The sequence below is a fragment of the Podarcis raffonei genome, chromosome 6, assembly GCF_027172205.1.
Source record: "Podarcis raffonei isolate rPodRaf1 chromosome 6, rPodRaf1.pri, whole genome shotgun sequence".
In the NCBI taxonomy this organism is placed as follows: domain Eukaryota; kingdom Metazoa; phylum Chordata; class Lepidosauria; order Squamata; family Lacertidae; genus Podarcis; species Podarcis raffonei.
Window position 1 is genome coordinate 64149375 of NC_070607.1, and position 144179 is coordinate 64293553.

The window sequence follows — 144179 nt, forward strand, 5'->3', positions numbered from 1 at the left end:
GATCTTGGCATCCTGAATAGTAAAATGTTAGAACCACCCAGGGCCCATTTTAAGTGTGTGCATTCTTGTGATATATTGCTCGGCCAAATAATGTTTAAATGTTATCTCATGCTACACATTTGCTCTACAATTGTGATTATACCAAGCATGGGGGGCATGTTACACTCTTTATCCAAATAGATACTGGGAAATGACAGGGACTAGACCACTTACCTACGTGTAGAATAAAACAGGTTTTGTGAACCGGTCCGAAGTTGCAATCCATCCTGGCCCCAGAAGCCCATCAGCTAAAGTAGACCTTGCTGTAGATATGTCTGCATCAGGTCATAATGGACTGCCAGCCACTCTGCAGCAGCAGCAGCCTGCCTGCATTGACCACCACCCCACTCATTGCAACTGCAACAGGAATCCCCTTCCTGAGCTCCAAACATCATACAGCTGCATTGGTCAGAATGGCACGGAACAGCTGGGGCTGGAAGGAGACAGAACCAGGCCCTTTATATTTTCTTCGGGCAGCAGAAGGCTGTCAGGAGGAGGAGCAAGAAAGGACACAGGGAGGGAGCTCTTCAAAGTGACCTCTGTAGAAAGCAGGGAGAGTGGTCAGCCATTATATTCTTATTTTGCATTTATATAAAAATTGCGAGCATAGAAAATATTTCACATGTATTCTTGGATTCTTTACAATAACCCTGCAAGGCAGGCCAGTGTGATACTCCGACATTGTGGGTGGGAGGTGGGAAACAGAGTTCCTAATGCCATCTAATGTGTTCACTGCAGAAGCAAAATGTGAACCAGTGACTTATTAGGCTTTGCACTATGCCAAGAAGTCCTAGCCTAGTGTCTTCTATTTTTCTGCCAGTCTGGCTCTCACTTACCTACTGAGCCAATTAGTGATTCCTCTCTCCCAACGTCTTCCACTAAATTCATTTTATACTTTGAAATTCAGCGCTTTGCCTTTGTTCTCCTTTAAATTTGGCACAATATGCACGCACCCCTGATACTGTCCCGTGCTGAACCCCAACCCCAATTAAGCGCGGATGGGAGCGCAAACTTGATCGACCTCCAGCGACCCCCAAAATGCAGCTCCTCACCCAAAGGCAAGGAAGGAAATGCATCTCCTTCCTTGTAGCCTTGGAAGCGAAGGGACAACGCAGGCTCGCCACTTTTGCTCTCGAACAGCCTCGCGTCAGGCAGACAGTCACGCTTTCCTTACCTCTGCACCAGCATGCCAGAGAAAAGGCTCCACCTGTTGAATTTCTGCCTGCCACACCGCTGCTGATGAAGGTGCAACGACTCTTACCTGCCGCGGGAAGAAGCGCAGCGCAGCCCCTACGCCCAGACGGAAGGGGGGAATCTAGTAAGGGGACCTCCCTAGATCCCTGGAGCCTAAGACGCTCCTTCCCCTCCAAAAAAGGGAAGAATGCCCCTGGCGGCCTGTAGGGGTCGCTGCGGTCCTTCCGTGCGCCCGCCTCTGCGCGCCCAGCAGCCCCAGGAGGAGGCTGAGGCTCAGGCTGGCAGCGCGCGGAGCAAAGGCAGCCGGATGCCGTGGCGAGCGGAGCCTCCTGCAAAGGCTGCGCGCGCGTGCCGAGCGGCAGCAGGGAGACGCCGGGCAGCCCCGCCGGAGAGACTGGCCGAGGCGATGCCAGGCGGCCCCGGGCGCCAGAGCCGAGGAGGCGCGGGCACCAGGCACCGTTGCTGACTGGCGGCCGCGACGGACGGATCCCGACGGCCCTCCCGGGGCGCAGCAAGCTGGGCAGAGCGAGAGGGGCGCCAGAGCCGAGGGGGCCCGCCGCCAGGACGCGCCGCCCACCGGTAAGGGAAGCACGTCGGGGATGGCTCGGCGCGCCCGCTTCGGAGGGGGGCGAGCGCGCCAAGTTTCCCCGCGGGCTCGACGGGGCAGCGAGCCGCCGCTGGGTTCCTCTTGCGCAAGTTTGGGGGCTTGGCGGTGGTCCTGCAGCCGGCTGGACGGCGAGAGCTGCGCCGCTCCGTCGCGCCTGCTTGTGCCTGGCCGGCTCACCGGGGACGCGGCGGCTTTGGCCAGGAGGCCGGTCAGGGTGCCTGCGTTGCGCTCTCTCGGGGCTGGAGCGACGGGCAAGCTAGTTTGGGAACTGAACTTCAGCTTTCTCAGCGTCGAGCGCGTTGTCGAAATCGGATCTGGGATGGGGGTCCCTTCGCTCTTGCTTCAGGGGAAACTGGAGCGCCGGCAGTCAGAAGAATGAAACGGGGTCTGCTAAGCCAGGCTCCGCTTGTAAGGGACGGCGATCGGAGTTCGCGGCGGCTCCGATGCCGTCTGGGCAGGTCTGACGTGCACTCCATTTTGGCTGGGCTTTGGCAGTGCGCACGTTTGAAGACAACTGGTGTTCTTGAAAGGGGTGTGTGTGTGTGTGTGTGTGTGTGTGTGTGTGTGTGAGAGAGAGAGAGAGAGAGAGAGAGAGAGAGAGAGAGAGAGAATGATTTAAAGCTTTCCGAACACGGTGGAAAGCAAAACTCCGAGTGCAAAACTAAATGGCACCGGCTACTAACAAGAAATCCAGGAAATCTAACAACAGCAATTGGTCCTAATACTACTCGGTCATCTCTACTGTTAATTCAGCAGTCTTCCATGCGTAGAATAGGAAAGCACAGTACGGGCGGGGTATCTGCAAGAGGCCGTGAATCTTTGGAGGTCTTCATACCTTCCCCAACAATGCTTGCAGGGGGATTTGTTGAGTTCTGATCCTTAGCATGCAAAATCAGCACCTTGCTCTCCGCAGAGGTCGATCTCGGGCCCGCATAGAACACAGGAAAGAACATTCCTGCCCCACTTGTGTCCTGCCAGTCCCAGATTCCGTTGCTGACTTGCATTCCCCTTGCAACCTCACCCTCGTGCGATGGAGCTCCCTAGCTGGCTCACAGAAGCAATGGACAAGCTCAGGAAGGGTAGGATGGAGGCTGTTGACATCAACCACAGAATGGAGAGCACCTCCTGGGTCCCCTCAGGGTACAGAGGAGAAGTGTTTACCTACAAGGGGATTTGCCCTGCCTTACCCCTGATTTTTTTTGGGGGGGCGGGAGTTGGATCAAGGTAATTTCTTCTGCAGCGAGAGTGGCATTTTGTTGCATCACTTTAAAGATAACCCTGATGTCACAGTAGGTGTCAGAGAAGCAGGCTGCTGCTGAGGGCTGCAGCACAGCCACATGGAGGGCACCCCTAGCTGGGGCCTCCCTGTTTCCCCTGCTGCTACTTTCTCTCAGGACCACCCAACCTGCAGGTTAAGACACCTGCTTCACTGGATGCTGTTGCAGGGCCAACCCTACTATTAGGCAGAGGGAGGCAGCTGCCTCAGGCAGCTGATTGTAGGTGTTGTGAAAGAGTAGCAGATTCATAATTAGGCGTGTTGTTGCATTTGTATGTAGTTCCAGGGAGGGGAAGAAGCAGCGCGTGCTGGATTTTCTGCCTCAGATGTCGAAACAGCTTGACTTGCGTGGAGTGTGTCACTTGTGATCTGCCCAGGTGGCAAAATGTCTTGGGCTGGCCTTGGAAGCATAAACCAAAATAATTTTGCTTCTCGAATTACACTCAAAGCATCTTGTTACTTTCTAGAAATGCTTTCCCCCTTTATCCTATTATGCACTTAAAGTCACCTGTTTACACGTAGGCCTGTTTTGGGTCTGGGAGCATCTAATCCTACAGTACAGGTGAACTTAGGAGGTGCTGGACCACCCATGCTTGAGTGGGAGACCACCATGAGCCTCATGGAAAGCCACTCTGAGCTTTCTCAAGGAAGAGCAGGACATATGATGATAACATAGGCCAACTCATGAAAATGTTGTAGCTTGTGTGCAGTCTAGTGGAACGATGGTCTCCTCACACCACATTGCATTCATTGGAATGTGAGTTCTGATGTGCACCATCCAAATTCAAATTCCTTTGAAAGCAATGCAGACATTCTGCACTGTGATGTATATTTGGAGATGCATACTGTTACTACTAATAATTCTAACAGTGGAGGAAAGTTGGATTCAGAGAATGTCTGCTTAAAGCTGTGTATTTTCCAAGACTTATCTCCTCCTTTCTTTCTTTCTTTCTTTCTCTCTCCCTCCTTCCACCAATCATTTAAGCTGTATGGGAGCAGTCCTCCTTGCAGCTTAAAACACTGTCCATTGTCTGGCGACCTCTTCTCTTGACTAGCAGAAACTGCTGGTCAAGAGGACCTCAAGAGGGTCATACTGGCTAAGACTATGTGCCCAGTTAGCCTCAGCCAGCACAATTTCCCTGCAGCATTTCAATTGCATTCCCTCTCTCTTCCCTGCTTAATTTCGTAGATGCATGAGAACACCTGGCTTAGCAAAGCAATTGGTGCAAGTGGCAGGTGCTCTAGGGCTTGTCAAAAGTTCGCTGCTGCTCACAATTGACAGCAGCTTGTGGCTGCAGTGAGCTGGGCACAGAATGATACCCTGATCGGTGCTTAAGGGCCACAGGTCTCTCCTGTGTGATTTCAGGAATTGCAAGTCCAATTCTGTGTGCACTTGTATCTGTATAAAGGCAGAACATGTCTTAGTTTTTCTTTTCATGGGCAGTAGCAGATGAGTCTATGTTGATCTTCACATTTCCTTCCCCAATAAATAAATAATGCTGACACCTTTCCATTATAGGAGGGTGACATCATGTGGTAGAGACATTGCTACTACTTTTTCCTGAAAAAATATGATGTTTGGAAGACTGCTGTAAATTCAACTCTTTGGCCTTGCAGGTAGCAGCTGAGCCCTGATGCCATCTTACTCAAAATCGTGACTGTCTCAAATCAGGTAGTCTTACTGAAATGAGTGGCTTGTGACCATCAGAGTATCCGCAAAATTCAGAAATCTTGAGTCGTCTCCTCCTTTTGGCCACTAATCTGTTACACAAATAGAAGAGCAAATATCTTCTTTACAACTGTTTAAAATTATACATGGTCTCAGGCATGCTGAAACCAGGATGCTATGAGGTCACCAGCTGCCCACAACCAGATGATAAATATATTCAGCTGCCAAAGACTGAACCATCACAAAATTGACTGAGGGCAACTTCATGGCCAGATTCCAAAGAAAAGTGCTTGCCCCAAAATGGCTTAGCCGGTGGTTGAACCATAACACTCTCAAGCTCCTTTATCACATAGTGATGGCAGCAATGGAGTTGTAAGATGAAAGAGAGAAAATGGTGGTGGTGATTTGTTAGCATCCTCTGCACAATGTTTTTTTAAATGGAATCACCTGCAGCTTAAGGAGGATACAATTGAGAACCAGGAGCTCACTAAATTTTGTAGTGTACAAAATTGAGAAACTGATTATTTTTCATAGCGACAATACCGTTTAAGGTGCCTGACCCTCCCACTTTTACCACAAAAGTGTGCTTCTGTAGGTGGTATCCAATTCCTTCATCTCACCAGTGCACAGATTTCTGCTTGCGCAGTGGGATCCCTCCCGTCTCCTCCCCCTGTGTGCCCTGTACCCTCTCTAAATCTGCTCTGGAGATTTTGGAGAACCCCCTGAACAGATGTAGGGGGCGGGTGGAGGGAGGAGGGGAGAAAGTCTTGCGACCCAAGTGAAAATCCTTGCCTTGACAGGACAGTTACTTACTGCTGCAGCTGGATACTGTATATTTTTCTGTGGTAGTTTTCTATAAATTCCTATATACTACAGTGGTACCTTGGATTACATATGCTTCAGGTTACAGATGCCGCTAACCCAGAAATAGTACCTCGGGTTAAGAACTTTTCTTCAGGATGAGAACAGAAATCGTGCTCCGGCGGTGCGGTGGCAGCAGGAGGCCCCATTAGCTAAAGTGGTGCTTCAGGTTAAGAACAGTTTCAGGTTAAGAACGGACCTCCGGAACGAATTAAGTACTTAACCCGAGGTACCACTGTATTGGAATGTGGGCTAGAAAGATGGAGATGGAGCGACCGTGAACATAGCAATGAGAAGGATAGTTTCCAATCCTGAGGAGTGGAAGGGCTTTGGGAACTGTGTTTGTTAAGCTGAAAACAGAACAAAATGAGTGAGCACTCTATACTGCAACATTTTGCTACAGTCCCACTTGTCTGTAACTATTTTAAGGCATGACAACTTACAGACACAAATTTCCCTTACATTGTTTGATTTTTTTAAGGCCAGGGGAGCTGGAAACTGAGACTGGGTTTCTAGTGCTGCTGTCAGTATTTCCAGTATTCCATGAGTGGGAAGTGGTCCAGTCCTTAGGCTCAACTCTCTGGCTCTCCCCTGGCTAAGGATGCCATGAGGCTATTGTGGACAGATGCTATGGCAAAGGAAACTGTGGAGAGGGACGATGAAGCAAAAGCATAGCATGTGCTGGGAGATGTGATGGTCTAATTTCTGTGAGCCTGTCTGCTCTTGTTTTTATTATGGAATATTCCTTGCAGAATGGCCCTGGAGCATGTGGTGTTTTCTGAGGCTCTGCTTTCTAGGCTGGATCTTTCCAGCAGCATTACAAAGAGACTCCCAGGTTCTCCACAGCTACCTGTATTTTGTGGAACTTGCTGCCACAGAATGGCACTGAGGTTTAGGATTCAGCTGTGGGTCCAAGTGGTCATCGGCTGGATAACCAGTATAGGAAAGCTCATATTTTAAATATATGAGCAACCTTGCATGTAGACAGCTGTGTGGAAAATCTACTTTGTCCTGAGTGTGGACATTAAGGAAATAATGGTGTGTTTGATGTATCTCTAATGGTTCAGATTAGGGCTGCCAAACCCTGCCTCATGGGTTCTGTATATGGGTGTAGTTTCAGCTGCTGGAGTGGCTTGAGAGATTACCCTAAACCTCTTACTGACTAGAGCAGGCATGGGCAAACTCGGCCCTCCAGATGTTTTGAGACTACAATTCCTATCATCCTGTTGGGAGTTGTAGTCCCAAAACATCTGGAGGGACGAGTTTGCCCATGCCTGGACTAGAGGCTTTCCTCCCTCTCCTCCCCCCATGAAAACCCTGAAATTGGCTCTCGGGGTGTCAGAAGAGCCCACAGAACAGATTGCTCCATCTGGCAAGGTGTATGCAGGTGGAACATTTGTAATAGAGTGATGTCCACCAGTGCACTAAGTGTGAGAGCAGGGGTTGGAAACCTCAGGCCCTGGGGGCCAAATGCCATTCTCCAGACCTCTCTGTTTAGGCCCTCAGGTCTATCTCCAGGCCCCACCCCCCCTCAGAGGTCCCACCAACATGTACTTTTGCTGCGCTGAAATATGTCCCTTGAACTGTATTAATATTTCTTGCTTGCCTGAAAGGAGGAAGGAGAGGTGTGTATGTAAGACCTCTGTCTTTTGCATGGCTGAGATGTAACCTACCGTACAAAAGCAAGGATTATATCCATTGCTGTGTCCATTTTCATGTCTGGACCCTTCCATCCCTCGTATTAGTGCCACAGAAAGTTATCCACAAGGAAATGTGGCCCCTACTTTTAAGGCAATTTGTTGAATGGCACTGTATGGTGGTTATTGTTCAAAAACATGTTAGTTGGTGTCTTATTGTTGGCAGTTTTGAGGACCATTGATGGGAAAGTGCGCCATTAAGTAGAATAAATGAAAAAAAGCATAATGAGGAAAACATGATGTACCAAAGTGGAGAATGGTGCAGAACTGGCACTTTTTTTACTTTTGTCCAAATAATGATATAACTAGCCTTGGCATAATTACCTTGGAGTCAGAGTCATAATTTGTAGGTTCCATTAGAGAAGGTTTTCCCCTAAATGTTACTTCTAGGTTTGGTATAAATCTAATGCTGGCATCATGTTTTGTGGAGTAGTGTTAAAGCCCGTTATATGCCACTCATCCATTTATGTAGAAGTCCTCCCAGTTGTTCATCTGGAGTCCATTTCTGCAAGGTGCCAGAAATGACAGAAATCATACTTGGAGATGTAGCTTGGATTGCGTAGACCACAGAATTTGAGAGGAGTTATTGTTGTTTGGTCGTTTAGTCGTGTCCGACTCTTCGTGACCCCATGGACCAGAGCACACCAGGCACTCCTGTCTTCCACTGCCTCCCGCAGTTTGGTCAGACTCATGTTTGTAGCTTCGAGAACACTGTCCAACCATCTCGTCCTGTCGTCCCCTTCTCCTTGCACCCTCCATCTTTCCCAACATCAGGGTCTTTTCCAGGGAGTCTTCTCTTCTCATGAGGTGGCCAAAGTATTGGAGCCTCAGCTTCATGATCTGTCCTTCCAGTGAGCACTCAGGGCTGATTTCCCTAAGAATGGATAGGTTTGATCTTTTTGCAGTCCATGGGACTCTCAAGAGTCTCCTCCAGCACCATGATTCAAAAGCATTGAGAGTTGTTAGATGATCCCTATTCCCTTCACAGAGGTACATTTCACAGAATTCCCTGGGAAGAATTGTAGCTCTGTGAGGGGACTAGGGGTCTCCTAACAACTCTTAGCACCCTTAACAAACTATAGTCCCTAGGATTGTTTGGTGGAAGCCATGAATGTTTAAATAGCTTTAAATGTGTAATGCAGATGGGCCTCATTTTCCTCAATATTCTGTGTCACTGAGTTCTTATGAGGTTGTTTTGAGGGTCCTCCCTTTAGTATCTCCCACTAACACATTCACAAACCTCAGGGTTACTTTGAGTCTGCTGGAACCTTTCTCTTGTGTGTGGGTGGGTGGTGCAGTTTTGGCTATATAAACACAAGCATGAGGCGACTTGAACTGAAATTAGAAGGAACTGTGATGAACAACATAAGATGTGATACCTGGTTGCAGAGACCATTTGTGTGGCCCAGCGAAGCTGTTAACATAGGCTTGTTTGCAGCACACAGAACTGCACTTCCCTGAACCCTGAGCATAATTCAGTGTGATAGGTAAAGGTAAAGGGACCCCTGACCGTTAGGTCTAGTCGTGGCCGACTCTGGGGTTGCGGCGCTCATCTTGCTTTATTGGCCAAGGGAGCCGGCATACAGCTTCCGGGTCATGTGGTCAGCATGGCTAAGCCTCTTCTGGCGAACCAGAGCAGCGCACGGAAACGCTGTTTACCTTCCCGCTGGAGCGGTACCTATTTATCTACTTGCACTTTGATGTGCTTTTGAACTGCTAGGTTGGCAGGAGCTGGGACCGAGCAGCGGGAGCTCACCCCGTCATGGGGATTCGAACCACCGACCTTCTGATCGGCAAGCCCTAGGCTCAGTCCCTCATTTACATCACGTACTGCCCATCAAGTAGAGTCTTATACAGTCTGGTGGAAAGAGGAGGGTGTATGTTTTACAGCAGCTTTTTTCCATCAGTGGTGGAGGGATGACTTGTTTTTAATGTTCACTCTGGACCATATAACCTTTTAGAAATGAAATCAACACTTTAGTGCTGAGATCATAATTTTCCTTGACTCTTGGTGATTAGCCCCTGCTAACTCACTGTAGCAATTTATTTCTCGCAGTTCGACGCTGTGGGTCTTTTGAAAAAAAGGACCGCATTGAAAAATTAAATAAAATGCTTTAATGATGGTGGCACAATAGGGGCTGAGTGGACCAAGGCTAGAAAATGGAATTTTTTATTATTATTATTTTAAAAAGTGTGCTCTATCGCTTAGTAATTATTAGCCTTTGCTGGAATGGGGGCACTAGATGTGGCTTCTCTTTTATCTTGATAATATAATCTCATCAGTGTCTGACAGCCTCGCTAGCAGCACCCCTGGGGTATTAAATGCTTGGGGGATGAACACATGAAAATCATAAAAGTAAGTTGGAAAGCTGTGAGGGATAGTGAACCCTAGAAGGCATTGTGCCTCTCTGTCTTTAATATTCCTGTCAGAGCCCCTTTTGGCAACTGAGCTGACAGGAGCCCGTAGTATCTTAACTGGCATTGTCACAAAACGCATTGTCTGGCTTGCAAGTCAAGGCTCCATGCCTGGCTTGCCTCATTTGCTGATTACAATAGAGCATTTTGGCAGTGGCCATGCAGGCTTGGGGCTTTGAAGATTTAGGGGGTGGGGAGAAGAGGGGGTGGGCCTGTCACTGCTCCTTCCTGTTTTGCTTTGGGCAAGGCATCTATTCCTATCTGGTTTGTAGGGAGTGAAAATTCCCCCAGCAGGGATCATGAGAAGCATTATGCACAGTTGTGTGTGGGAAGAAGGGAGGAGGTTTTTCCTTCCTTTTTTATATTTCTCAAAAATGGAATCTGTAACACAGGGGCCAAAGGTATCATGTTGATATTGGCTGAAGACACAAATGGTACGCTGATAGGCCAATTTTACTGTGTAGCTCAAGAAACGGGTCTCAGGCCACAGATCCTGGCTTACCTGTGGACACTGACAAATGGATTCTGCATAACTTGAGGCATCTGTTAGAGCCGGCGGTGCCATAATTCAAAAGATGACATCCCCACAGAAACAAGTAATGCAAATGGAGTGCAGCAGTATCATTAATAACAGGGCTGTATCTTCCAATGTACCTTGCATTGCTGTTTCCTATGTCTACAACTCCAGGTGATGGGAATTGTCTTTGAATCTGTTGTGGAACCAGTATGGACGGATCTTGGGAGTCCTAAATATGCTTCTCCAAGCCTCCCAACAGAAAGAACAGGGTCTAATATTTTTGCCATTGTTTCATGGGGCCCACATCACATGGGAAATGTGAGCCAATATTCCCTCTGTATGTCTGGGACGCAGAGGACTGTCTTTGGAAAAATATTCAATGTAATGTATAATAATAATAGTCATGTGTATTTATATCCCACCTTTCTCCCAGAACTGGGACAAACCGGGACTCAAGGCAGCTCACAAAAATCAAAACAAACACAAATAGAACTCAGAAAGCTAAAAGCCTATAAAAGATAATGGTAAAAAAAAGTAAAGTATACATGTGTCAAATTCAGATATCCAAGAATCCCTTGCCAAACTAATTAGTGAAAACTGGCTTTTATGATGTGTTCTGCTGCTTTTCTTTTTTTACATTATCTGCTCTGTATTCAACCTTTGTGCTGCTCTTGTGTTTTGTAACTTAGATTATATTTTGCTTATATATTTGATTTTATGTTGAGGAAGAATAACAATAAAATAAAATGCTCAAAGCCAGCTGCAGGTAAAGCCAAGAGGACACAAGGCACAAAAACATGCAGTAATTGGTAGGATAAGGGAAGTTGGGAGGAGGTTATTTCCACTGAGCTTGAGATTAGCCTAGGACCACTGTGCAAGCCTCCAGGACTTCTCTTGCACTTCTCTTGCTCTTCTCTTGCCTCAAACAGGTGCTCTGGTTAGCAAATGTGAAAATGGAACAAAGATTGTTGCAGTCAAGTTGAAACCCCCTTCTGATCTATTAGCCGATTTCAGTTGAAGGTCTGCCTGGCCCTTCATTACAGGAAGGTGGTGATAAGGCTCCTCCTCCTCCTTCTTCATATTAGTTTAAGTACTGCCTGTTGATTAACCCAATTTAAACACATCTTGCAGTCTTGTGGCTGGAGCAAGAGGTCTTCCTTTCAGAAGGAATCTCTTGCTCCTGCCACATGGCTGTACCAGATGAATTTAAAATCCCTGAGTATGGTCACCATGCTAGGTAATGAGGCTCAACATTCACTCAGAATGGGGAGTGTCTTTAGCATATATTATTTTCCATGTATTTGGAAGGAAGGGGGTTGAGATTAAGAGTGGAGGGTCAAAGAGTTGTGGCTGATGATGGTAAGATGCTTTCAGGGTGCAGGACAGCATGTGGTGTAAGCTGCCTCGTTGCTCTGTTCTTGCAACCTGGCTATCCCTGTGAGAGAACTGAATTGGCTGCTCTATATGCAGATGCTGCTGCTCAAGTAATTCATTCATGTGATAAGCATTTCTCTGACTTGCTCAAGGACAGAGGCTCACATTTCAATTGCCTGGAGGATCTGCGAACATCTGGCTGTTATTGACTGACCTTCAGCAGATGGATGAGGCACCCAAGCAGGGAAAGGTTGGGAGTCCCTTATGAACTGTCTGCTGTTGTACCTCTTGGGGCTCAGAATAAGGAGGCAGGCTCCTTACTAGAGATGCTTTGAAAAGTGTGCCATATATATAATTTTCTGGCTACATTCTGGTATGAGGGGAAGAGAAGAAATCAACACTCTGTGCATCTAGGCAGGTCCACTTCTCTTCTGTCTGATAGCAGAGGACTCTGATTGCAACAGCCACATTGCCATGCTATAAGAACATATACTGTAGTTTCTGTGTCCCTTCTGCTTCTCAGCAACAATAAATGGCATATTCATGTATTTTGTTTTGGAACTGGTGTTTCTCTTCCAGATGCTCTCAGTCTCTTTTCTCTTGGGCCAGCTTGGTATGTAGGCAGGACACTACAGTGTGCAAGAAGATGTGGCTCTGTTCTGCCTTCAGCACCACTGGCTGTGGACAGCTGCCTGACTTTAAGTCCTATTGTAGAAGCAGGAGTGCCACTAGCTCAGGCATGGCCAAACTTGGCCCTCCAGCTATTTTGGGACTACAATTCCCATCATCCCTGACCACTGGTCCTGTTAGCTAGGAATGATGGGAGTTGTAGTCCCAAAACAGCTGGAGGGCCAAGTTTGGCCATGCCTATCCCTAGCTGGTCTGATGCATTGTTACTACTTTTGCATTTACCATGTCAAATTGTGAGGGTCTTTCCAAATTATTGTTTCCCCTTCCCAGTACTCTTACAATTATACTGGCTCTAATGCTAATTCAGGCCTATTGTGGGTGGGATAGATGGTTAATCCAGAGGTAGAGGAAGCGATTCAGCAAGGGCAAGCAGACTTTAAAGAACCATACCATTTTCTTTTCATGGAGATATAGGGAACAAGATTCACTTATGAGGTTGAGCACTCTTCTTCTTCTTCTTCTTCTTCTTCTTCTTCTTCTTCTTCTTCTTCTTCAAAAGTGCTAGTGACTGTTTACTGTTTCTATGCTTGAGTGCTAGTACCATCTTCTTGCTCTTCCTTTCAGAGAAGGGATGGGTGGACACCAAGTTTTAAGGATCTACTTTTTCTTTTTAACCAGACCCCTGAATTTTACCAACCAGAACCTAGTGCAAAACAGGGGTGGGCTAAAAAATAGAGCAGAGGGTGCCTCTGGGCACATGCTCAGCTCAGAAATTTTGCAATCAGTTCCAGAACCAAGCCCAGAAGTCCCTTTCATGGAAATCCACTCCATTTCTTTCTTTTTTTAAAATGTTCTTTTTCAGCCACCTAATTTTGGGGACAAACTTTTTAGTTGTTGCTATTGTTAGACAATTGGCAGCTGATCTGCTGCAACTCACTCAGAGATATACTAGTAGATCTCAATTTACCTTCTGTCCATCCCAGTTTTAGAAGATGGGTCTCTTTCCCCTCCTCCCAATACCTGAGCTTGCTATCAATTTTTGATACCCATTCCTTGATACTTTCACCATCCCTCTCAAGCAGGCATGCTGTTTTTTGGTTGTGGAGAGCCCCTTTCACTCGGAGTACAGTGTCTTCTTCCTGTGGCCTGCAGGCATCTAGGAGCTCTGATGGGAAGCTGATAAATCAGCTGTAACATCCCTCTTATAATGCTGAACTGTGGACGACCTTGACAGAGACAGGCATCTGATGGCAGGTTGGTAAGTGCAGCTGACAAGATGTTTAATCCTGCAGAAATAGTGCTATGGAGAAGAGGCTCTTGTGACACTTCGTTCCCCTGCCTTGGTGGATAAAATTGCTCGCAGAGGTCAGGAGGTGGTGCTTCATGAAAAAAACAACAACTGGGATGCCTGAAAGTAGTTTGGCCACTTCCTCATTACTCTCTCTATCCTAATTGCATCTCAATAGTGCTGATCACGAATGCACAATGACTTCTTCACCCTTTTCACAATGGTGTTTATGTGTGAAATAGATTGTTACACAGACAGGCTTAGATCCCTATATATATTCCATCCAGGCCTGTTTGTCACAGGAGAGATTGGAGATGCATATGGAGTAAATGTTTTGCGAGGGGCTCCCTAGTGAGTGGGTCAATTCCTTCCCAGCCACCCACAGGTCAAAGAAAGCGAATAATGAATTCTCTGCCTCCCCAGAACTGACTTTTCAATAAAGTCTTTTCCCTGCTGGGACATCTTTTGTTCATTACCTTTCTCTCTCAGAGAGAGCAGGAGTAGGGTGGGGAGAGAGAGGTCCTTTTTCTGTGAGTTTCTCTTGTTCTAATTCTCTTTTTCTAAATCTTTTCTATTTCTATTTTTTCCATCAATGGTTCAGTGATACTTGGGGGTGGGGGAGAGACTGAGCAAAGGAAATAGGACATGAGGAGAAAAAGGGAATCTTGACAGGAATCCCACTGAAGTTAGATACCAGTGTATATCTACTTTTTTGCTTTTTGCCTTCCACAATCATTTTCAGATTTTGGGGATTCAGACACTCCTGGAATGTGCATGCATGTTTATTTTATAGACTTTTTCAAAGTTGGTCCTTGTATAACCAAATCTCACATGTGTGTTTGGAGAGTGGAGTAAGAGTGGTAAGAGTATCTGGGGAGGCATTGGTTGAAGTTCCCATGCATCCACAAAATCCACTGTGTCTTTGAGCCAATCACTATTGGGATACCTGACAGTGTTCTTGTCAGGATAAAGTGGATTATTATTATTATTATTATTATTATTATTATTATTATTTCATTTATACACTGCCTCATTGCCAAGGTGGTTTCAAAATGGTTTGCAAGTGTAAAACCAATTACAGAAGCACACATAATTAAAATGCATAATAAGACACTTTCATCAAAACGTTAAAATAAGCTCCTGCAATTAAAATGTACAATGAAACAATCCCACTCAAACAGCACAACAATCAGAAACCGTTTAAACAACCATTAGCACACGGGAGTTTCAAGTCAGGAGATCAGGGGAATGCTAACAGGTGTGTTTTCAAGAACTGATAGAATGTCAATTTCAAGGGGCCTTTTATATTTCAGTAGGGAGAGCATTCCACAATACTGGTGTCACCAGTGAAAAGCCCTGCCTCTTTGTCAGCGAAAGCCAACAATCATCAGGTCATGGCAAAATGACGTGTTGGGTTTCATTTGTTTATCTTAATACCCTTGCTGTGGGTTGAAGGGGAAGACACCCTACCTCTCTGGAATAAAAGCAGGGGGGGGGACCGACACAACAGTTTCTGACTCTTCCAATGCATGCTTGGGGCCAAGTGTGGGTCATGACTTCAGCTGAGTTCTCTGAATTCAGAATTGGGGTAATGGGGCTTAACAGTGGTTGACTGGAAAGGTGTGAGGGACCATGGTGGTTTGAGTGTCAGACTTGGATCAAGAAGACCTGGGTTCAAATGTGAGCTCTGCCATAACACTGATTGGGCTAGCCAGGTTAGGCAGTGAGGATAAAGTAGCAGTAACCCCCATGTATGCCATCCTCAGCTTCCCGTAACGTCAGGATTGTTCTTTGATGAATAAGCAGCTGGAAGGATTATTATTTAAGGGCAGCTAACCAATGCAAATGTGTTAATATCCTATTTCACATGCACTGGGGATTAAATCTGGCATTGAAAATCTATTTGGGAGCCGAGTCCTGGTGATTCAATCAAGCCTGGAGGAAAAGCTGCGTGGGGATTTCAAGTGACTTGACTGCAGCTTTCTTTGGACTTTGATGAATTGCAAATGGTTGGTACAAAAAAGCAGGGTAGTGGCTCTAGTTTGCTATTCCAGACTGTCCCCAGCCTTGGGCAGCTTTGTCCCCAGCCTGGCTCAAGTCTTGCTGCTCTCCAGTGTCACAGATGATTCTTTACAGCCAGGTAACTCCCAATTTATGTGGGGATTACGTTCTGAGGCACCGCGCATTTCCGTGAAATTGTGTATATTTGAAAACACTATTGGAAAAGCCTGCAAACACCCTCTAAACTTCTGGAAACCCTTGAAAAACCCTTGAAAAATACCAGCAGCACATACTAGATGCCAAACTCTACTGCAATTGCTCCATCCAAATTTCCTTGACCAAACTCCCAACTCTCCACAGGCCTCAATAGTCAGTACAAAGGCTCCTGGGATTGCTAAGTACTGTTTTCACACATTTCCTGCCCTTTCTGGACTCTTTTAGGGATGTTTTTGCCAGTCACTTTCAGTTTTGGTACGATGTGTGCCTAAATTGGTCGATGTGTGCCTAAATTGGCCGTTGCCTGTAGAGAAAGAAGCACAGGCTTTGCTTTGAAATGTAATGAGCCCTTCCTGAGCGGTGGTCTTTCCCTGCTGCTTCCATTCAGGAATCTCCCTGGCTCAGCTGCCTCCCCTCTACAGCTCAAACCAAGTCCCTCTTTAAAAACAAAAAAATAAGCAGAACCCTTTCATGGTGCATGCTTGCCCCAAACCAGCCCCCCGCCTCATCTCTAGAACCCCACATGCCCATCTATAGGTGGACCTAGCATGGGTTGCTCCCCAGTTTCAGAGATGCTCTTGAAAAGGGGTTATCTGAGGGGAAGCTCTTGGGATAAGCATTCAAGCTACAATTCTTTTTAGCTTGTCATTTGAACCTCCTGCAAAGATTGCAGTCTCTGTACATTGTAAAAAGAAGACAAGGAATCCCCAGAGGCTGGGATAATATGGAGCATGCCACGCTGGAGTAAGGAATGCAGAAAAGAACATAAAGGGCTTTTAAAAAAGAAAACCAGATCCCTTTGTCATCAGTTAAATACATCAAGCAAGAGGGGTTGGTTTACTCTTTTCCTTTTTTGGGGGGGGGGTATGTGATTTGCTTCATTGTGTTATCATATGCAACTAAACTTCAGAAAAATGGAGCCAATAGAATTTAATATGAGGTCTTCTTAACATGAGGAAATTCTCTAAAGTACAGAATCTTTATTGCATTGGGGAAAGAGCTGTTTGAGATAAATATGGGTCTTTAATGCATATGTGGAGAAAACAAAACTTGGGGATGGGCTATAGCTCTGTTGTAGAGCATGTTCTTTGCATGCAGGAGGTTCCAAATTCAGTGCCTGCCATCTTCCAAGTAGGGCTAGAAAGGAAAACCTGCCTGAAACCCTGGAAAGCTGCTGCCAGTCAGCATAGACAATACAGTGGTACCTCGGGTTACATACGCTTCAGGTTACAGACTCCGCTAACCCAGAAATAGTACCTCGGGTTAAGAACTTTGCTTCAGGATGAGAACAGAAATCGTGCTCCGGTGGTGCGGCCGCAGCAGGAGGCCCCATTAGCTAAAGTGGTGCTTCAGGTTAAGAACAGTTTCAGATTAAGAATGGACCTCCGGAATGAATTAAGTACTTAACCCGAGGTACCACTGTATACAGTACTGTTTACTCACTCTCCCACTGCTGGCGTTTGAAACTAAGAACACATTATCATTATTATTATTATTGTGTTTAATAGATAACAAAACATTCTTATATATGGTATTTCAAAAAAGGATTACAAATAAAAATCAGTTCGTTCGTATACAAAACATTTCACCATACATTCTTACATGAATACGTATGACTCCCCCCCAATGTATTCACATTTTCTATTATCCAGTTTTACAAATAACTATTGCTTTATTCTAGTTATAATACCTTGTAATTTCTTACAACTTACAAAACCTTTTGCTTTGGTTTTATAGTTCATATATACAGAAATCATTCAAATGCTGTCATAGACACCACACCACTATTGTATTTCATTAAATATTTATTAAACGTGTCCCATTTTTGAATAAAATTTTGATTTATATTGCCTCTCAGTCTGTTTGCCATTGGAGCCATTTTGGCGAACTCTACAAACTTATTTAGCCACTCTGTTTTTGTAGGAACACTCTCCCCCTTCCAGTTCTGTGCAATTAGGATTCTTGCAGCAGCAGTTGTATACAAAAAAAAATCTTTTACGTTTCTTGCTATCTCTCTATTTACTGTTCCAAGTATAAGAAGGCCTCAGGTTTTTTGGGAAATGTTACTTTTATAATTTTTTTTCAGTTCATCATATATAGCATTCCAAAACTCTTTTATTTTTGGACATGCCCACCACATGTGGAACATGTTTCCTTCAGATACTCCACACCGCCATCATTTGTTCAAACTGTTTTTGTACATCTTAGATAACTTTGACTGCATCAGATACCCATCTAAACTGCATCTTCATGAGAACACATGTTAGCTGCAATCCAGATCTATCCTATGGTTTCTTGAGAAATACTCCTGTTGAAAACTCCGTTTCCCTTTGAACCATTTCCCATCCAATTGGAAAACTTTAGCCACATACTCACTTTGCAGTGGAGGCTGAGGTGTGTACAGTTGAGACAGCCATTGCACACATGGAGAGGACAGGCCATGTGCATGGAACAGCTGTATGGGTTGGAGTCTGATGGGGTTGCAGAGGTGGAGAAACAAATCAAGTAATGTACATCATGGGAAGACATCCCTGCCCCTTCTGTGATGTGTACAGCAGCGTGGAATTGTAACCTGAACAACCAGAAGCATTTCTGTTGGGTATTGTTGGGAGTGATATAAATAGAAATGAATGTAAGCTCTTTTTATATGCAATAACAGCAGCAAGAATATTATTAGCCCAAAAATGGAAGCAAGAAGAATTACCGATGATTGAAGAATGGAGGATGAAGTTAATGGACTATGCAGAATTAGATAAATTAACAGGAAGAATTCGAAACCGGCGGGACCAGAAATTCACGGAAGACTGGAGTAAATTTACAGACTATTTGAAAAGTATTTGTGAAGATCAAACTACGTTTGTCGGTTTACAAGAAGTTCTGTGAGGAGTATTATTGGAAGTATTGCAAAAATAGATAAAGGAAAGGATAATCTGGTAAGAGACTTAAAGGCAATATAAAGTTAAAAAATGTATAAGAAGTGGATAAAATGGTGGATTATCAGAGGTGTTGATGGAAGTCTAAAAAGATTGTATAAGTGATAAGTTTCGTGGTATATTTTATAATTTATATGTTAAAATCAATAAAAATTATTATATATATTATATATATATGAATTGTAACCTGAAAAGCAGCAGGGCGTATGTGGAAGCAATAATGCTGCATTTCAAGCCACTAATGTATACATACTCTCCCTCCCTCTCTCCTCTCCCTCCCCATTCAACCATATTCTGAAAGACAGCTTACAATTTACTTTATGACATATTGTTTTTCAACAAAAACATTTTTGTTAAAGCCAAAACAAACCAGCAATGGCTACTGTCTTAATCTTCTGAGAGGACACCATCACATGCCTGGGCAACCCCCCCCCCCAAAACCTGTATGTTTCTCTAGCCTGAAAGCCATCAAATTCTATGTCAGTCCAATAGATATGGGGAGGCAGTAATTCTACACATGTTGAACTGCAGAATGAGGCTTTCACAGTTGCGGTTGTCTTCTTCCCGGGGCTGAACTGCACTGAGAAGCATGTCCAGGTCCATCCTTGCGCTTTTTTCACCAGCAAGTGAGTTTAAAGCTGGACTGGGGAGGAATTCAGGAAGGTTTTTCAGCATAATGCTGTTAAATAGCTTAAGTTGAGCTTGATTTTAAATGGAGATTTTATTGCTGCTGGTTCGCTAAACAGCCACTGGTTTGTTTGTTTTTTAAAGAATGCACTGTGTTAAACAGATGCATCTCCTCCCCTTTTGCTTTGCTGTACATTGCTTCGGGTGTTTTCCATAGAAGGAGCTAATGCCTTTTTATGAATAAAAATAAATGCCGAGAGAGTATGAATCTTAACCTTTCAGTGGAAATGGGGTACTTTGTAGCAGGGAACGGAAATTGGTTCTGTGAGTTTTGTTTGCTGCCATAACGCCTTTTGGCAGCAATAGCTCTTGGCTGCTAAAGATGGTCAGGCCTAATCGGCCTAACAGTATAATATCTTTTATGAACACAATGGTATTGGGGTGGGTGGGAACTGGCCTTGCTACAGTAGAAAACTGTGAGGTTTATTGCATGTTTGACCTTTTCAGAACCATGTTAAAAGTGTGCTTAGTCACTTGAGTGTTTAGACAGCCCCCAGAGGCCCTGTTTCTTTTCCCCCAGTCTTCCCCCCAAAAGTGGGGCAGACCTTGTTAGTGGCTATGCCCCAGCAACTGCCTCCTTTTTGAGGCTTTCCAGTGGAGGGGAAAGTTGCTATTTCAGAATTATCATTATCATTATTATTTCCCGCCCATTTGGCTAGTCTTCTCCTCAGTCACTCTGGGCAGCTTACAGTGCTTCTGTAGTCAGATTTCCCATTATTTGCTGGTCATAGTTTTTACGTTGCTATGTGGGTGAGTTATGTTCTTTGTTGTCATGTTAAATTTATGTTTGTTTGTTTATATTTTTTAAGGAGAAAATCTTACGACCGTCACATTTGTATTTATGTTTCTCTTATTTAACAAAATGTATACACTGCTTGATGCTAAGAACCTCTTAAGTGGTTTACAAAAATATAAAATAAAGCATTTTAAAAATAAAATAAAAATAAAAACAGTTAAAGAGGGTATCTAAAAATCTTCAAAAGATGATAAATGTCAAAAAAAGCTAAAAATAAATAAGCATGTAATTTCTACATGTCTGGATAGGCGTGCCTAAACTAAAATGTTTTTAGCAGGTGGTGAAAAGAGTACAGCGAAGGCACCTGCCTGATGTCAATAGACAGGGAATTCCAAAGTGTAAATGTTGCCACACTAAGCAATTTCCTAGAAGTGCAGAACGAATGTTATGTGGCGCCTGTAACAGTTCCAGTTCCAAAGACTGAAGCAGTCAAGTGGGCACACATGGGTAAGGGGTTCCTGCAAGTAATTGTGCTTGGGATTTTCAATTTGTTTTTGCCACTTTGAGCATTTTCTATAGAAATATGGGAGAATTATGCTTTCGGTAAATGGAAAAGAGAGCCCACAGCCCACAATGAGGCTGATGCTGGAGATTTTTTTTTTTAAAAAACCAACTAAAACAACTTCATGGAATTAAGGGGTAATACTTCTTTTATCTGCCAGTTTTCTCTCCTTCTGTATGTGCTTAAAAAGGCGCCTCTGGCTTAGTGCAGAACAGAGTGTTCAGCCTCTGAGAAGAAATAGGAAAAGTCCACAAAGAATTCCACATCTCAACCTTCGCCATCATCCTCCCCTCTGATATTTTGCATAACATTGATTGGACATCTAGCTGTTCTTCTTTTTGTAAGGATTTGAAGACTTGTCACTCTCCATCCTTAAACATGCTCTTCCTGCCTTTACTCCCTGATAGGTCATGGAATGCAGTGCGTATGAAGGTTTTGATGTACTCAGGATAGGGCGAGCCATCAGGTAGATGACACTAAGGAAGTCCCAGTAGGTTGAGGCACAAGGAAGGACCTAGGGAACGTATGCAGATTATTGGTTTTTTTAACCTGAGGGGGACACAATGAGAGATGCCAGCAGAATCAGGCAATCGCCTAGTTTTTACATTATGGTAAACCATAGCTAGTTGATTATTGTGACTCTGCTGATGTCACTGACTTTGCTTTGGGGTGTGTAGAAGGAACAGGTGAAGGGCAGGTAATGAAGGTAACAACAAGAACGCCAAACCAGGGATTGTGGTGTGTTCCTTCTACACACCCCAATCCCTGGTTTGGCGTTCTTGTTGTTACCTTCATTACCTGCCCTTCACCAGCACGGACTTTAGTGCGAATTTCTCCAAATAAACATTTTTTTGTATGCAGTTTAGCCTAATATACAGTTTCCCCAAGCCATTTCCCCAAATATAATGCATTTTTCTTTGTTATTTTCACTAATGCATACTTTACTGCGCAGTGTTTTTGTATACCTTACTTGGCTGGACAGCTGCGCTGCAAAATTCAGAAAAGTGTGACTTGCGAAGAGTGGCTGTGTTTCAGTTTGCCTGTTGTTTCAAAAAGTGTGACTTCTGTAGGTTTGCCTTTAAATGCAGACTGAACCTCATTTCTTGCCCAGTCTTTCTTGGGAAGCCTGGGCTTGTGTTATCTTATCTGAGGCATATGGCTTGTTGCCATCCGAGCCATTGGAGCATTCCCTTGTCCCTCTGTCTGCCCTAGAAATAACTCTCAGTGCCATTCTCCAAGCTTGACTGCTTTTTAAAAATAGCATTTGTTATCCCTCACTGGGGATCTTCTTTCCCCTGGTGAACCTCAGGGCAATCTTATTTGAGATGACCTTGGGGCAGGTAAAAAAAATAAATTTGGGTGATTCGGAGGGAATAAGCAGGGTGGCGTGGTTGACTTTCATTGGGATCCCCCAGATTCCAGAGTCTGAGTTGCCTTTTCTTTGACACTTTCCAGAGTCACCTAGTATGCATCCCTCATTCATTAATATTTGCTGGGCATGGTGTATATTCCCATGCTTCCACAGTACTGTAATAAAATCATCATCTGGGAAGCAAGCAAGGTCTGTTCAGAGAGGCTCACAGTGTACATTACATTTACCACTGCAAATTACCCACACCATCACTTAGCTCTGCTTGAATCATTTATTAAGTTAGGGTGCTCCGTAGCAATGCCTGGATGCTGGAAAGGATAATGAACCCTCCAGTGGTGAGAGTGCCTGGGGGTGCAGTGTGGGGAAACTATCCAGACCTTACAGGCTAAATAGAGATCCCTTTGGGACAGGATGCACTTTTTGCTTAAGGGTCTGTGTCACCCCGATCTCATTTCATCTCTCTGCAGGCATAAAGGGGTGTAAATGACACTGACACTTGCTCTAAGCCTCTTTACACTGACAATCCAATGCAAAGCAGCCTTTGTGTAACCGAGATCTCATCGGCACTCTGTGTATGTGTTTTTTCTTTCCAGAGGATCAATTAACCTGCATTAGTTAATGCAGTTTCACCCTCCCTCCTCTTTTTCTGGCTTTTCCTTGGAGCCTTCTCCGCACATCACATATTTATGATGCACCCACAAAAGTGGTAATGCAAGTGCACACAGATTAATGATGGGTGACCTACCCACCACACAGTTCAGAACTGGCCTTGGCGAAATGAGTGATTTCCCTCGCCCCAAGAAAGTAAACAAAACACCTTCATTATTTCTTGACCCTACTTCTGAATTCAAAACTGCATCGTGCTCCCTATGACATCGGGAGCACAACAGGACCCAGACACTTCTCCAGCCCAATCCTCCAGGTCTGAATTCAGAAGAACCCAGGGTCAATTTGTTATTGAATTGAGGCTGTTCAGACTTCAAGAGTTGGTTATTCAGAACTTCCCAAGTTTGGAATCTACTCTCATCACTTATAGAAAAACGTGCTGCAAGAATCTGACAAATGCATGTTCAAGCTGGTTGTTAGTATTCATCTGTCTTGAGAGACAATGGAGTGTGCCTCCGAGGGGGAAGCCAAACCACTGTATTAGCAGCATCCAAGTTGTAGCACCACCAAAGTCTCCCCGGGACACAAGCCTGGGCAGTATGTATGGTGGTCCTGGGCTGCCGAGGCAACACATCGCTGATGTGTTAGGGTGGCAAGAAAGGCTGCAGGGCCACATCTCTGTTCTAACCTATTCGCTGTGTGGAGGATCCTCACATGATTTAGAACCCTGAGCACTCAAGAGTTACAACTCCATGGGAAGCCCCCACATACGGAGAAGATCTAGATATATCTATATAGATAGGTGTAGATATTGGGCTCAACACAGCAGTGGAAGAGTAATAGGAGTAGAATGAATGTGGAGTTTGGGCCAAACACATGGCCCCACAGCCCCATTCACTTTGCTTGCACTCTATGCACAAGTAAAAAGGTAAGGTAACGGACCCCTGAATTGTTAAGTCCAGTCAAAGGCAACTATAGGGTGCGACACTCATCTTGCTTTCAGACTGAGGGAGCCGGCATTTGTCAGCAGACAGCTTTCTGGGTCATGTGGCCAGCATGACTAAACCACTTCTGGTGCAATGGGACACCGTGACGAGTGCCAGAGTGCACGTAAATGCTGTTTACCTTCCCGCTACAGCTGTACCTATTTATCTACTTGCACTGGTGTGCTTTCGAACTGCTTGGTTGGCAAGAGCTGGGACAAAGCAATGGGAGCTCACCCCATTGTGGGGATTTGAACTGCCAACCTTCCACTCAGCAAGCCCAAGAGGCTCAGTGGTTTAGACCACAGCACCACCCGTGTCCCTTAGGTTGCTTGTTAACTGTTTTGGACATCAGGCTTTTCCATGAATACAAACCCAGACAATATAGTTGCCCCAAGTGGGATGCTGGCCAAGGCCCTCCAAGGAGTGTTAATTTGGTAGTAAGTAAGGTTTGCTGTCATGTAATGTACAGTGGAAGATGTCTCTCAAGTGAGTTCAAAAAGGCTCTGTTGGTTTCAGAGTCTTGGCATGAGACTGTATCCTTTGATCATCATAGCCATTTCTCCAGTATGTGTTTTTTCTTCTTAAGGAAAGGGATGATTTGGCTCTTTTCTCAACCTTAATCCATTTAGGGCTGTCCAATCCACCACACACTGTAAGACAGCACTGCAGGGGGAGGACTTGATGGTGTTGGCTGATGTGGGCTTGCTTTCGGAAGGAAGCAAATTGATGGAGATCCTCTCTTGCTCCTTCTGTGAGCAACACATAGCATGGCAGTTTCCCCATATGGATAGGGTTCTGTCTTTCTTCGGCTGCATCATATAATGGTGTGTTATGTACTACAATCTACTTAGGAGATGCATATTTTGCAGTGCAAGTACCAAGTGATTTTGAGAGAATTTCAAACTAAACGGAAGTTTCACTGCAAAGAGAGAGGGACTGACCAAGTGCATGTGTTGTGTTCATTTATCTTTCCTTCATTTAGCTCTTTCACACAATGCTGGCATTTGAGCTTTAGATCTGTAGTGATTGTAACATGAGCAGCACAGTTCTCATGATATGTTTGCAAGGGGCATTTCTGAGCAATCGGATGCAATCTTTCAGTTCATCCAAAGGTCACAGAGTGTCCATATTCAGTTGCCATTTGCTCTTGGTCTCTTTACACTGTGTTATCAGACAGTCGTGTGACTGGAGGCCTCCATATGGAGGTCTTCTCCATTTGTGGGGGTGCTGCTGACAATGAGGGTCCTGCATATTATGACCCCACAGAACCTAGTCTTATCATCCCCTACTGACACTCCCGTATCTGTCTGTGAGGTTTAACTGGAGATTATGGGACACACTACTCCATGTTCAGAGCCCACAGGTTCTCAGAGGGTCCAGATTGTGCAGCTGCTCTTATTGTGTTGATATGTGTAAGCTGTTGTATAATAACAGTTTTCATACACTTTCTAAATAGCTGCTTCACCACTTTGATGCATGACCAGATTAGCCACTCTTGTTGTTGTTTCAACAGACATATACCACACAGCAGGGTGTGAGCAGTCCAGGCATGAGAAAATAAGCCTAGTTTTTTTAAAAAAAAGTTTTAAGAGCTATAATGGAGCATTTTGTATTTCTTAATTTTCTTCTGCATTTTTTTTTGGGGGGGGAGACAGAAAAGCATTTATATAAACTCACATACTGCTCATATAAACTAAGATATATATTTTTAATGCATCCTATAGGAACATTTTATTATGAAGCATTGCATTATGAAATATATTGTATGTATATTTATGTGTGTTATAAACATCTACCATTTAGAAAAGGGGCAGCTTGCTGCATCTAGTTTCTGTAGCTCTAGTGTGGTGGATTCCAGATGGACTACAACTCCCATCAGTTTGTATTGGTTGGGGCTGCTGTGAATTGCGGTCTGAAACATCTGGAGGCGATCACATTGGAGGAGACAGTTATAAAAAAATAAAGGGAGGGAAGGGGTCCTGGACCTTTAAAAACACTTGCACAGAAGAGTACCATTCACAAGTACTGTATTTTATCATATACGGTATGTTATTAAAATTGTCAAAGATTTCAAACACTTGATTAAAACGGCAATAAAAAATAATGCAACATTATAAATACAAAGGCTAAAATGGAAGCAGCAGCCATAAAACAGAACAAGCGTTAAATACAGGAGTGCATTAAAGTTACTCATTCAATGCCTGGACAAATAAATACATGAAAGTCTGCATTCCAGGTACCAAAGTGAGCCTCTGGCAAGCTAACGTGCATGGAGAGTTTTCCAAAGCTGCAGTGTCGCAACCATCAGGCTCTCCACCTTCTGTGGATGCCACTTTCGAAAGGACCTTGGAGACAGGGCTGCTGATTGCAAACAATCCATTTAATAAAATACCCTTCCCGTGAAGAGCTTTTTCCTGACCCACTGGTGCCAAGATGTACCCACTTGAAAGTGCAAGGACCTTAGCAATGGGCTTCCCTTGCTCCCTTGCCGCTGCCTTCCATCTTTCTTTTGTCTAAGGTTCTGCACTTGATCTTTGTGTGTGACTTTCAATCAGTCAGAGCCCTAATGGCCACAGCCTCACAATCTCTCTTAATTTCAAGCATATTAGTACTGCATGCAATCAGCCAATCATGCTAGTTGCCCCCTCAGCAGTGCTAGGAATGTGAGAAGGGCATGTATAATGATAGGTACAGAGCAGAAAGCGCTTTGCTTGATTGCCCTTTGGCCAGTGTTAAATCATTTCAATGCATGCAAACTGTGCACTGCAAAGCACCAAAGCCATGTGACAAGCCCTGTGCAGGATGATTCTGCCAGAACTTAAAGAGTTGAGGGCACGTTTTTTAGTCTGGAGCTCCCAGTTGCTGTGAGCAGCACTGTTGAAAGGACAGAGAGTTAGGGCTACAAGTTTTCAAATAAAGCATGTATATAAATATCATGCCTGAGACTATAAATTTCCATCTGAATCTGGTAACATTAGGTCAGGAGGTTTTAGTCTTTGCCATGGGATTTCTAGTATGTACGCCTATACTCTGTGTGGCTCCTCCTTTTCCCCAGCTGGAAACTCTTATGCACACTTCTCATTTTTGGGTCAATGGCTTGTATACTTTATGGGGCAGAGTGTGCATATACCGTATGTGTATCTACATTAAGAGTCTGACTGTGAACCTCTGCTTGGTTCAGATGTTCAGTGTTAGTGCTCAGTTAAATAGATCTCCTCCCCTTTTCCAGCTCCAATCAGAATTAGGCAGAGTAAGACTCTTCATTAAGTCAGAACTCTGGCTTGGCTCAATCAAGTTTAACACCCTCTTTAAATTGGTTAAAATTCATGCAAGCACCCCTGCACGGTTTCAGGATTAAGACATACAGAATAATCAAAATAACAAATCCTAACCAGTAGATGAAGTAGTATTAAATTAGCAAATAGCTGAGGTCAAATGTGTCTTTGGGAGCAAGACACATTTCTATTCCTTTGCAAAAAATTTTTGCCAGAGTTTGCCAAGAAGAACAAGCAAATCAGCAGTGCAGATTTGCATCAGTGAGTTTGGAAAAAAATATCCCAACAATCCTTTAAATTACTTCCAGTGGCTGTGATATCTAATACAAACAATGGAGATTTGATCACGTAGGCACTGCTGTTTTCATACATTTCATGAAGAAGAGGAGCAGGTGAAGTTCAAATGCACTCTCCGGAGAATGAAAATATTTCACAGGGCAAGTCACTATTGTGATGTTTAATTTTATCCTAGGTGGGCTGGCTTAAAACTGTTTGTGGAGAGGAATGCTGCCAGGTTAAAAGCTGCGACCTGATAGCTCCCCTGGGTTGCCCTACCACCCACTCCTGCTCATCATGCTTTCTCCGGTGTGGCATGCTCAGCACAGGATGCTCCAAGGAGCAGTTCACCTGGCTACCACCTCCCATCACCTGCTTTGCTCCTCTTGGGGTTGCAGACACAGGGAAGTGCCCCAGCTGGGACGGAGCGTTGGTGGGTAGACTAGCTAGTTGGCAGCTGCCTCCTTGCTTGCTCCCTGTCTCCTTGCTTAGTGGGGTTTGGTTGTGTTCTGTGCTACTGTTGCCTGTAAGGGGATGAGATTCCTGGCTGGCTAGGCCCACCATGAGTCCACTTCAGGGTACTGGGAGGCAACAGGCTAACTGCCTGTTGCTTAATTGAAAATGGAACTGAGAGGAAGTGGGGATGGCAAATAGTTCAGAAAGACCCTGAGTTGAGCTGGGCAGCCTATGAAGAGCCTCGGACTGAGGTAGGCTGTTTTCTGACATCCCAAATCAAGGTCAGAATTTATGTAAAAAGTTGGGTCTCAGTAGGTGCTCCATTAACTTTTTTGTGGTTGAGTGGGCAATGGATCTGTGTTGGTCATAGGATTACCATTGAAAAAGTACATGAAAACCACTTGTTTCAACACGCATGAATTCACAAGAACGCATTTAGAAGTCATCTTGTGTACACCTGGTTCCGTGCTGGATTCGGCTGTTCCCTCTCCCCAACATTCCTCCTCATGAGATTATTCTTGCGTGAGAAGGGAGTGTGAGGCTCTGCTTCCTGGTTCTTTTCCTTCTGTTGCAATTCTCATAGCCCTCTATGTGTTGGGAGCTTATTCTATTCTAGGCTCCCCTTGTGAGTTCTGAATAAGCTTGTAGCTAGAATCATATAAAATTGGGTCACTAAAAGGATCCCAAATGGCTGTGAGTCAACATTTTCCTTATTAGTTTGGAAATTCATGCAGGACCTTTTTACACTACCACTTTGCAAGTGGATCTCACCATTGTCTGACTAGAAAAATGTGAAGAAGGCTGTTTGAATTGAACATTAGTCTCTGTAATGTCTGTGTCAGTGATTCCCATGCCATAACATGACTTGCATGTTGTGAGACCTTACAAAAAAATTATCTGAGAATGGGGAAAAATTGGAAGGGTTTGTGATTGTGCTTGTACAACTGAGTGCCCACCTGTCAAGGCTTGAATCGGTCAGCAACAAAATATATCACCCGAGGCCAGTTTTTATTCAAGAAAACAAACCACAGAGCTCCAGCCTAGTGGTCTCAGCAACTCTTCCTAGGAGGTCCTGCCCTGATGAAGCAGTTGCAAGCACCCTTTTCTAAGACTTCTCCTTTTCAGGGTTTAACCCACACAGTCTCAAACTGTGTCTGTGCACAACTAACCTCTTTTCATTTTTCTATGTGTTCTTGGAGACCAAGGGGGAAGGGTTCTGGTCTCAGCAGGAGGGGGAGGCTCCCTGGATTCTTCAGCAAGCTTTTGACCCCCTCCTTTCCAGCCTCTGCTTCAGCCTCAGACTCTGAACTATATTTTGTCACAGACTCTTCTTGCTCACTAAACCCTGTCACCTGCTGCTGACACCTCCTCCTCATAGCCTGCTCCTTCTCCCTCTGACCGCTCATCATTGTCCCACCACCACTCCCCTGGTTCTGGGCCTTCCTTCCCATGGGGGTGTCAGTATATGGAAACATCACAGCTGCAAACAGCCAGATTGTTGACATCACATGATGTGTCTATCTGTGGGAAAGAAGAATTTCCCAGGAAGTTCACAGGCTGGAAAAGTCTCTGTGAAGAGTGTAATTTGAAACCTTCCATGTGCGCATGTACAGGAAGTTTGTTAGACGTACTGGAAGAACTGAACTGAAAGGACGTGTTTGTCTGTAGTGCTGTAATGTCAGAAATAAACATCATGTAAATAGATTTCTGACTACTTTTCTTTCCCCTGCGGAAGCAGGAGGAGGGGGTGTGCATTTCCCCACGCTTGGGAAAATGTCGCCTATCAAAATTTCCCTGATCTGTCTGGATGTCAGGCAGAGGAGGTTACCGGTAAGCAAGCTCCGAGGACAGTGAGAGGGGTCAGCCTCTGTGGAGGGGGCTTGCAAACCCTGGCTGGTGCCTCCCACCACTTCTCTGCATCCAGCCAGTCCATGGCATCACCATAATAGCATAGCTATAAGACAGCAGGCGCTGGGGAGTAGGGCTATAAGAAGGCAGCAAGTTCCAATCCAACCTGTATTCATCATAATCCACATGGTTTCTGCTCTGCTGCAGTTCAGTTTCTGGCAAATACTGTGTTAGCCATCTCACAATCTGCTAGTTAACATAAGTTATGCAATTTATGAAACTATTCATGTAACTTGCATTCATTTCAATGTAAAGGAAATGTCAAAAACAATGTATTCAAAGTAATGAATTATGTATCATTTGCATATTTAAAACAACATCAATGCGAATGAATACAGATTATATTGGCTGGATTGAGTTCCGTTCCTGACCACAGGTGAACATACAACCTGCAGCCTTTCCACTTCCCTTTGCTGTTTTTGTCAGAATCCTCCAGCATCTCTACTGAGGGGATGGTGCAGTTGGTCATCAAGTAAATGGCATCCATTGAGACGCATAGCTCTTCTCATATTAAGCAACAAGCCCTCTTGCTAATGTGGCCCTAATTTTGTCCCCATGCTCCTCACAGATGAATTGAACAAGGGCAACACTGAGTCTGTGGGGGATGAAACCAGCAGGCACTGCCATACCCTGGGCTACATCTAAGTAAAAAAGTAGGCAAGGAAAGGCTCTCTGAGGGCAGGTGGGGGTTGGTAGGGCAATGCCTCATCCACTGTAATGGATCGGCCCCCCACTACTGGCCTTGCTTAACAAATACAACTCAGTAACATGGTGCATACACAAACTATGCTCCCCCTTCTGTGCATTCGCTACAGCCGTTTCAGAGTTTGGAAGGAGATTAGTTCTCATCCAAGAAGCCTTTCAGGCAGCCTCATAGCAAATACTGTACTGTGATTCCTGAAGAACAAGCAAATTAGAATAGTGGGCCACAATAAAACAAGAGTTTAAGAATTGCTGTCATAGAACGACAGATTAAAATGCTTACAGATAAATCATTAGAGATCCAGTGTTATGTTTTGACAAGGAACAGTTGTGAGCTGGCCCTGTGCCCAGGAAGGGCTCTCCATCACCACAAACAACATACACTCGCTCTCCAGCTCCCTGTTAATAAATTCTGATTGGGCACTAAAGTTTTACAGCTTCTGTGGTTGTTCACTCTGGACCCCGTTAAATCGCAGCAGGTGATATACAAGGCTGTGAATTGTCGTTTCCCCCCCCATCCCTAGTAAATGGAGACTGCACAGGCAAGAAGACTCTATGCTCTGCGACTGCTTGCTGTCCCTTAACATTTCTACATCCTTATTCATGGGACTGAAACTGCATTGGTCACGCTGGTCAGTGATCTCCAGTGGGCTAGGGACAAAGGTGAAAGCTGTTTTCTAGTTCTGCTGGATCTCTCAGTGGCCTTTGATACCATTGACCATGAAATCCTTCTGGACCGCCTAGAGGAGCTGGGAGCTGGGGGCATTGTTATACAGTGGTTCCGCTCCTTCCTCCTGGGCCGTGTCCGGAAAATGGTGTTGGAGGATGAGTGTTCAGATCCCTGGGCTCTCACTTGTGGGGTGAATGAGGGTTCCATCCTTCCCCCCCATGCTTTTAAACAACTATATAAAGCTACTGGGAGAGATCATCAGGGGGTTTGGGCTGGGTGTTCATCAGTATGTGGATGATACCCAGCTCTACCTCTCTTTTAAATCTGAACCAGTGAGGGCGGTGGATATCCTGTGTGAGTGTCTGGATGTGGTTGGAGGATGGATGGCAGCTATAGGCTTGCCGTAGGATCTGGCGCTCTGGACAGCAGGCAAAAAAAGAAAGGAAACAAAATGCAAGAAGAACATTAGGTGCTAGAAATGCTCTTTACAATAAGCTCAACCTGTTTTGGGAAAAATCACTTCCGCAAGGGCCCATTTTTAACATCCAAGGTATAGAGCAGTTTGACTGTGATCCCCATATAGATGTATTCCAGCTGGAGTTACATGAATGGACACACCCCTTTCACCTGTTGCCCTTTAGCTGCTGCTCTCGGCCAGTCATTTTGTAGGGTCCAGAAAGAACTGGAAAATGTTCCTAGCAGCAAGCTGCCTGGTTCATCCTCTTCACCCCAATCTGCCTCATAGAACGTGACACAGTGCAAATGTCCCATTTATCCTATGAGTGGGCTACCCTGGTAAAAACAGCTGCCACCACTGTCCTCAAGGGAAGAAGGGAAGATTAATACCTGACAGTCTTGCAACTAAGGAGGACAGAATGCTGGACTAGGCAGGTCTTTGGTTTCCTTCAGCAGCGATCTTTTATCACTATCCTGCCTTCCAAAATTTCTGTTCAGGTGTTCAACCCTTCAAAGAGAGGACTGTCCTCTGTAAAATAGGCACCCATGATGTTAGCTGAAATATGAGGACGGCAGGAGAGGGACCGTTAATAATATTTATTATTATTATTATTATTATTATTATTATTATTATTATTGTTATTGTTATTATTATTATTAAAAACCCACTGTTTCTGCAAAGAGGATTAGCCTCTGTTTACAAGCTACTGTATGTGTTATTCTAGAGTTTTGTCTTGGGCAGTACGATTCACTGGTGCTTTTAGACAGACTCTGTCCACTGTAAATTTAAGTAGCTGTTTGTTTGTTTTCATTTTTTAGATGCCCTGATGTTTGCCCTTCTTTGCAAATACCGAGTCTATATGAGATTGGCCAATGCACAGACAATAGCTGTGAAGCCCCAGTAGGAGGTAAGTATCATTATTCAAATACTTATTTCTATTATTTCACAAGAAAGCCTGTTGTTAAAAAGCTGAATGAATCTTGGCAAAAGGTGTGTTTTTTAAAGTGGCAGGAATCTATTTGGAACACACAGATCTTCCTTTATGCCACCAATTCCCTTTTCCTGGGCTGAATTTTGGACCAACTTATTTTGGCACCAAAAAGAAGCTCATTTTGCTCCGAAGTTATTTGGACTATATTTGTACAACTACTTGTGAAAAGAGAAAATACAAACATAGTCGTTGTGTGCTATGGACTACTGCAATGCGCTCTATGTGGGGCTACCTTTGAAGGTGACCTGGAAACTACAACTAATCCAGAATGCGGCAGCTAGACTGGTGACTGGGGGCGGCCGCCGAGACCACGTAACACCGGTCTTGAAAGACCTACACTGGCTCCCAGTACGTTTCCGAGCACAATTCAAAGTGTTGGTGTTGACCTTTAAAGCCCTAAACAGTGTCGGCCCAGTATACCTGAAGGAGCGTCTCCACCCCCATCATTCTGCCCGGATGCTGAGGTCCAGTGCTGAGGGCCTTCTGGCGGTTCCCTCATTGTGAGAAGCAAAGCTACAGGGAACCAGGCAGAGGGCCTTCTCCGTAGTGGCGCCCGCCCTGTGGAACGCCCTCCCATCAGATGTCAAAGAGAAAAACAACTACCTGACATTCAGAAGACATCCGGGACTTTAATTTACATTTGCTTGAAAGTAAATCCTGGTTTATCAGGATCCCCAATTGTGCCATATGCTCCACTCATTTAGTTTTGAAATGCTGAAATATGTTAAAATAAAGCTTGTTTGTTCCAGAAACAGCAACTTGATCTAGTCTGAGATGCTGGGATTTTTCTGACCTGTAGATCCATGACATGTGGATCTTAATGCAATTTCTTTTTCCTTGGCAGAATGAGTGAGAGGGACATCCGAAGCTTGAGCAAAGGGATATTGGTGCTCTCTCTCTGCCTTATAACACTATGGGGAAGGCTGACTCTGGCCTCATCACACCACAGAAGCCATTCAGGTAGGCCAAACAATCTCTCTTGAATCTCCCCTTGTTTCTTATTGCAGCGTTTTGACTAAAAGTGTGTGCGCAGGATTAGACTTCTTGCATCTCCAGACCTTCTGAGGACTTGCAAGATGCTACCAACTGGACTTCTGAAGAAGGTTCAGTTTTTTATGTTGAGAGGTTTAGAGCAGGAGTCACCCGTGTGTCCAGAAGTACCTCCTATGGCACCTGCAAGAAGTCTCCATAAATACTCCTCAGAAATCTACAGTGCAGCAGAGATTGTTTTCTCTTCCAGTTCAGTTGCTGTTTACACTGGTTTGGCTTCTCCTATACACAGCATCCATTTTGTGACTGGTGCCCTTGGTACTTTCTCAGAATTTCAAGTCTGTTCAAAATTCCAGGTGTGAGGGGTGTACTCAGATGTACTCTAGAGGCAGAACACCACCATTATTTTAGAATTCTTTCTCAGAGCATGCTCTCTCAATGCTATAACAGCTGCATAAAGCCAGCAGGTATTTGACACTGGGCACAGAGGGAGGGGGAAGCCAGCCACTTACTGAACTCAGTAAAAATGAACCTCAGACCCTCATCCCTTCCTCCTCTCTGCAAAAGGCCATTTTAATGATTGGAGAAGGTAGAAGAAACGACATTACATAGGTTCTTGCCTCAGCACTGTCTCCTGCTGGGTGGAGTTCACATGAGCACATGAGGTTTGGCACCTGCCAAGTCTCAAAGAAGAGCCTGGCTGCAGGGTGATTTCCTAGCTGCCCAAGCCAAGAAAGGCATTGGCAAATTGCAAGTGTGTCTTAGGAAAAAAGGTGCACAAACTTCAGAACCCTTGAGTTTTTCCTCAACATAAACCTCCTTTCTGAGACAGACTCAAGCCCCTTTCACACCTAAAATGTGCATTGTGGAGAATGGTGAGCAGCATTGCAGCAGCAGGCTTAGTCCCTGAATGACAGACATTCATTGTAATATTTGAAATGACTCCCACATATGTGATTGTACACATGGGCAGCTTTTCTCTGCTCGCTTGGTAGTCCTGTTTTTCCAGGGTTTCCAAATGCATGGACAGAGTCATCTGTGTCTGCAGTTGTTCTCATAGTAGTGTTTTCAGAAACTACAACGAATGTGCATGGGGTGGCTGGGTAGAACTTGCTGGAATGCTGCAGGCACTCTCCCATTTGTGCTTATTGTACCTGATATAGCCTCTGAAAATGACATCAGGCAAATGCAACTCCCAAGTGGACATCTCTGCGACAGAGCTCAATGTTCCATGTGCAGAGAAGGGTCTTCTCCCTGCAAGAAGTTCAGTCACTTTGCTGCAATCAGTATCTGGTTGACCACTGTGAAAACTGGCTGGTGGATGAGATGAGCCTTTGGCATGGTCTAGCGGGGCTCTTCTTATGCTATTATTGTGTTTTAAATGGAATGCAAAACTCAGCAAAATCTGATTCAGCTAATGATTTATCATGGATGTGCAGGTGATAACTGCTTTGCTTCTCCCTTGCTGTCGGTGGGAGCAATAAACATGACCTCTGACTTAGCTTTATGCTCAAACCAGGGTTGCTCCAAACAAACCATGGTGTGTAGTCAAGGTGTGTTATTGAGAGTTAAGAGTTTGAGCAAAATAAACCACTATTCCTGGTTCAGATGTCAGGATACTCCAGGTATTGTGTATTATTGCTTGTGCTAGGCGAGGAGCAAAGCAGAAGTCATCTCTGCTCTTGTGGTGTACCATTAACTACTGTATGGTTCACTCAGATGTGTCAACTGGGCAATAACAAACTATGGAGAACTTCTGCTCACTAAGGTATAAAACTATTGTCTGTCCCCCACCCCCCAAGCTTAGGGCTTTCAGCTGAAGCTTAGCCTTATGATATTTACATTTTGACCTGTTCATTGTGTCCAGTGGGAATACTGTAGCGACATGCCTTTTTGCCAGAACAAGTAGTAAATAAACCTCAGAAATCGACGAATGTTCCCATGATTCTTGTATTTTAGTTTTTGGATTTTAAAACTGATTCTTAGGTTTTAATTCTAAGGAACTGGAAGTGTTCTTTAGTTGGGTTAATTCTTTATTTGTGTTAGTCATAGGGCTGACTCAAGTTGCAAATCCCACAAATTTTCTTATCGTGGGTAGCCATTTGGTCATCGCTGGTATTTTCCTCGGCTGTTGACTCAGTTTTGCAGCCTGTAATTTCTGTTGCATTTCTGGCCTGGTGCTGTATATGCAGGTGGCAGTTCTTGTCAAGAGTGCTTTCTGCCTGTTCCAACTTATTTCAGCCTGCAGCCTGACTTGGAGAGATTACCACCATATGTACGTCTTTGCTGCAGCGAAGCTTGGTTAAGATTAGAAGTCATATTATGGCTTTATTCCTTGAAACGTCATCTGATGGAGAATGTGAGGAGCTTTGGTATCTGGCACTTCCACAAACTGTACCTAGTTACAAGTTTATTTTTCTGTCTATTTGAAGGTACAGTTCTAATGCTTAAAGCTGTAAACAGCTTTGAATCAGACTCCCCCCCCCCCAAATCTATCTCTCCTTGCCTTACTTGCCTTACTATCGCTAGATTTGGCCCCAAATTTTACCCTTAAATCTAAAGAATTAATTTCCTTCCTGTTCAGAGCAGCTAAACTAGTTATTGCCCAACGATGGAAGAAAGCCTCTAATATACCAATAAAGGCTTGGATTAATAACACCTGGAGCATTGCTTTATTAGAATGCCTCACATACCACTGGCAACTAATCAAAGGCATCTCCAAGAAAGATACCTTTGGCATGATTTGGTCTCCTTTTTTCTCTTTTATTGAAAAAGAACAGGATATTTTAATGCCACCATCATCACAGAGGTGCTGTGGAGGGGATATATTAATTTAAAATGTCCAGTAAACCAGATTGAGAGTATTTGGTGAGCCAACATGACAGTGACATGGGACTGAGGAATGGAGTGATGATTCTGTGATATTATGGTGATATTATGGCAGTGGATGAAGCTGTGTTGTAACTTTTGAATAAATGTGTTTTAATAAAGAGGGGGAGAGAGAGCTTTTCCTGGAGGCTTTAAAATGAGTGGCATTGCCAATTCGTGGGATGCAGGTGGCGCTGTGGTCTAAACCACTGAGCCTCTTGGGCCTGCCGATCAGAAGGTTGGCATTTGAATCCCCGCGACGGGGTGAGCTCCAGTTGTTCGGTCCCAGCTCCTGCCAACCTAGCAGTTCAAAAGCACGTCAAAGTGCAAGTAGATAAATAGGTACCGCTCCGGCAGGAAGGTAAATAGCATTTCCATGTGCTGCTCTGGTTTCACTAGAAGCGGCTTAGTCATGCTGGCCACATGACCTGGAAAAATGGTCTGCGGACCAACACCGGCTCCCTCAGCCTGTAAAGCGAGATGAGCGCCACAACCCCAGAGTCATCTGCAACTGGACGTAACTGTCAGGGGTCCCTTTACCATTTTTTATTGGCAATTCCGGCATGTTTTATAGGAGCTGCTATGCAATTATGCCAAATAAGGCAAAGGGGGTCACATGATATTCTTTCAGACTAGGACCTGCATACAAAGAACAAAACGAATAATGTCTTGAAATGTACTCAGCCTTAAAAAGCAGCGGTACAATGTGTGTTCTTTTCCTGTTAGGAATATGCATCTAGGAATAGGAATCTATACTTGACCTACTTGCTTCTGTCATTGTCAGCATGGGTCATTCCCAAGTATGCTGTTGGGTGGAGGATGAGCTTCTGCTACACATAGAGTCATCTAAACAGGGCAATGTAGAATTTAGATTTTTCAGAGGTGGGCAGTCGTGAACATAGTTAGCACACAACGGCATTAATGTGTCGTGCATGCCAAAAACCTGTCCCACTGTTTTCTGCTGTATTTGAACCGAGAGCTATGGAGCTGCAGGCAGTTGGAGTTCAGGATATGAGGACTTCAAAGGATTTCTGCCTGAGACTTGCTTCCCTAATTGCTCCATGCTACAGGGAGCAATTAAAAGTGAGTAGCTGCTCTGGTGCTCTTCCTATTCACAGGCTTGGGGGAGCCTCTTTAGTTTACCGCAGGTGCCTAAATCCCATTTCTGCTGTCTAGCATGTGTCTCGAAGTGTGGTTGGAATTTAGAGAAAGAGAGATGCATAATAAACACCTGTCTGCGGGGAATAAAGGCAAATGATGCTCCAGTCTCAGAGGTATGCCTGCATTGTAGCCATCCAATTTGCAAAAAAACAACAACAAAACATTTCTGTCATTTTCATATGCAAGTTATTTTCCACATCATTTAAAAGAGAAGTTCTATCTTTCGATGGGGAGTGCTGGTGGAACTTGGGCAAATTAATCTCCTGATTTGGATCTCAATTCCATCCACGTCTGTGGCGTACTTGCATCTCACACTGCAGTAATGCCTCTACAGTTTGTGTTTCTGCCCTTGGTTTCTGCCCATCATGGTCTGGCGTTAAGGCAATCAAGCTTGGTGACCCTTCCCTGCGTTTTGGCATAGGAACTGTGTTCTAAACTTGCTTCTGTGCATAATAAAATGGGAGGGTCATGTGCACATAGCGAGCTCTGTGAAAAGCACACAGATTATTTCCAAGATCATAGATTTGTTGAGTTGGAAGGAATCCTTAGGGTCATCTAGTCCAGCCTCCTGCAATGCAGGAATCTCAGCTAAAGTATCCATGACAGATGACCATCCAACCTCTGCTTAAAAACCTCCAAGCCCACCACATCTTCCAAGGGAGTCTATTCCACTGTCAAACAGCTCATACTGTCAGAAAGTTCTTTCTGATGTTGATTTGGAATCTCCTTTTTTTAGCTTGAATCCATTGGTTCGGGTCCTGCCTTCTGGAGCAGGAGAAAACAAGCCTGCTCCATCTTTCATTTCCTTTAAAAGTTGCAATACTCCTGGTTTTGCTCCACCCCGCTTAGGGCTATATTAATAAGTCCATACATAGGAATTACCGTATTTTTCGCTCTATAAGACGCACCAGACCACAAGACGCACCTAGTTTTTGGAGGAGAAGAACAAGAAAAAAATATTCTGAATTTCAGAAGCCAGAACAGCAAGAGGGATCATCCGCTGCACAGCGAAAGTAGCAATCCCTCTTGCTGTTCTAGCTTCTGGGATTGCTGCGCAGCCTGCATTCGCTCCATAAGACACACACACATTTCCCCTTACTTTTTAGGAGGGAAAAAGTGAGTCTTATAGAGCAAAAAATACGGTACTTACAGAAGTACTCCCATGTGTGGTGATTATTTATTTATTTATTTATTTATGTGTGTATCTATCTATTTATTTATCAAGTTCTCTGTACTATTTCTGTGGAAAATGTGGTACATAATAAACCAATAATGCACTGCATTCAGTTTTACATATGAGCACAGAAAATTGCTTTAGGCCTTCTCAGTCTGTAGATTCTTTTCAAAATCCCGTCTGCATCCAGAAGCTGCTGATTTTACCATCTGTGGAACATATTTGGGCCACACATTGATGTTTTTCAATTTAATTTTAGCAATGTAAATTTGTGCATCAAGTATATGAGGGAAGATGCAGAAGAGTTAGACTGCAGCTGCATTTGCTAATGTATGACCTTACGTAGACCCCTGTTCCACTTCTGCCATTCCCCGCTATAGATAAAACAATTCTAATCCTATAATCCCTGATATCACTGCTCACAACTAACCTATATCTCCCAGTGTGACTATTCCAAACAATCAATGAGCATTCAGCCTCTTTATCATCATGCTAACCTGCAGCCAGGTACATATGAAGATAAATGTAACAATAATAATATCATATTTGGAGAGAATGCAGAACTTGCCTACAATAGTTGCAGTTTCCACAAGTGATCTCATGGGCGTGATCCATCAGGGGATTCCTAGGAAGGAGAACAGTTGCTGTAAATGAAGATAGCCCCAGTTTTGGGAAGATTTTGCATAGGGGGAGCTGGCATTCTGTGGATAGGAAAGGCTTGCAGTATTTAGATATTCATCATATTTCCATGTCACAGCAAGCCATAAGACATAGCTTACTGTGTGATTTGCTTCCTGACGCTCCCTGCCCTTGCTAGAAGGAATCAAACCATGACTGCTGACTCAGAGTCATATCAGGAAAAAAGGGATTGAGGTTTGGTTTGCTCTGTAGCTAAGGGGTTTTTTTTTTTTGGCTTATTGATTGCAGTTTGTTTGTATTTTGAGCAAAGCCATGATCCCTGATTTGGGCAAGGTGCTGAGCTTTATTTCCACTTTGTATCATCATGGCACTAGGTGACTTAACTTCAAAGGAAGCGCCAAATGTTGGAGGGATTAGCTCTGAAGGAGAAGTGATCCTAGTATGTAATGGAGCTGATATTTTGCTACCCTGTACAGATCTGGCCTCAAAACTCTGTGAACCACCCTGACATCTTATGATGACTGGCAGTATATAAATCTAATAAGTAAAATAAAATCAGAATTAAAAATTAATTTGGTGCCCAATTCAGAAGGCAAACCCTTTTCATGAGTCCCATTGAGATTTCTTTGCAGGGCTTTTCTGAAGCGGGAGGAGGATTGGGATGAGAATGCAGAGCTTGGATCTAGGGGAAGGGCTCTGTGGTTTGGGAGGTGCTGATCTGGATGCTAGGGAGAGGTTCGGTGAGTTGCCTGGAGACAGTCACAATTCAGTATCATCAGATGCCCCAAATGTCATGGTAGATCCTCCTGATGTGATTGTGCTTCCTGAAGCTAAATTGGAGAGTGAGCTGGCTATGCTGACTCCTTCTCGAAGGATGTTGTGATGGCTAAGACCATGCAAGTAGATCCAACCTACTTGCAGGAGTGCCTGCTTGCTTGCCCAGTCCTGTGGCTCAGGACAATCACCACACGGATGACTGCTCTTCCAAAGGGAAGCTCATTTACACATCAAATGTTGGAACCAAATCTTAACATGCATCTAGCTTGTTCTTTAGAGCTCTGCTATGAACTTCTGAACCATGTAACCCAGGCTTCCTCAAACTCAGCCCTCCAGATGTTTTTAGACTACAGTTCCCACCATCCATGACCACTGCTAGCTAGGGATTATGGGAGTTGTAGGCCAAAAACATCTGGAGGGCTGAGTTTGAGGAAGCCTGGTGTTACCTGTAGCCTGATCTATGTTTCGGCATTGTAGTGATTTTTGGAATAAAGCAACAACTGAGCTGTGAGTCCAAGACAGGCAAAAACACCCAAGCAGGCTGCAATGCAGGGCCAGGGAGGGGTGTGGCTTGGAGAAAGGGGGTGGAGCCTGGGGAGAATTCCGAGCACCTGGTTAATAAGCTGGGAGGGCTGCATTTGGCCCTGGGCCTGAGATTCTCCGCTCCTGCTGGTAAATAGCTTGATTGCTTTGTGAATGTATCCACTAGATTTCCTGCTGTGGAACAGAGCACCTGTTAAAGATCTACCCACTCACCCACTCCCCACTCCTCATCGACAGTGATGGATTTTTATTAAAGTAAGAATGGTATTATGATGAGGACTAATGATCGCAAGCCAAAGCTGCTTGACTGCATCCATTTAGGCAACTTAGGCTGGATATTCATTGCCTTGCGGAGCCTAATGCCACCCCTATTTCATGTGGAAATACCTTAATCGCATTGTTTGATGTATGCATCTATTTAAATGCAGCTGCTTGTTGAAAGCAGCTCTGTGGTGCCTTCTCATTGTGCGCTGCTTGGGCCTGACTGATTGGATTCAGTTTCAGAAAACCGATTTTAGAAAAATGATTGTTCTTGAACAAGCACATGCTGAACAGGAAGGTGGCGATTAGACAAGGCGACAGATCTAAAAGCCCTAAATAGTAATCTCGTTTCCAGATTCCTAAGTAAAGAAATCTATTTTGTTTAAATGCCATAGAATTAGTGAGGGGGTCTCCCTCTCTTAGCTCACATTGAATTGGACTGGAAAATAAGTAATTATTTTATTATTATTTTTAAGGAGGGGGACATAATAGCTGACTTTCAGACCCATAGCTTTGGATATCAAATTTGGAATTGCTGTGGAAATGGGAAAAGTTGCATGTCTTAAGTAGCCCTTTTTTTCTCGTGCACTAACAGCCTGATGGAAAGGAGAGGATAGTGAATGCTGGATGTGATAGTCTGGCTTCCGCTACAGCTGGGTAAATGTTGTGGGAGGGGGAAGTGTATGGAGGCATTGGAAATGGTAGATGAGTACACTGGAAATTCTTCTCTGGGTTGGATTTTAATCCGAGACAGGTAAGAATTTGGGGGGCCTCTCATAGAATCATAGAATTGCAAAGTTGGAAGGGGCCCCAAGGGTCATCTAATCTAACCCCCTGCAATGCAGGAATCTCAACTAGTTTATACATGACAGATGGCCATCCAACCTCTCCTTTTGAAGTGACAATTATAAACCCCTGAATCTTGTAATTCTCACCTCTCCTTTGAGCAATGAGGTCAGTATCTAAGCTGGTGAACTTCACCAGCAGTTTTACTTGGAGTCAACAAAACTATTGTGCTTTTGCTGTGTAGATTTTGTACAGTGGCTCTGCATAGCCTCTAGTAGTATGTTTAAGCCGGGAACCATTGATTATGTTTATTGTAATAGGTTTTAGTATTTCTGGTCAGTTCGTAAGTAGCTTTGAGAAATTTCTATGAGTAAAGTGTCATTTCTGCCTATGGCAGGGAACAGTGCAGCTGCTCCCTTTGAGAGTCTGGATCTGGGCAAGAGTCTGTCAGTTTCAGGACCTCTACCACAGAATTTTCTAGAGGGGTCTGGGTAGCTATCCTCTATGGATGATGGCAAACAACAGAGAAATCACTCTGGTTGGAACCTGTAAGTCTAGAAAGAAACTCTTCTCCTGGAATAGAAGTTGTTGGGTTTGAAACTGTTTCAGAGAATCTTTGTACTGTGTGGCCACCCAATTCAACCAGTCCACATTTATTTATATATTTAAAATACGTTTATATTGCCTGTGGTCATACTGGATTACTGGAAAGCTGTGATTGGCAGAGAGTTTTCAGTATCTATATGTGAGATAAGATGGAATTTATGCTTACAGTCCTCACCAAGGATGGTTGATATGGTTTAGCTACAACAGCAGGAGAACCATTTTGCCAGCCCGATGGCAGACATTCATGTGCATACTTCATATAAACCGTGGCATAAAAGCTGAGTGCATGTATCATCCCCATGCAGATTATTTTAGCAATATGCTCTGCAGTTGATGTGACAAGATGATAAAAATATGTTTCCCCCCCTCTGTGCTCAGTTAAGGTGTTAGTAGTAATGAGCAGTAAAAACAGGTCTAGTTCTCTCTAGTAGCCATTTAATAATACATGTGTGAAAGGCAGAAGTGAGTTTAAAAACTTTAATTATTCATTGAATATTAGTAGTAGCAATGTGCTGTGCTGAGCACGGAATACAGATTTCTCACTTGGCCTCTAACTGGGATGGAAATGAGCGTGGGATCCTTCTATGGTAGAATTCATTATCTGATTTGATGTTTGGCTGTCAGAGAGCTAAGGAGCAGACGTTTACCACATCTCAGGTCAGTAGCCTGAAAAGCTTAGAATCATTAGCAGTGTGGTGGTAGTGCCAAAAGAAAGATGGGGGCCCCTCCAACCATATACTGAAAAGCACTGATTCTACTCTGGAATGCATAAATCATGGCAAAAATAGCATAGCCCCCATTCAGTTTGGGACCTGAATTTTGAGGTGGTCCCAATCTGACTCAGAATGATCCAGCAATGACCCAACCTGTATCCATGCCCTGAATCAAATAAAGGGGGCTTGCACAATGTTTATTTAGGGCTTTAAGCCACAATTAAGCATGTGGCTGAGAGTGGAGAGGGGAGGAGACACAGGCATCTTGTGTTTCCTTCATTACCCCATTTCCTCATCACCCAACTTTTGGCCATCCTGGCTTGTTCCAGGTGGATCTGATCCAACCTGGTGCAATTCAGGGCTACTTCAACCTCCTCCGGCTGACTTTCAGGTTGACATGAATTGGACTGATTTGGTTTGGGATCTGAGTTTTGGCTGCAACAGTTCCACAGCCCTAAAAAGCAGCCTATTGTTTGATCTAGAGCAGGGGCCCAGGGTGGCCTGGGCCTGTTTTGCTGTGGTTGGCAGAATCCAGCCTATTTCGCTGCCTGCACTGCCGCTGGCCCCACCACCACAACTGCACCTCACCTGCAGCTGCGCCTCTTCTGCTGCCACAATGCAGTGCAAGCCATGATAGTGCCATGTTAGCAGCGACTGCAAAGGTGCTGTGGCGCCAGTGGCAGTGGCGCAACAGCAGGGAGGGGGAGGCAGTCAGATCACCCCGTGGAAGTGCCAGCCTTGGCAGGGACAGACAAACTTCATGCTTGTTGAATCTAATTCATATCTTACTAGGATTCCAAGGGGTACCAGCCACTTTTTAAAATAAATAAATAAATACTAGAATTGCAAGTTTTAGATGTTTATGTATTTTAACAAGAAACCCAAGATTTACCAAGCAGAGCCAGATGGAAAAGAGAGAGATTTTGAAGAAGAGGGTTCCTTTGAGCATATTATGAGTCAAGGGAGTTGTTTTCAGTAGCAGAACTGAACTGAGATCATAATTCTTGGACTCAAAAGTCCACTCCTATTTATTTATTTCAGCAGCCTAATTTCAATGGGCAAAGTAGTTCTGTTGATGTTATTGCCATCATGGCAGACAGTCTTCCCCCTTCTCTCGAGAAGGACCAGTGACAGAGCATCAGCTTTGCATGCAATAAGGTCCCATGTTCAGTCTCTCACATCTCCCCTGCCTGACACCTTGGAGAGCTGCTCCCAGTCCTGATGTAGGCAGTACTGAACTAGATGGAACAATGGTCTGACTCGGTATAAGGCTGAAGCAAGACTGAGCAAGCAGAGGGTTCTTGCTTTGGCTGCTCCTGATGTTTATGAGGAACGAACATGTAATTCCTCCTGATGCTCAGCCTTGCTTCCATTGCTAGCCCTTCTCTTCTGGGACTAGGGGTGGAAACAGGCTACTGATCCTGTTTAAAGCAGCAGATAGAAGTGAACTAGTTGCTCCCACCTTGATCAGGCTTGCAATTGGGGGCAGGGGCAGGGGTTGCAGAGAGAAGGAAAGGCTGCTCTGCCTCCCCCCCTTTTTCCTTTGACCCAGAAAGGCATCAATAAAACTGCTAGCACAGTTGCAAAGCTAGGCAGTGTCCAGTATGGTTTCAGGTAGATAAATTAGATAAGATGGGGAACTGCATGTTGAAATTCCTGCATTGCAGGGGGTTGGACTAAGATGATTCTCATGATCCCTTCCAAATCTACAATTCTATGATTCTATGAGTAGTGTTCTGGAAGTGAAATTATCCCACACTGTATGTCAAAGGCAGAAGTGGTATTTCACACCCACTACAGACACCAGATATTTAGGGCCAACCCCAGCAAATGTTTCCATTGTTCACGCCTCAGATTCGCCAAGCATTGAATAAGTAAAACTTTTTTCAAATCAGAATGAGGCTGGCTTGTGGGAAACCACATGAAAACACAGGGGGGGGGGTTGTTTTCCGAGAAACTCTGCCTGTAGGTGCCTGTGGATCCTGGCTAACATCATGTGTTCAGGGCAGAAGTGGGAACACACTGGATCCAGATCAACCACTGAGATTAACCACTGATGTATACAGATCCAAAGACTATGTATCACACATGGGAGACAGAATCCCCCAGTGTGAGTTAAGTCTGGCAACACAGTAATTGTCTGTGCATTTCTTAAAACAATTTGTGGATGCTGCTGTTTCTGTCTGTCTGTATTTGTGTGACAAGTGATATGAGGAGCAATTGTAGATCTCTGGAGAAAGACTTTGTCCTTCCAAGTAATGGCACAAAGAACGTGTTTGGCTGCTCAGTTAAAGGTCAGTCAGAATCGGGCATGGTTTTAATTTTATTTTGTACATCCAGGCTTCAAAAGCTCTGTGCTTTTACAATGCATATATGCTCCTGCAAGATAATGTGTTTTCCCCCCAAAGTTCTGGAGGGAAAATAACAGCTAAACTGGAGTGAAAAGCATTGCATACAGTGCAGGAAATTGTCCCAGGCTCTCAAAGGGTTTCCTGCTGCTCAGCATTAAACACTCTCTGATTTGCCTTCTCAGATAGAACTGATAGGAGGTTTCTTGCAGCTCAGCAAGAAACGGAAAGGGGGGCAGTTGCAGGAGAAGAAAAAACTATTACTCTCATTATACATGCTCTCTAGAGCAGGATCCTCTCTTTGCACAGATGCATAATATGAAATGAAAGCCGCATGCAGATCACTGGAGTTTTGTGGCAATGTTAGCTGCCACTAACAAGATAGATCCAATGCCACTGTCATCTGGCCATTACCATCTATGCCCCAATGTGTGACCATGAATATACTCCCCCTGACTAGGGATGTTTCAAGAATTTGTTTTTTGCAAATATGAACCACTTGATCTGCATCTCTTCTTTATCTTATTTATTTATTAACTTTCTATACTGCCCTTCATCCAAAGATTTGAGGGCAGTTTACAATATAAAAGCACAAAAACACAAAAACACATACAATTATAACAAATGAAAATTATATTCCCCACCACAGTTTAAGAGGCCATAGATTGTTTAATTAGCCAAAGGCCTGGGAGAAGAGGAATGCTTTTTCTGGGTGCCTAAAGATATGTAACAAAGGCACAGAAAAGGCCCGTTCTGTGTTGCCATTCTCTGATCTTTTCTGGGCACACAAAGAAGGCCCTTAGATTATAGTTGCAGGATCTGGGTCAGATACATCCTTGAGCAATTGCGGTCCTGAGCTGTTTAAGGCTTTATAGGTCAAAACAAGCACTTTTAATTGTGCCTGGAGATGAATTGGCAGCCAGTGCAGTTGGGCCAGGATTATAGAATTTTGAGGCTGCAAAATAATCTCTTGAGGCTGATTCAATTTAAGCACATGGGATCCCACAACTGGATATTCTATATAATTTAAAGTCATGGCATTCCAAATTAGAGGATCAATTTGCTTGTTAATTGTACCCATTGTTATGGTATGAGGTTCCATTACATTATGCTTTTCAATTCTGGCATCATAGCCTACAGATTTAAGCTGAAAATATCCTTTTTTCAAATCACAGTATGTTTCTTTCAAAGGGAACAGCCAATATGGGTGTTATGTACTGAGTTGAATAGGATCCAAACTGCAGCAGTCTGATTGGTCCTAGAACAATAGGATCTAAAAGGCAGCAGTCTGATTGGTCCTAGAACAATAGGATTCAGAATGCAGCAGTCTGATTGGTCCTAGAACAATGCAGCAGTATGATTGGTTGGCAGGAACCACCCAATCATGCTCCAGATAGAAGTGAATCCACAACCTGATTGGCTTACAGTAGAATTCCGGAATTAGCCAATCATGTGCAGCCCATTGTGTAAATAATGTATATAAAGCAGATACTTTGAGGGGACATTCATTCATTCCTCCTCACCACTATGAGCTGAATAAAGAGCATGAAATCACTTTGCGACTCTGAGTATATTTCAATGGGGGTCCAGCAGTACCTATTTTACTTGTTTTAACAAACCCCCTAAAGTTCTTCCAATTAAAAGTAGTTATTGAGTACTCTTGTCTCATAGAAGAAGCCGTGGTTAAAGATAAACCGTCGGCAGATGTCCACTCTCTCTTAGTTAACACAACAATTTGGAACTGTACTGGAGGTGCCCAGGTAACTGCAGAAACCACCATGATGTTGCAGAATGGTTCCTCAAAAATATAATATCCATGGGTAACATTAAATTGAGGGTGACAGAGAAGCTTGGAATTCCAGGTATCATCCTTTTCCACAAAGCAATAGTTTACAGATAACTCTTCCTCTACAAAAGTCTACTTAATCAGCAGGGTTTCATCACACTGAGTGGTAGACACAATTGAAAATGGATGTGGGGGGACCAGGAACTTTTCCTTTCATGGATTGTCTCATTGGGTCTGTCAGTTCGTATTTCAGCTTCACATTACTCTTCCATCCTCAAAGCACTTCCAAAAATTAGTAATCTCCCACACCTCAAGCGTCACTTGTATTGGTCTAGGTATTATGCATTTGGGGGCATAATCTGTCCTTAAGGTGAAAAGTGTGTTGGTTCCTTGAGAGTGTTGATTAATTCTCTTGGACTACTAATATGCAGATCAGGATGCAGCTTATCCTTCAGATTTCACACTTCTCTGGATTTTGCAAAGCGCTTCTTGACTCATATCCCCCCATCAAAATGTACCTTATTTCAATACGCATATGTCACGAGATATGCATTTGAAAACCCTTTGATTAGGTTATCCCCCCCCCCTTTTCCTCCCTGCATGTGCCCCAGGTGAATGAAGAAAGGAGTGGATATTGCCATCTTGGTATGCACCCACCCAAAACATCACTGGGCAAGTGTGGCTACACAGCCTCCATTGCTGGGGGGCTCTCCAGCTGTTTTCAAATGGACACACTGAAGGGTAGTGCAGAATCAGTCTGCAATGAGCTTTTATTTTTTGGAATGAAACCAGTTTCCCAAAAAGCTCTTTTCAGGGGTAAGAAATATGCAATAAATTTAGATTGTGTGCCGATTATGTAGGAAAAAAGTACTTGGCCACCAGTGATTGCAGAATAAAACATTGTGCGTATGCAGCCCAAGTCATCTTATGATGCCGAAGCAGAGCTGGCATTTCTAAGGAGCTGATGTCAGTGGGTCTGGTCTGAGCATGACTTCGTCAAATAGCACCCATTAATTATACAACTAGCAGATAACACAAAGAGCAGATGAAAACCAGCACATGATTTTTTAAAAAAGTTAAGCTTCTACTTTTATCACATTCCACTCACCTATCTGCCAAATAATTCTTTAAATTGTCATAGTGCTGTGTAACAGCTTATCTTCCATTGTGAATCGAAACCCCTCTTTACGCTGGTTATGTGTACTTTTCGTAATGTTCCTTTCAAAACTACAGCAGACTATCTGTGCAATAAAGTTTGCACAGGGAAATAAAGTGTTCATGATTTTATGGATCCATGTTGTTATGTCTGCGGGAGCTGGAGTAAACGTGGTCTCGAGCTGCCCAAAATTAGCATGCTAGCTCTCCAGGAATAAATTTTGCTGACTGCTTAACTTCCCTTCCCTGGGAAAAGGCCTGTGCTCCACTGTCATGCCAGGTGCCTAATTTTCTTATGCCACTGCTGACCCACTTTTTTCTTATATTTTTATCCTGGTGTGGCTTGGGGCTCTTTGGTTTTTTATGGCTCCTTGCCGGAGATCTGGAGCTCATTAGCAGGTGGGAAAATGCAATTAGCCACAGAAGAATGATCTGGCAGCAGGATAAATAGCGTGCCCTGACAGCACCCACTCCAGCATAGGGAATCAGAGCAGTTTCATACCTATTCTTTATGGCCCAATCTCCTCTCTGTGTCACCTGTTTACACTGCCTATCGATTCTGTGCTCTGCACAGCCTGTTCTCCGATTGTTATTACAGCTACAGATGAAGCATGGTCTATGTATCTTTCAGAGAAGGTAGCCTGGAACAAGCCCAATTTGCTGCAGGAAGAGATGTTGAGAAGCTTGCAGTGATGACAGATTGCTTAAATTTCAAATGCCTCTCGCTTTCTAAGAAATTCTCTTCTCTCTTTCAGTCTTAGACCAAGACATTAACTAACACAAAATAGCTGTTTATGACCACTTAGTTTAACAGATTGAGAAGGTTCCTGCAATCTTCAGAAATCCCCCACCATGAAGTACAAGTATTACTGAGATGGAGATGTGCACCTATTGGCTAGTGCCTGTGTTGTCACTGATGATGGACCCTTTGCAGACTTGCCCAAAAAAGTACAATATGGAAAGAGGCTTTTTGTTTTCCACATTGTTACCCATATAGACCTTTAAAAAAAAAGTGCTGCCTTCTCTCTCTCTCCAGAGCAACAGTAATTTCCTTTAGTTTCAAGAACCATAGTTAATTCTTTCCTTCTTTTTTCTCTCTGAAGGATGCATACTTTCCCCCACCAGTATAAATTTCCCTCAAAGTTTGTTTCTTCACATGCATGCTAAATAAGTGAAAAGAATCAAATGGGAAGATATTCATTTCATCCTGAGATTCAAATATCATCTTACCTGTCTGCTATGACACACTTAAAAATAGTAGAAATTCCTACAAAATTAGGAATTGTAAATGAGAAATTCTCATCTCATTGTGTGTTGAAATTTGATTTGTAACATTGTTTTTCTTTCTTTACAAGTTGTTTATTGAACTTAGTAATTTAATAATAGCCAGGTGTTTTGGAGCTTTTAAAATAAATCTTAATAATCGAATAATAATCAATAATTGATTAATAATCAATTCATAACAGTGATTATTGTAAAGCAAACAGCTATTTTCCCTGTGAAACTCTCCCAGCAAAATGTTACTACTGAGAAAACATGTTGGGGTTAGCAACATCCCTTCTGATGTTAGACACAGTTAGTTTCAGCTCCCAAGCCTGCAAATTGTTTTCTCTTCCATGTTTCTAAAGTGCCTTTAGATAAATGGATTTAGACTAGAGTTGTCTTTCCCCCCAGAAAGAGACTTTATGCATTTTTTTGTATATTTATATTTATTTTCAAGGATAATATTTAGGTACAGAATAACAAAAATGCATTCAGCAATACAAATATTTGTCATTTTTAGTCAATAACAGTTACTGCAAAGGTTGATGAACTCAACACACCAACTAACAATAGAACAGATAACTATTAACTCTGACTTCCAAAATGTTCAGAAGCCAAAGCGCGGCTTCCGATTGGCTGCAGGAACATCCTGCAGCTAATCGGAAGCTGCGCCAGATGTTTGGCTTCTGAAGATCATTTTAAAACCAGAGCACTCACTTCTGGGGTTTGATCGTTCGGGAGCCGATTTGTTTGGCAGCCAAGGCGTTTGGGATCCGAGGTACGACTGTACTCATTTATACTAAATCTAATGATCCTAAATTTCTACCATTCACTTGATCTCAATCCCCAAGCCTGGCAACAAGTTTGAGGGGCCCTTGGGCAAGGTATCCTGCCCCTGCAGTGCTACTTAGACAGAGGTTAGCCCCCCCCCGCTAATATCTCTCCAACCAATCTTGACAGGTGGACCCAGGTGGTGTTTTGGGGATTGGAGCAGTGCTTCCCTCCGTTTTAAGGGATGGGGAGGGAGCTGACCCTAAGAATCATATATTGAACAGCATGCGTTAACATTTTAACAAGGCCTCCCCAAAAAGCAAAAACAGGGACAGTGATTTACTTGGGTCAAGGAAAAGAAAATAAGGGCTCTTGCTGGAAGTTGAAGATAGCGTGAGAATTGAGGTATGTCGCACTAACATTTGCTAAACCACGGTTTAGTCCAACGTGAACAAGCCACAGTAATTCTTGCATACATGCACCCCCTCTCCTACAAAGTCACAAGAAGCCTTCATTTTCACTTTAATTAGCCACAGTTAAACCATAGGAATGGCTTTCTATCTCATTGTTCACAGTTACTCTCCTGATGTATAACGCCTACCTGTTCTCATTGACAACTGTTTGTTTGAGTGGATTTCTGGGGGGAAAAATCTGTGTTATGATATCTCATAAGTTTTATCATACACCCTTTACCTTTGAGTGTTGCTCTAACCTTTCATTATCGAGTCATTTCATACTCCTCTGCCTCCCTTATTAAGTGGAGGTGGGGGAGAGATAAGATGTCTGCAAATGGAGCCTTTCTTAGCCATCTTCATCAAAAGTTAAGTCTCCATATGCAGAAACTTTCAAGAGAAACTTCGGATTCAGTTACACTAAGCTGTTTGAGGTTAAAAGCCCTCTTCAGCTTAAGCTCTAAAAAGTGAGGAAATGCACAGTTCAGCTAATCTTAACCTTAAGTTGTTATGACTGACAGTTTATTTTTTGTTCCTGTCAGCTACTATTTTCAGACCTTCAGATTTGCAGCAGGTACTGCTAGGAAAGTTACTACTTAGGTCTTCCATCTTAACTTATGGAAGACTTTGGCCTATCCCTCCGCATTTCATTCATTGGAGAAGAATCATAGAATTGTAAAGTATCATGGCTGACATGTTGTGTTATTTGTGGGATACTTTATATGCTTTAAGCACAGAGCTTTATCAAAGCTCTTATGAATTTAGTTCTATAATGGTGCAATGTGGGAATGGGAAATGTCAAGGTTTCTAGCTCTAGCTATTTCAGCCACTGTTGGGCTCCTGCCAAATTTCCCAGCATCGACACTCACCCCTTTGGGCCTCCCTGTGTGGCTAGGAGAGTCATTGGTTCATCCTGGACTTAGTTAACAAGTTGTTTATCCAAAATCAGCAGTGTGGAAGACTTTTGACCCAATGGGCCAGGTCTTTATCTCCCCACCCCACCCCTTGCGCCAACTTTGATACAAGGGTGGGGCTGTGCACCTGTCATTATATAAGAACATAAGAAGAGCCTGCTGGATCAGACCAATGGCCCATCTTCTAGTCCAGCATTGTTTTTTTCACAGGGGTCAAAGAGATGTCTGTAGGAAGCTTGCAAGCAGGTCTTGAGCAGAAGAGAACTCTCCCCTTCTGTGGTTTTCTGAAACTGGTATTTAGAAGCTCTGCACTGTATTAGAATATTTTCTTTGCTGCCAATAATAATAATAATAATAATAATAATAATAATAATAATTTATTATTTATACCCCGCCCATCTGGCTTGGTTTCCCCAGCTACTCATATAGTTGGCTAGGTTATAGGTCAGTATACTTCCCCATTTAAAACAGCCATGGACATCTGCACAGATATATATCTGTCCAATTTGATTTGTGTGTGTGTTTTGTTTTTCATTATTGATTTTTTGTGTGTGGCTGAATTTTGAACTGCATGAACTATTAAGGATAAGAGAAAACCAACTTTACTTAGCTAAATTCAACTGCACTTTAAAAAACAATACAAAAACAAGCCATCCAGTTAAATTATTGGGTTGAGCATGTGCAGTTGTACAAAATCGAAACAATTTTTCTCTCTCTCTGTTCCTGCTCCCTGCAAAAGCAAAAAATAAAATAAAAAATCCTGTATGTGTTCTGTGTCATTACCGCTTGGATAAAGCACACAACAATAACTCATTTTAGTCAGATTCCTGCGTGGTAGCAACCAGCGCCAGAAGTCAGTGAAGGATTAGTTTCACATAGTACATCGTTAAACTATGGAACTCACTCCTACATGAGGCAGTGATGGCTACAAACATGGGTGACTTCAAAAGAGAATTAGACAAATTCATGGAGGATAAGCCTATCAGTGGCTACTAGCTCTGTCCCTAGTTGACCACAGTAATGATTCTGAATATTAATTGCTGGAAACCACAGGAGAGTGCTCAGGGCCTGCCTCAGGGCTTCCCACAGGCATCTGGGTGGCCATTGTGAGAACATTGGCCTGATCCCGCAGACTCTTCTTATGGGGATGGACTAACAAATTTCAAATTTAATCCAAACAGACTTCTACACATTTGGACATTCAGCACGGCTGGAAGAAGACTGCTCTCCCACTGCTAGAGCAGGTTCACAGCTTGGGATATACGTGCAGCAATGCAATGTCTCTTGTTAGTTTCCTACAACAAAGGAGAGGATAGATTTTCATTTATTTCTCCAATTCATTTCTGTAGGTTCATTTGTTCTTCATGAATTTTCATGAACATTCATTCATTTTAGAAATTGCATTTGAAAAGATTTCGAAGGGGAGAGGAAATTCTGGTGCATTTCTGCTGGGTGGGATGCAATGTTTTTATCGTGTTCACCTTACTTTCAAGGTGGCCAAGTTGTGTTTGTGTTTTTTTCCTTTCGTTCCGCAATTCATCTCTCCAGTAGTCTTTACTTTGCAGCCTTCCTGCATGCTGGCATGTCCTGAAAATGCCATGATGTTCTCAGCTTTCCTGTAAGCATCGAAAGTTGGAGATACTGCATTTACTGAGCACGATAGTTGTTTTGTGATTTATTTATTTTTTAAAAAGCAAAGTCTTTTTTAGTTTGTGTTTTTACATAGACTTCAAAAACAATAAGTAAAGATTGAGGAGAAAAATGCAAACCAAACCACGACCAAATAAGGAACACAACACAAAACACCTAAGGACTTCCCTTCTTCTCCTACTCTGGTGTCCTTTCTTTTCTCTCTCTCTTCCAGGTATTCTAAGTTACCAAGTTCTATCCTTCTTTCTGATTATCTCCACTTCCTTTTATACTGCTAAATTTATTCAAGTCCTGCTAATCTGTTTGCAAAGCAAAGTCTTCTTTAAAGTGAAGCCCCTACTTGCCAGACATAGATTTTACCATCCCAGTGGGAACCTAAAACTGTGTATTAACTGCACACTGACCAAAGCCTTTCTATACACCAAACTTCACCTGCTGTTCAGAATTTGTCTGCTAAGGAGACGGGAAGATCAGTTCTAAGGAGTTTTCATTAGCTTGAATTTGTGGGATTTGGAAACAAAATAGATGCATTCTTAAAAAAAAAATGATTTCAATGGTAGAGTTATATTTCTGACATCTTTTGGAAGTTTTTGTTGTCAGGGTGCCTCAACATGATAAAAATCTAATTCATTCTCTACTGCCAAATTAAAAGCCTGCTAGAGCCTCTTGAAGAGCCCCTGAACAAAGGAGTTTTGTCACTTCACTAAATGTAAAAGCTCTTCAAGTGCTATCTTAAAGTAAAAGAGAAAGGGAAGGATTTCCATTCTTTACCTGGCTAAGAGTCTTGGCTAAAAAGCTCTGCTAAAAAAATAAATAAATGCTAGTGAAAAAACAAAAACAAACCCTAGTGTTTGCAGCTGCATGAGTAAGCATAGAGCATAGAGCAGGCCGTGTAACTGTATTAAGCTTGGCAAATTTGTATACATTCTTACAGCCTTTCTTAAAAGACTGTACCCTGGAGAGGATGGGAAAGAAAGAACTGAAGAGTTGTCTGGCATGTGTCTAGGAATGTGGTGTGGGGTCATTTCTGAGCATGATGTAGTTGGTTAGATGTCTCAGTAACTTGTATTCTGGAGTATGGAAAGAATCCTTGGTTCAGGGTGTAGGGAGGGAGGGAGGCCTGGACATTGGAGATTGGCAGAATTGGTGTGTGTCCTTCAGTATAATTTTTGGGAGTGAATGAGATGAGTTTCCAGTGCATTCTTCTTTCCCAAGATGCTGTTTGAAATTCATGGCCCTTAGCAGCCTCCTGAATATTGTGTGGAAGTCTGATCTTTTGCTACCCAGATCGAGCCTCTAAACTTCATTGTAACATTGCTGGCTACAATATACAGTGGTACCTTGGGTTGCAAACACTTCGGGTTACAAATGCCGCTAACCCGGAAGTAGTACCTTGGCTTGAGAACTTTGCCCCAGGATGAGAACGGAAATCGCATGGAAGTGGCAGTGGGAGGCCCCATTAGCGAAAACGTGCCTCAGGTTAAGAATGGTTTTGGGTTAAGAATGGACCTCCAGAATGAATTAAGTTCGCAACTCGAGGTACCACTGTAGTGCCAAGCGAATGCTCTGTCAGTGCAAAGATTTCCTTCAGCACCCCGAATCAGATCTGAGGAGGGTGTGGAGCATGCATGGGGGGGGGGGGGAGAAAAGTCCAGCTGTACAAGAGGAAATCCTTGTGCAGAAGGGGCATGTTAGTTGCATACCGCCCAAGATCTTCCTAAGAGTTGCCTCACACACATAGTAAACCAAGGCTTTGGTTTTCTTCTCTAGTATTTGTCGGTCACTTGCCAGTAGACAACCCCTGAAAGAGTAGCAAATATGAAAATGGGTGTGAACGGAAAAAGAAAATTGCAAGAACAGAAGTGAGATGGTATAAATTTGCTACTCTGTCACTTTTCCTCCTGAGAATCAGCTAATGCTCCACTGTCCTCAGGCACTGCTCCCTTCAAAAAATACTTGGTGGCTGCTCCCAGCAACCCCTGAGGCAGTCGTCCACATCCCCCAGGCTACTTACTTAGGAGCCTCAAACATGATTGAGCTGCTCGTGGAACATGAATGATAAGCACGCTCTGCCCATCTGGAGACTGTCAATTTGTAAGAGGAGAGAGGGTTGTTATTCTTGTGCAGCAGACCATCAAAGAAAAAGACACCCACTCTTCTCCATTTTCATCGTCATGCTGAGTGGTACTTAGGGGAAAACATAAGATAAATGGACTCCATTGTGTTGCTTGTGTAAACATAATAAGAGAAAGAATGTGCTCCAAAAGAACTTTAATAACCCACAAAGGCCAGGTAAGAGATGAAGTTTCTCATCATCATAAACACATAACCCATGTTCATGAAGCTTCTCCACTGATATGCTGGTTTGTTATTCTGGTTTGTTAATGGATGTTAGCCTGAGTCCCCTGGTTTGAATATAACAGGAAACCAACTCAGGCTTAATACAAGCTTGGCATGAAGCTCCAAGTGGGATCATACAATGGAGGAGTGCTCAACTCTGATGCTCATGCTTGGTTCATAAACTATTTCTTTCTTCATTTATATTCATTGCTTGTATCCTGCCTTCCACCAAAAGGCCACAGGGTGGGATGCAACACATTAAAACCATACAATACCAAAGCACAAAAAAGACTTAATGAAAATCCTTTAGTTCATTCAATTACAGTGCCTACCATATCTGAAAACAGTATTAGGGGTTTCATACTCCTACAAACCAAAGGTCTGGGAAAGCTAAAATGCTTCTGTTTGCCATTGTAACCCACTTAATATGGCTAAAATGTGAGAGGCGAAATAGAGATAAGCAGTTGTAGCTTGCATTGAATGTGCCTTCGAATACAGTTTCGCACTTAAAGTTGTTGGGTTTTTTAAAAGCAAAATTTGTATACTGCATCTAACTCATCAGTAAATAAGAGCAGGATTAGGAACTGTTACAGAATTAATGGAAGATTACACCTAAAGAACTGTGTCAATTTAACAAAGCTGTAATAACAGCATTAGGTGTTATCCCCCCCCCCAAGACAAAAGTGTGAGTTGGATGGGAAAACAGAGAGGATGCTTGTTAATTTGCAGAGGATAAAAAAAAATCCTGGAAGGATTGCAAACAATAAAAATTATAGGCTCAGAATTCAGAATAATCTTTGCCAAATGGGAAATTTGGTCACATTTGAAAAATATGAACCACATTGTATCCATCTAGGAGAAAACCTAGGTTTTCTGAAAAGCAGTATGGTGCTATTCTCAGTGGATATGTTGTCGCTCTTCTTTCTTTATTCCCTGTGTGCCTTATGTACCCAGCCACCTCGCTCATACAACCAGTTCTTCTTCTAAGTCTCTGACTGTCATTCTGCGGGGCAGCTGCTCTGCTGAGGCAGCTGTGTGGTTCCTGCATGGATTTCTGAAGCTCTTTCTGGCTCATTGAGCACCTGAGACTCTTCAGCATTTTGCACATCTCTGAGCACCTGCTATTATCTCGAGCTCTTTTTTGCTTCCTAGCCTGGTTGCCAGATCTAATGAACAAATTGAGCTAAGCTGGCCAGAATCCTTTACTGAGACCTGTAAGAAGCTGGCAGAACTTGACAGAATGATGCAAAGGAGACAAGCAGCATTTAGCAGGCTCATTTGTGAATTGAGCTGAGAGAGAGAGAGAGAGAGAGAGCGCCACAGTCTTCTAAATGGGCTTTGTGTGGTGGGCAAGAACACTTTCCTGGCCTGTGTGGTTTGTCCTTATGGAACTATGGTATGCAAGCTCATGGATTGCCACCCAAGGTTCAGTGTTTCAGTTGGTAGCCTATTAGACTCACCCATAAACTTATTTTGTGTGTTTGGATGGATGTTCTCTTTCTTTATATAGTTCCAGAAGCTGATTAGGGATGGGAATAGCCACTCAGAGTAGATATGCAAATAGATAAATAATAATAATATCAATAATGCTTACAAGTTACACTAAGGGAAGCTTGCCTGGTGCCTTCATTACATATCTTTAAGCACCAGGGGGAAAACATTCTTCTTAACCCAAGCCTTGGCTAATTAAATTATCTATGGCTAAATAAAATGTCTGTCATTAGGCTATGTATTTTTGTTTCTTTATACAGTACCTCGGGTTGCATACGCCTCAGGTTACATATGCTTCAGGTTACAGACTCCGCTAACCCAGAAATAGTGCTTCAGGTTAAGAACTTTGCTTCAGGATAAGAACAGAAATCGGGCTGCAGCGGCGCGGCGGCAGCAGGAGGCCCCATTAGCTAAAGTGGTGCTTCAGGTTAAGAACAGTTTCAGGTTAAGAATTGACCTCCGGAACGAATTCAGTACTTAACCCGAGGTACCACTGTACTGTAAAGTGCCCTGTGATCCTTTGTTGAAGGATAATAAATAAATACTTGCAGAGGCTGTGCTCATGACACTTGCCAAACATATATATAGAGAGAGATTTTGCTGTGGGGAAACATTTCCCCAGCTGCTTTCTGAAGAGAAGTGGGTAGTTTCAACTTTACCACATGCTCTTAGATTAAAGATTCAGAGAAACCCTGTTTAGGCTTACAAAACTGCATAAAGTGAGCATGTGAGAGAGGGCTGCCATGATCAGGCCTCTGACGTTGTTTTTGTCACTTTCTGCAACTTTTGGAAACAAGGAGCCTCCTCGGCTACCCTGTGCCTTCTAAAAACCTGGCTTTCTACTTGTTTCTACACCCCCATGTGTTTGTTCTAGAGGGCTGAAGTTACAAAGGAAAGATATTCTTAGGGCTCATATAGATTGTACTGTACTTTGAAAAACCATTGTTAGCACATGGGAGGCTCGGTTTCTTTCTTTTTAATCTTGAATTTACTGTTCCTTTTTTTAAGGGAGTATACAATCAAGGCAAGACAGGGGGAAATGAAAACAAATACATATATGTTGCGAAGGGATTCCACAGAGGCAATAGATGGGAACCAGAATTAGATCCCCCCCCCAAAAAAGTGGAAGATTTATTGGGACTAAGCCAAATTGTTCTGCTAGTTTGTGTACTCAGATTGTGAGTTTTCTAAAAGAGATGGTGTAGCTTATACTAGTTTACACACAGGTAAGAACCCTTCTCTTCCCTTGGAGGCCTGTCTCTTGCCCAATGTGGCTTCATTTTGGTGCCAGGTTAAGGCCTGATCAGGGCATTGTGCCAGCTGAGAGTCATTGATTGCCACTCAGTTTTTGTGATCTGCTCGCTGTCTTATAGTTTATTGCTGATTATTGGTGGTTTTATTGAGCTTTCATATGTTGAATTATTGCTTTTAAGAAGTGTACCCTTCCTGGATATTGATTGATATAGGGCATTATAAAATTAAATGAATACTGAAAAAACAGTGTGTAGGATCTTTTGGCCTTCAGCACACAAGATTAAATATTATTTATATGATTGCTTTGCCTCGCTCAAGTAAGATGATCCTCCAGCTCATGATCTGCATTTGTGCACATCTTCTCTTTCAATTTGGTTGTTGTTTAGTGCTAACCATAGATTGTCATTATGTTCATATTAGCAAACCATGGTCATTAGTTGTCCTTTACAACAAAATCAGAAATCCACTCCAAATCATGGCTGGAAATGGTTATAAATTCACAGGTAGAATCTTGTGAATGATGTATAGCCAAGTCATGCTCTGAGTAGACCTATTGATTTCAGTGGATCTACTCTGAGCATGACTAATGTTGGATAGCACTCTGTATATCTGGTATCAGCTAATTTCTGGGCAATCTTGCCAATGAAATATAGAGGAAGGAGCCAATGAAGTCAGCACTTTCTCATAATTGATTCCTGATCAGCATGAAAGTAAGCAGTTTGTTGAAGAAGCACTAAGCTTCCTAAGTCTTGCTTAGGTTTGAACAAGTGCATTGACCCCCATCTTTGCCACTTGTCTTGAAGCCTATTTCCTTTGTCTTTAAACTAAATTATCAGTCAATCAGCACATGACCTCACAATCACCACCTTCCTTGTCACAGGATTTTTCCTTTCTTTTATACTTAGGGAAGAAAACCCTGAATATGGACACAACACCCATTCACCACTTTGCCGATCCATTCACTTCATTTTCATTTGAGGGAAGAGGAGAGAGATTGTTTTAATCTTGCACACACCCCACTTACTGAACCTGCAAAGACACCACTGTATTCTCTTCCCTCTTATCACACTGAATAAAAATGATTTGGTTTGCATATGGGAGCAACTGCACACACACTTAGCATTATTAAACATACGGTAATACATCCTTCAAGTGCGGAAGAAGCAGCAACACACACGAATACAGAGGAAAATGCACAAAGGTCCATGAATTGAGGGGCAGCTTGAATAAACTAGTGTGGAGATATATACTATATAATTATAGAATCATAGAATTGTAGAGTTGGAAAAGACCATGAGTGTCATCGCGTCCAACCCTCTGTAATTAAGGAAATGTTTGCCCAACATGGGGCTCAAATCCACTACAGAATGAAACATAGAGCTGCCTTATACCACAGGGCCATCTAGTTCAGTATTGTCTACTCTGACTGCCAGTAGATCTCCAGGGTTTCAGGTTGGAGATAATTCCCAGCCTTACCTGGAGAAGCGTGCGTGCGTGCGTGTGTGTCAAAAGTAGGACCCTTTGTGTATAAAGAAGGTGCTTTACTGCTGATGCTTTAGGGCCCTTCCCAGAAACAGATAATATTAAGCATCAGTTATGTTCAGACTTACATAGGAAAATGTTTCAAAATATTTGAGAAATACCCAAGTTCCCACCACCATCTTCAGCCTTTGCAATTGTCCTCTTCTTCCCGTTCATGCTAACTGTCTTTTAATCCTCTTCCTCTTTGTCTCTCGTTCTTGATTGCTGTCAGCCAATCTAGAACCCTTCTTGATGGAAGAGTGGGGTGAAATTCTTTCACATAAACAAGCAAGCAAGCAGACAAACAAACAAATATTATTGGGAGATTTTTGTCTTAGGGTGTTTTTTATCTAAAAAACAACAACACTTTTGACTATCTGAATGAATGAATGAATTTTCATTTGCGTCAGCCATCGGTCATAGCAATAAAACAACAATACAATATACAAAGAATAGAAATAAAAAGTCAATTATGTAAAATATGTTTTAGGGTTTTGAATCAATAGTCAAATAGTGGATCTTATTCTGCCCCAGCTAAAAAGCTTGCAGCCTTTGCTGTCACCTGCTCATCTTGATCTGCCAAGATCTGTGGCGGTGGTTGGGCGACCCGGAATGGACAATAAAAATCGGGTGATAATCTCATTCTTCAAGTTTTTATAAAGAGTGCAAGCCAGAAGGGCATGCTCCAACGATTTGGTACTGCCATCTCCACAGGGATATAAGCGTTTTTCGTGTGGAATCTATTGGAATCGTCCCTCAAGTACAGCCGAGGGCAATACATTCATTCTTGCCTCATTTCATAGAATCCTAGAGTTGGAGAATCATCTAGTCCAGCCCCCTGCAATGCAGGAATATGCAGCTGAACCTACAACCTTGGCATTATCAAAACCATGTGCTAGCCAACTGAGCTATAAAACACATTAAACAGCTCTCTTCGCCAGAACAAGGCTATTCTCTACCCTGCCTCCCCCTGCCCCATCCCATCCTGCAATTATCCTATTGTCACTGAAAAAAGTCACCTGGTGGATTATCAAGCTGTGACTAAAATGTAAGATACTGTTTCACAGAAAGGTCTGAAAGAGCACCAGAATTAACAGAATGCACCAAGGTGGTTACAACATTGTGATCTTCAGTGAACACCCCTCTATTCATGAGGCGTGCTTTCAGTTAGGGTCACATTTCAAAACTGCATTTTGAATTGTTAGTTAATGAATTAGGCTATTTGCACATGCGGTGCTTTAAATTGGATTTTTCATTTTCCTCCTATTGAAAATGGAAAACGTACATCGAGGAGTTGGTATATATGATTTTAAAATAGCTTCCTACTGCCTTGTTTATACTGTACACTACATTTAGAAGTGACATGTTCTGGGCAAAACAATGCTTTCAGTGATATTTGTGAAAATGCAAATTTTCTAGAATAGCTCCTTGGAACCATTTTTTAAAGAGGAAAGTCAAATTTCCCATTGTGGAACACATTCTCCTTAACTTATCATCTGTTTCCACTCTTGCCATTTATATACCAGGTGAAAAATATTATTTTAATCTCTGCATTTTGTGGCATCTGTTGTTATTTATTCAATGTATCAGCCAAGTACTAACATAAGGAGTTTCTAACTGACTTGCAACATTTTAAGAGAGTATAAGCATAACATAAACTATAAAAGAACAATACATTACAATAACCCCACATACCTACTGTAATAAAACAGAAGCAAAAACATCAGTAGAAAAAAATTAATAATAATCATAACGTAAACCACAAAATCAGGCTTTTATTAACTGAATTGCGCTGTTGTTCCTGCAGCTGGGTTGAAGTTATTATATTTTATGTGAGTCTTATGGCTGTGTTTTGCTAGGTTTTAATGTTGATTTTTAATGATGTTTTTGTTTTAAATGAATGCTGTAAGCTACCTCTCAGAGTACAGTGTTAACTCTAAACATAGGTTAGAGATGTTTAAAATAAATAGCATATATATATATATATATATATATATGGAACTTTTAATATGAAGGTGCAATCATATCTGTGATTCCACATTCTGACATGGGGGAGTCCTGAATACCTACATCCTTGGTGACTTAAATTAATGGTGACAGCAGAAGCTACTAAGGCACCACCTCCAACATCAAATGCTCCTTGCTGCAGTATTAGTAAATAATTAGCACGCTGGAAGAGGAATGGCATCAAATAGTCTAATCCCAGATGCTTATTTAAATTGAGCAGCTGTCAAACTGCAGATTATAGAGGCATGTAGGCTGACTGGAAGAGTTTCCACATCATCAAAACGCCTTTTCCTAGACAAGCTAATGTAATCTGCATTAAAGAGTGACTGCACAGTGCTGCAATCTCAAAAGCGGGGGATGTTTTATGAATCTTTTGTGCTCTCTCACATGACCAGGAATGGCACCCACCTCTTAGTAGTTATGTTCACCTAAACAGGGTGGCATTAAACAAGGTTTTACTCAGAGTAGGGTTGCAACCAAAGTAGCACTTTGCGAGAATGACTTCCCCCCACTATCCTACCCTGCAGGTCCCCTCAATCAATTCTGAGTTTCCCCCCAATACCCTGAAGCAGATTTTGGGATAGTACACTCAGGGGGAGGAGGGGGGAGTCCTGCTGTGCAAGTGGGAGTCATTCCTCACATACATTTAATAAGTTGGATACCACCCGCTGAAATTAATGAGCATGACTCTGTCATGGACTGGCTGGACACAGAGGAATGTTAGAAGGCACCAGCTGGGGAACCGCTAAGGAAAGAAGAATGGTGGTGGGACAATGATGAGGGAGGAGAGGGAGAAGCTGGGAGGGGGAGGAGTCAGAAGCTGAAGAGGTAGCAGGGTTTAATGAGCAAGGACAGAGGGAGGCAGAGGGAAGTCTAGAATCTGAAGCTGAAGGAAGAGAGGAGAGAGGCCAAGAGGCAGAGATGAGTCAGGCTGCTGAAGAAGCCAAGGTGTCTCCCCATCCTGCTGTGGCAAGCTCCCCCTGGTCTCCCAGGACCAAAGGAGGTATGAAACAGGAGGAGCAAAGGCAGACATGACGGTGGAGTCTCAGGTTGATTGGGAAAGACCTGGGAGAGGAGGAGCCTTAGGTAGGTGTGAGAAGGCAAGGACCTTCAGTCTCTAGAACTGTCTCAGAGGAGCAAGACCTATTGAAGAATAGTTTCTCATTAGATCTGGCACTCCTGGGCAGATCCAGTTTATTCTAATAAAGAGTTTACTTACTTCATGTGATTTATTGCTGACTTGCTCCTGACAAAGACTAAGTTAGATTAATTTCAATGGGTCAAACTTAGTTGAATGCCACCCTAGTAGATCTCTTATGATCTTAGTAGAAGCAGGTATTTGGAAATGATGAACAGCATCAGAACCCCCCCAAAAATGCATCTGGGGTATTGTAGAGTAATTCTAACCATCGTATCTACCAGGTGGAGGTGGTAAGAGTGGGGTGGAGGAGCCCAATAGCAGAGAGCTGCTCTGCTTCAGTGGGGGGGGGGCACACATCCATTCAGTAGCACCCACTATGCTTGCAGAAAGCTCTGTGGCCATTGATCTACCACAGCTAGATTATTCACCAGTGGTAGCCTATGAAGGCCCAGAAACAGGGTGTTCCAGCAATGGAGAAGAGGCAGATTGGATCCACTAGAGCTAAAGTGCCTCTGTTTCCCTGAGAAGGTTTGTAGGGGTTCACAGGGATTTAGTGGTAGGGATTATCAGATAGTGGAGACTCAGCTGCCCTACCTTGCCAGTCAGTTGTGCAATAAAGGGTGTAAGCCTGCCCCCTTTCTTTACATGCTCCACCCTCCAAAGCAGATTTGGGATGGGGAGGAGAGGGTATCCTGTTGTGCTCGTGGGCATTATCGCACCGGCTCCTGCTAGCACTGCAAATTAATTGAATACAGCCCTATGCTCCTAATTTCTAACGTGCTAAGTATTCCTAAAAGCCGCTCCTTTCATTAAATGCTTAAATAATTGACCACTTTAAAAGCAGCTTGCTAGGTTTCTTGAAATGGCATGAGTAGTTAAACCTTCTTGTAGGGCAAAACAGAACAAATGCACAACTCTTTTTTTTGTCTCTAATCTTTAATAAAAGATCGCACTGCACTTTAGAGCATTCACTTGATCTTGTTAATTTCAAAGCATTCTTAACGTTCATTTTTAAATGCTTGTCAAAAGTACAGCTTAATTGCTCATGAAATGCCTTTTAAGTGGGTATTATGAAAAGTTTTTAAAATGACAATTTTGCTTGAAGAATGAGCAAATTCTTAAAATAAATTGTTAGTTAATTACAAACCTGGATTTATCTGCCCCTCAAAATCATTGCTGATAAGATCTGGACAGAACCAATAGCTTGGCAGCAATACTGAGTCATAATGGGTTGTATCCAGGGTTTGTTTGGTTTTTCTCTATTATTATTATTATTATTATTATTACACTCATGTAAGGTGGAACACCCCATTTTTGATCCCCCCTCCCCACAGCTGTTACTTAGGATGTGGGGAGCCTTCCAGAACAATGTGGAATATGACATACACAGCAGTAGAAGGCAGGAGAGATTATGACAAACTGGATGCACCATCTTGCATGGGTTTAAGTTTTTTATGCTAGCACAAAACCATAATTGGAGAGGACGAACCCCATGAGTCAAGGCTCTGTCTGATTAGCTATTTGCATGGATTGCATTTTTTTATTATTTCTGAATAACAGTTAACTGTATGATGGAGAAGAGAGGCTGTAGTTGAAAAATAACAAGGACAGCAAAGGGAATTTTGAACCCAGTGAAAGCAAAATAGCTTCCAAGATAGACAGAGAAGCTCTATCCAGGGTAGGAACTCTTCACCATGTTTAAAGGGTGTCAGATAGACTTTGCTTTAAGAGTGTGCATGCAGATCTTAGTAGCTGTCATAGAGCCATGATAGCTACCTAACTGGGAATATGCAGCCATCTGTGTGTTTGAGTAGCAGGAGGAAGAAAAGCATCCCAGCCAGTGAGTGAAGCATGCAGAATAGACAGCCATTCCCTGAGCACTTATTTTCTGGCTTTGCAATCCATACCTGTGAAGTAGGTATTTGCTTAAGGCCTAGGATTCTTGGGTCCAAGCTCTCAATATCCAATGGTGCTATAAAGGCTCACTTTGAAATATCTTTATCATCTCTTGTTATCCTTAGGATCTTCCTTCATCTCCTTTAGTTGCCTTCATCTTCCCTCAATTTACTAAATTGAGATTGCAAACTCTTCTAGGCAAGGACTTGCCTATTGCTTATGCTACTTTGTAAAGTGCCATGCACAGCGATGGGAGTGCTAAAAATAGCTTGTAAATTATATTCTAGTCAATTAATTAATGAAAGCAGCAGACTGCATTGTCTCAAAAGCAGATTGGCTGACAGCCCTCTAGCTAAAACTCATGAACTTGGGGAAGGCACATTAGACACAAGGGTTAGATAAATGTTGGACTAGGCAAATGGGCTTACTTCTTTTAACCTCAAACTATTGAGGATGCAGGGACGCGGGTGGCGCTGTGGGTAAAACCTCAGTGCCTAGGACTTGCTGATCATAAGGTCGGCGGTTCGAATCACCGCGGCAGGGTGAGCTCCCGTCGTTCGGCCCCAGCTCCTGCCCACCTAGCAGTTCGAAAGCACCCCTAAGTGCAAGTAGATAAATAGGTACTGCTTTATAGCGGGAAGGTAAACGGTGTTTCCATGTGTGGCACTGGTGCTGGCTCGCCAGTTGCAGCTTTGTCACAATGGCCACGTGACCCGGAAGTTTCTTCGGATGGCGCCGGCTCCCGGCCTCTTGAGCGAGATGAGCGCGCAACCCTAGAGTCGGTCACGACTGGCCCGTACGGGCAGGGGTACCTTTACCTTTACCTATTGAGGATGCATCCGGTTGTACCAGTAATATGACCCATTGATGTACTTCCTGAAGAATGCTGTGGAAAAGGAGAATCAAACATGTAAAAGTTAAAATTAACTAGCAGGAAGGACATTTCCAAAAAGTACAAAGTGACTCAGAAAATAGAGGTAGTTTGAGAGAATGAACAGAACTTTTCAGCCAAACTTGTCCGTCATCTGAACAATGGCCCCAAATATTCCAAAGGCGCCTCTGAAGAGCTTTCCCCCAAAGTCTTCAGGGGAATGAGGTGGGGAAATTGGATGCATTTATCTTCTTCACTGATCAGCCAGTGGGCAGCAGAGAGTGCAGGAAGAAAAGAGGTTGGAAGGTGCACGTAATCACCGTTGATGAGAGGCTGAACAATTGTCTGGCTTTAGCTATAATACAGAATAGGGCTACCAAGTCTATAAAAGGTATTTCCTTTGTACCTATTGCACAATGGCACAGAATCTCCTTCATTAACAACTTTGGACAAGATTGCTCTGATGGCATTTGCAATCTCCTTCTTTTAAACGCTTAGGACTGTGTTCTTGAGGAGGGGGTGTAACACTTCAGAAGTTTGAGAGTTTACTGAAAGTCCCTCCTGCAGTATTGCACCTTGCGCCCCAACATGCTGCTTATTAGATTATATAAGGCTGATAAGCAGCAGCATACACAGTGCCTTACAAGGAAGCATCCAACTGGTACAGTAAACAAACTGATTTGGGGAAGGCCCAGAACTCATTGATTTTGAGGACAAACAGGGGCCTTCTCTGCAAACAGAACTTGCAAACAGAAGGCCCCAGGTTTAATCTCTGACAACTCTAGGTAGCGCTGGAAATGGCCCCTGTCTCAGACTCTGGAGGCCACTGCCCACCAGTGTTGACAGTACTGAGCTAGATAGACCAATTGTCTGACTCAGTGTAATGCAGCTTCTTATGTATTTTTAAATTGTTAGATAGGCTTGGTTGTGGTCTACAACACCAGTGCTTACCTAACCTCCCATCACCAGCATTGATGCAGCTTCCTAGAAGGGAACGGGGCTAGGCAGCAGAGAGGTTGGCACAGTGCACCGCATTGACCTCATTACCTTCTTTCATCCCTCAACACTGGCCATGGTGACTGGGGCTTGGAGTCCAGCAACATCTGGAGGGCCACAGGTTCTCCATCCCTAACATAGTCTCTGGTTTGTTTAAGGAGTCCTACAAGTATTTCAGGAAGCTGTTGGGCTCCATGTCAGCCCCATTAGCTTGTAAGGGTTAAAGAATATCCCATTACAAGTGTCAGCCAGCGTTTGAAATCTGCAAGCCCAGGGAAGCCCTTGGCTGAGAGCCAATGAAGGCTCTGCATTACTACCATTTCCATTTAGCTTTATTTATTATTATTTCATGGACGTTTTCTACTAATGAACCATCAGTTTCATTTCTGCCCATCATAATTACACAATTACCTATCCTGGAAGTATTTAGTAATAACATTCCTGACCATAAATTTGACTCACTCTTTTAAATACCGTCATAATTCAGTTTTAATGAAAGCTTGAGTATGCAAAAGAAAATGGGCTTTAGTGGAAGTATAGACAGCAAAGCACCATGTTACAGAGTAACCAACCCCATACTCCTTTCTCCGTGCTTAATGAGTTGCAGTGTGTAATTTGAATAAGCAATGACCCCTTGGATTTGTTTAATTATGAACGTTGGGAAAGGCTCTAACTGAATGGGTGCTCCAGGGAATTATATGAAATTGTATGGAAGTCACTAAAAGGCATGGTTTTCCAAAATGGTATGTCTTGTCATATGAGGGTTTTGTGGTGTGGTGTTGCAAAGAGTGGTGAAACTATGGAGGGAACTGCAACTGATCATTACACCATGAAGCTGACTGAAAAGACGTGTCATCAATTTAGACAATTTAGGCATGAGAAACAGTTTTGATTTTGTTTGCACTTTTAGGGGGAAATGTGGATTAAATTGTGTGTGTGTGTGTGTGTGTGTGTGTGTGTGTGTGTGTGCATTATTCTGTGCAAAAATACATATAATAGTTAAAACTGCATACAAAAAAGTGTTCATTAGAAGAAAGGAATGCTAAAATGCGGGTGAATTTTCAAGAGGGTGATATTTTTTTTAAAAAAGAATCCAAATTGCTGTGGAAATTTGGAGAACTTAATTTAAGATTGGGAAACTGGGAAATTGACATATTTCTCCATCTCTAATTCTCAAATAATAGTTGGAGGATTGGAGGTGAGCCATGGGCTGCTCTGTTCACCCTCTCCCTTAACTAACCCCCCCCCTTCTTTCTCATATGAACAATAGTCTTTGGACATTTAAGGAACTGATTTGAATCACTCATTCTTTGTTTGCTTAGTTCATTTACATAATGTTTGAACATTGGAAGAAAATGTCAAAGGGGATGTAATATTGAGCTCACTGATCCTGTTGTTTAATGTGGATAGTAATCTTCCTGTACTTCTGTTAATTCTCTGTTGTCCATATGATGTTGTCTTCCAAAACACAGCCAACCCACACTTCCCCTTCCCTCAATCTAGATTTTCTCATACTCTCTCACTTTCAGAGTATCCCATGTTGAATGGTTTCTTTAAATGTAAAGGTTCATCATTGTTCCACCCGGTGTGTATGTCTTTAAGGGGCCAGAGCAAGGGCCAGAGTAAGATAACGAGACCCAGCTTTACAGCTGTGAAACGTAGCAGGTGCTGCTGAGTTGTATTTGATTAAGGTGTGTCAGCATTTGGGTGTAGTATATAAGGAGCAGCACCTAGCTCTCCCATTACCCTGGGGGATGGGTTGGTGGTTGGGTTTGGTTTGGTTGTTAATGTATTTAGTGTAAAAGGAGTTTTTGTTTTTCTTATTAAAACCTTGTTTAAGTTATTTTTGAGTCCTTTATTTTTTAATGCATGGTCTCCCCAGCAAGCTCTCTGCTGCGCTACCATACTGTAAACAGCCAACATCCCAAGTATAAGAAAGTCCAGACTGAGGGAGGGGGAAGAGTTGGGAAGGCAGTAATTTGGAGGAGAACATCATATGGACAACAGAGAATGAGTGGAGGTACAGAAAGCTTACTGTTCATGTTAAACAGCAGTATGGATGAGCCCAATGTATCTGTTTTTTTAAAGATCCCACCACTGTGGGATCAAATGAGTGGTTTTATGTGCAAAGGCTCATGCCCTAAGCTCTGCCTTGCACTTTGTATCTTGGGCAAGTTACTTGTCATTTGTGACTAGCCAGGCCCCAACAGCAGTCATTTTGTGGCGATGCCTGCATCAATTTTTTGAATTTCCAGATATGGCCACAAATTCCAAAAAGATAGCTGCTCCTTTTATGCAAATGACTACTCAAAGGCAGTTTACATCTAAGCAATCTCTTTCTGAGGCAAGTGAAATACAGTTAAATCCAACATATTTGCACCTTTACAAAATGTTGGATACCATATTGTGAGAGAAATTACAACTTAAATAGGAACAGATAGCCCTTGAATGATATCTGTATTGTGAGACAGAAAAGTAACTGCTCAAATGAAAGACTCTCTGATGGTAATAAAAGGCAAATCTTTGAGCTGAAGAAAGGGTTCCCAGTTGAGTTTCCAAAGTCAGTCTCTAGACTGTTTTGTTTGGTATGTTTGTTGACAACTTTAGTGAGAAAAGGAAGAATGTGTCAATGAAATGGCAATTAGATGGAAAGAACAGTCAATTCAGCTGAGAATTGGGAAAGTATACATAATGTATTGGATGATTCATGAACTGCACAGCAAAAATTTAGTAGGGCAAAGTGCAAAATCATGAGCTTCAGAGCACTCTTGGTACCTGCCAGAAATAACGTATTGACCTGAGCCGAGGGTCTTGGGTCAACATGCATGACATCTATGAACCACTGATGTGATGCATTATAAGGAAAATAAATACACTGCTAGATGTAATACAGGATCCTGTTTTAGTCATCCATCTCAAAAAAAGGATTTTTAAACAATGGAACATTTCCTGAAGCTGCTAGGCCAAACTACTTAATTTAGCTTCCATTAATCTTTTTTTAAAAAACCTTGCACACTGCCTAAATTTTACCTCCAGCTCTGTTAACACAGAAATGGCCTGACGTCTCTTTCATCTTGTTTCCTACCTACCAAAGAGCCTGTGTCTTTTGCCTAAGGTTGGAGACATGCCTGGGTAACAGCTGGATTTTCTATTCCTGAAGATAAGGTTTCAGCCATTGCATTCCCTTCTTGCCATGAGCAGAAGTGGCTGGAAGGGCAGAGCAGCACCATGCAAAAGCCTCCTAGCAGAGGGATCAATGCCACTTACCAGGATGGAGGGGCGGAAGGACAGGGTGGCACTGAGTTCAGGGTGGCATGGACACACTAGTGCATCTGCATTGCCCAGCCTGGCTGTTGTCCTGCCCTACCCTTCCTGCTAAGTGATGCCACAACCCTCAGCACCACCTTGCTCTGCCAGTAGCTACTACCCAGCAGGCCTAAGTGCAACATACATGGAACCTATGGGAGACTCATTTGAATGTCTTCTACATTCTTCCACATCCCACTGGTGGGTGCACTAGCAGAGCCAATCTGGCATTCCCATCTTGCCATTGCTCCTGGTAAGAGGCAATGATGTTGCTACTGGAAGGCTGTTTCTGCAGTCCCACCCTGCCCTGCCAGCTGCTTCTGCCCAGCAACTTAGGTACAACCTGATCAGCATCTCACAAAGCTTTCCTTGAATGTTTGCTGCCATAGTCCACTCTGTATCCATGGCTTCACTACCTGCCAGGTTTTTTCTTTCCATTGCTTGCCTATTTTACCATCTAACCTAGGAGTGTTCAATGTGTTGACTTTCCAGCTGTTGTTGGATTACAACTCCCAGCAGGCCTAGCCAGCATGACACAATAGCCAGGGAAGATGTGAACTGTAGTCCGACAGCATATGAAAGGCACTGTGTTGGCTTTCCCTGACTGAGCCTGTTGAATGTTTTGGAGAACCTGAAAGTGTGAACACAGTTTTCTGATACGTAGGTTGGTCTAATAAACTGTTGTCTTAAAATGGATTTTGGAATGAAAGGAACAGGAATGTATGACAAGAATGGGATAGTTTTGTTGGTGAGTGAATGGTGTGCACTAGTTCCTCTCATCCAGCCAGGCTTCCCTAACTAGTTGGATTCCAACATCTAGAAGTCATTAGAACATAAGAAGAGCCTGCTGGATGAGGCCAACGGCCCACCTAGACAAGCATCCTGTTCTCACAGTGGTCATCCGGATGCCCAAAACAGGATCCGAGTGCAACAGCACTCTTCCACAGTTGTGATTCTCTGGCATTCAGAAACATGTTGCTTGACAGTAGAGGCATAACATAGCCACTGTGTCTAGTCACTGCAGGCAGCAACCATTTTAGGCATATCTGATATGTGTGCAACTACACACACACATCTTGCCGAACATAGAAGTGGCCCCAAAATGTCACCAAAGGGCCACAAAGAAGGGCAGCACAGGGGTGGAAGAGGGTATTTGCATGCTTTTCAGTGGTGTTTCAAATAGACGTGGTTCCCCACTTCTAATCTACAAGATGTGACCCGTCTGGAATGGGTGTGTACCTTTTTGTGGTTTGTAACACATTAGATCCATGCAGCTAGATGCAATCTAGAAATTATGTCAAGGGCATCATACAAAGGGGCTCTTTCCAATCAAAACCTTTTGCAGAGAGGTCTTTTAATGGACATGGGTTCCACCTTTAGAATTAAAATTTTTATACACATCCTAACAAGTTATCTCCCTTGAGTACATTTTACCTTGCCTGGATTTTTTTATTATTATTATTGCAAGTGCCAGCTGTTCTTTCAGAGTCAACAGAGCTCCAGCTGTCCAGTGGCAATCTGTGAATGGTTAGATTTCTGTACTGCGATTAGATTTCTGTACTGCTTCTAACTTGTTGCTGAGAAATGACAACCTTTTCCTTGGATCTTGTATACAGTAACATCTTTGAACAGACAGGACGGGTCCAGCTTGGCATTTTGTACTCTGAGGCCTGATCATTCCTCTAGAATGTATCACCATATGTTCAGCATCGTATGGCCCATTTGCTGCTGCTGTAACACAAACACACAATCCCCTTTGACTACCACATCCCTGTGTAATTTGCTGTGCCTTTCTTCCTTGCAGTGCACATAGAGCCTGGCACATGCGAAGTCATCGCTGCTCACAGGTGCTGCAATAAGAACAAGATTGAAGAGCGCTCACAAACAGTGAAATGTTCCTGCTTTCCAGGTCAGGTGGCTGGGACGACGCACGCTGCTCCTTCATGTGTAGACGGTAAGTGAGCAGGTCTCTCTGTAAAGTGTGCATTTGCGTTTGGAAATTGCTGTTGAATGGATTAAGAGTTCCACCCCTAGCCTTAATTCTAGTTAGGTGTGCCTGCTGGGACATTTACATTGGATACTTCTGGCTTCGTAGTTTAAGCAAAATCAGCTGTATATTTAGCTGCAATCAGAAATAATCTCCTGCTCTTACCGGGTTCTTTATGAAAGCACAACACACTTTTCAAATGGGTAGAATTTATTATTATCATTTGACAGCGGATGGATGTGCATTTGAGAAACCAGCCCTGACAGCTTGATTCACTTTGAATAAAGTTACATTCAAATAAACGTAAATATCTTCAGGATCAAGAAGTTAGTAATTCAGCCATCGTCACCAAGCAAGCCATGTCAATCCAGGTTTGCACAGCTTCAAATCACTTTGTACAGTAGTCAGCAATACTGCCTAAGTGGCACTCCTATTTCTTACCCCAGTTTTGAATTTGTGCCAGCACCAAAACATCTGTGTGGGGTGCAGACACCACTTAGGGGCAGAGTGAGATATTTAAGGCTAACACAGCAATCATGACCCACTTCAGTGGGACTTACTTCTGAGTACACATTGTTAGGATTGCAACCTAACACATCAAAATGGTTGAGGTCTTGGGCTGAGCTGCATGTTCTTCAAGTGAAGATTTTTGGTGCAAAAAGGGGCACAACAACAACTTATTGATTCCACGTTCCCTTCAAGGAGCTTAATGTGGCATGCATGGTTCTCCCCCTTTCCCTTTTGTCCTCACCACACCCCTGTGTGGTAGGCTCGGCTGAGAGACAGTGACTGGCTTAAGATCACCTAGTAAACAGGACTTCCGGTTAGCGCCAGCGCTTAATGGCGGATCTCACCCGGAGCTCCGGGAGAGGTCTGCTTCGTAGGTTCGGGTCCTGTCAGCCACGGCGGAGCGGGGACCCTCAAAAATCACAGGCGTGTTGCCTGTGAACTGGAGACTCGGCGGGCACCTTTGCGCCCCCCCGACGCTGTGAAATAGCCTTTTTAAAGGCTGCGGATCAGCGGAGGGTGTGAGGAGCGGTGCTGAGAGTCGTCTTCACCCAGCCTGCGAAGCGAAGCCGCGTCGCCATTAGCGGAGAGCGCTGATTTCTTCCGGCGAAATTGGATTAAAAGAATAACTAACCGTGAGTAGGATCGACCGCTAAATTACAATTGGACACTAAAAGTAAAGAAATTGGGCACCGAGACGGATAAGCACTAAAAAGGAAGTCTGCTTTCCGTTCTGTAGCAAGATCAAAGCGAAAGACACTCTAGCTGTAACTGTTTGAGAGGAAATTTGCGGGAATTAAGAAACCCACCACCAAAGCAAAGAACTCCCCCCCCGAAGGCAGAAGGGGGGGGGGAGAAGATTTTAAAGTGTTTCTCTGCCAATTGTAAAGAACTGAGTTAAATATCGCTGTTCTTATACCTGGGATCGGACTGCCGGAGAAAAGGAACCGGCTAAGGACTGTTGCTATAAGAAGATTAAAAAGTATCTTTAATTGACTTTGGTTACTCTCAACTTGAAATACTTATTTTGTTGCATTGTAAAGTTACTTACAGGACATTATTGACTTGGATCCCTTAGAAAGAAAAAAGAACAATTGGAAGGGACCAGGAAAACTTTTGTTTACTTTTAGGAGAGTGCGGGGCTATTTGGAGAAGTAAAAAAAATTGACTTTGCGCCCTCTAGAGGACTTACAAATTGTCACAGCAACAAGTGAAGTGTAAAATCTGAGAACTTCTGTTTTGACAGCTTAAGAGTGTGGGAATGACCTTGACTAAAAGACTTTGTTATGGCAGATGGTAAAGAGAAAGGGGATTCTCAAGAAACAACTTTGAGATCTGGCAGACAATACAAAATTGACTCTTTCATGCAGAGAAGGGCTTCCATATCAGGAGCCTCTGGAACTACAGCTGCCCCAAAGGCAAGAGTGAAAACAATGTCTACAGAAGAATCATTTGCCAAGGTACTGGAGAAGATAAATGACTCTTTGGAGGAACTAAAAAAGCAAGGTGCAGAAACTAAAGTACAAGTTGCTGAAACTAAAGTACAAGTTGCTGAAACAAATAAGAAAATTGAAGAAATCTCTGGAAAAATTGATTCAAATACAAAAAGTATAACTGACCTTGGGAATAAAGTGAACTCAAATGCAGAAGCAATTGGGAAAATACTGGAAGAATCATCTATAACAAGAAAGATAGCTGAGGAAGCTAAAGAAATTGCAACTGCTGCTGAGGGAAAGTTTCCACCAGTGTTCAAGAAACTAGATGAATATGAACTGGCACTTTCTATGCAGGATATGCAACGCAAGGAGAGGAATTTAAGGATCAGACTTGTGCCGGAAAAGGAAGAAGACAACCTGGTGGACTATTTGACAAAAGAATTTTCTGACTTTTGGAAGCAGGAGCTGAACAAAGAAGAATTTAAGATAGAAAGTGCATTTAGACTGGGAGCAAGGCAGAGGAAGAACAGACCCAGAGACTGTTTAATAACTCTGAGATCAAAGGAGGAACGGGACAAAATACTGAACCTGCATTACCAAACAACCCTTCGAATCGAAGATTTTCACATTGAGATCTTTAAAGATATTCCCAAAAGCATTTTGGATGCAAGAGGACATTACAAGGACCTGGTGATATTGCTGAAAAGGAACTACATTCAATTCAGGTGGGAGTTTCCCCAAGGCTTGTCTTTTAAATACAAGGGGAAGAAAAGAAGAATAAAGACAGTGAGTGATAAAGACAAGTTCTTAGGAGAACACGAAGAAGACCTACAGAAGGAGACGTTTCCAGGGCAAGGGCATCCTTCACTAGATACGGACACGGAACCACCGACAAACGAGGAACAAAAATTGGGAGCTGTAGGAGGAAAGAGCAAATAATCCCATCATGGCTCTGCAACTTCTAACCTGGAATTGTAACGGTTTGAACATTCCCAGAAAAAGGAAAAATATATTTCATGCTCTAAAGAAAGACCAATTGGACTTGATTTGCTTACAAGAGACCCATGTGACAAGAGCACATAGGAAATTATTAATAAATAAAAGACTGGGACAAGAATTTATATCTTCAGACAGAGTAAAAAAGAGAGGAGTAGTGATTTATGCAAAGGAAAAGCTGCAACCGAAACAAATCTTCAAAGACGACCAAGGAAGATATTTGGCAATTGAAATTCAATTTCAAGGAGAAAAGTATCTGATAGTGGGAGTTTATGCGCCAAATGAAGGGAAAGCTGAATTCTTCAAGAAGTTGCATGAGACTTTAATGGACTACATGGATTATAATCTAATTATGATGGGAGACATGAATGGAGTGGTTTCAACAAATATGGACAAAGCACAAAGACAGGTAGTAACAAAAGAGGGAAGACTACCAAAGACCTTTTTTGAAATGACTGACAATATGGATTTGATAGACATCTGGAGAACAAAACACCCATTAGAAAGAGAGGGAACCTTCTTTTCTGAAGCCAAAATGACATGGACAAGGATCGACCAAATTTGGGTGACTAGCAGTATGGCGCAGAACATAAAGAGAGTGGAAATCTGCCCAAAAACTTTCTCCGACCATAATGCAGTAAAGATGGTGATGAGGCAAACAACAACTGGCTCCTTCAGATGGAGAATGAATGACACCTTACTTAGAGATGAGGAGATTTGCAAGAAGGCCCAAAAAACTTTGAAAGACTATTTTGAAATTAATCTAAGGACTAAAGTAGAAAAAAGAATAGTATGGGACGCAAGCAAAGCCGTGATGAGAGGGTTTCTGATACAACAAAATACATTAAAGAAAAGAAAACAAAATGAGAGGAAGGAAAAAATTCTGGAAAAGATAAAAGAAGGGGAAAAGAAACTAAGATTGAAGCCAAAATCACAAGAGATTTTAAGAGAAATCAAATTTTATCAAACACAATATATGGAACTGACGAATCAAGAATTAGAGTGGAAAATTAAGCAAATGAGACAAAAGACTTTTGAATCTGCTGACAAATGTGGCAAGCTATTGGCTTGGCAAATAAAGAAGAGACAAAAACTCAACACGGTAACAAATATAGAAGTGGAAGGAAAGAATATAAGTAACCCAGCTGAAATCAGGAACTGTTTTCAGAACTACTTTAGACAACTTTATACACAAGGGCCGCAAAAAGAAACAGATATACAACAATTCCTCGAGAAAAATGGGCTGAAAAAGATTTCGCAGGAAAGTAAGACAATTTTGAACCAGGAGATATCAGCACAGGAAATAGAAGATGCCATTCAAAATATGACGTTGGGCAAATCACCTGGACCGGACGGACTGACTTCCAAATATTACAAAGTTTTGAAGGAAGGGCTTATACAACCTTTGAAGGAAGTCTGCAACGAGATCATGGAGGGGAGGAAGGCACCCGATACGTGGAGAGAGGCCTATATTACACTTATACCAAAGACAGAGACTGAAAAGACCCAACTTAAGAACTACCGACCCATCTCGCTACTAAATGTGGATTACAAAATCTTTGCTGATGTTTTAGCAAAGAGACTGAAAAGAGTTTTGATGGAGGAGATTCATGGGGACCAAGCGGGCTTTCTCCCGAAAAGGCATTTGTCGGACAATGTAAGGAATATAATTGACATTTTGGAGAAGTTGGAAGTGAACATAAATACTAAGGCTGTTTTGATATTTGTGGACGCCGAGAAAGCCTTTGACAACATTTCTTGGAGCTTTATGTTGAAGAACCTCCGGGGGATGGGGGTAGGCCAAGGGTTTGAGAATGGTATAGGTGCAATTTATTCTGAACAGAAAGCAAAATTAATTGTAAATAATGTGGTTACAGAAGAGTTCAAGATTGAAAAAGGGACACGACAGGGGTGCCCTATCTCCCCACTACTTTTTATATCGGTCCTGGAGGTTTTGCTTAATATGATTAGGAGGGACCAGTTGGTTAAAGGGATTCAGGTCGGAGCTAAACAATACAAACTGAGAGCATTTGCAGATGACCTAGTACTTACATTGCAAGAGCCAGAAGCTAGTACGAAAAGAGTTTTGGAAATAATCCAAGAGTTTGGTCAATTGGCAGGATTTAAATTGAATAAGTCAAAAACAAAGGTATTGGAGAAAAATCTAACACAGGTTGAAAAAGAAAGGTTTCAGAATGAGACAGGGTTGACTGTGGTTAAAAAAGTGAAATACTTGGGTATAAACATGACAGCTAAGAATGTGAATTTATTTAAAGATAATTATGAAAAAACTTGGACAGAAGTGAAAAAAGACTTGGAGATTTGGTCAAATTTAAAGCTTTCCTTGTTAGGTCGAATTGCAGTTATAAAGATGAATGTATTGCCAAGAATGTTGTTTTTGTTTCAAGCATTGCAAATAATGGATAAAATGGACTGTTTCAAGAAGTGGCAAAAAGACATATCTAAATTTGTCTGGCAGGGCAAAAAGCCCAGAATTAAATTTAAGATATTAACGGACTCAAAGGAAAGAGGGGGGTTTGCCCTGCCAGACCTCAAACTGTACTATGAAGCGGCAGCTTTCTGCTGGCTGAAAGAATGGCTGCTTCTTGAAAACACAGACATTTTGGATTTGGAAGGTTTTAACAATATTTTTGGGTGGCATGCATATCTGTGGTATGACAAGGTTAAAGCACATAAAAGTTTTAAAAACCATATTGTCAGAAAAGCACTATTAAATGTCTGGGTCAGATATAAAGACTTGCTGGAAAACAAAACTCCAAGGTGGCTATCGCCAATGGAAGCAAAGGCTGTTAAAAAGTCTAATATGGAGTCAAAGTGGCCAAGATACTGGGAAATCTTGGAAAAGGAAGGGGACAAATGGAGATTGCAGAATTTTGAGAAATTAAAAGGGAAGGTGAGAGATTGGTTGCATTATCATCAAATAAATGAAGTGTTTAAAATGGACAGTAAAATTGGCTTCCAGGTGGAAAAATCAAAATTGGAGACAGAACTGTTAGAACCCAGTACTAGAAATTTGTCAAAAATGTATAATCTGCTGCTGAAATGGAATACACAGGATGAAACGGTTAAGTCAAGTATGATTAAATGGGCTCAGGACATTGGTCATAACATCATGTTTGCTGACTGGGAAAAGTTGTGGACCACCGGGATGAAATTTACGGCATGTAATGCCTTAAGAGAAAATATTATGAAAATGATCTATAGGTGGTACATAACCCCAGTCAAGCTTGCAAAGATTTACCATTTGCCTGACAATAAATGTTGGAAATGTAAAGAAAAGGAAGGTACATTCTTTCACCTTTGGTGGACGTGCCCGAAGATTAAGGCATTCTGGGAAATGATCTATAATGAACTTAAAAAGGTATTTAAATATACTTTCACCAAGAAACCAGAGGCCTTTCTCTTGGGTATTGTCGGCCAAGGGGTGTTAAAGACAGATACAACTTTCTTTATGTATGCTACAACAGCAGCTAGAATACTCATTGCAAAGTACTGGAAGACGCAAGATCTACCCACACTGGAAGAATGGCAGATGAAGGTGATAGACTACATGGGTTTGGCAGAAATGACGAGCAGAATCCGAAACCAGGGAAGAGAAACAGTGCAAGAAGAATGGAAAAAATTTAAGGACTATTTAAAGAAATATCATAAAGTTAATGAAAGCTAGAATGATGATGGATTGAAAGTAAATGGTTACTATTAGTAATGGTTAAGACAAGGAGAATAAGGGAGGTTAGCTTAAATTTAAATTAAAATAAGGGAAGATTTGCTGAGTAATCGATAAGAATTTGGAATACAGAAAAGGGAGGCATGAGGAAGTCGGGGAAGGAAGGTATAAGAAATTAGGATATGAAATGGTACATGTTTTTTGTTTTGTTTTTGTTTTTGTATGTTTATGTATGTTATGTTTATATGGAAAAAATTTTGAATAAAAATATTAAAAAAAAAAAAAAGATCACCTAGTAAACTTCATGGGTGAGTTAGCATTTGAACCCTGGTCTCCCAGGTCCCAGCCTGAGACACTGACCACTACACCATCTCCAAAGGCTTTTTTCTTTCCTGCTCCTTCTTTACTCTTCACATCTGGAGTTGGCTTCTCCCTATTAAAGCTGCCATTCCTCCCTCATGTTTTTGAACTAGTAACAAAAGCCACAACACCATTGCAAGAGCAGAGACTGAAGGCAGACTGGTAGAACATGAGGAACTATGTATGCTGTCCCAGTGGAACAGAGTCACAGAGCCCATCATTACTGTTTGCTAGGATTTGGAATTCATTCACTCTCAAAAATGTCCCATTGAAGTAACTCGTTAGTTGTTTAATTTTCACAGTCTGGGTACAGCAGTCAAGAGGGCACAACTTGGGTTTTGAACTCAGTTTGCCTCATCCAGATCTAAGGCTCTATCCACTGGCTGCACATGGGGACCTTCTTGGAGTGATGTGTTTTCAGGCATATCTTTGCAACCATTCTTTAAACTTCTCAGGATAATTCATTGTTAGGTAATTGATTTGGGATTCAGTACTTGTGAAATTCAAGACTAGTGGACCACCTCTGTTTTTTACTGCGATGGATACTGGCATTGGCCAGACATGCTCATCCTAGAAAACTCAGACTCCTGCTCTTTCTGGAAAACCAAGACCACCAACACTTTTGCTGCTAAAGGGAAGGGAGTCACATGCGGGATAGAAGTCAACAAGACTGACCTTTCCCATCATTTTTGTCAATAGTACAGTAGGCTATAGACAGCCCTCCCATGGGTCCCATAGATCCTTACTCTTATATCCAAAATGCTGTTTAAAAAATAAAGGAAAATGGTATATAATTATAATTTCAAGTGCTCTTCTTCTTCCCTTCTCCCTGGCAAAACAGGGCCTACATTGCTGGAGAATACAGATCATGGAACTCCAGCATATATTATAGGTAGGGGATGTGACAAAGAAGGAACCACTGGGTGGTATTTCAGAATTCTGTAGCTCCAAAGGTTTTTAACATAATCGTGGCTCGGTTAATTGGTCATATGTGGCACTGTTGTCAATTTATTTAGCTTGCATTTTGCCCCTCAACACGAAGGTTCCATACTTATTCTGAAAGATAAATCAGAGATTTTAGTAAGACTACTTAGAGATAAATGACTTGTGGGTTGATTTGCTCAGTTTCAAACTCCAAACCAATATTTAATGCTCGTGTATGAATGTTCCTTAGTTTAATTCTGAAAGGGGCTCATTTTACAGGGCTCTGTTTCCTTTATATTATTTTTTAGTCAGCATCCAAGTAACCAAGACTGGTTCTAAGGTCTATTGTTGATTTATTTTTATTTTTATTTTTATTTTACTTAGAAAAGCCTGTTTCTGCAGTGTAAGTGCTACCAGCATGAATAAGAACATGCCATCTAATCACCTGTGCAAAGCACTAACCCACCCACCCCCATCTATATTTTATTGAGCTGTGTCATTCTGGATCTATCTGAAGTGGCTGGAAGCCTCTGCTGGTGCATTATTGATTGGCTTGGCAGCTTGGCTGGTGCAAATGGATTTGTACATGATGCCAAGAAACTACTTAAAAAACACAGGATACAATTCCCATGAAAGGCTGCATCCCCAAGCAGCCTCACAAAGGTGCTTCTTATTTTGTGAACAAAGCAGTTTCCCTGAAATTATCCACTGGAATTTCACAGAAATTATCGTGCCCGCATCGGTTGCAGCCCAGACATAAAGTTCTTATGGATGCTCTACATATCTTAGCAATTAAAAGTGCCAAGAAAGCAGAAAAAGATTTCTAATACAATATATAATATGGTTCATATCTCCCAGTCACCTCATCCTTCAAACCAGTGGTTGAGCTTTTACTTCTGGGAATGATCAGAATCATTTTAACCGCTTAGGTGAAAGCTGTCAGCAATACAGGTTCTAGGAAGGAAGTGGAAGTCTAGCTTGGGTTAGCAACAAACTTCACCTATGGCCAGGCCCCCCCCCCCAATCTCCCTGCTCACTCAAGACTTTCCCTGGCTAAAGGTGGACTTTTCACACAATCACCCTATCTTGAAAAAACAGTCTCTAGTGTAACATGACCACGGAAGAGTCAATTATTAGTATCTTGTATTGTGGGCTACAGTTAGACTCCACCTCTTAGACTATGATCTGCTTTTCAGTTTCAGTTTCAGTTGTGTTCTCTACACAGCAAGCAAAGAAGAAGAAGCAATTTTCTTTGCCTGCAGTAAGAAATAAGTTTGTTTATTCTATGGTTATGATAAGCAGGGGAGAATTGGTTCTCATTGCTGAAAAGGTGAACTTTCCATTCAAAAGCTTTCTTAGACGTTTATCAAGCATTTTTATAAGTTAACAAAAGGAAGCATATTGTGCAGTCAATACAGTATACTGTACTATAAAGTTAAAGATTCAGACTCATGGACTTCAACAAGAAATTTAGGCATATTATTCTGAAGCACCACTCTCCCTAGCGTTGCACTGCAACATCCTATTGCTTGATTCTAAACCTGGTTTTATTCTTTTCGCATTGCAGTTTTAAAACTTTTTTTAAACAATAACAAAAACATGCTCCATACTTGTTTATAGTTTCTTAGTTATAGCACAAACTTTTGCTTGCATTGCATTTTCTGGTGTTTGTTTGGCAGTCATCCTGGTGTTCTTACTAAATTTTCTGTTAACTTGGCCTTTACGTAGCCCATTATGTGAATTAACACACTCTGCATAGATGAGTGTGAGAGGAGGTCATTGCCTCTCCCTTCCCCTGGCCTGGCCCTCACAACTTCCACCAGTGAATATGGGCACAGGGTTGACTGGTGCTATATGTGCCTCCACAGTCTAATAAATGCCCCACCTAGAAATGTGAGTGCCCCACTTAGCTACAGGACCACCTCTTCCCAGAGAAATCTGGAAGTTGTAGCTCTGTGAGATGAATGGGCATCTCAACAGCACCTCAGCACTCTTCACAAACTTTGGTTCCCATGATTCTTTAGGGAAAGCCATGACTATTTAAAGTGGCATGATACTGCTTTAAATGTGTTGTACATATGGGAACTAGATGACATCATTCCTCCCTTCCATACTGTCTCAGAATAGCAGAAGGACTATTCACTTGACCTGAAATGTTCCCATTACATAGGAAGCTGTCTTATATTGAGTCAGACCAGTGGTCCATCTAGCGCAGTATAGTTGACACTTACTAGATACGGCTGTGAAGTGTTTCAAAGATGTGTCTTTCTAGCCCTGCCTCAAGACGCCAGATACTGAACTTGGGACCTTCTCTGTGGAAAACAGACCCTTTGTCTCACAGAGTTATGGCCGCTTTCCTCAGTTAGTTAGATCACCTTCCAAATAAACTGGGATAGTGGTTCTACCACATCATTTGCGATGCAAGTAGCACCATTGTAAAACATTTTTTTAAAAAAACAACAACAAGACAAAAGCACTTATTCGGATTACAGAGAGTTCTCTGTCAGGAGAGTCTTCTTTTCACTTTGCTTCAAGGCTCTTTTCAGTTGATTTATATCAACAGCCAGTTCTTGCAGGGCAGTGCGGGTAGATGGAAGAAGAGTTCCCTTCACCCACCACAGAAGAGAGGTTCTGAATTACCAATGGATTTGGCACAACAAACTCTGGCTATTGCTGGATTTGGGGGAAAATGTAATTGGCTCAGAGAACAAAAACTTCATCCCCTCAGTGAAACGGGCCTTCTCTTTTCCCAGTAGTGGAAACCTGCTGTTTGATTGGCAACTCCCAGCCTCTGAACGAGTGAGATCTCTTCTTCTATGCATCCTGAAGAATTAATGTGCAGAACTAGGAAGTTTTTTTCATCTCCCGAAGTACAGCCCTACTCCTGCATGATTTTTATATTGGCCTCAAAAGCCCTGCTCCCAATTTCTCCACCATCTGAAACCAGGCAGGGGGTTGGGTCTTTTCAGCTGAGGCACCACACATTTACAATCCCTTACCAGGAAAGTTCCCTTGGTGCCATTTTAATATTCATTCCAGGTTTTCTTTCAGTGCCAGCTGAAAACCTGTTTGGAGTCCCAGGATTTTGCAGTTTTTATCTGTTTTTAGTCTATTGTTATTTAACTTCATGAAAAAAACTGAATTATTGTTCTATTTCTTCTTGATAATTTTGTTTTATCTGTTTTATAAACCGCCTTGAAGCTTTTTTTAACAACCAAGTTGAATATAAAGTTTATGAAACAAAAAATATCTCAGCAATATATATAATTTAACTGCTTGCTGTGAATTCATTTTGATTGTTATTTGCTGTGCATTTACAGTTTTGTAAGCTGCCCAGCGAGCTTTGGCTGGATGGTAGCTGACAAATAGTTTAAATAAAATTAATTAATTAATCAGTCTTGTGTACTTGAGCTGTGAAGTAGAATTGTATCAACATTCACAGAAGTATTTACCCAAATTGCACCTGCTACTCACTCTGGACAGTTTCCAGGACCCAGTGCAGTCTTTCAAATGTAATGTTAACCCAAGGATGGAGAACTTAAGGCAGATGTTAGACTCCAACTCCCATCATCCCTGACCATTCATCATGCTGGCTGCAGCTGATGGGAGGTAGGGATCCAAGAATACCTGCAGGGCTATGTGTTTCCCATGCATCATTTCCATGGATATTCCTGTCCTGTTGTGAAAATGTATGGTGGCACTTAGGCATCCTAGCTGCTTTGATTTCCTCTTATCTTTTTTTTTTAATGGATGAAAAGCTCTTGGATCACCTTGTGTATTGTAAGTTTACTAAGTACACCAATCCTGAAAGTTGTTCTCCTCTGTCCCAAAGGCCTCCTGAAACCACCAAAACATTTTGGCTGGGTGTAAATATTTGAAAGAAATCTAGTCTTAACTATGGTTGGTTTAAACAAGTCAGGAGCAAACCATGGCTTATGATCCAGGTTTGTTAACAAACCAGAATTTAAACAGTGTTCTCCCAGCTGGGATGTAATGCTAGTTTAAAACTGGAAGCTAAAGTGACTATGCTGGGAGAAGAAAGTGGAGAATGTGAACCTGAGGCTCACAGCTGTCTGTGCATGTCTGGGCCAGTCTCTTCCTTCTTCCAAGTCTTTCCATTTCTTTTTTCTTAGCCTTTCTGTTGTCCTGAGTTGAGAATAAGATGACAGGCCAAGCAAAATCAGGCTCTGCAATTTTGGTCTCCTACAATGCCACCTTTGACTTTAGCCCAATGTCTAAGGTCAGAAAGAACTTGAGAGAAGCAGACCTCACTCTGATTTTAAATGAGGGCCCTGGCACCATTAGGTACAACATCTCTGTTTCAGTTAGCCTCTCAAGGTTGCTTGCTCTTGCCCATTTGTCATTAACATGTATTTTGTCTTTGAAACTGTCAGGAGCCAGGGAAGCCCTAATTCACCAAGACAACTCTTCCCACCAATTCTGTCATGGTGTGTACTTCCTGCCAAGCTCATTCAATCCCCACACCTCCCTTTTGAACGGAACACTGCTGCTCTTTCATTACATTTCTTCCTCTCTGGCCCTGAATGATTTACCTGATGATCCTTCTGACTTTGGTCATGTTTGTGGCAGAACTTGGGTTGATAATGAGATGAGCTTTTCTTATGACCTGTGCCTTCAGATTATTCCAGTGTTGCACTGACGGAAATCCAGCCGTCATGAGATGGTGATTAGCATAGAAAAATGACAAAGAAAGCCAGCTATATTTTCATGATGGTAAGGGCAGCTCCTTTCTCTGCCCTTTCCCGATTTATTCTCCTTTGTTGTCTCCAGCCGCATGGCCGTTTGCCAATGTCTCACGTTACCTCATCCGGTCAAGGCTTTTATTACACACATCACCATATAGGGTCATCACTGCCCAGAGGAAACACAACTCCATTTAAGGTCAATACATTCCAATACATTGTAAAGCTTGGAGTGCTGGTCAGCCGAGGTCAGGGGGCACCCTGCAGTATTTACAAGCCTCTGCCCTGGCTTTATGACTCCCACATTGCACTGCAGGTTGGCATGGTAGATGGCCCCTATAGTGGGTAGAGAAACAAGTATTAAAATATGCTTTGGGGCTGCTTGGTTCAATTGTAGTACTAGCCAGCACTCCATCCTTGGGATGTGTGAAGATGCAGTGATGCTCCTGCACCTTTTTTTAAAAAAATGTTTAAGAGGATATTTTCTTTTCCTGCTAACCATGCTGCCTTAAATGTGCATCTTGCATTTGATCTTAGTTAGTATTGTCTTATTTTCATATTTTGCAATGTTGTGTTTGATGCTTTATGTGCGATTGTAAACTGCTTGGGATTTTTTGAATATTAAATGGTATAGAAATTCATAATCATAACAACAGCAACGGCAACATGAATGAATGAATTAAAGGGAATTGACTTGAGTGTTCATATTGGTCCACTTTGGAGCTGACCTGATAACATTTAAGATTATGGTCAATGTTTCTTTCATTTTCTGTTTATATTGGGGCCTTTTGCTGCCACAAAGAGATGATCCACTTCACTGACTGCATAAACTTTCTCCTGAGGAGTAAATAACTGTATTGTCCAGCCTGGTGTCGTTGCTTTGCTTTGATTTTAAAGTCCTATGCCTTTTGTTTTCTCCTAGCCTCAATAGTGCTTCAGAAGTGGTGGTGCCAAATGCAACCATGTGTAGAAGGAGAAGAGTGTAAAGTGCTACCAGATTTGTCCGGATGGAGCTGCAGTACTGGAAACAAAGTAAAGACCACCAAGGTATTCCTAATCCAAGATGGGTGAGAGAAGGCTGAGTCAAATAATGCTCTGCCTCTCACACACACACCCCAGAGGGCATTGTTGTGATGCTTTTTATGAGATCCACATAGTGCATGATTTTGTGAATGACAATTGTGATGCTTTGAATCTATTTCAAATAGTTGACTCTGTTTCGTAATATCTGGCAGGCCAAGTAAACAGCAGTATGTTCGGGGCATATAATGGTTCAAGAGCCCCACAATGCATCTTGTCCATTCTTACCACCTATCATAAAGATCTCAGTTCAAGGTTATTTCAGATAAGTGACAATGGATATCTGACTTCTTTGTGTATGTGTTAGGCAGTTGCTATATACCTAAAAAAGGATTGCCATGGCCAGTGCAATGGCAGGAGGTTTGGGAAGGGAAAAAGAGAAGAAGCAGCTGTATGTCAGGAAGGCAGTGGAGATCCACAGCTTACACTGCAGCATGTTTTAAGAGACCTCAATACAGTTTAATGCGACAAAAAAATCAAATTAGATTACATGGAGACAGGAACCACAAGACTCTTTATACACCTCCCCGAGATCCTTGTCCATAATGTCTGAAGCTACTCTGAGAAACTTTAGAGAGCCATTGTTGCTTCAGTTACAGGGTTGTTTAGTTCCCTATAGTTCATTTTTTAAATTTAAATGTGATCAAAACATGTAATCGGAACTACTTTTTCTAATGCTCGGACACACATTCTGAACAAAGCTGTCAGGGAACTGCCATCGGCTCAGGGGCAAAAGGGGAAAAGCCGGATGGATTACAGAGAGCCCCCAAAGATCGTGGGAAGCAGCACTTCCTCAGCGGAGGAAGGAAGCCACGCCTCTAGTGGAGAGGAGATGCAGGGGTCGGAGGAGGCGAGGCGGTGCCAGGACACCTTGCCTGAGCAAAACGGGGAGGGGAGAGGTCCCCCGTTACCCACGCCTTCCTTGCGCAGTAGGCTTCCACGCAGAGAGGGGAGGCGCAGACTGGGCGTCAAGAAACTCCTCGGCTGGGGAAGGTTTAAGGACCCACTCTCAGATTCTGCCAGTGAATGAGCAAGACACAGAATAGAGGTGCTCTGCATTCTAACGGTTTTTATCACCAATAAGAAACCTTTCAAACAGACTATTGAAGCATATTGCCTGATTGCTCTCGAGCAACCAACCAATACCTCTAACAAAAGCCATTTTGTTCAAAATGGAAATTTTTCTGTTTATTACTCAAAAGTCGGGTGTGCAACACAATGTAGTGTGGATTGCTCTAGCAGTGTGTAATTCTAGCCAGTCAGGCCATCTTCCAGGATCTTCCATAGGGAGAGGAGATGCAGGGCTTGGAGGAGGCGAGGCGGTGCCAGGACACCTTGCCTGAGCAAAGCGGGGAGGGGAGAGGTCCCCCGTTACCCACGCCTTCCTTGCACAGTAGGCTTCTGTGCAGAGAGGGGTGGAATATTGCCTGATTGCTCTTGAGCCATCTTCTGTTCCCCCCATCCCTGATTTTCTATTCTACCCGCACCCCCAACAGATGCTCAGCATTCTGTGGTTACTGAGCAGATCAGTCCTTCTTGTGCTGTTCGGGGGGGGGGGGTTGACCCTTTAAGTTTTCCCCCCTTAGTACTGTTACACCACATCCCAATCTGAGTGGTGTGAGATTGCAGGGGTGACAGGCAAGCCCCCAAGAGGGTCTGTTGCTTCTCCCATAGGCGCACTAGTCTTAGATCCAAAATAGCAAAAAGCCATGCTCTCTGTCCCTTTTTCTGCCTGTCAGCCCACATGGTGCTCTGACTCCACTTTCTCTGCAGCTTGCAAACTCCAAACTGATCTTTCTGCTCGCTTATGTCAGGCCAAACTGAAATCCTAAACCTTTTTCAATCCCTTTTGTCTCTGCCCACTGACACACAGCTGGAGGAGGAGCTCCCTTCCCCTTGCTGTCTGGCACTGAATTTCCTGATGGCCCATCTTTTGTAAGGTTTTGTAAGACTTGGCCATCATCAGCTTTGTTCCACCAATGACCCACACTCAGCTAGCTATGCCAGGCTGGACTGGCTAGTTAGTTTATGCTGAACCCAGCAGTGTTTGGCACAGTTTAATAAAACCTTGATTAATTCCAACTTTTACTAAATCCAGGAATTATGGGGAGGATCTGGCACCTAGGAATTTAGGGGATCCTTGCCCCCCCAAAAAACTTACAACTGTACTTCTTGTGCTTCTTCAAACCTTGAGGAATCCTGAATACACACTGATACCCCCCTCTTGTTTCTATGGGGTCCCATTTTTGTGCAGTCCTGTTGGCAGGTTTTATTTGCTATTAGGAGTGATTTGAAAGTGCAGCTTTCATCAGAATTTACACAGCAGTAGAAAAGAAAATTTAGGAGGGAATTGGGGGAAGTGTGCTCTTTAAAAATGAACCTTCTCACTTCGAGTTAAATATCATTTCCTCAGAATCTCAAAAGCTTTTATTTTTATCCGCTGGAGATGACTTCATTCAAACAAGTTTCTTTCCAGATTTATCCTATATATCTTGCATAGCATTCAAGAGCAGAGTGACAAAATAAGAAGTGGATGAGTAGAGTGAGTCATCAGTTGCAGAGTCAAAGCAAACGTGAGCCGGTTGATGGAAATGGGTTTTGAGGTCTCCCCTTCTAATAGGTGTTTAGCAACAGCATCTTATGCAAGAGCAGTTAAGTGTGTAGATGAAACTCCTCCCAGTATCCCAAGAAATACAATAGTGGAGGATGGTTTGCCTGTAAGACGTCTGCCAGCCTTGGCTTGTTGCAGCCACTTCCCTCTGCTTTGCATCACGTTCCAGCCAAGGACTTTCCAGCCTGTCACAGCTCCTCCAGTTGGAGCAATCATCTGTGACAGAGAGCTACATGATTATTATTTTCATGGCTTGCTGAATACCCTGAAGAACAAGGTATAATTAAAATTTTATCAAACTCATTAGTAATTACATGTATGTCATGGTTAATCAGTTGCATAATTTTGTAATCATTGTTCATACAGTGGAGCATAATTATTCTTCAGGCTTTGCTTGCTTCGTGCTTCCATCTCCTTTCCACGCAAACACCCCATAAAATTATCCTGCAAAATAACAGCCTGTTGTTCCTTCCTTATCTTTTACTCGACAAATAGCATGTTCACACTGAAGAGCTTTTAAAAGAAGAAGAGAGGGAGAAAGTATCAGAGCAGCCTCCGTTGGCTCAGGAATCAAAATGCTGCTGAGTAATCAATCACAGCAACTTCGCACCACCAACCTTTCTTTATCTGTTTCCCCTTTGCTTGCTCCCCACTTTTCCTGGCAGTGTTACATTTTGACATCATTCATGCACCCTTTGTGCTCTCAGAATGTGGAGCACTTGGCAGTAACCCATCTGGCCCACAGCCAGGCTCTCATTCTGGCTTACCCCCTCCAAGAGGAAACAACACACTTTCCTTCTTGTAGCACTGCCCCCCCCCCCCGTAGCTCTAATGCCTTGATCCATCTTTCACATTCCAGAGACATACTGCAGAAACCTAACCCAACCCTACTCTTTATTGTGTGGGGCAACCCATGCTCTTGCAACCATGCTGTGTGTGTGTGTGTGTGTGTGTGTGTGTGTGTGTGGAGGAAGGGCTTTGGTTCTTATGTGCCTGCTGCACAGAAATAGCAGGACAGAAGGAACAAAATGTAGTCTGATGAGACTGCAGGGAGGCAGGAAAACAGCAAGTTCTGAGTAGGCTGAAGAAGAGGACAGGTGATGTATTCTCTTAGGGCTGAATGTGATTTGCAGTGACAAGGAAGAAACCAGTCGTCACGAAGGCACTGCTCAGTTGAACCTCTTGACACTCCTGCCGCCTTCAGCAGTTCCTGGAGAACTGTTTCCCATATTACTTCTTTAAAGACACAAGCAATATTTGTCTGAACTAAGCATTTGGATACCATAGAGCAGGGATGGGGAACCTGTGGTGCTCCAGATGTTGTTGGACTCCACTTCCCATCATTCCTGACCATTGGCAATGTTTCCTGGGGCTGCTGGGAGCTGGAGTCCATCAAAGGGCCCCAGGCTCTGTATCCCCGCCATAGAACCTGGGTACTACCAGATTGGGGATTATTTGGGACTGGTGTGTGTTTTTTGTTTGTTTTTGTGTTTTTTGCAACATCCACACAAGGTCTAATTTAATCTGGATTTACCCTTCCTGGGGGATAGCTGATGACCATTTTTTTAAAAAATACCCTCTGGTGCCAATGTCTGGTTTGCAGTATCTCAGTGACCTGCTTGCAAAGTAAGCAACTGTCTGGAAGCACCCTGTGACTTTTGTCTGGGAAATGAATGAGGGCTTGCCCTTCCTTATCTCTATGTGCCTTCAAAGAGCAAGATGAGTCGCTTTTCTCAATCTGGTCATCTCAGCCTCTGCATTAAAGCGAACTGCCTCTGTTTGTTCTGTCCACTTTGAAGCCTGGGATCTAACCGCTATGGTATTACTGGATGGGCAGTTAAATAATAAGCATATCTTCCCCCCTTAGCTGTGGGTCTCTGCTGCGTACAAATTGAGCTTCTCTCTCTCTCTGATGCTCTCAGTTTGATCTCCTTGCCATTTTTGCAATGGATTTGCTAAATTGTTCCTGCTGAAATGTGTCTCTTGTTTGGCATGCACACAAGGGCAGGGATAGAATTTAAATAGCAAAATTTCAAATGCATCCACAGCTCTGATGGCTGCCTTGACAGAAATCGCTAGTCCTACTGTGAAATCCATAAGAAAGGACATTGTAATGGGTAAATAGGGCTCGGTACATCTGAAGACTATGAAATCATCCACAGCCATTAGAATAACCCAGCATCTCAAAGCCAAGACACAATTTTCAGGCTGCTGTTTAAGAATTTGTTTAGACTATTTACCGTGCACATATGACACAGGGCAGCAAAGAAAAGCAGGCTCTGGGCTTAATATAAATTATTGCCTGCATGTCAGGCACACCTTTCTCTTTTACCCCCTCCCCTCCGCAGAGCTTCTCTTAATGATTTCTCTTGTAAAATGCAGACACTTGCTTTAAATTCTTTTGAAAGGCTCACACAATCTATGTTTTCTCTGCAGACAGAGTCATGTAAATGTAGCTATGTTAGATGAATGCTAAAGAATGCATAATAATAATAATAATAATAATAATAATAATAATAATAATACCTAGCACCTCTGCTGCTAAAAAGGTCACTTAAGGTAATCTTGGAACTGGAAGCCTTGAGGTACTTGAAAGAATTAACATGTTAAGTTATGCATTTTTGAACAGATTCCATTTTGGCCTGCCCCAAATAAATCTTCCCCCCAAATATCCTTAGCTGTTGCTCTTCAATCTTAGGTGCACAGTAGGTATTTTAGATTTGAAAGATTTGGCTGTCTTTCACTGCCCCTCTTTGTCTATATGTATGCAAGAAAAAATGCATGGCTTGAGCATGTGGAGCAGAGGCCAAGCAGACAAGCACAGGAGTAGACTATTTTGCACCCATTTGCAAACCCAGTATAAGATCATGTTCATTTGGTGGACGGAGGATCCTGCCTTAAGAGACGCAATTGCATCAGGCTGGATTTGTGTGCCTTTCCAGTGCTGAGAGTGATTCTGCAGGATGCTGTTATGGGGCTGAACTTGTCACTTTCAAATGTCAATGATATTTTTCCAGGGCTGGCTTTTTATTGATCCCTACATTGATCTCTGGGATTTGGTGACTGATTCCCCTTCATAAAGATAATAAGCCACTGAGAGTCTGAGGCGCTTTAAAGGTTAACAAAGTTATTGTGGCCCAAGTTTTCATAGACTGGAACCTACCTCTCAGCAGACAGTGGCAGAGCTGGCAGGACCAGAATAAAAAGTGGGTGGACCAAGAGGTGATTATATCCAGTGGGTTACATTCCAGCAACCCAGAAACCAGAGGTCCCAGCACACACACACACACACACACACACACACACACACACACACATCACATCTCTCAATCCAGGCAGGCAAGAGGCATGATCACAGTCAAAAGGATATATTCCAGCCAGTCAAAAGGACACGATGATGTCATAGCAGAGGGCCATCCCACAGAGGGGTCTGGCCTAAGCAAGGGATTTGGCCTTGGAGAGACCCGAGGGCCAGTTAGAGATGTCTGGAGGGTCATGTTTGTTTCCCCATCCCTGATTTCATAGAATTGTAGAGTTGGAAGGGACCCCAACCCCCCACAATGCAGGATTTAATGCATCTAACAAAACGGGAACTTGCCTACAAAAGCTCATGTGACGATAAATAAGGTTAGCTTTTCTTTTTTAAAAATCCTTTTACTCAGTTGTTTTCCTGCCCTTCCCCCAAGAAGCTGCAGGCACTATACATGGTTCTCGCCTCCTTTTTTCATCACAACAACCCTGTGAGGTATATGTGGCTGAGAGATGGTAACTGGTCCAAAGTCACCCAGTGATCTTCGTGACTGAGAGTTTGGACTTGGACCTTCCTGGTTCTAGTCCAGTTCTCCAACCATATAATCATGCTCATACCACAGTACTCTGTGGGGCAAATAATCTTAACTTCACATACATACTTATAGGGCCTGAATTGGCTGTGATTGATCACAAAAGAAATATTAGGTTCTTGGTGAATATCTCTATGAAAATGTTGAACCTGTGTGTGGCAGCCATGAAAATGGCAAAGGGATTGAAAATAAAGACTGCCAAGATACTGCTATACACATTGTTGTGACAAACAAAACTATCCAGGGAATGGAGCAAATCCCTAAGAGAATAAGTTACAATGTTTGGGGTTTTTTTTAATTTTGAGAAAAGACAAGTAAGGTGGGGAAATGGAGCAGATATAGAGAGAGGCTGTCAGCGTCTCTCACTAAAACCCAGGATTATCCAGTGTTGGAAGATTCAGGACAGCATGTAGTCAAACTTTGGAATTTGCTACCACTTTGCACCAGCTTTCAAAGCAGACGGACAGATTTGTGGAGGATAAGGCTGTCTGTGACTGCTAGTCATGATGGCTGCGTACTGTTGTAGGTGGTGTGCCTCTGAAAACCAGTTGCTGGGGAATGCAGCTGGAGCAAGTGCTGTTCCACTCATGCCCTGCTTTTGGGCTCCCTATGGGCATCTGCTTGGCCACTGTAAGAATAGGATGCTAACCTAGATGGGCCTATGGAGTGATCTGGCAAGGTTGCTCTCTTAAATTGCAACATATTAATATGGCTATGTATTTTGTGGTTTTATCTGGTATTTCTGTGGAAGAAGGATGGTACACAAATTTAATCATCATCATCGAATAATTCTGATGTGCCACAACCTTCCCTCGTGGACTGAAATTCATGTCAGAATGCAACCAGATGCTTGCTTAAATAACTTTGATATGATTTTCCTACGTAAACATTTGGGCTTGTCTCCTCCCTCCCCGCCCCTCCGTTTGCTTCCAGAATTGTTGACTTCTGAAAATTACATGTTTCAGTCAGCTCACTACTATGGAATGTTTTCTTCTCCCCACAAAATGAAAGAAAAATGTTTGGGGGATTGGTTATCTTATGAGGAACAGGTCTGCAAAATCTTGTTAGACATCTTCTGAATGCTGAATAAGAATGGTCGACTTATCCTCTCTATTCCTGCAAACTCTCAGTGCATCTTTTTCAATGCAGAGCAACTTCACCTGCAAGGAAAGCCCATTCATGCAAGAGCTCTGTGTATGCACTGGGATGCACAGGAGGTTCTGGATCAGAGATAATTCCTTAGATTACCAGATATCTGTCTAATGCATTTTCCTTTGTTCCCAGGTGACAAGGTAGATTTGAGAAGATCTGCTCTCATCTGATATGCATCTGTGTTGACATGGCTGGCACTGCAGAAATGGCACAACATGGCTTTTCTCCAGGTGCAAGATATTCCTTCTATGTTCTGAAGACCTGGAAACAGAAGGACCTCATTGGCACAGGATAGGATGCAACTGTGGTATAGGATGCCTATTTTTCATGGGCACTTTATTGTTCTTCCTCGTGTACACCTGCCAAGGGAGTGGTGCTGCAGTTTGCTCCCTCCTGGAAGAACAGCACCAAGGATTACAGGAAAGGGGTGACGTACCTGTCTGGGCAGAGATCTTGGGAAATTTCCCTTGTTTTTGAAGATAAAATACTGCATCAACCACTGATTCAGGGCAGCCTCTAAGGTATTTAACCATCAGCTGCTACTAAGTCTACAATTATGGGTCTTGAATGCAGTTACAAGAACTGCTCCACATTCTCCTTCCATACCCTGGATATACCTGCAAAAGAGAAGAACGTATTTCTTCCCCTAGTGCTCAATTAAATATTGGAGTTGCATAGAATCTGTTGATAACTACAAAGGAGGGGAAAGCAATTTTCCTTCCTTTGAATTCTCCTGTGTATGTAGGCTGGCTCTGACGATCACTAAAGAGAATCAAGGTGTCGAGTGGGTGTCAAGTTCACGATTCAAAATAAAATTCGTGTTTTTACAAAATCTTCCCAATTCATGTTTTTGTCGCTTTCATAGAAGACAGGCTTTGAGTTCTGGAAACAAGAAACCAAATTATAATCTTGTGTTGTGAAATTAGAGGAACTTCAAGAAAGACCATGCAGTTGCTCCAACATTTACCCAGTTACCAGCTTCAGATTCTGTACCTGGACGGATGGAAGAATCTACAGTACAGACAGAAGTTCATTACACTTTGTTGGAAGCACAAGAGATGAGAAGAAGTATTCATAATGCTGTCTCTTTCTTTTTCATGAGTCACCCAAAATGTTCTCTCTTGGTCTTTTCCTCTCCTGTTCAGTAATTAATAAGGCTTATACTCTCATCTCTTCTGTTCCTTCAAAGTCACACAAATTACTGTTGTTGTCAGAATTCTATTGCAAATATTAGAAATTGTGAGGGGGGAAAGTGTGTTCTTCTCTTTGCTATGTTGTGTCTGCTACAGTCTTAAATTTTACTCAGAGAACTGAGAGAGCTTAGTTACATTTAGTATTAAATAAAGACTTGTACTTGGCAACTGTAATGAGTGCAGATCCCTCTCAGGGACCAATTGATTGCTCTTATACCTCCTCACAAGAAAATATTATGAGAACTAAGTTAAACTTCCCAGCTTATGATGCCATTGCTGCTTCTGCTGATATAAATGGAGGAGAGGATCCACTTTAATTCAGTGGGATTTGACAAGGAAAGGGTAGGAGAAGACAATAGACAGAGAGAAACGACATAGCTTTGGTGAAGTTCTCTCATTGTTTCTGGATGCACAGGACATCTAAGCCCCAAAGTGGAAATGCTTATTCAAAGCTTACTTAGCATTTTTCATAGCAAATTAGAACAACAGGCATATAACAGAAAGGTTAGGGTTTCTTAAAGACAACTCATTGCTGATCTTTCCTATTGGAATGTTGAGATCTGCTCCCAGCTAATTGGCATCCATAAACATGTTCCATGTCTGTGTCTCATTATGTCTACCTTGATCATGAAGGTTCATTGGTTTGACTTGGGGGAGGGTGGTGGCTGAGGCTGAGAATGATTGCTTACCCTTGCTAAGTATAACCCAAAGTGAACACCTGACTCCAACTCAACCAAGATGGATGTCAGGAGCTCCCGGAGAGAATGGGCAAACAGCTGCACCTTCAAAACTCTGCCTTGACCTGTCCAACTTGGCACTGGCCTGGCCTCCATGCTGTGACTGTATGACCTGCTGACTTTGTTATCTAAACGTTTTTTTGTAACAGACAATGTTATACCTGCTTCGGATGCGATGTAAATACCAGGCTGTGAAATATTAAAGTTCGTTTTAATCTCTGCAGGATGGATTTGTTCATTTAAATATGAGCTTGTTTTTGAGGCCAAGTGGGGGAGGAGAAGCTGTGGGCTTTCTGAAATCATCTTCAAGTAATCGAAAAAGCAACTGAGCAGTTTACAACAGGGGGTTTGTTCTGATGGAGGAAAGAGAAGAACCTCATTATGTGTACCTGCTTAAACCATGTCAATCTATTACCTTAGCTTTTTGGCAAAGTAGTGTAACTCTTTCTTGAGTACAAAAAGCCTGTCAAAATGTTGCTGGCTCCCCAGGGGTTTGTAATGACTCGGATAAGGTTTAGTCCAATTCACTGCCAGTGACTTGTCAGTGGGCAGAAGTAACTCTGTAAAGCAGGGGTGATAAACCTGTGGCCCAATAGATGCCGTTGGACTTCCATGAGTCTTGGCCCATAACCAATGGCCAGGGTCACGCATGATGAGAGTTGTAGTCCAACAAGATCTGGAGGTTCTCTATCCCTGTTATTCAGCAAAACAGCCTTGTTTCCTAGGACAGATGCAGGCACACAATTGATCCACTCAGGGAATTGGAGGCTGGTGTGCTCCTGCCATATCACCCTCTGGCCTCTTCCCTTCCCCTGCGTAAAGGAACACATGCTCCAAGCAGAGGGGCAAGTTGCATATGAGATGTGTGCACAGGCCTCCTTACCCTGTAATGGCCTGGAATAGTGTCTGTACTCATGTCAGAGAGGGGAGGCTTATGGTTCCAACTCATATATATGCTTGATCAGACAGTGGTAATTTAGTGAATGTGTTTGACACAGGAATCTCTATTTGCATCATTTTGTATTTATTGAACCTCACCTGCTGTTCAGTTAACTCATTTATTATTTTGAAGCTCCTTCATATGTTTGGAGCTTCGCTGTCCTGAATAACTTGGTGTAGTCCAGTTCTGATTCCAGGTCACGTATGCATCTTAAATAGCATTGCCCTTTATACTGATCCATGGCAGACTCTTCCCGGCACTGTTTACTTCCTAGCATTGTCAAAACTGTCATGAGTTTTAACACACTGTGCATGTTTCCCCCAAATCAGTTACTGATCCATAAGAAGGCCCCATGCTCATATGCTCAGACTGCAAAGTATTCTTGGGACTTTATCAAACATCTTTTGAGAGTTCTAAAATATACACTATCCATGAGATCATATCTATCCATTTGCAGATATTCTCACAAGATTCTAAGAGCCTGATGAGGCATGACTTCTCTTTGTAGAAATCTGATTCTTCTTCAGCAAGACTTGTCCTCCTTGGTGCCTGGCTTAAAAATGTTGACAACAATTTTTCTGGGATCGGTATTTGACTGACTCTCTTGGAGTCCTGGATCCTGCCCCCCATTTTAAAAATTGGCATTACCCTGCCTACTATCTAATCCCCCAAAGAGCTTCCTCCACCTTCAGTGTGTTTTGCATCAGGATGTTACTCTGTCTCTGCTCTTTGCATTCTGCTCTTTGCATTTCAGTGGAAGCCATGACTGTAGCTTCAGCATTAAAGAGTCGGTTTTCCTGGACAAAGCAGCAGGGCGAAACAAGTACAAAAAGCCCTTTGACACAGAGCTTTAAAGCACAGACCTGTGCCTAGAAAGTGCAGGGCAAAAGGTGAGTGTGGCTGAGCCCTTGAATGACAGCAGCTCTCCATGATTTCAGACAAGAAGACTCACTCAACTGTACCTTGACATGCTGGAGATTGGACCTGGGACTCTGCATGCAAACCAGATACTCTCCCACTGAGTTGTGGCCCTTCCTCCTCCTCCTGTCTAGTTTAGCCCCAAGATAACAAGAGTTTATCTCCAACAGCTCAGAAAGGAGTAAACTGTGGTTATACTTAATCTGATCGTTATAGCTGAAGGGAGACAAATCAATTCACCTCTTTGCTCTTCTGGATTTCTCTCCTAGCTTCCCTCTGGATTCTAGACTCTGGCCTGTGTTCATTGTGTAGGGAAACCAAAGCAAATTTCATGTGCTGGAAATTCCAGCATCCTACTGAAACACTTGGCAAAAGATGTTGCTGCTGTTGGGAGATTTGGCAAAAGCGTTAGCCTTGTGTTAATTTCATTAATCTTTAAGGCAGCTTTTAAACTGAGTTAACAGAGCAGCAAATAATCAGGGCTTTGCCAAGCCTTGAAATGTGCAAATGCACATAGAGAGTGTGTGGATTTACAATTCATCCATTCATATAGGTGCGTTTTGTTTGAAATATTTCTAGAGAAAGCAAGAGTTTAAGGCAATAGACAGAAAGTCTTTTATTTGCCACCAGCAGCTGTATTTCCACATGTGTAAGGAGGGTAGAGGAGTTACTGGTGGCGGAATGATTCAATTGTTGCCCTGGGAATTCTGATTAGTTAGAAGGAAATGTAGTTAAGACCAGCAGACTAGAGTATTGATGACAGTACCCCGAAGGAAGCAGGGAAAAAATGGAAGGCAGAGACTAGAGAGACAGGCATCAGAGTCTCACATGAGGCTTGTTCCTATGCTACACTGAACACAGATAGAAGCTCTTTGTGTGAAAGAGCATACAGCTGTTGATTTGTACAGCTTAGCTATTGAAGGCACAGGTACACAGACCCTACATTTGTTGAACCATGTCATTTACCGGTAAATAACTACAAATGTAGAACCAGCTATTGTGGACAACTACACTGATTGTACTGTACACTTGTTTAATATAACCTGTGGATGCTCATATAGTAATGTGAAGCCTCAGCTTATGCAGATTTATTTGGAAATAAATTCTACTGTGTTCAATGCAGTTTACTGGCAAGGAAGTGTGCATAATATTGGAATATGGAGCACTGTAACTAGGCCTTTTGGAGTTCTCCAAGCTGAATGAAGCAGCAACAACAGGTGAGATTTAATGTAAATGTAAAGTGAAAAGTGATCTTAGCTTCCTTCATATATAGGCTGATGAGAATTGAACTAGGAAATAGATTCTGGAATTGAGATGCAAAATCCACGGAAAATGTCAACTGGCACCAAACTAGATGGAATGTTAAATATGCCTTTGCACTTAACATACATTTTCCCTGATAGGCACCAGCAGAGAGGGATTGGTGCCAATGCAGGAAGTGGGATCCCTGAAAGCAAATATCAACTTCAAATGGGCAGGGGGGGGGGTGTTTCAGGACCACAGCAGCAGAGAAAATAGTTAAAACTCCTCCCTGCCTTCTGCAATACCAAATATTATACCCCTCTGCTGATGCAATTTGCCTTTGGGGAGAAACGAGCACCTCTCATTTAACATCATGTCTAGTTTGGCCCTCAGTGTGCTCTAGCAACACTCTGTAGTTTTACCTGGTCACTTTATGGCTACTTCCCACTGTTTTCACTAATGCAGCTGGGGTGGGAGAACACATGGGCAGGGGATAAAATGGAGGGCTGCCACAGGTCTGGATCTTCCCAGACATTACTGGGATTTCTAAGTTGAAATTGACATCTGGGGGGGGGGAATATTTGAAGGGCAGTGGATCTTAGGCATGTCATATTTTTTCTGCCGTTTTTGTAAAAAAAAAAAAAAGCTCCACAACTTTTTGGGGTTCCTAAATAATATGATAGGGATGCAGGTGGTGCTGTGGTCTAAACCACTGAGCCTAGGGCCTCCCGATCGGAAGGTTGGAGGTTCAAATCCCCAGGATGGGGTGAGCTCCCATTGCTTGGTCCCAGCTCCTGCCAACCTAGCAGTTTGAAAGCACGTCAAAGTACAAGTAGATAAATAGGTACTGCTCTGGCGGGAAGGTAAACGGTGTTTCTGTGCGCTGCTCTGGTTTCACCAGAAATGGCTTAGTCATGCTGGCCACATGGCCCAGAAAAACTGTCTGCGGACAAACATCGGCCAGTTAAAGCGAGATGAGCGCCGCAACCCCAGAGTCGTTCGTGACTGGACTTAACTGTCAGGGGTCCTTTACCTTTAGCTTTTTTAAATAATGTGATTACTACAACACAACCAGACTCAGGGGAACGTTGCACATGCATGGGATGCAAATAGGCATAGCACTCTCAGGTGGTCTCCCTGTTATACACATTGCCTGCACCTTTTGGGAAGCAGAAGTCATGGCACATGACACAATGCTAAGAGGTGGGATTTTCTGCTTTATTTGGTAGTTGCTGCTGCTGAGTGAAGGAAATTCTTCAGGAGAGAGCAAAGGTTTTGGAATGAACTGTAAAGTACCATGAAAGCATTGAAGTTAGGAATATAGCCAGACCACTGGCCCATCTATCTATATCACCCAGGAGCAGCTGGAAGACAAGAGGCAGTGCCATACATCTGGCCTCCCATCAGTGGCATTTGTGCTGCATACTGAGAAGCAGAAGGGGAGAGGCCAATCCAGCACTCCTGCTGCTGTGCCTATACCACACTGACCTCCCCACTGCTTCACCCTTCACCCTCCAGAGAGCCAGTGTGGTGTAGTGGTTAAGAGCGGTAGTCTCGTAATCTGGGGAACCGGGTTCGCGTCTCCGCTCCTCCACATGCAGCTGCTGGGTGACCTTGGGCCAGTCACACTTCTGTGAAGTCTCTCAGCCCCACTCACCTCACAGAGTGTTTGTTGTGGGGGAGGAAGGGAAAGGAGAATGTTAGCCACTTTGAGACTTCTTAAAGGGAGTGAAAGGCGGGATATCAAATCCAAACTCTTCTTCTTCTTCTTCTTCTCCTGACAAGTAGCAGCAGCATCATTGTGAGGAAGCCAGATAAACAGTGCAGCCCCTCCTAGCTAGGCCCTCCTGGCAGCAGCTGTCCCAGGTTTCAGTCAGGAATCTTCCCAAGCCCCGAGTGCCAGGGATTGAACTGGGGTTTCCTGCATGCTAAATTATCAATGAAAAAGGTAAAGGAGCCCTGACAGTTAAGTCCAGTTGCAGACGACTCTGGGGTTGCAGCACTCATCTTGCTCTATAGGCCACGGGAGCCGGCGTTTGTCCGCAGACAGTTTTTCCAGGTCATGTGGCCAGCATGACTAAGCCGTTTATGACGAAACCAGAGCAGCGCACGGAAACACCGTTTACCTTCCCGCCGGAGCGGTACCTATTTATTTACTTGCACTTTGACGTGCTTTCGAACTGCTAGGTGGGCAGGAGCAGGGACCGAGTAACGGGAGCTCACCCCGTCGTGGGGATTCAAACCACCGACCTTCTGATTGGCAAGCCCAAGAGGCTCGGTGGTTTAGACCACAGTGCCACCCGCATCCCTAAATTAGCAACTACTGAGCTCTAAAAAGACGTAGTTTTGAAGAAAGTCACATGAGTTCCAAGGATGTGTTTTATTAGCAGAAGTAGGAAGAATTACAGACCTGAGAAGAGCTACACTTCTGGCGAAGAACAGAGTCGCAAGGTTTCCTGAACTTTTAATTTACACTTTTGAACTATGCATTTCTCTGGTGTCTAAATCAATCTTCCCAGATGAGCAATGAAATGGAATAAGAACAGTCTTGCCAGCCTGGTTTAGAGAGAAAATTAAAAATGATGTGGGAAGAATGAATGCTTGGTTACAGACAGTGAATCTTTTCCATAAATGATGCTTATTTTATATGTAGATGAGTGATTAATGTGATTTTTTTGGTTTGGTACTTACTTTTTGAATGTGGAGCACAATAGTTATATAAAAAATGAGCTGAGCAATCTAGATTCCTTGGGGGGGGGGGCTGATGAAATACATGTTCCTTTTCACAGGGCTGTTATTGTTGCCATTAAAGCCTTCCTGCCTAGGAGATCAAGGTCATTGAGATGGATTTGTTCCATCATGCATTTTGGAGCAGATTTTTCATTACATATTTCACAGCTGAGTGTAGTGTTTGCACCTTCAACTATATATTCTCATGTAGAATACCCTTCTTGTTTGTCCTATTCTGTGGCCAAAGGTAGCACTTAAAATCTGGGCTTCTCTTTGTCTCTGTAGTTGATTGGTGCATTCACTGGGTTTGATAATCCCACAAACACCTGGATAAGTGCATGCTTTTGTATGTGACCAGTTTTTGAGCAAATCCCCAGCACTGCAGCCTTGACATCGAAGAGTGCCTACTTCTGACTGTTCATTTTGCTTTGCAAGTAGTGGTCAAAATGTAATTCAGGTTTTGTTGCTGAGAGCTTCATGCTGGCTTTAGAAGAGGGAAGTATTTTTCAACTACGACAAAATCCATTGGACGAAAAGGTGGATTTTGAGGGAAGAAGAAGGCACATGGGTGTAGCTGGGGGACCGAGAGGGGCAACTCCCCCCCCCCCCCCGATCAAGTAAAACAATAGAAATACTTAACTAACTGACCAATTACATTGGTCCTGCCCCCAAACAAAGTCTTGCTCCCCCCAACAAAAATCCTAGCTACACCCATGAGCAGGCAGATTTTTATTTATTCAAATCCATAGCTTGCCTTGCTTCTAGGTTTGGAAGTGTGGAACACTGTATTGAACAGTAATTGTAGAATATTATTATTATTTAATTCATTTCCATACTGCTTTGTATTTTAAAGGGAAAAAATCTCAAAGCAGTTTACAACACATTTAAACATCAAAATGATCAAGAGAGGGGCGCGGGTGGTGCTGTGGGTTAAACCACTGAGCCTAGGATTTGCCAATCGGAAGGTCGGCAGTTCGAATCCCAACGATGGCGTGAGCTGCCGTTGTTCAGTCCCAGCTCCTTCCAACCTAGCAGCTTGAAAGCATTTCAAAGTGCAAGTAGATAAATAGGTACTGCTCCGGCGGGAAGGTAAATGGCGTTTCCGTATGCTGCTTTGGTTCACCAGAAGCGGCTTAGTCATGCTGGCCACATGACCCAGAAGCTGTATGCTGGCTCCCTCGGCCAATAAAGAGAGATGAGTGCTGCAACCCCAGAGTCAGCCACGATTGGACCTAATGGTCAGGGGTCCCTTTACCTTTACCTTTTAAACAATCAAGAATAAAACATTACTGAAGAAAGACAAATATACATTCAAAGCAGCGTAATTAGCAAGAAATAAAAATATTATCTTAAAACATTTCAAAAGAAAATATTACTAAAGGAAGTTAAATATAAAGAGCATATTTAAAGCAGTATAATTAGCAAGAGAGTAAGATAGCATCATAAGCATAGAACATTGCTGCTGCTGTCGCTGCCAGTCCTGCCAATGGTGGTTCATGGCAGGCTGCGGCTGTAGGAGCTCAGGCTCAGTGACCTAGGTCTGCAGTAAGAGACAGCCAAGATGTTGTTAAATCAATCAAAATGATGGGCTGTCATGTTCAAGTCCAATTTAAAGAACTTCAACTTGATGTAGAGATTGTTTAAAAATAGTTCAAATAATAAATTACAAAACTACAGCTCCAAGGTTCTTTCGGGTAAAGGGAACGATAGGGAATCAAATATTCTGATTGCAAATTTTGGAGCCTTTTGTAACTCAAGCGATAGGTTCTTCTTTCTAACTCATGCCCTGTGCTTGTCACTTCCCTGTTTTCTCAGGGTGGCCAGATAGAAAACTTGATGGGGCTTCTAACACCTTTAATAGATTTGTAGAAGGAAGAATTTCAGCAGTTGTAGCTTACATGACAAATTGCACTTGCTGAAATGCCTTCTCCTACACAACTATTAAGGGTGGAAGCTTTTCGCATCTGGTCACTCTCGACACTACCCTTTGCGGTTATAGCACTCTTTGGAAATAGTAGGACATGTTTTAAAACAATGGCAGAAAAAAAGGGAAACATGAAATGTTTTAACTTTAAGCAATGAGATTTGATTTTTTATTTATTTATTTTTTTACAATAGTTCCCTAGTGTAACATATCCCACTGTTACAATTATGGAACATTAATGTCACCTTTGTTTCAATAAGAGATTAAGTAGTTAAAAAACGAACCCAGTGTTTTTAAATCTATGGATACTGATTCTGTAGCTGCGATTGTGCAGCTTCATCTTTTTTTGGTATAGAACAGGCATGGAGCTGCTTCAGAATAATTCCTGTACTAAATTACACTCTTTGCCTGCTGCTTCCAGCTGCACTGGAATTGCACAGAGGGACAAAGACAAGGTGGAACATCAGGAAGAACTTGCGAACCATGCAATCTGGACAAGGCAGAGGTGCTGCAAGTGCATTTGGCCCACGAATCACTACAAGATGTTGCTTTCCCCCTGAAAGAGCAATGTGGGGTTGTATTTAGTTCTAGTCTTGCAGATGGACAACCAAATTAGGGTGTGTGTGGCTTCTCGGACCTGCAGCCAATGTGTTGATGCGTCACCAGCTTCCTAGTGAAGCACATTTCAGCCACAGTTATCCATGCCCTGTTAATATTCAGACTTGACTAGTATAATGAATTATTTCTGTGGCTGCCAATGAAGACTTTTCAGTAACCAACTGGGAAAAAATAAAACAGCTGGGCTGTTAACTGCAACACTGAACCGCATATATTTCGCCATTGATTACAGTTCCGCACTGGCTATCAGTTTGCTTCTAGGTACAGTCCCACACAGTAGTTAAGGGTATTTTGCCATATAAAGCTTTATATGGCCTGGGACCTGACTACCTGCTTGCTTATGATTTGTTGAGGGAAACACTGGCTTCATTACCTCCAGGTGGGATGGGTAGTCAGCAGAGATAGCATGATGTGCCCTACTTCTCCCCAAACACCCCATATACCCCACCCATACAAAATCAAAACAAAACTTTGCAACACTATTCACAGTGGCAACCTGTAGAAGATAGCCCCTGTGAATAGCGGTATGAGTTTTTTTTGGTAGAAGGGGGTTGACTGTATGCCTGAATCCCTTCTAATTCCTGGGTCCAACAATAGCAATAGTTTCTTGGTAATGGCCTAAGTATGGGCCCTTAAGGTAACAAAGTAGCCTCAACTGTCTGTTAGAAATACAAAATCAAGAGTTGAGGATTGTGTGCATGAGCTAGAAGCCAGAAGTAGATTGCAGGCTGGGCAGCTGGGAGACAGAGCCATGCCTGATTTTCTGCAGGAGTCCAAGGCTGTGGTTATGGAAGTAGCAAGACCTTATTAGGGTGTTAATGTTGTGAGCCCCTCCACTGTAGGCTTAGGTTGGATATATGTGTAAATAAACCATATATCATAAGGACACCACAGTCTCCGCTGTCCCTCATTCTGAGGAAACCAAACCCTGGGTACACAACTGGATCGCCTGGAATCTCACACTGCTTTGAAATTGGGGTGCTATGCTACAATATCATAATTGGTCATTTGGGAACAGAGAGCGAGCGAGCAAGTGAATGTGCAGATCAGCATTTGAAACTTGTTGGGTTGACACCCTGCTACTTTCATAATAGTTTTTTGTTGTTAAGGTATTTTCTCCATTAACAAAGCTTAAAAATACAACAGTTAGCATGTGGGGAGTCTGGAAAAAAACCCTGTGGTAAAACAGGGGTCCATGTATTCATAAAGGTTGGTAACTGCTGTATAGAGCTTCTGAGCTAGAGTCCAACAAGGGCAATGAAACCACCTTGGGAGGGGAAGTAGAATCATTTTGGTGATTCTAGTTTGTATGTACAGTGGGGGCTGACCATTAAAAAAATCACCCCTCCAAATCTATAGCCTTTTCCCCCCGAAGTAAGAGAGTCTGACCCCAGGGTCAGAACCCCCCCCCCATGAAATAGGCATAAGGTTCTCCATTGAGCTTCATAGGTAAGGAGAGATTTGAACCTGTGCTTTTTCCCATATGTAAACTAAATGTTCTATTCATCATAAATAGGACTGGTCATACTGGTTTTGGAGCCTCTAACTTTGGACAAGCAACTGCATCAATAAAACCTGTATGTGAAAAAATAATTTGACTGCAGAATTGCATCTGATTGCAGAATTTCCCCAGGGAAAGAAAAAGCCAAAAATCAAATTCACTGGCACAAGAGATGGGGAATTGTGAAATCCAATCTTCATTCAGCAATTCAAGAAGCAAGAGCATATGCCTGCTGTCTATCCCTAGAGCTAGCATGGAGAACCTGTGGCCCTCTAGATCAGGCATAGGCAAACTCGGCCCTCCAGATGTTTTGATACTACAATTCCCACTATCCCTGACCACTGGTCCTGTTAGCTAGGGATGATGGGAGTTGTAGTCCCAAAACATCTGGAGGGCTGAGTCTGGCCATGCCTGCTCTAGATGTTGTTGAACTCCACCTTTCATCAGATGGTCAGGGATGATGGGATTTAGATAACACCTTGAGGGCCCCAGGTTCCCTGCTGCTGCTTTAGGGAGAACCTTAAATTTTATTACAGCTCTAAAAAGTGAAGAGCGGGCAGTCTACGGGAAATACGTTTTTTCATACGGGGTACCTTCTTTTCCCAGCAAAAGCTCTCTGTTCATTGTTGTGGCTTGTTAGACAGAAAGCAAGTCGGTGCAACCTCTTCCTAGTGTGATAAGATCTCTGCTGCTGAACTGGCATTACTGTTAAAAGAATCCCCTGCTTTGCAAAACAGGTGGCAGTGCCAGCTCTAAAGTTACTTATTTGATGTTAATGGTCACAGGAAACTGCCTTATTGTAAGTCAGAGCACTGGCTCATCCAGTGTTGTCTACATTGACTAGCAATGGCTCTCTGGGGTTTCAGACAGGAGACTTTCAGAGCCCTACCTGGAGCTGCCAGGGATTCAACCTGAGACCTTTTGCATGCAAAGTATATATTCTGCCACTGAGCTATAGTCCCGGTGCCCCTAAGTGCCTTGCTGGATTATGGCCATGGGCAGAGAAATGGGATGTTGTTGGTTTTTTGTATGAGGCTGGCAGTTTGAAAAGATGTAGCCTTGCCCAGGGAGTGACCTCTGTCTGGCTTTTGCATTGATCAGTTGTTTGTAAGTGTAAATAATTTATTTAACTGCTTTTCAGACTATTTGATGCGGTAGAGAAAAGGAATTAGCAGGTATAGTAAACAAGGCATATATATATATATATATATATATATATATATATATATATATGGATTGTGTACTTCTGAAAGTCTTTTCTCTCTAGACATTGGAACTTACAGTTTAACTCTTCCACCTGTTGTTCCCTTAAAGCCAGAAGCTTAACCAAAGAATTAAGCTGCCCTGATTGGATGTTAATATTAGGACTAGCTCGTCTTTGTCTTTTTGCATCTTTGTAGCATTTAGTTTGAGGTTTACTTTTAACTCTGTGCATTAACGAAGGCTTGTGCCAGTGAATTTGTTTTTGGCTTATTCTTTGTGCATAATCCCTTCATAAAATAAACGAGCCTTGAACTAAAAAGTAAAAAACAACATCAACGAGAGAACAAACATTAGCTCAAGTACTAACTTTTTAATGATGTTTTTAAAAAGTCTCCATGAATGGGGATGGGCTCTGAGTGAACATCACCACAGGGTCTGCAGACATGTGGGTGCTTTGATAGACACGGACATATTACTAGCTACTGCTCGCAAGAACAAATTCAAGGACAAAGAAAGCCCCATTGTTGATTCAGAGAGCTGAAAATCTAGAGTAGTCCTCAAACCAAATGGTGGGAAAGTGTGTGGAAAACCCACTGACAAATACCCCTTCCTCTTGGTTCATGTGGGAACCAATGACACTGCAAGCAATAGCCTCCAGAAGATCAAAAGAGACTACGGGGCTCTGGGCAGGAAATTGAAGCAATTAAATGCACAAATTGTCATCTCATCTGTCCTCCCAGTTGAACGATGTGGCCCAGGGAGAGAGGGAAAAATAGTGGAAGTGAACAACTGGCTTCGCAAATGGTGTAAACAGGAACGGTTTGGATTCTTAGATCACGGACTGCAGTTTCTTGAAGATGGACTTCTGGCAAGCGATGGGCTGCACCTCACAATGGTTGGGAGGAATGTTTTTGCCAAAAATCTCAGAAACCTCATCAGGAGGGCTTTAAACTGACTAATGTGGGGGAGGGAGACAGTGCTCCTGAAGGTAGGAGTCTATCAATTGATGAAGATGATCATCCAAATGTCATAGACCAAATGGAGCAAACAGCACGCAGACCTAGTGGTGGGAGGAAAAAATCCTTAAATAAGAGACACGGGGGAATGATTAATGGACTTCAATGTCTGTACACTAATGCGCAAAGCATGGGAAATAAACAAGATGAGCTTGAGCTCTTGGTACAGCAAACTAAATATGACATAATAGGAATCACTGAAACCTGGTGGCATAAGTCCCACGATTGGAATGTAATAATGGAGGGGTACAATCTATTTCAGAGAAACAGACCAGACAAGAAAGGAGGAGGAGTGGCGTTATATGTCAGGGATGTGTATACCTGTGAAGAGATCCAAGATTTAGAACCTCAAAGCCAAAGTGAGAGCATTTGGGTCAAAATTAAGGGAGAGAAGAATAACAGTGACCTCATTGTGGGAGTTTACTATAGATCCCCAAGCCAAACGGAGGACATAGATGATGCCTTCCTGGAAAAGATGGCCAAGCATGCAAAAGGAAGGGAGATAGTAGTAATGGGGGACTTCAATTACCCGGATATTTGTTGGATGTCAAAATCAGCCAAGAGCATAAGGTCAAACAGATTCCTCACTGGCCTTGCAGACAACTTCATTGTCCAGAAAGTGGGAGAAGCAACAAGAGGAACACCCATTTTAGATCTGGTCCTAACCAATGTTGATGACCTGGTTAGTGGGGTAGAAGTGGAAGGATCATTAGGCGCGAGTGATCATGCTCTTCTGAAGTTTACTATACTGCGGAAAGGAGCAGCCAAGCATACTAGGACTCAATTTCTTGACTTTAAGAAAGCCGACTTCATAAAACTTAGGGAAGTGCTGGGTGAGATCCCATGGACAGTAATACTAAAAGGAAAGGGAGTTCATGATGGCTGGGAGTTTGTTAAGAGGGAGATAGTAAAAGCACAACTTCAGGCAATACCAATGAGACGGAAACATGGAAGGTGCCTAAAGAAGCCAGGGTGGCTATCTAAAGAACTTTTAACTGAGTTAAGATTAAAAAAGGATGTGTACAAAAAAATGGAAAAGGGGGGAAACCACCAAAGAGGAATTCAAACAAATAGCCAGCACGTGTAGACACAAAGTCAGAAAAGCTAAAGCACAGAATGAACTCAGGCTTGCTAGAGAGGTTAAAAGCAACAAAAAAGGCTTTTATGGGTATGTTCGTAGCAAAAGGAAGAACAAAGAAACAGTGGGGTCACTCAGAGGAGAAGATGGTGAAATGCAAACAGGGGACACAGAAAGGGCTGAACTCCTCAATGCCTTCTTTGCCTCAGTCTTCTCCGATAAAGAAAACAATGCCCGATCTGAAGAATTTGGAGCAAATGATTCAGCAGAGGAAACACAGCCCAGAATAACTAAGGAGATAGTACAAGAATACTTGGCTAGTTTAGATGTATTCAAGTCTCCAGGGCCAGATGAACTGCATCCAAGAGTATTAAAAGAACTGGCAGATGTGATCTCAGAACCACTGGCAGTCATCTTTGGGAATTCCTGGAGAACAGGCGAAGTCCCGGCAGACTGGAGGAGGGCAAATGTTGTCCCTATTTTCAAAAAGGGGAAAAGAGAGGACCCAAATAATTACCGCCCAGTCAGTCTGACATCAATACCAGGGAAGATTCTGGAGCAGATCATTAAGCAAACAGTCTGTGAGCACCTAGAAAGGAATGCTGTGATCACCAATAGTCAGCATGGATTTCTGAAAAATAAGTCATGTCAGACTAACCTGATCTCGTTTTTTGACAGAATTACAAGCCTGGTAGATGAAGGGAACACAGTGGATGCAGCCTACCTTGATTTCAGCAAGGCATTTGACAAGGTGCCCCATGATATTCTTGTAAAGAAGCTGGTAAAATGCGGTCTTGACTATGCTACTACTCAGTGGATTTGTAACTGGCTGGCTGACCGAACCCAAAGGGTGCTCATCAATGGTTCCTCTTCATCCTGGAGAAGAGTGACTAGTGGGGTGCCACAGGGTTCTGTCTTGGGCCCGGTCTTATTCAACATCTTTATCAATGACTTGGATGATGGATTCAAGGGCATCCTGATCAAATTTGCAGATGACACCAAACTGGGAGGGGTGGCTAACACCCCAGAGGATAGGATCACACTTCAAAACGACCTTGACAGATTAGAGAACTGGGCCAAAACAAACAAGATGAATTTTAACAGGGAGAAATGTAAAGTATTGCACTTGGGCAAAAAAAATGAGAGGCACAAATACAAGATGGGTGACACCTGGCTTGAGAGCAGTACATGTGAAAAGGATCTAGGAGTCTTGGTTGACCACAAACTTGACATGAGCCAACAGTGTGCCTGGCAGCTAAAAAAGCCAATGCAATTCTGGGCTGCATCAATAGGAGTATAGCATCTAGATCAAGGGAAGTAATAGTGCCACTGTATTCTGCTCTGGTCAGACCTCACCTGGAGTACTGTGTCCAGTTCTGGGCACCACAGTTCAAGAAGGACACTGACAAACTGGAACGTGTCCAGAGGAGGGCAACCAAAATGGTCAAAGGCCTGGAAACGATGCCTTATGAGGAACGGCTAAGGGAGCTGGGCATGTTTAGCCTGGAGAAGAGGAGGTTAAGGGGTGATATGATAACCATGTTCAAATATATAAAAGGATGTCACATAGAGGAGGGAGAAAGGTTGTTTTCTGCTGCTCCAGAGAAGCGGACACGGAGCAATGGATCCAAACTACAAGAAAGAAGATTCCACCTAAACATTAGGAAGAACTTCCTGACAGTAAGAGCTGTTCAACAGTGGAATTTGCTGCCAAGGAGTGTAGTGGAGTCTCCTTCTTTGGAGGTCTTTAAGCAGAGGCTTGACAACCATATGTCAGGAGTGCTCTGATGGTGTTTCCTGCTTGGCAGGGGGTTGGACTTGATGGCCCTTGTGGTCTCTTCCAACTCTATGATTCTATGATTCTATGGCCATTAGAATGAGCTAAAGCTGGTTGTATGAGCAGGTATCAGGTCACCTTTCATCCCCACTGTTCTTTGGCTGACTCCAGACTGACAGTGTTTTATGGGAGGGATTCAAGTGCATACTGGAAAGTTAGGTGCACACCATTAAAGTAGATTAAAGCCAGAAGTGGCTTGCCAAATGGGGCAGAGCTGCTATGTTCCCATCAGGGGAGTTGCTGTTGCTTAACAGGAGGGAGAAGGGGAGAGGGGAGGCAGTAGAGAAAAACGTGCAGGGCAAACACACCAGCAAGGATGCTGGTTTGGGTATGCCAGTGCATTTGTACCATATGAATCTCCCTTCTGCATTGCCCCTCATTCTCCTCTCCATAAGCAGCAGTGATGCACCAGTTGGGAAGCAGTTGCAAGTAAGCCTTTTCTGATTAAAGTCAACAGACCCACATCTTAAAACAAAAACAAAAAAACAAGCCTGTTTTGTTTTTTTGAGGTTTGGAAAGTGACAGGGAAATGCACTGAAAAGTGTGGGATAAGCAAGTGATTAACCACTCAAATAAATTAGGACAAGTATTTATTTTATTTTATCTATAACAATATTTATGTACCACCCACTCATATTAAAACATCAAGGCAGTGTACAACAATATATGCAAATACAGTAACCTCCCTGCAAAGAAATCAGAATGAGTGCTCAATAAATACTCAAGACGTGACCGCCCCAGATGCTCTTTTTATTGTGTTTTCATGCTTATTTGTGCTCATGATGGTATCAGAGCAGTTACAGGGGACCCCACTTTCAATAATGTTTGTGTCTGCAAAACATTCAGGGCAAACATGCTGCTTGGTTTCCAAGCAGTGCATGTCCTGTAGCTTCCTGCTGAAATTCTTTAACTTTTGATACCACAGGTGTCTGGGGGCAGGAGGAGCTCCTCCAGACCGCAGTGATGTGGTAACACGGGGGAAACAGTGCAGGATAATGAATAAAGCAGAATGACGTTCCTTTTTAACCAGGCCTTTGGTTGATTTGATTGACATTGTATGCCCTTTTTAAATGTGTGTGGGGTGGGTTTGGGGGGGAGGGATTATTGGGTTGTCATTTTTATTTTGATTATATGTTTTGTGGTTTTATATTTTGATTTTGTTCTGTGAACTGCCCTGAGACCTCCAGGTATAGGGTGGTAATTTATTATTATTATTATTAATAATAATAATAATAATAATAATAGTGGGACATTCTGGGATCAAGTCAGAAACCGGGTTGGCTTCTCTAAATCATGGATATCCCTGGAAAATAGGGACACTTGGAGGGTCTGAGCTTTGTGCAAGCGCATTGAGATGTATGCTCAATAAGCAGGTTGTCTGGAGGAGTCTTTTCTTCCTAGCTTCTACTTCCTTCCCTCGCTCCACTCATTATCTCTGTCCCTTCTTCCCCAAATCCTGCATCGTAACACAGCCAGCAGTACCCATAGACTGGTCAGGTCACACTACACTATTTCCACAATCACTGGCCCATTGCCACCAGCTCTGATAAACATGCCACCCTCCCACTGACTCTTGCCAAAGCAGAAAGGAACAGCATGCCTCCTGAGAGTCAACAGATAAATCAGGAATAAATCATAGCCTAATACTGAAAATGTGTAGCTTCACCAAAGAAAAGAGTACAAACTCAAAGAAGTGTGTACCGGTATATGCAGGATTTTTTTTAATGTAGGCTATATATAAAGACTTTTACTTTTTGCACCCTTGGATGATGGTTTTCCACACACATTCTATTCTTTTGTCCAAGAACAGTTTCTTGTCATGACTTATTCTTCCCTGACAAAGATCCGGCTAATTAAGTGTTGTGTCTGTTTTTGTGTGTGTGCCTCATTCCAGAAACGTCCCTTATATTGTGGAAGTAGAAAATTAGGGATCAAGAAGGCCTTTCCCCCACTCCCCCAATATATTTGACTCTGGTTTTAGGTCTAAAAACAACTGAACCAATGGCAGCTCCTCATTTTAAAGAATAGCAGCCAGGTGCTTTAGACAGCTGATTTGTAACCAGAAATGTAGATAGGAAAATGGGGCGTGTCTACAAAGACAAATGGTTAGTATGGTGGCTGGGATATAAGGGTGAAAAAGAACTGGCTGGTCTTCAACGAATATTTCACAAATTTAACCCACCATTAGACTTTAATTTTTATTTTCAGAGCTCTTTCATTTTTCCAAAGGAAACCAACTTTTTACAGCTAGCCAACCAGAAAGGCTTTTCCTACACATAACAAAACGAATCAGTAATAACATCACAGCCTTGGTAGCTATGAAGCAGAAGGCACTGAAAGTAGACCGTAAACCCCTCTGGTACCAGTAGGGCCTGGATGTGCTGCTGTAGCTCAGTGTTTGTTCTCTGGGGCTGGCTATGGAGCAGCCAAGAGTGGGTGTAGAATTTCGAAGTGTGCTCAGCGATGAAAACAAGAGCAGATGGGGGTTAATCTTTATTCAACGAATGACTGCTTCAACGGTACTCAAATGGGAACAGCAGCACGCTTCTTAACCACAAACAGCCTTGACAGACTACTATCATGGCAATCAATAGGGCTGGTTGACTGGATTTCTGAATTTTCCACGCCACGACAAATATTTCTCTTCCTCACCTGCACCACCAATTTTGTTTCTTTGTTCTCATTCATGGACAAAGAAAAACAATATATATAAACTGGAGGAAGAAAAAATGACCAGACTCCTCATTTCAACAGAAAAGTAGAAAAAAATATTGTCAATGTGGGAGGCAAAGTGATGAATAAATTGAATAAACCTGAAAGAAATGACAGATAAATGATCACAGGCTCAGTTTAGGAGTAGGAATGAACTGAATCCTAAACTTCATTATTCCAAAAATGAATAAAAAAGTTTCCATTTCAGTATAAATTGATTATTTTCTATATCCCCCTCTAACACTTATTATGTTTGTAGGCCTGATCATATCTTATAATCTTTAAACCCATTTATCAATAGATATTAGGTTAATCTCCCATTTATAACTATAATTATATGTATCACTACTACTCTGCAATCTGGGAATATTGTACCTTTTGCATAACCCAACAGAATAACCAGTGGGCCCATTGGTATAATACTTTAGTTTTCATTTCTGTTATTATAGAGGCCAAAGACATTGTGACTTTCAGGCAAGTCCAGAAAATAGCTATAAACAAGCACGACATATCACTAATGTAGCCATCAGTAGGATTGGCTGGCTGAGGTTTGGATTTTTCCATGAAACATATTTGGTTTTTTATTATTATTTAAAGACTGAGGGTTGTATTCAAAGGAATGCTACGTAACATCTCCTATGAGCACAAGGATTCCCTCTTATGCAACAGGATGTCTCAACCCCTGCCCCATGCCTCGATAAATCAGTTCTGGTGGTTTCCCCAACCTGCAGGAAGAGATTTGCAGGACACATGCTAGGAGAAGGGATGTGAGAAATTCCTGTTGCATAAGCAGAAATTCTTGCACAGATAGAAGGATTTAGTTGGTGCCTTTTGTCTTTTGGCCAAAAAAAATGGGCAAACCTCTCTCATCTGAACCTGAATAACTTGGGCAAATCAGAGCCATTCTTCTTCTTCTTCTTCTTCTTCTTCTTCTTCTTCTTCTTCTTCTTCTTCTTCTTCTTCCCCCACAGCTCACAACAGAATATTTAGCATAAGACAAAATATCAAATATTAAAAAGTTTCCCTAAACAGAGCTGCCTTCAGATGTTTTCTAAGAGTCAGATATTTATTTCCTTGACATCTGATGGGAGGGTGTCCCACAGGGCGGGCGCCACTACCGAGAAGGCCCTCTGCCTAGTTCCCTCACAGCGAGGGAACCGCCAGAAGGCCCTCGGTGCTGCACCTCAGTGTCTGGGCTGAACGATGGGGGTGGAGACACTCCTTCAAGTATACTGGACCGAGGCTGTCTAGGGTGGTGATAGAGTGGGAAATGTTAGCAAATGTTATAAGCAGCCTTGTGTAGCGTTAGGCTCCTGGTCCCCCCAAGTTCTCCTCACTTTTACTGCATCATCAAAGGAGGCAGGTGAGAATGGTGAGCAAAGACACAGAGCTTTTTGTTTTCTTTTGTGGATTTTTCATGCCCCTAAAGCAGAGCCATTTATTTGAAGATTAGGCAGTGAAGAAGCTCAGAATGCCTTTTCGGCAATCAAAGGGTTCCTCCACAGGCGGCTTCTGCCTGCCATGTGTTCCACTCTGCTACCGTCTTCCACAGTTTCTGCTTTTGTTCCTTTATCTTCAAATGCAAACAAACAGCTCCTTTTTTTTCTACTGGGAAAACAATTGATTAGTCACTTCTAAAACTGAGCACATACCTCTGCAGATGTGCCCAAAGTGGTGCTAAGACAGTTGTGACAAAAGAGGCTGGTATTAAAGTTTGTAGACTTTTTCTTCCCCTTGGGTTAGTTGTCACTTTTCTGAATTGTCTGGGGTGGCATCCAGAAACAACTATAGTACAAATATAAAAAAGTTGTGCTAAAGGCATAGGCTTGGATCCTATGTTGCTCTTCCATTTGCGCAAGGAAGGTGGGGGAGATATCTGGTGACTTTTGCCATCTCTTCCAGATAGCAGTTGCTAGGCACCCACTACAGATGGTGTCCTGCTTATCAGCTTCCAGGGGCATCTGGCTTTTGCTGCTCAAAGACAAATCCCCACCAGCTGTTTTTCCCCTGCAACCCAATCCCCATTTTCCTCAGTTTAGAATCAGAAAGAGTAAATTCTGAGTAGCATGGAGCATGTGCTTTGCATGCAGAATGTTCCATCCTCAGCATCTCCCAGGTAGGGCTGGGAGTGATTCCTGCTTGAGATCCCAGGGATCTACTCCTGGCAATGTACACAGTACTGAGCTTGATGGACTAATGGTATGATTCTGTGTTGCTGCAGCTTTCTATGGCAGCACACTCTGAAAGTTTATGTTCTCCTGGCACTGCCTCTAGGCAAATCTGTAGCCATCCACTAATGCCTTGATAGCCAGCATGAAACCACTAGGTCCTTGCAGATTTTACAAGGATATATGTCCCCTCTACATGCCCTCCAAAATCTAAGACACCAGCTTCCTGAACACCACCTTCCCATTTTTTATTGCAAGAGAACAGTGGCCATTTTGGTTGCTGTGATCTTTGCATAATTTTGTGTTGCTGTTTCTCCCCACCCACCCAAAAAAGGTGCTTTGGGGGGCATGGGGCCAAAAAAAAATGTGTGTTTGTGCTGCACAAGATTGTGGCCCTGAAAAAAGCACTTTTCACAGGGAAAACATTGTGCCATGAAACTGCACGAGATCATGGCAATCAAAATGGCCGCCGTGTTCTCTAAGTAAAAAACAGAATGCCCGGTTTTTATGGGACACTTGTGGGGTATGCCTCTGTTGTTCTGATCTCTTTCTTTTGGGTGATGCATGAAGAAAAGCAGGTGGGAGTAATAGGGCAAGATGAAGCTCTTTAGATATGGCACTTTATTAAGGGTGAAGTTAAGAGTAGTGTTAAGAAGATTGCTTTGTCAGTAAAGCATTTCTGTTTGCCTGATGGAACAATATCTCCCCTCCTCCCCCATGTGCTATTGGGGGACACACAGGGGGTGCATGGGTGGGGAGAAAGGGTAGCCATAGCCAGCACATCAATTTAGTTGAATCTGGACCTAAAGGAGCCCAGGGTGGTAAATACATCATTTATTATTATTATTATTATTATTATTATTAGTAGTAGTAGTAGTAGTAGTAGTAGTATTTATTTTTACCCCAGCTACTCTGGGCGGCTCCCAATCGAGTGTTAAAAACAATACAGCATTAAATATTAAAAACTTCCCTAAACAGGGCTGCCTTCAGATGTCTTTTAAAGATAAGATAGCTGCTAATTTCCTTCACATCTGATGGGAGGGTGTTCCACAGGGCAGGTGCCACTACCGAGAAGGCCCTCTGTCTGGTTCCCTGTAACCTCACTTCTCGCAATGAGGGAACCTCCAGAAGGCCCTTGGCGCTGGATCTCAGCTGAACAATGGGGGTAGAAACGCTCCTTCAAGTATACAGGACCGAGGCCATTTAGGGCTTTAAAGGTCAGCACCAACACTTTGAATTGTGCTCGAAAACGTATTGGGAGCCAATGCAGATCTCTCAGGACTGGTGTTATATGGTCCCGGTGGCTACTCCCACTCACCAGTCTTGCTGCCGCATTCTAGATTAATTGCAGTGTCCAGGTCACCTTCAAAGGTAGCCCCACATAGAGCACATTGCAGTAGTCCAAGCGGGAGATAACTAGAGCATGTACCCCTCTGGCGAGACAGTCTGCGGGCAGGTAGGGTCTCAGCCTGCGTACCAGGTGGAGCAGGTAGGCAGCTGCCCTGGACACAGAATTGACCTGTGCCTCCATGGACAGCTGTGAGTCCAAAATGACTCCCAGGCTGCGCACCTGGTCCTTCAGGGGCACAGTTACCCCATTCAGGACCAGGGAGTCCTTCACACGCACCCACTGCCTGTCCCCCAAAAACAGTACTTCTGTCTTGTCAGGATTCAACCTCAATCTGTTAGCCACCATCCATCCTCCAACCGCCTCCAGGCACTCACACAGGACTTTCACCGCCTTCACTGGTTCTGATTTAAAAGAGGTAGAGCTGGGTGTCATCTGCATACTGATGAACCCCCTGATGATCTCTCCCAGCGGCTTCATATAGGTATTAAAAAGCATGGGGGAGAGGATGGAACCCTGAGGCACCCCACAAATGAGAGCCCAGGGGTCTGAACACTCGTCCCCCAACACCACTTTCTGGACACGGCCCAGGAGAAAGGAGCAGAACCACTGTATAACAGTGCCCCCAGCTCCTAGCCACTCTAGACGGTCCAGAAGGATGTTATGGTCAATGGTGTCAAAGACTGCTGAGAGATCCAGCAGAACTAGAAAACAGCTCTCAACTCTGGAGATCATTGACCAGCACGACCAAGGCAGTTTCAGTCCCATGGTGAGGCCTGAATCCCAATTGAAAGAGATCCAAATGGTCCGTATCCTCCAGGCGTGCTTGGAGTTGTTCAGCGACCACCCACTCAATCACCTTGCCCAAGAATGGTAGATTTGAGACTGGGCGATAGTTGGCCATAATGGCCGGGTATAAAGATGTTTTTTTAAGAAGGGGTTTAATGACTGCCTCTTTCAGCGGGTCTGGGAAGGCTCCCTCACAGAGGGAAGCATTCACCACCCCACAGAGCCCATTGCTCAGCCCTTCCCGGCTCGCTTTTATTAGCCAGGATGGGCCAGGATCAAGGAGACAGGTGGTCGGTTTCACTTGTCCAAGCAGCCTGTCCACATCCTCGGAGGTAACAGATTGGAATTGATCCCATGTAACATGACTAGACAGGACTCTAGCACTCTCCCACCCCAGCCCTGCTCCCACGGTGGTGTCTACTGCCTTGCGAATCTGAGCGACTTTATCTGCAAAAAACTTTGCAAAAGCATTGCAAGAGATCTTGGGGTCCCTACCAGGCCCCAGTGACGAAGGTGGTTCCGATAGATTACAAACCACCTGAAAGAGTCTCCTGCTGCTGTTTTCTGCAGATGCAATAGGCGGTGAAAAAGGTCCTCTTCGCCATCGCCATTGCCACTTGGTAGGCTTGACGTTGAGCTCTAAACCATCTAGGTGCTCTGTTGTGATGGGAACATGGCAGGCCTACATTGCAGTTCCCTGTGAGACAGAACACTGTGTCCCATATTATATTGCACATTCAATGTTAACGCTGAAGTTTCTTTCATGCTTTCACATGAAGGAGAAAAGACTGCCATTTAGTCAGTCCTCTTTTCTGATAAGATTAAATATATATATCTTGCTGGGTCCTGAAACAGTTGGCATTTTATGTCTGTCTGATTATGTGCTACATTTCCACCTCAGTGCCTGAAAAATCAACCTATGCAATCCTTTTAAACTCCCCGTACATTCCCCCACTTTTGAACTTCTTAACTTGCTCCCTGTTCTGCCCTTTGAGGACGTGCTAATGGATTTGGGATTTCTAATTAATTCTTCTCAGTAGGTCAGTGCTGACATTTTCTGTTCAAGTGACAACTGACAAGGCGCCTGTCATTATTTCTCAGCCAGGCCTTCCACTGCCACATTGCTTGGGGTTAACCTGAGTGTCAGAGATTCCCCAGGAAGGTGCTTTAAGAAGAGTCATGATAAAACCTGAGGAACACAGAAATATGTGGTACAGACCAAACAACAAACCCTCTGCAAACATCAGCCTATCCATCATTTTGTGGAGGGGTTTGCTTCTTAGAATGAGCCATCTCTTTGTCTGCTGCTTTCTGCCTTCAGGGGCTTGGAAAACTACATTTTTTATTTTAATTTTTAAAGCTGATTAGGGAAAGTTTATGGTCTTTTCCTTCCCATTTTCTAATTCTGGCCAAGAGGGAGCACTCACTTACATAAGGTTCCTATATGTGTAAAAGTTTATTCCTACTGAATTTCTGCCTTGGTTGGAAACCCAAATAACTGGGGGGAAATACATTAGCTCTATGTGTTTCATGTGATCATAATCATGAATTGGGAAGATAGGACAGGACCTGCTGGCCTCACTGCTGGAAAAGAGTCCTCCTTGCCCTGAAAAATTGCTGTCAGTTTGTGTAGAGAATACTGAACTAGATGGACCAATGGTCTAGCTCAGCGCAAGGCAGCCTCCTAGGTTTCCCTTGTTTAACCAATGTTTGCAAATAAGGAAAATGGTGCCAAGGCTACTCTAAGACAGGGATTTCTTCCTGATGGAGTCCCAGCTCAGCAGCAATAAAGATGATGCCAGACTGCCATGCAGTCAGTCAAGTTGGACTACATGTTGATAGTACAATGCCAAACCTGAGTGTGACACACAAACATTGCCCTCACACTGAATAGGTATCCTGACAGTGGTTTGGAAGTTTCATGTACAGTGTGGGGGGGGAAGTATTTGATCCCCTGCTAAATTTGCCTGTTTGCCCTCTGATGAAGAAATGGCCAGTCCATAATTTTAATGGTAGGTTTATTGCAGCTGTGTCTGTGTGTGAGAGAGAGAGATTAAGAGACAATCTCAGGACTGGCTTTTTGTTATTTAGAAATGTACATATAGCAGGAATGCCTATTTTTGTGACATTGATTTGCTTTTAAACTTCTAATGTTACAGAATTTTGATGCTCATAGTATGATCTACATTATATATATATATATATATATATATATATATATATATATATATATAATTTTCAAGAAATTAAAATATTTTTATACTTTTCTGAAGTAAGTGATATGCACTGCAATTCTATTAATATCTACTCAGAGGTAATCACCATTAAGCTTAATGGTACTTACTCCCAGGTAAATGGCTTGCAACTGTAAGCAATTAGTTTACAGCCATGCTTTTGACATTAGAGACCCTTTTGCAGGAGGCATTTGTTTTAAAAATCCACACTTTGGAATAAAATCCACACTTTGAAATGATGCTTATTACATTAACTGAGGACTGCTTCTGTTATCTTTTGCTTGTTCTCGATGCCAGCTTAACCAGGGCAAGATCCTTGCCTTTACAGGTGAATTTGCACTGTGCGTAATTTGACGGAGCCGTGATTCTGACTAGTGGTTCTGATCGCTCTAGCATTATGAATATTTATTGATATCAATCACAGCTCATGTGTAGTATTGCCTTCCTTTAGTGGCCCAAACCACTGCCTGATTATGCACTGTGTTTAACCTGTTTATAATTCCAAGGATCTTTTCTTCAGGAGATCTGACTTTGGTGTTATAAAACCATTTTATTGTTCACATTACAGCCACCTCTGATGCTCATTTTTCACTTCCTGCAGTTCTTTAGCAACGCAACAGCCCCTTGGTGTCAGCAGTAACTGCTGACCTTGCATCTTCCACTCTGCCACCAAGGTAATACATATAAATACAGAAAATCGCCAGCTCTTGTGCTAATTTCAAAACTTTCAGGAAGCAGAAGCTGCTGCCTCAAGACCAGAGGAAGCCAATGGCTTATCCCATTGCCATGCTCTTTCCTACTCTTTCTCATAAAGAAAAGAACATCTCATAAAAATGCATGATAATACTATTTCCCCCAAATTAAAAACAGAATAGTTTCCGAATAGCTCACTCATTTTTTATATATAATATAGCTCAGGGGTCAGCAACCTTTTTCAGCTGTGGGCCGGTCCACCGTCCCTCAGACCATGTGGTGGGCTGGACTATATTTTGTGGGGGAAATGAACAAATTCCTATGCCCCACAAATAACCCAGAGATGCATTTTAAATAAAAGGACACATTCTACTCATGTAAAAACACGCTGATTCCTGCACCGTCTGCGGGCTGGATTGAGAAGGCGATTGGGCTGCATCCGGCCCACAGGCCTCAGGTTGCCTACCCCTGATATAGCCCCTGATATAAGACTGTGTTGGAAGGGAAAGGTCTGCAGTGGCAAGCTTGGTCTGCTTCATATATAGGCTATCCATGCAATTTGGAAACTGGAACAATCTAAATCACACAAAGAGACAGCTTCGTGCTGCAGACCTGAATACTTCAAGACACAAAGACTTGTGATGTCATAAACTGGGCCTGCAAGTGTAGCCTTGTTCCCTACCTCACTCTAAGCATGCGACAGGCGAGTGCCCACATAGGGCTAATAATGGTTTGCCCATCAACACCCACATAGTGATTTTAAGACTTTCCAGATCCAGAACCTGCTTTTAACGCCAACCTCCATCATGGGACCCACTTGGCCCTTTTGTACCTGTGTGTCTCCTACATCACTCTTTCTCCTTCTCATACATGCATGTGCTTTCTGTCAGCTGTTCTCTTTCTCTGAGTGGCACAAAGTCCTTACAAGACTGTGGATCAGAACAGCCACTCCCAACTTGGTACCCTCCAGATGTTTATGACGGCAAGTCCCATCATCTCTGATCATTGGCCATTCTTGTTGTGGCTGATGGGAGGGTGCCAGATCAGATGGGGAAGGCTCTGTTGGAGTGACTAGCAGGCACATTTTATTTGGAAACTAACACCCCATGGTATCTTCTCTTTGATGCAGCAATTTCCCTTATGGCTCACCACCATCACATTGTGCTGGTCCCGAGGATTAACCGTGCAGCAAGGTCTGAGTCCAGTCCGAGGTCGAGGGTGCAGTATGGAGGCTGTCCATCAAAGCTGAAGTGGGGTCCTATGCAGGGAGTCGGGTGGGGTCAGGAACTCTGGCAGAAGAACAGGCTAGCAACAACATTGCTCCCACAACCTGGGACTGGGGCTGGCCAGCTTTTATCTGCCCCGAGGCATAGGGCAGCCCCGGTCCACAGGTGACTCGCCTTTCCTGGCCTGGAGGCGAGCACTCCTCCTGCGGGAACTTAGTTCCCTCCACCTCTCTGCCCTGAGCCTCTGCAGCTCAGGAGAGGCTGGAGGGTTACTGGACCCAGAGGCAACCTCAGCTTCCTCTGACGGGGCTGAGGGTGGAGCACCTGCAGGCAATGGGTCCTCTATCACCTCAGGAGCCAGAGCAGACTCAGCTGGTGCCTGCACCTGAGGATCCAGCACAGGTGAGGACCCTTCAGGCTCAAGCCCCAGCCCCAGCTCAGCTGGTTCTGGAGGCGGGGACTCCTGTGCAGGTTGGGATTCCTCAGGTTCAGCCTCCGAGTCCGAATCCCAGGCCATCACACACATTAAGTCATCTATCTACTGGACTTCAGGGACATGATGATGATGATGATGATGATGATGATGATGACGATCGTGTTCCACATTGGAAGCTTCTCCAACTATGGCATCTTGAACATTTAGAATTAACTACAGAAAAGTTGCTTTTGGAAGCAGCCACTTGGTAATTGCAAAATATGTACCGACCCCATGCACCCCTCATTCCACAACACTGACATTTCAGTGACTAAACCTCAGGAAGGACTTTCTGGCAGTAAGAGCTGTTTGACACTGGAACAGGCTCCTTCTCCCTCATTGAGAGTTTTTAAGCAGAAATTGGATGGCCATCTGTCATGGGTGCTTTACTTGAGGTTCCTGCATTGCAGTGGGGTGGACTAAATGACACTTGGGATCCTTTCCAACTCTACAAATCTATGATTCTATTATTCTTTGACAGAGACATAACTGTGGGGGCAGGATCAACAAGCACATCTCTGCCTCCCCTTTCATTCATGAAGGTTAGAAAGCCTGAATTGTCGGAAGTTATATCCTCTCAAAAAAAATTGATCACATAGCAAGCAAGTGGCAGTGGACACAAATCTGAATTTTAACACCTCCTGTGTTATCTGATGTAGACACTTTTAGGCAGTGCTTTTTTCTAAAAAAATGTTTAGGGGTACAGGAGTACCTTGCTTCTCAAACACCTTGGTTCTCAAATGCATTGGTTCCCAAACACCGAAAACCCAGAAGTAAGTGTTCCTGTTTTCAAACATTTTTCAGAAGCCAAACGTCCAATGCAACTGTTGGCTATTGTTTCCAGGGCACCTGGACCAATCAGAAGCTGCACCTCAGCTTTCGAACGTTTCGGAAGTCAAATGGACTTCTGGAATGAATTAAGTTCGAGAACCAAGGTACCACTGTATTTGGTGCTTATGTTTTTGCTATTTATTTTGCGTTTTTGTTTTTGAGGCTTTTTTGGTTAATTTGTTTTTGTGACTATGTGGAACCCAGTTCAGCTGCTGATGGATTGTGTGACTGTGGAAATGGATAAAAGCTCCCCATCCAAACAATGACTATCATTAATGCAGGTAAGAAAAAGCATTAATTTTAATTTTTATCATCTACAATGCGGTCTTATTTATTTTATAGTACAGTACATTGATTATTGCTTTCATTTTATGGATCAATGATCTCGTTAGATAGTAAAATCCATGTTAAATTGCTGTTTTAGGGGTTGTTTTTAAAAGTCTGGAATGGATTAATCCATTTTACATTACTTTCTATGGGAATGTGCCTTGGTTTTGGAACGCTTTGGTTTTGGAACAGACTTCTGGAACGGATTACGTTCAAGAACCAAGGTACCACTGTACTCTCATTTTCCTACTCATATTGAAATACTGTCCCTCAATGTGGCCACAAAATGTTTAGGGGTATGCATACCCCTGCATACCCCCAGAAAAAAGCACTGCTTTTAGGCACAGGAAGTTTAAGGGCCTTTTAGGTGCAGGACTGTCACTATTAAGGTACATTATCATCTCCTGGGGTGCTATAATTATACGTAGCTCAATTAGTTTCTGAAGAAGGGTGGTTAGATTTTTTTTTGGTATTAAAAATCCTTGATATAGAATTATTAGTAAGTGAATTAAAAGGCAAGGATTTCATTTTATTTCATAATAATAAAGGCATCATGTATAAAATATGCCCAAATTGCCAGCCAACTAAATTTAGAGCTATGTTAGGAGGTGAAATGAAAGGTAAAACGGGGGGGGGGGAGGAACCCCATCAAGCAGCTAAGAAACAATGAACGAGAGGAACATTATCTAAGAAATAAGATGGAAACGTAATTAACCACCGAGCATTACGCTGAAAGGTGTAAAATTGAAATGGGAGGAAAAATTAGGTGAAATGGTATAGCCAGTTTCAGGTTTTTTCCTGCTTTATGAATCTCTACTGTCTATCACAGATACTACAGATTTAGCTAAGGACAGGATATTGCTTTGTATTGTGGTGGGGGTGGTGAACAATTTAATGGTACTTACCATTGTTTCTGAAATACTCAGACAAAATGCTTCTCCTATTACTATGAATTGTGGACTGGAGACTGTAAAAAGGCTTTAAATATGTTGTTGGAGCATTAGTGTAAGCTATTCCCAGTGACTTGCCTTTGTTAGGAAGAAAGCTTGGGACCACCCTGCTGAGAGCCTGAAGGCCCTGCTCCTGCCTCTCTCCACCTGGCCTAGGGCAGAGCCTGACAGGTTTTATAACAGGCATCCCCAGCCTGTGGCCCTCCAGATGTTTTGGCCTACAACTCCCATGATCCCTAGGTAACAGGACCAGTGGTCAGGGATGATGGGAATTGTAGTCCAAAACATCTGGAAGGACGAAGGTTGGGGATGCCTGTTTTATAAGGACTGCTGCTGCTGCTCCTCAGCAGAGAGGGCTTCTTCTTTTAAATTGTTTTTTATATCCTTTTAATTTTTAACTTTAGTGTTTTAACTGTTTTTAACTGGGTTGTAAGGGCACTTGGTGGGATGTGCCTGGGAGGACAGCAGGGCAAGGCCCAATTACAGTGGTTCTGGGTATGATAGCCTGGGACTTGGGCTCGGACTCGAAACCAGAGGAGTCTCAGTCTGCACCGGATCCTTTGCCTCAGGGATCATCTGAACCAAGTCTGGGGCCTGATCCTGCACAGGTTCTCCTGCAACAAACACTAGCTGGGCCGAGTCAGGGGCCTGAGCCTGCCCTGGCTCCAGATGCAGGGATTACCTCGTTGCCTTCAGCTGGGCCATCACTTACAGCTGCTCCACTACCGGTTTGGTCAGGGGAGGCTGAGGCGGCCCCTGGGTGTCTAGTAACCCACCGACATCTCCAGAGCTGCAGAGACTAAGGTCTGAGAGAAGGAGAGACCTGAGTACTCGCAGGAGGAGTGCTCGCCTTAGGGCAAAACAGGGAGGTGAGTCACTGGGGGATCTGGAGTGGCCGTTACCCCGACAAAGATAAAAGGCTGTTGGACCCCCACCCCAGGTTGTGGGAGCAACATTGCTGTATGCCAGATCCTGCCTGAGGTCCTGTACCTGTCCTTGCCTGGTTTCCTGCCTCGTGTCCTGCCTTGACCCTGTTGGACTGCCTCCTAGCGGAACCTTCGGATTCTGGACCGGACCTGGACCACGGTTCTCAGGTTACCCCCGGGCCCAGCACACTGGGTAAAGGGAGGTATGGTGTGGGAGGAGGGGCAGGCTGGGTAAGGGGCACACAGCACAGGCAGTTAGTGACTGTGCCATGTGCCAGGCTCTCCTCCAATCTGGGGAACTGTGGTTGTCATATTAGCCAACCCTCGGGTCTGTGACTGCTGCTGTTGAATGCCAGGTCAGCCCAGAATAAAATGATCTGATTATGGATGAGGAGGCTGATCTGGCATGTATCACTGAAACCTGGGTGGGTGAACTGGGTGGAGTTGGTCTCACCCAGCTGTGTCCACCTGGGTACTCAGTGCAGCATCAGGCCAGACTCGAGGGTCAGGGAGCGGGAATTGCTGTGGTCTATTCTCTTTCTCTGTCCAGGCTCTGTCCAGTTGGGTGGGGGGTGGGGAATCTAGAGTGTGTGTTCCTGGCGTTAGGCAACTGGGACAGATCAGGGATTCTGCTGGTTTACCGCCTGCCTCGCTGCCCAGGAGTCTTCCTGCCTGAACTGAGAGAGCTGGTCTCGGAGGCAGTGTTGAAGATTCCCAGACTGCTGGTTCTGGGAGACTTCAACATCCATGCCGAGGCAGCTGGCTCTGAAGTGGCTCAGGACTTCATGGCCGCCATGAAAACCGTGGGGCTGTCCCAACATGTCACTGGCCCAACGCACATGGCACATGGCCACGCTCCTTTCTTGTAATTTGAAGCGATTACCTCAAGTCCTACCCTCAAGAGCATGCTCTCTCTTCCATGTGACAGCCCTTAAGATATTTGAAGACAATTATGACATATCAACAAAAATTTGTGTGAATACATTCAAGTATGCAGTGACCTGAAAATGACCCAAAATAGTGAGTGAGGGATTTGTATGCTTAAAATGCTGCTGTCTGGGATCCTCTAACTATAGATCTAAAACTTGCTGTTTCAGTCTAGCAACTATAGTCTAGCAACTTTGCATATTGCTGGTCGTATTAGCAATAACTTACAACCTAACATTAGCCTTTGGTTAATTAAATAGTCTGGTGTTTTAAACTGTGGGGGACTGTTACTGTTTTTGTTTGTTATTATGCTATGTATGTTTGTGTTTTTATATTTTTAACCTCCCTGTGATCTTCGGATGAAGGGTAGTATATAAATATAATAATAATCATCATCATCATCATCATCATCGTCGTCGTCGTCGTCGTATATTAATGCATCATTATCCTGTGGTTTTTCAAATGCTTGCTTCCTCCACTTCAGTGTTTTTGACCATTACTGTGGGAAGGAGACAATTTTCCAATGGTCCCAAGAGAGTCAGGAATAGACACCTCATCTCCTCACTTCTGGGGGTACGTGCTTTGAGTCTTTATCAATGACTATACTCGTTTTACTATTCCAGAAACCAAAAAGCTCCTAGGAACACATCTTGCTGCTAAAGTACATGCTATGTGACTCCATTAGAGCAATGCTATAAGGATCTGAACCCTGAGTGTTTGTTCTGCTTAATGAAACTGTGATGGGGCCTATTCAGGGGACAGCCAAGGAGGTGCCAAAAACATGGTCTCATGTTTTATTAACATGCACATCAGTGAAGATGTTCTCATGGAACAGAGTGAATGAAATATTCATGCTCACACTTAATGTGCAATAAAAGACATTGCAAGGGGTGGTAACTTGCTGCAGGCACCATCCACTGTACAATCTTCTGGTATCCTCCATATGCCAATTAATACTCCTACCTTCCCTCCTGTATTTTCTCACATGTTCTAGCCAAGCTTCCGCACAGTGGACAAACAATGTCTCAGTCAGATGTTTTCCTCCCTGTTTCTGGGGTAAAATACCATTTAAAAAACTTTATATCCTTCAGAGAATCCTGGGAACTGTAGTTTGTTAAGTGTACTGGGAATTGTAGCTAGCTGAGAGGACTACAGTTCCTAGGATTCTTTGGGGTAAGTGATGTGCTTTAAATGTCTTCTTCTTTCTTTCTTTGGCGATCACTTGTAGCCAAGTAAGATTGTCTTCCATGAACACAGTCTTAACAATGAGTCTGTAAGTGACTATGGAGGCCAATTCTGGATCCACACATCCTTCCACAGTGGGGACATTGGTTTCCGGGTGGGAGTTGATCATGGTGAGGCTTTTCCAAACTTCCTCTTAGCACAATTTCCCTTTCATTCTGAGTTTGAACGTCTTCAAAGTCCATGACACCATTGGTAAAAGCTGTTCTCCAATTGGAGTTCTTGCAGGCTAGTGTTTCCCAGTAGTCAGTGTTTATACTACATTTTTTTTAGATTTGCCTTGAGAGAGTCTTTAAACCTCTTTTGTTGACCACCAGCATTACGCCTTCCATCTTTAAGTTTGGAATAGAGTAGTTGCTTTGAAGGATGATAATCAGGTATCTGAATAACATGAGCAGTCCAACGAAGTTGATGTTGAGGAATCATTGCTTCAACATTGGTGATCTTTGCTTCTTCCAGTACACTGGCATTAGTTTGCCTGTCTTCCAAAGTGATGTGTAATTTTTTTTTTTTGAAACACTGTTGATGGAATCTTTCAAGGAGTTGGAGATGCTGTTTATAAGTGGTCCATGTTTCATTAGCATACAGTAAGGTTGGTAGTACAAAAGCCTTGTAAAAAAGCATTTTGGTTTCCCTGTGGATGTCCTGGTCCTCAAACTCTGCACTTCAATTGGGAGAAAGCTGCAGTCTCAGAGCTCAGGCGATGCTGGATTTCAACATCAATGTCGGCCCTTGTGGAAAGATAACTGCCCAGGTAGGAGAAGTGATCAACACTTTCCAACGTTACACCATTGAGTTGGACTGCAGAGGGGTTTTTTGTGCTTGTTGGTGCAGCACTTTGGTTTTTTTGGATATTGAGAGATAGGCCATGCTTTTTGTAAGCTTCTGCAAAGATATTTAGGATGGCTTTGGAAAGCTACTGATAGAGCTGGCAAGAAAGGTATGGATTATTTTAAATAAAGCAGAAAGGGAGATATATTTCTTTATTAGTGGCTTGGAAAATCAGATGTCTTGTGAAAGTGGTTTTTATTTATAAAATAAAATGGGGGCAAAAATCAATCACCTGTTCTCTGAACAATTAATGCCAGTCAATTTGACGTCCTGACTCCTATGTAAGTCATATTGCTGACTTGGACTTTGAACTATACTATGTGTGAAAGTACATTTATCCTTGCACCTAATAAGTAGGTTTTAAAAATATATATACATAAATATGAGTTCTTATAGATTGTTGGGTAGGGTGGGAGGACGCAGGGGGCTTCCTCAGCAGGAAGCACAAGGTCAAAAGTAGAATTAGTTGGCTCTGCCTCCTATTGCTTTGGCTAAGGTAAAACACTCCTTGTACATTTGTATACAAAAACACACACACCTCACACCAGCCCAAATATAACGTGAGAAATGGCTCTTAGAATAAGGTTACCAGATGTCCCTGTTTCCCGGGGACAGTCCTCAGATTTACAAATTAGTCCTCTGACAAAATCCATCTATTTAATAGGAAGTTGAAAAGTGTCCCCGGATTCATTGAACAAATCTGGTAACTTCATCTTAGAAGGAGAAAAGGAATTGGGGGTGGGGGAATCCTAGCAATTTTGCCTCAGGAGAAATCCCAACAGCTCCCTATTCTTTTGTCTTTTAATGCCCTTGCATCTTATTAAGCAAAGGTTTCCCGCCGATGTTTGCCTGCCACCCTCTCTCTAAATGAAATCCAAATTGGATACTGATGATTTCAGCATCCTGTGAAATATTCTGGTGGTTGAAAGTAATCTGCGACGACTCCAGCACTTTTGCTAATGGGCTGCATGTGCGATACTCCTGCGCGGGAGAGCAAAGGCACTCCAGCTGTTAGAGAGTGCTCAAAATAGTTTGCATCTTGTATGGATTGCCTTTCATCACACACCTCTTCGCTCCCTTATCTCTCCCTCAGGCAGTTCTGCACCTCCAGCATCGTTAGCCAGAAGGCATACCCACTAGGAAGAGGAGAGACTACACCTATCATCGCCCTCACCATGCTGATCAATATCCTGCAAAATAGTCTGGTATGGTTCACTTATGGAAGGCTCCCACTGCACTCTGCACATTGTCAGCTGCTGCAAAGGCAAAAAACATAAGGCAAACTTAATGAGCCTTTACTAGGGAAAAGGAAAGTATATAGCAAGCTAACCCCACTTCTATGACTAATATTTATTTTATGCAGTGTTTATTCTCTCTGTGGGTACTTAAGGGTACACAGTACAGGTACCTTCCCCCCCACCCAAATTTTCAAAACGTGACTTACTGTAACAACTTCATGGGGAGTACTGGTGACTTTTTTCTTAAGAAAGAAGAACAAGCACTGATTTTATATACATTTAAGTTGACCTTCAGCATTCTTATCAGGGTAGTGTATAAACAAGACTATTATACACACACACACACACACACACACACAATTTCATGCCTTATGGAAAGCAGTTCATGGATGAAACAAACAATAATGCTATTGGTATTATTCTTTATAAATTAGGATTAGAAGGTTTCCCTAAATATGAGAGTGCCCTAGTCAGTCTGTGCCTCTGCCACTCAGCTGGGAAATGTATTCTAAAGCATTTCAGAAGAAGCTTGGGCACCAATACCAGACTGGAAATGGCTTTTAACATTTCAGATTGGTAATGACAAAACAAAACAAAAACCTGGTAATCTTGGCATAGTATTGTCACCATTATGAAACCTCCAGTTGCTAGTTGTGTCTCTGACACCCGGGGATTGGAAAATCCAAATTACTCCGGATGCATGTGTCATTGGCTAGGTTGATGGAAGAATATTATTGGGCTCAGGCCTGCCATTCCACAGTATCTCATCTCAGAATGTTTAATGCATCCTATCTCAGATTCCACTTGAGTAGCTATTCCCATTATGTCCTTGGGGTACAGAAATTGAAGCGTAGAGATGAAGTGCAGTGCTCAAGGCCAGAAAAGGAATCTGTAGCCATTAGAGCAGGGAACTCTCTCATTTCTGCCCTAAATGCCCTTTTTTTGCTGCTTGTCTCTTAGCCCTGGTCTTTTTCCCAGACCCAAGAAGACAATGACTCCCAAGTCTTCAGCTTTATTTATATGACCCATTAATTAAGTACAAAATGGAGAAGTAATCCACAGCAGATGAGCACTGGATGAGTGACTTCTGGCTCTTGATAATGCCTTTATTACGAAACAATGCTGCAGAAATCAAATGGCTGCAATAAATCAGGAGATTAATAACGGGCTGAAAATGTACAAATTAAATTGTGTGCCTTGCACAAACCTATGGCTTTTTTCCTTGTCCCATCCAAAGCAGCAGGAAAACAAGGTTAGAAATCACTTTATAAAAATGAACATCTACTTTAATCCTTGATCCAATCAGTAAATAGAATTGGCTCAGAAAGCAGCCAGCCCTTGTTCTGCCCTTTGCGCGCTCTCTCTCTCTTTTTGCTTTTTTTTTGCCAAAGACATTAGCTAGGAAATGGGACCACAATGTCTTTTTTCAAGGGAAATGGACTTGAACTCAAAGCTAAAAATCTCAGTGCCCAGCTTGAGCTGTAAGAATAGTTCGAGAAATCTTTTTGTAGAACTCCAGGATAATACATGCCTCACAATGTATTAGGGCTGATTCTGGTGGTCTCACATCTTAAACAGGTGTGTATGGTACTGTGCAAAATATGGCTGAAGTCATGTAACTTTTAGGAGATTTGGGTCTCATGTTCCCATCTAACACTTCCAAGTTAATGAAGATGATGCACCAGTTTCTAAAATGTATTTTTTTAAAAAAAAACCTATAGAAAATGTACCAGTTACATGGCAGTTTCTGACAGTCCTGGTTGGACACCATAGCACACAGTGACAAACATGAGAAGTGATTTATCAAACACAGATCCCATTTCTCCAACACTTTACCTGGCAGGCTCCATTGAATTTCAGGAGGCAGAATAGGAGGTGGTTGAGCAATATAGCAGAAATAGTGACAGGAGTTGTAGGAATGCCTCTTACACCCATTGCCTTGTGTGGCTCTGTTAAGGTATTGGAATGTTCAAATAATAATAATAATAATAATAATAATAATAATAATAATAAAATAAATACTAGGAATCCTAATTTAGAACGTTGTTGACTGAAACAAACCTAGTGTAGATAGAGCCTCTTTCCAAATTCAGGCTGTAGTGACATTTGGGTACTATCATCAGGGGGTGAGATCAATGTTGGAAGCCATATTTGTATGAAGCTGTGATTCAAAATAGTAATCAGATAATGGATACTTTTTAATTTTTGAATGGAGGGAAATGTTTTGCTTTTTGACCTAAAATCGCCTAATGCAAGTGGGTGTAATTTTACATAAGCAGCTTCCTATGTGCAATTCCCCTATGGTTTCTTATTTCGGTGATAGCTAATCCACTCCAGTAATGTCTGAAGCAGACCTAGGCAAAACTAGGATCACTAATGCCACTTACAAGCCAGCCCCTCCACAGTATTTTCCCAACCAGAAGTTCATCGCTGCTTTGTATGCTCAACATCCTTTTCTTTTTCATTATATTTTGACCTCTCTTGCAATCTAACAGCCCTCCACGGTTATTCAAGTGGGACCAGTTTCTTCTGAATTACTTAATTTGATTATAGCATCCAACCTTAGCCTCTTTCATTACATGTGAATCTCATCCTACATAATTAATAGAGGCTGGCTGCACCCAGGTGTAGATCCATATACTTTGCACTAGGCAGTTATACTGCTTAGTGGAGTCTGCCCGGTGGGGGGGTAGAGGGTGGGCTGGCAAAGAACCCACCCAAAGCCATGTTAGCAGTACAGCATATGGCAATGGAATTGGCTTCATGATTTTAGCACATAAAGATGTGCATACCAATGAAACCCAGAGGTCAATGACTGCAGTATTTGAAATGTTCCTTCAGGTCAGAATGGCCAGAAACCTTGGAATGTTCATCAGTATGCAAATGATACCCAGCTCTACCTCTCTTTTAAATCAGAATCAGTGAAGGCGGTGACTGTCCTGTGTGAGTGTCTGGGGGCAGTTGGAGGATGAATGGCAGCTAACAGATTGAGGTTGAATCCTGACAAGACAGAAGTGCTGTTTTGGGGGGTCAGGGGGAGGGCAGGTATGGAGGATTCCTTTGTCCTGAATTGGGTAACTGTGCCCCTGAAGGACCAGGTGAGCAGGCTGGGAGTCCTTTTGGACTCACAGCTGTCCATTGTTATTTGAACATTCCAATATCTTAACAGAGCCACACAAGATGCAGATCAATTCTGTGTCCAGGGCAGCTGTCTACCAGCTCCATCTGGTATGCAGGCTGAGACCCTATCTGCCCATGGACTGTTTCGCCAGAGTGGTGCATGTGTTAGTTATCTCCTGCTTGGACTACTGTAATGCACTCTACTTGACCCAGAAGGTGACCTGGAAATTACAACTAATCCAGAATGCGGCAGCTAGACTGGGAGTGGCTGCTGAGACCGTATAACATCGGTCCTGAAAGACCTACATTGGCTCCCAGTACGTTTCTGAGCACAATTCAAAGTGTTGGTGCTGACCTTTAAAGCCCTAAATGGCCTTGGTCCAGTATACTTGAAGGAGCATCTCCACCTCCATCGTTCTACCCGGACACCGAGGTCCAGCTCCAAGAGCCTTCTGGCGGTTCCCTCATTGCAATAAATGAGGTAAAACCAGGCAGAGGGCCTTCTTGGTGGTGGTACCCGCCCTGTGGAGCACTCTCCCATCAGATGTCAAGGAAATAAACAACTATCTGACTTTTAGAAGACATCTGAAGGAAGTTCTGCTTAGGGAAGTTTTTAATGTTTGATGTTTTATCGTGTTTTTAACATTCTGTTGTGAGCCACCCAGAGTGGCTGGGGAAATCCGGCCAGATGGGCAGGGTATGTATGTATGTATGTATGTATGTATGTATGTATGTATGTATAAATAATTTTCTATTGTATTTTTTTGGGCCAAAGATACCACTGAAAAGGTAATATTGTTCATGGGTTGCCATTGGGGTGTCTGTGGGCCCTCATGTGTCCATTAATGACTTATGTGGCATCCAGAGAGCCCCTCCTCAAGGCTCTCCAGTCCAACTTCTTTGGTTTGCAAAGAACCAGAGAGCCTTAATAGACCAGCCTTCTACGCAAACACAGCTTTAAAGCCTTAAATAGATAGGAACAGAAGGGGGGAGACAAAGAAACCAACCCAAATGTTGTCTCTATAATTATAACCTGCCCAGCTACGCTTTCTTTAAACTAGCAAAAAATAACTCCAAACTCCAGGATCTGCAATTGATTGCTTTCCCACAACTCCTGCCCTACTTCTCTGTGTGTACAATTTCCTTAGTCTGTCTAGACACAGTGATAGCAGTATTTATGTGAGAAGACAGGCCTGGCTGTGATGGGCTGCCATTATGGAGAGAGCCCCAGCACCTCCCATGCTGCTGGAGACTGCAGATTTGTTGTTTCACTCTTAAAAGAGGAATCTGGGTCAAAGGTGCATTCAGACTATGTAAGACAGTGTTCCTTCTTTTAAAATGGAACATAAATTAGGTAAGGGAGAGCAGCCTTAACCAACCTGGTGATCTCCAGACATTGTTGGATTCCAATTCTCAGCAGCTCCAGCCAGCATTGTTGATTGTCAGAGATAATGGGAGTTGTATTCCAAGAACGAGGGATGCGGGTGGTGCTGTGGGTTAAACCACAGTGCCTAGGACTTGCCGATCAGAAGGTCGGCGGATCGAATCCCCGCGATGGTGTGAGCTCCCGTTGCTCAGTGCCTGCTCCTGCCAACCTAGCAGTTCAAAAGCACGTCAAAGTGCAAGTGGATAAATAGGTACTGCTCTGGCAGGAAGGTAAACGGCGTTTCCATGCACTGCTCTGGTTCGCCAGAAGTGGTTTAGTCATGCTGGCCACATGACCCGGAAGCTGTACGCCGGCTCCCTCGGCCAATAAAGCGAGATGAGCACCACAACCCCAGAGACGACTGGACCTAATGGTCAGGGGTCCCTTTACCTTTTCCTTTATTCCAAGAACATCTGCAGGGCATCAGCTTGGGGAAGGCTGACACAGAGTCAGGATTGGAAACTGGTGACCCTCTAGATGTTGCTGGACTACAACTCCCAGAATCCCTCATTATTTGTCATGCTCACTGGGGTTGACAGGAATTGCAGCCCAACAACATCTTGGAAGCAGGGCACAGGCTCCCCACACTTGTCATAGAACTGCCACATCCCCGTTTAATAAAAAGGTAAATCTCATTGGGTTGGCTGTCCAGAGAGCAGATCAAGAGATATATTTATTTCACGCTCTGTAAAATATAATAAAACTTTTATAGTTTCCATGGGTGTCATCTGAAATGAAGGGTTCATCCACACCATGCTTTTGCACCATGTTTTCTAGCCTTGCATTAAAGTTCCACGCCCGAGCACTTTATTTTTGACCTACTGCCTTCCCTAGGAAAATCCACTCTTTAATGCTGAATTGGAACAAACAGCGATTTGGTTTTTCCGTGGATTGTTGTTGGCTCCAAATTAGCAGTAAAGAGTGAGGTTTTTGTGAGGAACAAAAAATAAAAAAACACACATCTGGGCATTGAGCTGTAAAGAACAGAATTGTACCTAAAAAGCAGCATGAAAGGAAGTCTGGATGAGCCCTAAAATATTATTAAGTTGGCTTGAATATGAATTAAGCTAAATAACTTTAATAAATGCTTGGTAACTGGAAACAGGGCTGTGGTTCTGCTGCTTTCGTCCACCCCTAAACATTTGTAGAATTTCTGCTGCCCTGACAAAATAAATTAAAACACCATACTTTTCTGTGTATAAGTTGATAATAATATTAAAAATGGGGGGAAGGTCTTATACACGGATAGTGCATAGGGGGAATGTGTGATTGGTTTCAGCTGTGAGCAGGAGCTTGTGAGCGGCAATTGGCTGGGCGAATAGTGTCTGTGGCAAGGGCTGCTTTGGACTGGCTGTCGCCGTGGCAAGTTGGCTTCCGCTACGTGTGCGATTATTAGTGTGAGTGATTTTTTGGTTAGTGATTTTCAGCATCCCCCCACCCAAAAATCGCTCAGGTTAATCTCCCCCCCCCCAAAAAAAGCTCAACAACTCTGGGCAATCCTCCCCAAAAGAGCTTAACAAATCTTGGCAATCTCCCCCCCCCATTTTCTTAATTTGGAGTCCCCAAAAGTAGGGGGCGTCTTATACACGGGGCGTGTTATACACGGAAAAATACGGTAATCATCACCACCACCACCCATATGTGGATCTTGGCCTAATTTCATGTGGGTGACAAGGAGGAAAAAAGTTGGGAGGATGATTGGAAGAGAGTGAAAACGGGTCCCACCCACCATTGCAAGTGACACCCAAAATATTACCCCCAATGTAGGTAATGCGGCCCTTGTGAGAAAACATGTTTGCCAACCCCCATAATAAGCATTGTTGACAAAAGAAAAGCAATTTGCTTTTATTTGTTTTTATATTGCTGTTTTACTGATTTTAGGTTGTGTTTTAATCATATATTCTCTGTTTTTTCAGATGATACATTGCTAAGATTTTTTGAAATATTAAGTGGTCTATAAATGCTTTTAAATGAACAAAATTACATTAATTTTTAAGTCTGAGTAGAAATACATAGAATAGCACAATTAATATTTAAGCATTGAGAATATTTTTTATTATTATTATAAATCTGGCTAGCTTGAGCTTCAGTGCACATTAGGCTCAATGAGGTAAATGTGTATAGGATTAAGTAGCCTTGAATAAATTAACATATACAAATTAGCACTGTTATACAAAAGGAAGCAGTCACACAACATAGCATGAACACTTTGCATAAGTAGCTGCCAGGATATTTTCTTAGAAATATAAAATATACATAATAAAATGTGAAATTGATTTACAAGGAACATGATGCATAGCACAGTGCTGGGATCAAGCAGTGATCCAATTAAATACTTGTTGATGCATTTGTATTAGTGTGAAATGTCTAAGACAATCAATTATTTAAATATCCTGGGAATCTCATCCTACGGTTAATAAACGGGCTGAAATTGTCTTCCATTCATAACAATAATAAATGTTATGGATGCACACTTCTAAGCAACGTTCTGTGACTTTAGAAATAGTTGCCTGAGTTGCAAGGCTGAGTGGGTATGCATATGGATCAGTAAAATTATTATACATTTCAGTGCCATGGGACAAAGTTAGATGGCATTTCAGTATTCTGTAAAAAAACCAAGAATGAAATGTAGGATATGAAAATGCTGGCAATAACTAACTACAAAAAAAGCCTGAATGCTCAGAAATTTCTGCTGTGTACATAAAGCTTTTGATGGCCCAGAGGCAACGGTATGGGTTGCACATTTTGTAATGAGTGCAAATATTTTTATTTCTTTATTTAAGGGACACAGAAGTGTCCCTTAGTTAAACTGAGCAATAAAAGAAAAAAGTTCTGCCATTATAAACCCCAACATGCGATATAGCATCAAAAAATGGTTTTAAAGGGGTTAAAATGTCAATTTGCTGTACTTTTAACTTGCTGTACCTGAGGTAATTTGTATTGGATCAGTTTGAAATTTGGAATTTTTATATACTCCATTACTGTAATAATAATTTATTACTTATACCCTGCCCATCTGGGGTCTGTCTGTCTGTCTGTCTTTCAAGTTGTTAGCTCAACAGGTGCCATTTTTTCTTTCCAATTTTGGGCTTACTGAGGAAAGCAAGCCTTTTATTGGCTGGGTGTAGTTCTGCACAGTCCTTCAGAAGTTATTTCCCTGCCCCATTAATGTTTGTGGTAAGCAGATCCTGGGGAAATCCGGTAGGGTGTGCCCAGATCGGATTTTTGAAGTGAACATTTTGCAGATATTGCAATGTTTCCAGAGGGAATGTATTTGAATGCAATGTGCCCTGTCATTTCCTTTCTTTGTGAATTAAGACACACCAACCTTTTGGGGCTCATAGATATATTTGGAAACTGTGGTCATAAGGGACCACATCCCACAGTACCCTTGTATGATGGGCTACGTGCAAACAACTGGCAGCTTCTCTTACATTCTTGCCCTGCGTCCTGCATCTCCTCCCCCGGTTCTGACTACTCAGACTCTTCCCCTTTCTCCATCCCTGGCTCCTGTCTTGCAGGAGGCACAAAATCGCATAAATCGCTGCTCACTTCCCCTGGATAAGCCTCTGGCCCTGCAGCCTCTGCCACACACTCTTTGGAGCCCTGCCAATCTCTGGCATTTTTGCATCTGGTAGAATGGAGGTATGAAATGGACACTATAAAACAAGCCCCCTTGGTGGCGCTGTGGGTTAAACCACAGAGCCTAGGGCTTGCCGATCAGAAGGTTGGTGGTTTGAATCCCCGCAATGGGGTGAGCTCCTGTTGCTCGGTCCCTGCTCCTGCCAACCTAGCAGTTCGAAAGCACGTCAAAGTGCAAGTAGATAAATAGGTACCGCTCCAGAGGGAAGGTAAACGGCGTTTCCATGTGCTGCTCTGGTTCGCCAAAAGCAGCTTAGTCATGCTGGCCACATGACCCGGAAGCTGTACACCAGCTCCCTCGGCTAATAAAGCGAGATGAGCACCGCAACCCCAGAGTCGGCCACGACGACCTAATGGTCAGGGGTCCCTTTACCTTTTACCTTTAGTAGCTCTACACCTTTATATGTGCATATATATATAGCATGAATATCTGCAGAGGTGGAGTTGCAGGAGACCCCAGGAGGGGAGAGTGCGCTTGTTCTCAAATCCTGCTTGTAGGCTTCCCATAGACATCTGGTTGGCCACTATGAGAACAGGATTCCGGACTAGATGGGCCATTGGTCTGATCCACTGGACTCCTTACCCTCTTCTTATGTTCTTAAGATGCCTAAGGCATCTTAGTAGCATAAAGCAGCAAATCCCACTTCTAAGAATGGTCCCAGAACAAGCTGGATCAGTCTGAACCTTTATTCAGAGACAAATGGAAAACAAACGCTTCTCAGAAACGGAAATCTGCCAAGTAACCTGGGAGCCCAATTAGCATAAATGAATGATGGATTTTTGTTTTACTGTTGCAAAATTCCTGGGGAAGAAGGAAATGGCTGCTCCTGATGCTGCAATTCACACGACTGATCTTCGTATGCAGCTACTTGCCTATTCCCTCTTATCCTCTTTAAGAGATTAATCTCTTTGTACAAAATCACTCTGCTTCAGAAGCAGCAGAAGGAACCAAGCCAAGCAGCATGTGGAAGGCCCTGCTAGGGACATGCATCTTCATAAAAACCAACCCAAAAGGACATTATGGGGCTGTGGATCAGATGTTTCTCTGAGTGACGAAGGAAAGGATGCAAGGATGAGCTCACTGGAGGATGCTCTCTTGACTAAGTATTTCTCTTCACCAAATCCAGATGGCTAGATGTTCTTGCACAAAGCTTTAGTTTCACCTTCATGAATCATTGGCGGAGGGTGTGTTTCACCCAATGTACACTGTCAAACAAAAATAGGCACGGATGTTTTCTGCTTGTCTATAAAGAATTTGATCGATCCAGAGACCTAGAGAAGTTATAGAAAGTTGAGTTTGGTAATAAATCATCAACCCCTACTTCCATTGGGACTTTATTTAGGTACTAATTTTCCATCCGATTAAGGCAACATATTAGGGTAAACATTACTAGGGAGTGAGGATTAATGGAGATATGGAATGCCAATATCTTTCAAACTCTTCTCCAAGCAGGGCACTATCAGTAAGGATTTGATCTTAGAATTACAGAATAAGGACTCCATTTCAGTACTCTTTTACATACCATAAGCATGCCTGAGGAAAGGCATTAGCATTTGGAAGTTATCCTATTTAGACTTTAACCCTGTGCAATTTTCTCACAAGATTCCATCAGTGTTTGTTCACTGAAGGTGCCTGAACAATTATTTCCATTGGGTAGCAATTCATGCTAGTATTGTCTTCTGGGCAAAGGAAGCAGGGTTTGCCAGTGTCGCTAACTGACTGATCATTGGTGCCTGCAAATCCCCGAGCCTTTGTCCACTGGCAAAGGAAAATTCTGCAACTTATGCTATGGTGACATGGTGTGATCCAGTTTCCCCTTGCATATACATTCGCTGAACATCTAAAAGGGGACAGTGTCTAGTAAGAAGCTGGCTTTTTAGGACAGGTGTTTTATTCCAGTTGTATTCTGCAATTTGCTCTTAACACAAGAATAGTGCATTAGTGGTTTAGTTTGTTCTGCAATGCTTCCCCAGTGCTCCCCATATTATTAATATCTGGAACAGCTCTAGCGCAACTAAAGTGGAACAAAAATTAACCAGACCATTTATTGTATATATATATAAAGAGGGAGGCTTAGAAATATACGGATGAAGCAATGATTTAACCTCATAGTTCTCCCAGTTATCTACACAATTCTTTAGTGACTAGGCTGGCAATTTCAATTCAATCATTTTCTTTTCTAATGTCTCCAGAGTAGAATAACCCACTAGGGTAATAAATACTATTTTGCCTTTGAGACTGCGAGGAGTTTTATTTCAAATGCCCTAAAAGTGATAATTTGATTAATAAAATAGTGAGATTTGCAGTTCAGAAGGGCTTTTAAACTCAAAATCAATTGTGATACATTCATTCCTCAGTGCTAGATTCACTACATGCATTGTTGAACTCACTGAAGAGTGTGTTAGTAAAATTAAGTAATTAGTAAGATTAATGCCTTAGTAGAGCTATAACCTGGGCAGAATCGAGATTCATTAGATTTAATTATCTTTTGCTGGTTTAAATAATTAGTATTCAGCTGTCCACAGAGAACAAGCAAAAAGCTTTCCATTAGTACTGGATCTTGACACATCAAAGAAGCGTTTCAGTTTAGAGCGTTGTAAATTTAAACAGGGAAAACAGGCAGAGAAAAATGGGACTCCACATTGCCATCTGGTGGCATAATGTTATATCACATATACAACGCATATAAATCACTTTTCTTTACCAGTCTAGCTGAACCCGGTAACTTTGTGTAGGGAAAACTACACAAAAAAGTATGAAAATGGCTGGTCTCAAGGTTTAAGCTTAGACAAAGAATCTCCTAATTCTAGGAGAAAGGTTACAAATACGATGTTCACAAGGGCTGAACCAATATTGCAAGGAGAAAATCATATTTATCACAATAACATTCACTTTTTGAAAGTTGTTCAAGTACATTAATTGCAAATCCTGTACATTGCAGTCTAGATCCCAAAACTGCCTGCTCCAAGCAGATATTGTGCCCTAGCAATATTCTGCATCTAAAAACTTGAAAGTTTGCACTTTGGATTCACAATTTGCCCTCCTTAAATCTGCACATGTTTTCATTAGTATAGTAGATCAGAATATATTTGAAAACCAATTTAGAAACCCCAGTTTTGGGGGGAGGGGAGAGACACAAATTTATATTTTTGAATTTACTCTTCCTGCAAAATTTCCATTTTCTATACATGCACAATCCCTAATCCAGATTATAATGTTTGATAAGTAATAAATTTAATAATAAATCAAAAAATTTCTAAATACCACAAATGCTGGAATTATTTCAGAAATGATTAGTTCTTACATTTATATTGTTAATCTCATTTACTTTTTTAAGCGGTAGTTTCATTTGACCCAACACAGGCCACACATAGGAAGTGGTTGTAGAAAAAGGTGAGTTGTCTTTGTTTCTCATTGTTCTAATCTTTAAGTTTATATATCAGAATGCAATTTAAAAAAAAAACCCTCATAAAAATCAATTAGCATATTGGTGTGCATTTCTTCTAATATATACATTTTTTGTGTCCAATTTTGCCCCATACACATATTTTTGCAAGCAATTTTGCCTAATTAATAGTGATTTGAGGCCCCTATAATGCATTTTTACCAATCTATGCACACTTTCCCCTAATGCACACACATTTTGACTGGAGAACAGCAATGCACAATTCAAAAACATGTAAATTTTGAAGGACTGCTGCATTTTGATCCACATATTGTTTCGGGAAGTGTGAACTAGGTAGGTTTGCATTAACATATGAAGCAAACCAAATTTCTCCCCCCAACTATGACAGAATTAAGATCCTTATACATTTGCTAGTTTTGACAGAATAAAATAGAATGTTTCTTTAAAAATAAAAGCCATTCTGGTATCACTGACAGGAGTGTTGTCTCATTAGAATCCCTGGAAGTACTCTGTTGTATGTGTTACTGACTGCTTTCCAACAGCACCCCATTCCTGGGTGCAAGCAGTGCTAAAAGTTTCCTGCAAATGTGAGCTGCCAAGCCAGCAGACATCAAACATCTCATTCTGTTATTTCAATGCAGCAGTGCTTGCAATCTAGGGAAATGAAAAGGTGAGAATGCATTATTGATTAATTACTTAGACGTCGCCAAATGGTTATTGAGCCTGGCTGTGACTTTGACAAATTACTCTTCAATTTTTGTGACTGATATGCAATTTGAATAATGCAGTTTTACCATTCGCCTGTCAGCGAGTGACACTGGATATGATTTGAGTGGCTCACAGAAGGCAAGTGATGTCATGTTTAGGTAATGGATGATATTTGCAAACGGTTAGCAAGGGAGGAAAATAATTAAAGGCTGTGATATTTTGTTTGAAAAGAACACTGGGTTAATTACCAGAGCTGGAAGTGAAACATCAACTTTCTTTCATAGCCATATCTAACAAGCAGCTTCCTGGGATATTGAAGATTGCTGCACTGAAAACTCAGAACTATCTGATCATCGTACTGGATCCCAGTTGATGCATCTTGTCCTTCACACTCATGTAGCTTCGAACCAGATGTTATGGCCATGGCGTGTGTGGCTGCCACCAAAAGCAGCAGCTGCCTTGCACCCCTCCTCTTTTCCCTGGTAATTTCATAATGCAAACAGTGTGGTCTGAAGTGTGATGGCATGTTATCACCTTGGGAAGTTTCCCTACCTCTGCAATTGGCAGCCAGTTAAGTGGGCAGGAAGATGGGAAAGCTTGTAATGTGATGGTGATGATATTATACCACGCATTTTGCAAAACAACACAGGGATGAAATGGAGGTGGTGGTTTGGGAACGGTGCCTTTGAAGATAGCTGTCATCAGCTGCAGTGCAATACAGCAGAGATGCTTTTCAATAGAACAACATTGTTACATTTGGCTGCATAGTGAGGTCAAGAGTACTGCGACTTACATGCACACAAAACCCTGGACAAAGCCAAGCAGAAATGTTTATAAAAGAGGTGCTGTATCAAAACTTGCCACCCCTCTAGCACGTTGCCAGAGTATTGATTTAACACGGCACCAAATTAGCTGAGCATGCTGTTGTGACTCTAAACTCCTTCCAAACACTCACAAGGGTTATTTACACATTGCAAAAAAAATAAATAAAAAAATGGGGATCTGGATCACGACTAGAGAGGATAAAGGGAACACAGAGCTGCATGAATTTTGCATATGCTTATTTATATGGATAGTTGCAAATTTAGAAATGATTACTACAGATCTTACCTACATGCCAGTTCACTTTGCTGTCAAGGTATTGTCTGTTGCGTGTCGAGGTCCCCAGGTCCACCCCAATAATTCACACATCACACAGAATTTTTTGTTTAAGATTTTTGGCATAATTTTGGCCACAACTTTATTAAAATACAAATTTGTGAGTGGTTGCGTAGGCATTGGTTGCGACTATCTGCCCCCACCATGGGGGACAGACTGACATTCCGCACAATGCGAAAGTCAGAATAGGGGAATACACTTGGGGGTAACGCGGAGCAGGGAACCTGCCCTCACCCCAAATGCAACCAGGAGCTCATTGCTATGACCCGAGCCCCTTTGACAGAGTGGACAAGCAATAGTTAGCCCCCAATTCCTTTAACAGAATCCCTTGCAGCAGCAGCATTAGAGGGGCAGGCACAGCCAATCCATGCCCCTCAACCAACCAAACCATAAACCAATGCCTAACCGCGAACCTTACAAGTTGTGACGATTTGCTACGCAGTAGGCAAAAACCAAATGGCCCCAGCCAATCAGCCAGATGGACAAAATTCCTGCCAGGCCCCCGCTCCAAAGCAGACGACCCCATGACAGGCATAGCAAGGTCAAAGCGAACAACCCTATTCTAGGGAGGGAGGGACGGGCAATCCGATGCACGGGCGAAAAGAGGAAGTCCTAGCCTCATGCAAGGAGTTTTAGTATTTCTGGCTGTCAATCAATAAATGGCAACATTAACTTCTTCCCAACAACAAGGGAAGCTCCAATCACATCAGTGGCCAACGATCAATTAGCCCGCCCCCCAACTTTGGAGTGTCCTGGCGGCCCCCACCACAACACGTGCTCTCCATGAAGGAGAACACACTTTGTTGGGCAATCTCAAGGTGGCTGTTCACCCTTCTTGTGGCGCTTTAACCAGACTGCCCTTCAAATAAAGGATGCCTTCAAATAAGAGGGCTGTCCTCTGTAATGTGGGATGCCATGTAGTAGCAAAGCAGCAAACATGGCAACCATAATGATGGCTCCCTAAGGTCACTCTCTTAAAAAGAACATCTCCAGCTGATTCTGGATTGCCAATCTGTAACAGACATAGGGACTTGCACCATTTGATATCAGCCAGATGCATCCATCTGTGAAAGAAGAAACGGACATGGATACTGTTCCACAAACTACAGTGGTGGAACACAGGGTAAATGTACAAGCAACAGATGCTGGACTGCAGATGCATAAATCCTACAGAACATAACAAAATTCAGAAAGACTCACTAAAACCTAAGTGTCAGTCACAGCTGACCGTAGAGTTGAAACTTGTTTTTGTTTTGTTTTACCAAGAAGGACATGAAATAATGCTACTCAGGGGCAGTAGGGAGGACTGCCAGGGGTCTTGGTAGTGGGGAAGACTTTTGCTGCAGCATCAAGCTCCCAAATCAGGCCCATACTTGAGAGTCAGGCCTACTTTGGATGTAGTGGGTTTAATAAGATGAAATTTAATTTTAGACTCCATTTTGAGTTACTTCATCATCGCTAGAAAACAACATAAGAATGTGTGAGATTTAAACTGGA

The 144179-nt window shown here is 43.0% G+C and overlaps 1 protein-coding gene across 1 annotated transcript; it reads left to right on the forward strand.

The window, feature by feature from the left end:
* Window positions 1–1703: 1703 nt before the first annotated feature.
* On the forward strand, window positions 1704–95518 carry TAFA3 (TAFA chemokine like family member 3). Its single transcript, XM_053393508.1, has 6 exons — window positions 1704–1812; window positions 32229–32317; window positions 33246–33361; window positions 71886–72035; window positions 85605–85729; window positions 93500–95518. Exons 3-6 carry the CDS (start codon window positions 33247–33249, stop codon window positions 93509–93511), a joined length of 402 nt encoding a protein of 133 aa, XP_053249483.1. The 5' UTR covers window positions 1704–1812; window positions 32229–32317; window position 33246; the 3' UTR covers window positions 93512–95518.
* Window positions 95519–144179: the final 48661 nt, after the last annotated feature.

Bases quoted from the DNA above. Each gene is read 5' to 3' on its own strand.
- TAFA3 (XM_053393508.1), top strand. From the start codon at position 33,247: ATGAGTGAGAGGGACATCCGAAGCTTGAGCAAAGGGATATTGGTGCTC. The intron at 33,362-71,885 runs GTAGGCCAAACA...TCTTCCTTGCAG, and splicing joins ACACCACAGAAGCCATTCAG to TGCACATAGAGCCTGGCACA. The intron at 72,036-85,604 runs GTAAGTGAGCAG...GTTTTCTCCTAG, and splicing joins TGCTCCTTCATGTGTAGACG to CCTCAATAGTGCTTCAGAAG.